The 144179-nt window shown below is 40.4% G+C and overlaps 1 protein-coding gene across 1 annotated transcript; it reads left to right on the forward strand.

Annotated features, from left to right (window-relative positions):
- The first annotated feature begins 40789 nt into the window (after nt 1–40789).
- LOC126427135 (uncharacterized) lies at nt 40790–117460 on the forward strand. The gene is made up of 3 exons (XM_050089359.1): nt 40790–41480; nt 42420–43207; nt 117308–117460. Exons 1-3 carry the CDS (start codon nt 40790–40792, stop codon nt 117458–117460), a joined length of 1632 nt encoding a protein of 543 aa, XP_049945316.1.
- Nucleotides 117461–144179: the final 26719 nt, after the last annotated feature.

The following is a 144179-nucleotide window of genomic DNA, read 5'->3' on the forward strand; positions in this document are numbered from 1 at the left end:
TGAAATCCTATTTGCTCCCACTCTCCTCTGCTTGTGGGTACCTGTAAATACATAAGATTTATGTATGTGCAAGGAAGTACGTAACTAATAGCTTTTATCTCTTATTTTTTAGCATGAGATGCAAGAGCCTGTCGCATGTAGCGAGGCACAGCCCCAGCCCCTGCGTCAAGAGCAGCCTCCCACTTAAAGGAGGGAAGTCACACCAGACGTGGCAACAGATGTGATGGTGGAGGCCAGCAGGACACTTAAGTCTATGGCTGATGCTGCCAGAACCATGCCTGTCCAAGAAGACCGCTACAGTACCCTTGGCGCCCACATCACAGCAGATCTGCATGGAATGGAAAAAGTGGGTGACAAGGAATTCACCACTGCCACAATGCACTGTCTGGAGCGGAATTTAATGGACAGGTGGGATTTGCTGCATGTGACAACCCAAGCACAACCGTCTGCCTCTGGGTATATCCAGGTTGCCTTGCAGCAGGCTGGAATAGAGGAAGAAGACTCGATTTTATATGTATATAATTTTTGTATCTCTCTAATCTTCATAATCTATTTTTATAATCAGGGTGCCTCACATTGTAAAGCGCCTCATCCGCCTCATACATCTCTATTAATTTTGTGGTTTCACACATCAATTGAAATTTGCTATGTGAATAAAATAAAATAACAATTTATCTTAATGGACAGAAACTGTATTGAACATTTATTTACCTTTAGACAATCGTCCTTTGGTGCTTTATAAATGGCTTCACATGTTTCAGGTATTATTTTACTTAATGTGCACTGTGGAATCCGAGTGCTGTACTGTAAGCTAGAGTAACTAGCAAGGAATCGAAGTGTTACAGTGAGCCTGTCTTCTGCAGGTATAGCAGTTCTTAGGTGAGTATTGTGTTTTGAGACATGAGGAATCACTTCACTGAGCACATACTGAAAAGTATGCTCATCCATTCGCAAGTAATTGATGTACGACTTGACGTCTTCCACTATTAGCTCACATAACAAGTTTTGTTGAATGCTTTTTTGGTCTCATCGTGAAACCCATGGCTTCACCCAGGTACGTTTCCTTTTTTTCCCCCGCTTCTGTATCACATGTGCACACACGGCAATTGTGGTACAAGCAGCTGCTGCGGTAAATAACAATTTGTTTTTGTCAGACGTCTTGAACTTTGACGTAGCGCTAGACGGGGTATTACATTGTCATCAAAGATCTTTGTCAAATATATTTGACGGAATATTGGATCACATCTTTGATCAAATCTTTGACGAAGAAATTTGATAGTGGAATACCGGCCTTATCTTAACCTACTTCCCATTGGCTACAAGAAACTGTCACATCGCCAATATATGTACTTGAAAAGAAGGAAGTGGTTGACACTAATCCTGATATGAACTGAAAAACTCGCATGTTAGATGTTGTTTCTGCCTGGCAGCTTTTGTGCTTTTAGAGGGCCCTCATACGCATCAATTAGTTGAGCGATCGATTCGATTGTCCACTCCGTTTCGCCAACGTCACCTGGGCGTTCGTTTCGCCGTACAAATTATACCTTGTGCAGCACTGTCGTGCCAACCGTCCGACAAAAGCTCGTCGTCAGTCACTCCAAAACACTAGTACAATGAGATTCTCTCGAAAACGTACACGTTATTGATGGTAAATGTCACATAATGCGTGAGCGGCGCGTTTAAATATTTTAGGAGGCTTATGACACAGAACAAAGATAAAGGTATCCCATATTATTCGTCCCAGTAGAGGGCGAAGATAACATACGTGACAATTCTGGTTCGAGTCCTGGTGATAGTAAGACTTTTTAAATTCACCTTCACGTCTCTGAGACCTTCTGGGTATTGTTATAATCAATAAATTTACAAAATAAACATGAAACACAGAAAATGCGAGTGGATATTGAAAACACATTGATTATCTGGTAAAAACAAACTACCACTCGTCGTCAGAAGAAAATATATATAAAAGACACGCACACGTAAGAAAGAATCAAAAGGTTACTTAGTCTCATTGTCAGCCGCCTATAACGTATAAAAGAAAATTTACAAGCTAGTTATTTTAAGAGACATCCCTTCCAAACAAGAACACCTTCAAAGAAACAATATACATGCAGACAAAATATATTCTGGTACTGGTATAGACATACTCTTGCCGGTGTTTTTTTCCGTTGTTTCAGTTACTTTCAACAGCAAAGGAAGAAGTTTACATTTCAGGCAGTGAATTGTAATTTTTCGCACAAGTTAGAAGGTACTTCACATGACTGGCACAGTTATTTATCTAAGAGGGAGCTTCTTAAATGCTTTTCGTTCCACATACCGCTCCATGAACCATTGACCTTGCCATTGGTGGGGTGACTTGCGTGCCTCAGCGATGCAGATAGCCGTACCATAGGTGCAACCATATCGGAGTGGTATCTGTTGAGAGGCCAGACAAGCGTGTGGTTCCTGAAGAGGGGCAGCAGCCTTTTCAGCAGTTGCAGGAACAACAGTCTGGATGATTGACTGATCTGGCCTTATAACATGAATCAAAACAGCCTCGCTCTGCTGGTACCGCAAACGACTGAAAGTGAGGGGAAACTACAGCCATAATTTTTCCCGAGGACATGCAGCTCTATTGTATGGTTAAATGATGATGGCATCTTCTCGGGTAAAATATTCCGGAGGTAAAATATTCCTCTATTCAAATCTCTAGGCTGGTCTACTCACGACGATGCTGTCATCAGGAAAACCAAAACTGGCGTTCTATGTAACAGAGTGAGGAATGTTAGTTCCCTTAATCAGGCAGGGAGGTTCAAAAATTGAAAAGGAAAATGGATAGGTTGAAGTTAGATATGGGGGGAATTAGTGAAGATCGGTAACAGGAGGAACAGGATTTCTGCTCTGGCGAACTCAGGGTTATATATGTAAGACTGAATAGGGGTAATGCAGGAATAGGTTCAATAGTGAATAAGAAAATAGGAATAGGGTTAGGCTACTGTGAACAGCTTAGTGAACACATCATTGTAGCCAAGATTGACTGTGGTGGGTATCGGTTTTGTGTCTTACAAGTTTATATGCCAACAAGCTCCACAGATGATGCAGAATTTGAAGAAATGTATAATCAGATGAAAGAAATTATTCAGGTAGTTAAGGGAGACGAAAATTTAATTTTGATGCAGGACTAGAATTCAGTAGTAGGAAAAGGAAGATAAGGAAAAATAGTAAGTGAATGTGGACTGGCAGGAAGGAATGAAAAAGGAAACCACCTGGTAGAGCATAATTTAATGATCACTAATAGATGGTTTAAAAATTGTGAAAGAAGACTGTATAGTTGTGTCTCCAGGTCTCTTCCATGTACACAATCAATCTGAAACCTTTACATAAGATAGAGATTTTGGAATCAGATTTTAATTTGTAAAACATTTTCGAGTGGAAGATGTGGAATCTGGCCATAATTTATTGGCTTTGAATTGTAGATTGAACTAAAGAAATTGCAAAAGAGTAGGCAGTTGGAAACATTAGGGAATGATTGACGTGGACAGGGGAAAGGAATACAGTGGAAAATGAATGAGTAGCTTTGAGAGATGAAACAGTGGAGGCAGCTGAGGATAAGACAGATAAAACGACAAGGCCTAGTAGAAATCCTTGGGTGACACAGGAGATACTGAAATTAATCGATGAAAGGAGAAAATATAAAAATGCAGTAAATGAAGCAGGCGAGAGGGAATACAATCGTCTAAAAAATGAGACTGACAGGAAGAGCAAAATGACTAAGCAAGAACAGCTAGAGGACAAACGTAAGGAACCAGAGGAAAGATAGCTAATGCCTACAGGAAAACTAAAGAGGCCAATGGAGAAAGAGAAGCACCTGTATGATATCAAGAGCTCAGATGGCAACCGGTCACAAGCAAAGAAGGGAAAGTTGAAATGTGGAAGGAGTATATAAAGGGTCTATACAAGAGAGGTGAACTTACAACCAATGTAATAGAAATGGAAGACGACACAGAGAAAGATGAGAGAGGAGACATGATACTGTGAGAAGAATTTTATAGAAAGACGTCTACCCCTGAAGCCTTGTTTTCATTTACAACATTCTACCAGGACTGCTGATAGCCTTGGGAGAGCCAGCCATGACAAAAGTCTTCCATCTGGTGTGCAAGATGTATGAGACAGGCGAAATACCCTCAGACTTCCAGAAGAATATAATAATTCCAATTACAAAGAAAGCAGTTGCTGATAGGTGCGAATACTACTGAAATATTACTTTAATACATCACAACTGCAAAATAATAACACGAATTCCTTACAGAAAAATGGAAAAACTAATAGAAGCCAACCTCGGGGAAGAACAATTTGGATTCCGGCAAAATGTGGGAACACTTGATTCCGGCAAAATGTGGGAACACTTGAGTACTCTACAACTTACCTTAGAAGATGAGTTACGGAAAAGCAAATCTGCGTTTATAGCGTGTGTAGATTTAGAGAAAGCTTTTGACAATGTTAACTGGAATACTCTCCTTCAAATTCTGAAGAAGTGGAAGTTGTAACTAGCTTTTCACTCCCTGTATCTTACTGCTACAAGAGGACAGGCTACAACATTGAGAAGGGAGTGAGACAATGTTATTCAGTTTGTGCGTTGAGCAAACAGGAAAGGAAAGGAAAGAAAAAATTGGAGGAGAAATTAAAGTTCAGGGAGAAGAAATAAGAACTTTGAGGTTTGCCAATGACACTGCTGTCTCTGACAGAATTACAAAGGACTTAGAAGCACAGTTGAATGAAATGGACAGTACCTTGAAAGGAGGATATAAGATGAACATCAACGAAAGCAAAACAAGCATAATGGAATGTAGTGGAATTAAATCAGATGATGCAGAGTGAATTGGATTGGGAAATGAGACACTTAGAGTAAAGGCGAGTTTTGTTATTTGGGCAACAGAATAACTGATGATGGCCGAAGCAGAGAGGATATAAAATGTAAACTGGCACATTAAGAAGAGAAATTTGTTAAGATCGAATATAGATTTAAGTTTAGACAAGAAGAGAATAGAAGCTTTTGAAACATGGTGCTACAGAAGAATGATGTAGATTAGATGTGCAGATCAGGTAACTAACGAGTAGTACTGAATAGAATTGAGGAGAAAAGAAATTTGTGGCACAACCTGACAAAAAGATGGGATTGGTTGACAGGATACATTCTGAGACGTCAAGGGATCACCAATTTAGTAATGGAGGCGAGTGTGTGGTTAAAAATCGTATAGGGAGACTAACAGTTGAATACTCAAGCAGATTCAGGAAGATGTAAGGTTAAAAATCGTAGAGGGAGACCAAGAAATGAATACTTAAACTCCAAGAAACTACTGCAACTTACAACCTCCTGAATTTGCTTAAGAGGCTTGCCAACTGCCTGACAGAACAGCATTTAGTCTCGTGCACAGTGTCAAAAGTCGAACTTCTAACATACATGGTATGGCGCGAGGAGGGCGTTACTTCAAGGATGGAGTTTATGTAGAAATATAAAGACTGCAGATGGTTGTGGAACATGTTGTGCGAGGCTTATAGCAATACAAATGCAAGAAATGAAGGACTTTTTTCATTTTTTTAACTAATTTACATGTTTGTATTTCTCTTTCATGGTTTTATTTCCAATACTTATCTGAAATGAAATCTAAAAACCGAAATGTTCAATGGAAGTTAATTCAGAAAATACTCTTAGTTTCGACGTTGCAAGTGCTGAAAAGGCCCAGCAAATATTGAAGCCCTCTGCTACGAGGAGCAAAGTGTGGAATTTTTTTTCGTTATAGTAGTTGTTAAATGCTTCATTTATTATGTATCTGTTGTTGTATTTATTAGATCACCATCATGTGTAGTATTTCTTTCAGGAATTCGAATTCAATTTCTTAATTTTACAAGTTGTCTTCAAAATTACATGCATAAATAAATTGATAACGTTTACATGAATTTCTTTTATTTTATTTATTTGCTTTACCACATTTCCTCAGTGAACTATAAACCACGGTGGAAGTTTCAGGCATCATTGTAGGTAATAACTGTGGGAATACAACACTATTGAATTTGAGGTCATCTTAACCCCTGTATGTTGCTGTTACCTACATTACGATTTTTGGCCACTGAAAGCCTCTCGCATGCCTGTATTCTTTTTCGTTAAGAATGGTTTGACGGAGTTCAGCAGCTCCGAAATGCATGATTCATTCATTCTTAGATATTTACTAAAACCATCGGTTCCCAGCTGCTTAAGTAACAGAATATGCGTGAATTTCTTTCCTTGCATTAGGCAGTTCTTTGCCCACAGCTTTCTCTCGACTTTTTTTTTTTTTTTTGACCTTGTTACCTCTAAAATTACAAAGGCAAACCCCAAAACCAAGCGGGATCTCGTAGGATATAAAACTCAGTGAACAGCGCAGCGCTGTTGTGATTTGTTTGAGTGCAATCGATTGGGACCTGTGTAGACTGCGTCGATCGCTCCGGACGTGTGTACAACGTCACGAAATTGGTCAATCGGTCGGCCGGCAAAATTTGCGCCCATCTAGGATCCCTTAACAATATGCCTCATGTGACAACGTACGCCACTTCATTTGACTTCCTCCTGCAGCAGAAACCATCCACAGAAAACTTCACAAGGTCTGCTTCAGTAATTTAACAGTGTGTTACACGTATTATCCCCCCCCCATGAACCATGGACCTTGCCGTTGGTGGGGAGGCTTGCGTGCCTCAGCGATACAGATAGCCGTACCGTAGGTGCAACCACAACGGAGGGGTATCTGTTGAGAGGCCAGACAAACGTGTGGTTCCTGAAGAGGGGCAGCAGCCTTTTCAGTAGTTGCAAGGGCAACAGTCTGGATGATTGACTGATCTGGCCTTGTAACAATAACCAAAACGGCCTTGCTGTGCTGGTACTGCGAACGGCTGAAAGCAAGGGGAAACTACAGCCGTAATTTTTCCCAAGGGCATGCAGCTTTACTGTATGATTACATGATGATGGCGTCCTCTTGGGTAAAATATTCCGGAGGTAAAATAGTCCCCCATTCGGATCTCCGGGCGGGGACTACTCAAGAGGATGTCGTTATCAGGAAAACGAAAACTGGCGTTCTACGGATCGGAGCGTGGAATGTCAGATCCCTTAATCGGGCAGGTAGGTTAGAAAATTTAAAAAGGGAAATGGATAGGTTGAAGTTAGATATAGTGGGAATTAGTGAAGTTCGGTGGCAGGAGGAACAAGACTTCTGGTCAGGTGACTACAGGGTTATAAACACAAAATCAAATAGGGGTAATGCAGGAGTAGGTTTAATAATGAATAGGAAAATAGGCATGTGGGTAAGCTACTACAAACAGCATAGTGAACGCATTATTGTGGCCAAGATAGATACGAAGCCCACGCCTACTACAGTAGTACAAGTTTATATGCCAACTAGCTCTGCAGATGACGAAGAAATTGAAGAAATGTATGATGAAATAAAAGAAATTATTCAGATTGTGAAGTGAGACGAAAATTTGATAGTCATGGGTGACTGGAATTCGAGTGTAGGAAATGGGAGAGAAGGAAACATAGTAGGTGAATATGGATTGGGGGACAGAAATGAAAGAGGAAGCCGCCTGGTCGAATTTTGCACAGAGCACAACATAATCATAACTAACACTTGGTTTAAGAATCATGAAAGAAGGTTGTATACATGGAAGAACCCAGGAGATACTAAAAGGTATCAGATAGATTATATAATGATAAGACAGAGATTTAGGAACCAGGTTTTAAATTGTAAGACATTTCCAGGGGCAGATGTGGACTCTGACCACAATCTATTGGTTATGACCTGTAGATTAAAACTGAAGAAACTGCAAAAAGGTGGGAATTTAAGGAGATGGGACCTGGATAAACTAAAAGAACCAGAGGTTGTACAGAGATTCAGGGAGAGCATAAGGGAGCAATTGACAGGGATGGGGGAAATAAATACAGTAGAAGAAGAATGGGTAGCTTTGAGGGATGAAGTAGTGAAGGCAGCAGAGGATCAAGTAGGTAAAAAGAGGAGGGCTAGTAGAAATCCTTGGGTAACAGAAGAAATATTGAATTTACTTGATGAAAGGAGAAAATATAAAAATGCAGTAAGTGAAACAGGTAAAAAGGAATACAAACGTCTCAAAAATGAGATCGACAGGAAGTGCAAAATGGCTAAGCAGGGATGGCTAGAGGATAAATGTAAGGATGTAGAGGCCTATTTCACTAGGGGTAAGATAGATACCGCCTATAGGAAAATTAAAGAGACCTTTGGAGATAAGAGAACGACTTGTATGAATATCAAGAGCTCAGATGGAAACCCAGTTCTAAGCAAAGAAGGGAAAGCAGAAAGGTGGAAGGAGTATATAGAGGGTTTATACAAGGGCGATGTACTTGAGGACAATATTATGGAAATGGAAGATGATGTAGATGAAGATGAAATGGGAGATATGATACTGCGTGAAGAGTTTGACAGAGCACTGAAAGACCTGAGTCGAAACAAGGCCCCCGGAGTAGACAATATTCCATTGGAACTACTGACGGCCGTGGGAGAGCCAGTCCTGACAAAACTCTACCATCTGGTGAGCAAGATGTATGAAACAGGCAAAATACCCTCAGACTTCAAGAAGAATATAATAATTCCAATCCCAAAGAAAGCAGGTGTTGACAGATGTGAAAATTACCGAACTATCAGTTTAATAAGTCACAGCTGCAAAATACTAACACGAATTCTTTACAGACGAATGGAAAAACTAGTAGAAGCCAACCTCGGGGAAGATCAGTTTGGATTCCGTAGAAACACTGGAACACGTGAGGCAATACTGACCTTACGACTTATCTTAGAAGAAAGATTAAGGAAAGGCAAACCTACGTTTCTAGCATTTGTAGACTTAGAGAAAGCTTTTGACAATGTTGACTGGAATACTCTCTTTAAAATTCTAAAGGTGGCAGGGGTAAAATACAGGGTGCGAAAGGCTATTTACAATTTGTACAGAAACCAGATGGCAGTTATAAGAGTCGAGGGACATGAAAGGGAAGCAGTGGTTGGGAAGGGAGTAAGACAGGGTTGTAGCCTCTCCCCGATGTTGTTCAATCTGTATATTGAGCAAGCAGTAAAGGAAACAAAAGAAAAATTCGGAGTAGGTATTAAAATTCATGGAGAAGAAATAAAAACTTTGAGGTTCGCCGATGACATTGTAATTCTGTCAGAGACAGCAAAGGACTTGGAAGAGCAGTTGAATGGAATGGGCAGTGTCTTGAAAGGAGGATATAAGATGAACATCAACAAAAGCAAAACAAGGATAATGGAATGTAGTCTAATTAAGTCGGGTGATGCTGAGGGAATTAGATTAGGAAATGAGGCACTTAAAGTAGTAAAGGAGTTTTGCTATTTGGGGAGCAAAATAACTGATGATGGTCGAAGTAGAGAGGATATAAAATGTAGGCTGGCAATGGCAAGGAAAGCGTTTCTGAAGAAGAGAAATTTGTTAACATCCAGTATTGATTTAAGTGTCAGGAAGTCATTTCTGAAAGTATTCGTATGGAGTGTAGCCATGTATGGAAGTGAAACATGGACGATAAATAGTTTGGACAAGAAGAGAATAGAAGCTTTCGAAATGTGGTGCTACAGAAGAATGCTGAAGATTAGATGGGTAGATCACATAACTAATGAGGAAGTATTGAATAGGATTGGGGAGAAGAGAAGTTTGTGGCACAACTTGACCAGAGGAAGGGATCGGTTGGTAGGACATGTTCTGAGGCATCAAGGGATCACCAATTTAGTATTGGAGGACAGCGTGGAGGGTAAAAATCGTAGAGGGAGACCAAGAGATGAATACACTAAGCAGATTCAGAAGGATGTAGGTTGCAGTAGGTACTGGGAGATGAAAAAGCTTGCACAGGATAGAGTAGCATGGAGAGCTGCATCAAACCAGTCTCAGGACTGAAGACCACAACAACAACAACAACACGTATTATTTTCCGACTGTATCAAGGATATGGCAGGCCAGTTGTATTAAGATATGGTTATCGAAACTAAGAGACCCATGGATATCACGCCAAAAATTCCTTCTCGTGACATGGCTTTCTACATAAATAAGGAACAAATACACTCTGTGCCACTCTTATATGCAAAATAGGAGTTTAAATTTTATATCATTTTATTTATTTGTTCGTGTTCTGTTGATCCAATGTACAAGAGAATTACATGGACAAGGAACATGAAGACAATTCTTTCAGATCCCAAAAGATACAAATTGTGATTTGTACAGGAAGAAAATACGCTAATAATTACAAGCTTAGGCATTTCCAAAAGTGAACAGAGGTATAAAACAATCACATAATAAATTTCAATTATTATACATTACAAGTTAAAAGGTGGAGAGAATTTAAGTACATCATCAACCTGAGAAAAAATTTCAATGCTAACATAGGTTGTGATTACCAATTGGTAACAGCAAATGTTGCAAGTACAATGTGCCATATCTAAATTATGATGAAGATATGTTTACATTAAAGATTTCGTTAAAAGAGTAAAAAAGTTTTCCACAAGATAATCTTTAATTTACTTTTAAACTGTGTCATTACATTGCTAAGATTTTTTTATGTTTGAGCAGTTTACATCTTTTGTAGTTGACTCAAGTTTTTTCTGTCGACATGCAAGTCATGTTTTGACCTTGTCTTGTAGTCATGAAAGCACTATTGATTTTGTACATGGTAGGTTTTTAATTAAAAAGCATATAAGAGATGGGATGTAATGTAAGGTCATTGATAATATTTTATGTATTTTAAAGTGTTTTCTGCAGGAACGATTTCTGATAACTCTGTGACTCAGAAAAGAGCAGTCAGAATTCTAAGCAAATACTTTATTTGCCATTGGTTGGTTACCCCAAGATATTACGCTATATGGCAAAAATGAATGAAAATAGCCAAATAAGTAGCCTTAACAGTGTCAGTATTAGCAGTTGCTGCTACAATATGTAAAGCATAACTTGCTGAACTAAAAGTCCAGAATATGGCAAGACCAATTTAGTTTCTTGTCGATGTGAAGGCCTAAAAATTTTGAAGAACGAACTTGCAGTATATAGTGATCACTATGGTTTAGACACATATCCTCCTGAACTTTCTGAGACCCATGGAAATGAACCCAGCTTTTTTTTAAATTTAAAACCATGCCATTTTAACTGAACCACCTATGGAGATCATGGAACACAAAGTTGGCAGACGTTGTAATGTCACTGTCAGGTGTGCTTTCAACTAAAAGGGATGTATCGTCAGGAAAGAGAGTAAATTTGCTAGTAGCTTTTGTACAAAGTGGAATAAAAATAAGAAAGAGCTAAGGGCTCAGCACAGACCCTTGTGGCAGTCCTGTACTTACTGTTCCAAACGACTTTAAGCTATTTAGCCATTTCAGTGATTCAGTGATACCCTCTCATTTCCTTCAGTCAGGTACAATACAAGCCACATTTCAGTTGTGTCATTGGCAAACCTCAGAGACAGCAAAGTTTTTACTTTTTTTTCTTGAACTTGAATTTCTTCTCCAAATTTTTCTTTGTACACTGTGCAAGCAATATAGGAAATCCGACTGGATAGGCTAGAGCCCTGTCTCACTCTGTTATCAAACACTGCTTCCCTTATAACTGCTGTCTGGTTTCTATACAAGTTTTAAACAGCCTTTTGCAGCCTGTGTTTTACCCCTGCTGTCTTCAGAATTTCAAAGAGTCAGCACTGTCAAAAGTTTTCTCTAAGTCTACAAATGCTGTAAACGTAGATTTGTTTTTCCTTAACTTTTCTTCTAAGAAGGTGGACCGTCGGAAAATATCTGTAAACGAATGTTACTTTCACAGCATAAAATAAAAATAAACAAGCTGTCTCTTTGTCCACGGAGTCTGCAGTTTCTTTTGGCTCATGAATGTCATTGAGAAACTGCAGGAGTGGCGAACCAAACTAAGTAGATTTGGATAGTGTCCGCTCAAATGCTCCGTCTATCTTTCGTTAGTTTCCACTTTTCGCTTCTCCCTTCAACACTGGACAATAAGCGAACGCGTTTTTTTTTTTTTGGTGAGACTGTGCAAAAAATCGACGCTACTTTTGAAACTAGCCAGTGAGTTTTGTTTGTTGTTAGTGTTCTTGTACTTCTTACTGCTAACACTTCAGAGGTACTCCTCTGTCTGATACAGCGATACCAATCCCACGGTTTGCAGTCTCGCCCACGCGACTATTTCCGAAAAAAATTAAAGTGCTGCGAACGAAAAAGCAACACAATGTATTAATAGGGGATGTCAGACTGATTCCTTTCTTTTTTTCTATTTCCAGTAGGCTTCTGACATCGTATTTGATAAGAACCTTCTAACCAAACTGCGTTCCTATGGACTGTCGGACTAGTTGTGTGACTGGACTCGTTACTTCATGTCAGGAAGCTCACAGTCCGTAGTGACTGACAGAAGGCCATAGAGTAAAACAGAAATAACACCTGACGTTCGCTAAGGAAGTATTATAGGCCCTCTGCCGTTCCTGACCTACATAAGGATTTAGGAGAAAATCTGAATAGCACTCAAATTGTCTGCGGATGAAGCTGTCATATACCGTCTTATAAAGTCAGCAGGTCATCAAAACGAAATGCAAAATGATTTAGACAAGGTATCTGTGTGTTGCGAAAAGTGGCAATTGACTCCATATAATGAAAAGTGTAAAGTCATCCACACCAGTACCAAAAGGTATACGATAAATTTCAGTTCCACGATAAATCATGCATGTTGGAGAGTGGAACAGTAGAGGAATAGTGAATTACAGAGTAATCATGTAAACGTAGACGTAAATGTAGATAAAAGTTCGCTTACATTTGCCACTGAGGCACGCAAGTTTCAACATCGCAGGAGCCACTCTTCGAGGTACAATGCCTCGCAGATCGCTCGAATAAAAAACTGTGCCCAGTAGTTGGAAGAAAGCACAGGTCACACTTGTTTACGAGAAGGATAGTAGAAGTGATCCACGAAACTACCGTCCAGTATTCTTGACATCTGTTTGTTGTAGAACATATTCTGAGCTGAAACATAATGAGATACCTCGAACAGAATGACCTCCTCCATACCAACCAGCATGGATTCCGAGAACATCAATCATGTGAAACCAACTAGGCACTCAGGTACATGTAGTATTTCTTGATTTCCAGAGAGAATTTGACTCGAAATCACTTCTCTGTTTATTGTCAAAGGTACGGTCATACGAGTTATCAGACGAAATTTGCCACTGGATTGAGGATTTCTCGGTAGGAAGGACACAACGTGTTACCTGAGATGACGGAAATGTAGAAGTAACATCTGGTGTAACCCAGGGAAGTGTGCGGGGTCCCTTGCCATTCAAGTTTTATGCCACTGATCTTGCAGACAATATTAATAGTAAACTTAAATTTTCCAAAGATGATTCAGTTATCTACAACGAAATACAGTCTGTGAAAAGATCTATACTGAAGCGCCAGAGAAAGTATAATAGCCAAGTGCATTCAAACACAATTATACATAAGCAGGCAGAATAAGGCGCTGCGGTCAGCAACGTCTAAATAAGACAAGTGTCTGGCGCAGTTGTTAGATCAGTCGGTTATGGCTGCTATAATGGCAGGTTATCAAGATCTAAGTGAGTTTGAACGTGGTGTTATAGTCGGCGCACGAGTGATGGGACACAGCACGTCCGAGGTAGCGATGAAGTGGAGATTTACCCGTATCACCATTTCACGAGTGTACCGTGAATATCGGGAATCGCGTAAAATATCAAATCTTCGACATTGCTGCCGTTGGAAAAAGATCCTGCAAGAATGGGACCAACGACGACTGAAGAGAATCATTCAACGTTACAGAATTGCAACCCTTCCGCAAATTGCTGCAGATTTCAATACTGGGCTATCAACAAGTGTCAGCGTGACAACCATTGAAAGAAATATCATCGATATGGGCATCCGCAGTCAAAAGCCCATTTGTGTACTCTTGATGGACTGCACGACATAAAGCTTTATGCCTCGCCTGCGCCCGTCAATATCGACATTGGATTGTTGCTGACAGGAAACATGTCACCTGGTCCAATGAGTCTCTTTTCAAATTGTATCGAACGGATGGACATATATGGGTACGGAGACTGCCTCATGAATCAGTGGACCGTGCATGTCAGCAGGGGACTGTTCACGCTGGTGGAGGCTCTGTAAGAGTGTGGGGCATGTGCAGTTGGAGTGATATAAGACCCCTGGTACGTCTAGATGTGACTGTGACAGATGGCACGTACATAAGCATCTTGTCTGATCACGTGCATCAATTCACGTCCATTGTGCGTGCCAATGGACTCGGGGCAATTCCAACAGGACAATGCGATCACAGATCCAGAATTGCTACAGAGTGGCTCCATGAACACTCTTCTGAGTTTAAACACTTCTGATGGCCACCAAACTCCCCAGACATGAACATTATTGAGCAACTGGGATGCTTACAACGTGCTGTTCGGAAGAGATGTCCACCACCTCGTACTCTTATGTAGCAAAAGATCTGGCAGAGAACACAAGAAAATTATGGTCCTATGTAAAATCGCTAAGCGGGTGTAAGGTTTCCATTCAGTCTCTTGTTGACCAGTCTGGTGCGGCAGTTAAAAATAGCAAAACAGAAGCTGAAGTTTTAAATTTCTCTTTCAAGTAATCGTTCACACAGGAGAATCATACAAACATAGTGTCATTTGGCCATGGGACAGACTCCTGTATGGACGACATAGTAGTAAGCATACCTAAAAAACTAAAACTAAAGTTTGCTCGAACAAGCCATGAAGGCCTAATGCTACCGACCGACCACTGTGTCATCCTCAGCCCACAGACGTCATTGGATGCAGATATGAGTGGGGGGGGGGCATGTGGTGAGCTCACCGCTCTCCCAGCTGTATGTCAATTATGGGCCAGAGCCGCTACTTCTCAATCATGTAGCTCCTTAGTTTGACTCACAAGGGCTGAGTGCACCCCATTTGCCAATAGCACTCAGTGGACTGGATGGTCACCCATCCAGGTGCTAGCCCAGCCCACTAAGCATACCTGGCGGAGAAAAACAACTGACAGATTTGAAAGTAAATAAATCCTCAGGTCAACATGGAATCCCAGTTCGATTTTACGGCATTGACTCCTTATCTACCTTGAATTTATCGTGAATCTCTTGCGCAGCACAAAGTCCCAAGCTGCTGGAAAAAAGCGCAGGCGACTCCAGTATATAAGAAAGGTAAAAGGATGGACCCACAAAATTACAGTCCAGTATCCCCAACTTCTTTTTGCTGCAGAATCCTTGAACACATTCTCAGCTCGAATATAATAAACTTTCTTGATACTGAGAAGCTTATGTGCACGAATCAGCACGGTTTTATAAAGCATCACTGCTGAAAAACTCAGCTTGCCCTTTTCTCACATGATATACTAGAAACTATGGCTGAAGGACAATAGGCAGATTCCATATTTCTAGATTTCTAGAAGGCGTTTGGCTTGGCGCCCCATTGCATGATGTTAATGGAGGTACAAGCATGTGGAATAAGTTCACAGATACGTGAGTGGCTCGAAGAATTCTTAAATAATAGAAACCAGAATGTTGTCCTCGACGGCGAGTGTTCACCAGAGACAAGGGTATCATCAGGAGTGCCCCAGGGGAAAGTTTTCTATATACATAAGTAATTTGGTGGACAGTGTGGGCAGCAATCTACTGTTGTTTGCTGATGATGTCATGGTGTACGGTAAGGTGGTCCAAGTTGACTGACTGTAGAAAGATACGAGACGACTTAGAATTTCCAGTTGGTGTGATGAATGCCAGCTAGCCCTCAATGTGGAAAAGTGTAAGTTAATGCAGATGACTAGGAAGATCAAACCTGTAATGTTAGGATATAGTACTACTAGTGACCTGCTTGGATAAATAAAAAATAAAAATAAAACCGTCAAGTCGTTTAAATGTCTGGGCGTAGGGTTGCAAAGTGCTATGAGGTGGAACGAGCATCTGAGAGCTGTCGTAGGGGAGGCGAATGGTCGATTCTGGTTTAGTGTGAGAATTTTAGGAAAGGTTCACCTGTAGAGACCGCATATAGGACGCTGGTGCGACCTGTTCTTGAGTAGTGCTCCAGTGTTTGGGATCCGTACAAGGTCGGATTGAAGGAAGACGTCGGAGAAATTCAGAGGCGGGCTACTAGATTTGGTACCAGTAGGTTCGAACAGCACAAAAGTGCTACGAAGATTCTTCGGGAACTCAAATGGGGCTCCCTGGAGGGAAGGCAACGTACTTTTCGACAAATGCTACTGACAAAATTTAGAAAACCGGCATTGGAAGCTGACAGCCGAACGAGTCTACTGCCGCCTGTAAAATTGCACGTAAGGGCCACGAAGATAAGAATCGAGAAATTAGGGCTCATACGGAGGGGTACAGACAGTCGTTCTTCCGTCGCTCTATTTGCGACTGGAACAGGAAACGAAATGACAGGACACCCTCCACCAGGCGCCGCATGGTGGCTTCTGGAGTATCGATGTAGATGTAGATGTAGATGTAGATGTAGATGTAGAAGCTATACTCATATTCAGTCATACCTTGATAAAATTTGCTTTAAGCGTTCAGAAGTGTAAAACTGTCAACGTCACAAAACGAAAAACATAATATTCTATGAACATATCAGCGAGTCACAGTTGGGATTTGTGAACTCAAAGAAATACCTGCGTGTAACACTGCATAGGTATATGAAGTGGATTGATCACATAGCGGTCGCAGGTTCGAATCCTGCCTCAGGCATGGATGCGTGTGATGTCCTTAGAACTGCTTAAACCTAACTAACCTAAGTTATAGGGTAGATTAGATGGGTAGATCACATAACTAATGAGGAGACATTGAATAGAATTGGGGAGAAGAGGACTTTGTGGCACAACCTGACTAGAAGAAGGGATCGGTTGGTAGACATGTTCTGAGGCATCAAGGGATCATCAATTTAGTACTGGAGGGCAGCGTGGAGGGTAAAAATCGTAGAGGGAGACCAAGAGATGAATACACTAAGCAGATTCAGAAGGATGTAGGCTGCAGTAGGTACTGGGAGATGAAAAAGCTTGCACATGATAGAGTAGCATGGAGAGCTGCATCAAAGCAGTCTCAGGGCTGAAGACCACAACAACAACAAGTTATAGGGGACTGATGACCTCAGAACTTAAGTCCCATAGTGCTCAGAGCCATTTAAACCATTTGATCACATAGATGCTTAACTTCCACTTAATTGTAGAATACTAGGAAAATGCAATTGGTTGTCAAAGGTGATTGTAAATAACTAGTGCGACCCATCCTAGCATATTGCTCAAGTATGTGGGATCTGTACAGAGTAGGACTGACAGGGGATAGCCGGCCGGAGTGGCCGAGCGGTTAAAGGCGCTACAGTCTGGAACCGCACGACCGCTACGGTCGCAGGTTCGAATCATGCTTCGGGCATGGATGTGTGTGATGTCCTTAGGTTAGTTAGGTTTAAGTAGTTCTACGTTCTAGGTGACTTATGACCACAGCAGTTGAGTCCCATAGTGCTCAGAGCCATTTGAACCATTTTGACAGGGGATATTGAATGTACGCAGACAAGAGCAGCACGAATGATTGCAAGCTTATTTGACCCTTGGGAGAGTCTGAGACGCTGAAAGAAATGAACTGGCAAACTGTTGAAGATTGCCAGTAGACCTACTCAGGATAGTTTATGTCTAAGTTTCAAGAACGGGCTAGTGTAGCGTATCGACGGTATTCGGTCAAAAACTACGCCAGAGTGGGACAGAGTTACAACAGAGTCAGCCGCAAACAGGCAAGAGTGTTATGCATTGTGAAGCAAAACACATCTGACAGGCGTTGTATAGCAGAGCCAGCTGTGCACAGTATAGCAACAGGCGACGCGCGCTACGGTCACAGGTTCGAATCCTGCCTCGGGCATGGATGTTTGTGATGTCCTTAGGTTAGTTAGGTTTAACTAGTTCTAAGTTCTAGGGGACTAATGACCTCAGCAGTTGAGTCCCATAGTGCTCAGAGCCATTTGAACCATTTTTGAACAGGCGACGCTGCAATACGCTAACAGAAGGACAGGAGCCTTTCCTCACCTGCCAACACAGAAGTGTTTAGAGAATGTGCCTTAAGCCCTGAATGAATGTAGTCTAGAGCACATAAGTACCCAGCCATTCGTGTAGTAAAACATTCTCGTCTCCATATCACAGCCTCCACCACGAACCTGTGACACCCAGAGCAATGGAATGCAGTATGGGGTCCGCTGTTTGATCACGGGACGGGGCAGCCTGCTCTCTGTCACGAGAGAGCCGCCAGTGGAGTTGAGCGACACCCATTTGCCCATTGAGCTTAGTATTCAACGTGTGGGAGCTGCAGAATGAGATAAGGAGGTTGGAGGAGGTGTTTTTGGGTCTTCGGCAGTTAGTAAGTAGTAACAGAGTGTTTAGGGAGTGGTCAAAAGAACACAGAAAAATTTTCAATGCATATGATCGATTGCAGGAGCAGATGCATAAAGTGACAGGAATACTGCCAAACGAGTTAAGGAGGGTAAAAAGGGGATGGACAGACGCTGGAGATATAAAACTGAAGAACATATTTGGCACAGCAGACACGAGCAACATAAGCGATCTGAACGAAACAGCAGTTGCCACAAGGGAAGACGGTGGCTGTGGAGTAGCATTCCACACGGATTGTGAGTTAGGAGAGTGGTACGTCGAACAGTACACGCGTGCTTCGGCAGCTTACTAAAGAAGTGATAGATTACTCCACAGCGTCAGCTAACACTTTGAACTGGGATTTAGAGGCAGTTCAATCACAGACTTAAGAACTGGATGCAAGAATAATACTGGAAAGACCGTTACAGTCGCCAGTGGTAATATCTGGTACAAAAGACTGTAGCTGACGAAATTGCAGGAAGCCATTCATCGGGCACTGGCAATTAAGTCTAGTCTCATTGTCACCTCAGCGATACGTGAAGGGATTGGGAAAGGTGCAGTTAACGACAGAGCTGAGCGGCCAGAACTTGCCTTTCTACTACTGTGGAGCAACTGCGGAGCCGGCCGTGGTGGCCGAGCTGTTCTAGGCGCTTCAGTCTGGAACCGCGCGACCGCTACAGTCGCAGGTTCGAATCCTGCCTCGGGCATGGATGTGTGTAATGTCCTTAGGTTAGTTAGGTTTAAGTAGTTCTAAGTTCTAGAGGACTGATGACCTCAGATGTCAAGTCCCATAGTGCTATAGTGCTCAGAGCCATTTTTTGAGAAACTGCGGAGGTAACAGATAGTGCGCAGTTGTGCGTGTCGGCGAGCGCACTGGTGGCAGACGAGCACGTGCTGTTTAGGCGTTGCACGATGCACGTCTGTCCAGTGAAGCTAGAGGCAGCTGGGAAGTTGGTGCAGGTGAGAGAGGAAGGGGTATTACAGTGGCAGAAGACGGAGGCTGGCACGTGATGACGACTGGAGGCGAGATTCAGCAATGGCAGAGTGGTGTGGTAACCGTACGCCCGACTCGTGATATTCAGATGGGTGGAAGCCTGTGCATCTTACAGTCGTTCAGGTGCGAGGCAGGGGTTGTCTGTCCCAGAATGAGGTGATGGAACAAAAGTGGGTTTGTACTTAGCAGCTAGCAACCATTACTATGTTGTCATATACTATGGGCAAAGAAAGCTCACGGGATGCAAGCCACTCGGAGTTAAGAGGCATTTGGTTATCGATAAACAGAAGCATGTACGATATTATCGGTCCAATATTGAATTTACCAGCTACAATGATAGGACTATCTCTGTTAAGTGTAACCCATCTGCAGCTATACTGACCAGACAAGCCCCCGGAAATAGTGAAAGGAATAGAGTGGGCTCGGAGGTATTGTTCAGGAAAGTAAGGATTCGATTAGGCAATAAGTCAGACGATAGCCACGCAGCAGGGGCATATCGTTGTGGAGCAGTTAATGGGGCATGTGGAACAATATCAGGATGGCAGACGTCGGGTAACAATTACCTGGACTGTCGCAATTCCTGGTGCCATAGTGACTCTCATTTTGCTCCACATAGTTTTTATTTATTTGACATGACGAGCCATTCAGAAGCACGATCCGGGGTAGTTCTAGTTCCCACAGGTTAGATCCCGAGCAAGAGAGAATATGTAAGTTTGTTTAGTTTTTAAGGTAAATGTAGTAATTTTGTAGGGTTTAGGAGTAGCCAGTTGAGTAACGTGTACTTATTATATACGTTAAGGGTAGAACTAGTTACAGTGGAGAATCGTGTCTGAACTTGGCACTATGGGCCGGGTCTTCTCCGTGGAGGGTGTCAACCGCTACCCAGTTTCTAGTGAAATTAATGAGACGTGGTATCAGAGCCAGTGTGGAGTATTGCAGTTGCAGCTACAGGCTGGTAATTGCGGCTTGATGATGTGTGGGTCAGAATAGCACACACGCAGAAGAAGGCTGCCTAGCTGCAGTGTGCCGCACACTCGTTATAGCCAGTGCTGTTTCTCTGGGGGAACGCTGGGGGATGCGTACCCTAAAACTTTTTCGTCAACAAAGTAATTTTTTTACGATGTTGACAACTTGGAAGAGTGCCAAAGATTTATTTCACGGGCATAAATTTTTTATTTCATTTTTTCGCATCGGTAATTGCAATACGAACGGTACCAGTGTAGTTTTTGGTGGGAAATACGGTGTCATTGAGTGGAGGGTCGATTGGACTCACATGTTTCATCTGAGGTGTATTAAAGGTCAATTGAAGTGTATGATACCATTTTCTTTTATTGTTCAGGAGTTGATGGGAATTAAATACTTTAAATTAGTCTGCTTGTGTCTGTATGTGTGTGGATGGATATGTGTGTGTGTGCGAGTGTATACCCGTCCTTTTTTCCCCCTAAGGTAAGTCTTTCCTCTCCCGGGATTGGAATGACTCCTTACCCTCTCCCTTAAAACCCACATCCTTTCGTCTTTCCCTCTCCTTCCCTCTTTCCTGATGAGGCAACAGTTTGTTGCGAAAGCTTGAATTTTGTGTGTATGTTTGTGTTTGTTTGTGTCTATCGAACTGCCAGCGCTTTCGTTTGGTAAGTCACATCATCTTTCATGAGAGCTATAGGTTATTGTTAGTCAGGGCCATTCTTTTGTAGGGGTTTTTGAAAGTCAGATTGCGTTGCGCTAAAAATATTGTGTGTCAGTTTAATGATGATCAGAATAAGTAAAGAGAGTAATGACAGAGTACGTTCAGTTTTGCTCAGCTGTTTGAAAAATAAATGAATTAGTGTGCTGCTAAAATACTATGTTATTTGATTTTCAAAGGATATGTTTCAAGTAGTGTGGAGGTGGCACAGTGGCCGTTGTGAGCATCTATTGCCAGGACTCGGGGTCAGGACGGCAGCAGGCACAACGAGATGGAGCAGTGGCTGACGTGAGCATCTAGTGCCAGGATCTAGGCCAGGGTGGCAGCAGGTGTGAGGAGGTGTCGTGGTGGCGGATGTGAGCGTCAATCGCCGAGGTCCTGGTCCGAGGTGGCAGCAGATGTGAAGAGGTGTTGTGGTGGCCGATGAGATCATCCACTGCCAGGACCTGGGTTAGGGTGGCAGCTTGCAAAAGCAGGTGGAGCAGTGGCCAATGTGAGCGTGTATTGCCAGGACCTGGACCAGTGTGGCAGCAAGGGCAATGAGGTGGAGCAGTGGCTGATGTGAGTCTCTATTGCCAGGACCTGGGCCAGGGTATCCGAATGCACGAGGAGGTGGAGGAGTGGCAGATGTGAGTGTCTATTGCCAGGCTTAGGTAGGATTCTCTTGGAAACAAATGATGAGGTAAGATAATGGAAAATTAATTATGAGGTAAGAAATATGTGAAATATAAATACAGAAAGCACGCTTTTAATAGGATTTTTTTGTGTGTGAACAAATGTTGAAATATGAGGAAAAATCTATGGAATGGAGTTTTGGTTTGGATTGGAGTACCAGATGTTACACTGAAAACTAACTCTGTCCTTTCCTTTTGTGTTATTCCACTATGTGTTTGTGTACCCTTGGGTATTTGTGTTTTTCCTGTCTTTATGTATTTAGCTAACAAGGTTTATGTTGTAGAATTTTTCTAATGCTAAGCTACATTCATAATGGTGAGGAATACTGTTATCCTCAAATATAATTTGCATTAATAATATGTTATTTACTTTGTAAAGATGGTTAGACATTATTTTCGAAAGCTAATCTGATCTTTTATGTACTTACTTATGTGATAATTCCTGTAACACTGATAAGAATGTTTATTTCTATTCTTTTGTAAAGCCTGTATTACTACAAATGTAATATGTATTATTATGTTTTTAATGATGTTTTCTGTACCTTTGTAATTGTATTCTCATGTTATAAACTTGTAATTGACACGAGTTCATCAAATTAAGTAAACTGTATGCATTCATTTCAGTGCACACATTTCTGTTGGTCATAGTATATGCTCAATATGTGAGAAGTTGGTACTGTTCGGGTTTGCACATATGTTAATAATTCAGCAAGGGACTGGTTAACAGCATTGCTGGTTCTAAGGACAATTCCAAAAACTTTGTTAGTGCATAAGTAGTGGTTTATGGAAGTGCTATATTGTCCGCAAGACTCTGTTGCGGGTGTGCAGTTTCACAATCACCATCAAAATTGGTCTCTACAAGGACTGCAGTGGATCTGCACCTTTGATGGCCCACCAATACCATACTCTCTACCACGACTACAGTGGGTCTGCTCTGTGATGACATACCTACCAATATTTTTCAAAAATTCGAATGAGTCTGTTGTGGGTTTGCTCTGCTGTGGCCCATTACCTGTCTGCATGTCAAGAGTCAGCACTGTCTTTCTGTTGGAAGGACAACACCATTTCTTCCTGACTGCATGGAAATCCATTACTTCCGTATGCATTATCCTTTACTGCTCAGACTTTGAGAAAAAAAAAGAAAACTGTAATTACTAATGTGATGAATGATCAGGACTGTCTTTATGAGCACAATTTTTGCTTTTCACCAACAGTGCATCAATAAGTGTGTGCATTCCATATCCTTGTTATTGTAATTATGAAAAATGTTTTCCAACCATTATTGGCCACTGCACAAAACAAATTGTAAAATTTTTGGTGGGAGCATGGGGGCTATGTAAATAGGCTGTTTAGGTTTTTATGTTGGTAACACCACATAGCGCTCTGACTGACTGTGCTGTGTGCAGCCTGTGGCTGGTTACTATTGTTGGAATATTTGCAGTTGTAGTGTTGGGCAGCAGAATGTGAACAGTATGTAGTGTTGCGCAGTTGGAGGTGAGCCGCCAGCTGTGGTGGATGTGGGGATAGAGATGACATAATTTTAAGAACGGACGATCTGGACGTGTGTCCGGCAGAAAGAGTAAATTTGTAATACTTTATAACATGAATTGATCTATATATTATGACTTTTGAACATTATTAAGGTAAATACATTGATTGTTCTCTATCAAAATCTTTCATTTGCTGACTATGCCTATCAGTAGTTAGTGCCTTCAGTAGCTAGAACCTTTTATTTAGCTGGCAGTAGTGGCGCTCGCTGTACTGCAGTAGTTTGAGTAACGAAGATTTTTGTAATGTAAGTGAATCCTGAAAGGTATAGGTTATTGATAGTCAGGGCCATTCTTTTGTAGGGATTTTTGAAAGTCAGATAGCGTTGCGCTAAAAATATTGTTTGTAGTTTAGTGTTGATCATCTTAAGTAAAGATAGCAATGACTGAGTATGTTCAGTTTTGCTCAGCTGTTTGATACTCAAATAACATAGAAGTTTATCAGCACAGTAATTCATTAATTTTTCAAAGGGTATGTTTCAAGTTGTGTGGAGGTGGGACAGTGGCCAATGTGAGGGTCTATTGCCAGGGTAGCAGTAAGCGAAATGATGTGTAGCGGTTTCTGATGTGAGTGTCTATTGCGAGGACCTGGGCAGGGTGGCAGCATGCGCAATGAGGTGGCACAGTGTTTGGTTTGATCATCTATTGCCAGAACCTGGGCCCGGGTGGCAGCAGGCTCGAAGAGTTGAAGCAGTGGCTGATGTGAGCATCTTTTGTCAGGACCTGGGCCACGGAGGCAGCAGGTGTCGGGAGGTCGAGGGGTGACTGTTGTGAGTGTCTACTGCCAGGATCAGGGCCAGGGTAGCATCAGGCACGAGGAGTTAGAGTGGAGGCCGATGTGAGCGTCTATTGCCAGGACCTGGGCCAGTGTGGCAGCAGGAGCGACACGGTGAAGGAGTAGCCGATGTGAGTGCTTCTTGCTAGAACCTGGGGCAGGGCAACAGCAGGTGTGGGGAGGTTGCGTGATTGAAGATGTGAGCGACAATTGCCAAGGCCTGGGCCCTGGAGACAGCTGTTGTGGGGAGTTGGCGCAGTGGCTGATGTGGTAGTCTATTGCCAGAAACTGGGCCAAGGTGGCAGCATGCGTGAGGAGGTATCTCAGTGGTTGATATGATCGTCTATAGCCAGGACCTGGGCCAGGGTGGTAACAGGCACGAAGAGTTGGAGTGGTAGCCAATTTGAGCGTCTATGCCAGGACATAGGCCAGGGTGGCAGCAGGTGAGAGAAGGTGGAGCTGTGGCTGATTTAAGTGTATACTGCCAAGACCTGGGATAGGGCAACAGCATTTGTGAGGAGCTGGCGCTGTGTCCGATGTGATGATCTTTTGCCATTACCTTGGCCAGGGTCGCAGCAGTCATTATTAGCTGGAGTGGTGGCTTCTGTGAGCGTTGTCTGATGTGAGTATCCGTTTCCCAGACCTGGGATATGGAAGCAGCAGGTTTGGGGAGGAGGCAAGGTGGCAGATGTGAACGTCTGTGTCCGGGGACATGGGCAGGGTGGCAGCAGGTTTGTGGAGGTGGCAGATCTGCCGATGTGAGCGTCAATTGCCAGGGCCTGGTCCAGGGTGGCAGCAGGTGTGGTGAGGTTGTAATATTATTGGGATTTCCGTAGTATGAAAGCTGTGAGTACCCTTGGAAAGGCATTCACCTATCTGTATATTAAATGATCAACTTATGAGATGAGACCTATTCTTTGAAAGACATTTGTTTTATATAATTTACGTAACTGTAAAGATGCGCATCTAGCGCGGACGCAAATACATCGATTGCGCAGTCAAAGAAACATTTTAACAGAAACTGAACTGACGTTCCGCTTCGATCTAAATAAAAGATGACAGTTAAAACTTCTATAGCTCTTCAGATTTTAATGTACTTCTGCTTGTAAAGTGAAAACTTAAAGAAGGTCGACTTTAAGCTAGAAAAGTGAGCAGTCTTGCCTGTGTGCAGACAACATTATTAATTAATAAAATTCAAGTACTTTATGTTCGAAACTGTAAATCGGCAAGTTATTGTTATGAAGGTGTTGAACAGTGCAAGAATTGTCTTTAACGAAGGAGAAAAGTAATGACTGTAATTTGTGACAAAAATGTAAACCGAGGAGACAGCACAGGGCAGGCTGAAATCTGATCGCACCATACACTTAGAAAAGTACTTACGTAAGTTATAATGTTTATAAATAAGCCCTAATTTGCTAGTGAGAATTGTTTGAATATATTTAGTATTTACCAGATTTCTTATTCTGTTCTTTTCCTTTATACTTTTTTAACCTCCATGCCATATTATTTTTATAAATGTCAAACAGCCTTTACTACAGCAGAGAATACTGCGGCATCCTGGTTGTTGACACATGGCCGCTCCTTGTCTTCTATACAACTCATAGCTGCCCCATTTATTAATGATTTCATTTGCAAATGCAATTTTTTTACTGTTCATTGCTAAAAGTCCCTTAACTAATTATAAAATTCATACTGATTATGTAAAGAAATCCGGGTTTTTCTTTTCCAAATAATAGAAGTCTTTGCGTAATCAAAAACTAGCCTCCTTCTGACAACGATCAGGAGCCGACCAGAAGGCGGACGTCTTCGACTACTTTCGTGTCTCCTGTGGCGAAGCTGTGGCAAACTGGGAACACGACACTCTAGTATCAAACACAGACTTAAATTGAAAGAATTGAAATATATTTCACCTAATTTTTTTATCATACTAGAAGGTGGAGCAGTGGCCAATGTCAGCGTCTATTGCCAGGATCTTGGCCAGGGCAGCAGAAGGCACGAGGAGGCGGCACGGTGGCTGTTGTGAGCATCTTTTTCAAGGACTCGGTGCCAAGAAGGAAGCAGGCACAATGAGATGTAGCAGTGGCTGATATGAGCATCTAGTGCCGGGACCCGGGCCAGTGTGGCAGCAGGAGCGATGCAGTGGAGTGGTGGCCGATGTGAGTGTCTATCGGCAGGACCTGTGCCAGGGTGGCAGGAGGTGCTAGGAGGTTCCGTGGTTGGCGATGTGTGAGTCTATCGCCATGTCCTTGGCCAGGGTGGCAGCTGACGGGAGGAGGTGGTGCGGTGACCAATGTTAGCGTCTATTAATAGTATTTGGGGCAGTGTGGCAGCAGGTACGAGGAGGTGATGTAGAGGCCGATGTAAGCCTCTATTGCCAGAACCTGGGCCAAGGTGGCAGCATACATGAGGAGGTGGCACAGTGGTTGATATGATCGTCTATTGTCAGGAAAAGGATGGAAACAGGCATGAAGAGTTGGAGTGGAGGCAAATTTGAGCATCTATTACTAGGATATGGGCCAGGGTGGCAGCAGGTGATAGGAGGTGGAGTGGTGGCTGGTTGAAGTGTCTACTGCCAAGACCTGGCAAGGGTGACAGTATGTGAGAGGAGGTGGTGCTGTGTCCGATGTGAACGTCTCTTGCCATTACCTGGGCCAGGCTGGCAGCAGTGAAGATTAGGTGGTGTGGTGGGTGATGTGAGCGTCTATTGCTAGGACCTGGCCCAGGTTAGCTGCAGGCATGATGAGGTGTAGTGGTTTGCTGATGTGAGTCTCTCTAGCCGGGTCCTAAACCAGGGTGGCAGCCGGTGTGGGGAGGTGGCACAGTAGCCGATGTGAGCGCCTATTCCGAGGACCTGGGCCAGGGTGGCAGCAGTGAAGATTAGTGTGGTGGCCAATGTTAGTGTCTATTGCCGCACCTGGACCAGGGAAGCAGAAGGCGCAAGGAAGTGGAGCAATGGCAGATGTGAGTGTCTATTGCCAGGCTTAGGTAGTATTTTCTTGGAAATAAATCATGAGGTAAGATAATGGAAAATAAATTATGAGGTAAGAAATATGTGAACATATAAATACAGAATGAATGCTTTAATAGGATATTTTTTGTGTGTGAACAAATGTTGAAATATGAGGAAAAATCTATGGAATGAAGTTTTGGTTTCGACTGCAGTACCAGATGTTACACTGAAATCAAACCCTGTACTTTCCTTTTGTGTTATTCCGCTATGTGTTTGTGTACCCTTGGGTATTTGTGTTTTTCCTGTCTTTATGTATTTAGCTAACACGGTTTATGTTGTAGAATTTTTCTAATGCTAAGCTACATTCACTATGATGTAGAAAACTGTTATCCTCAAATATAATTTGCATAATAATATGTTATTTACTTTGTAAAGATGGTTGAATGTTGTTTTCGAAAGCTATTCTGATCTTTTATGTATTTACTTATGTCATAATTCCTGTAACACTGATAAGTATGTTTATTTCTATTCTTTTATAATGCCTGTATTACTACAGATGTTATATGTATTATGATATTTTTAATGATATTTTCTGTACCTTTGTAATTGTATTCTGATGTTATAAAATTGTAATTGACACCAGTTCACCAAATTAAGTAACTTGTAAGCATTCATTTCAGTGCACACATTTCTGTTGTTCATAGTACATGCACAATATGTGAGAAGTTGGTACTGTTAGTGCTTGCACGTGTGTTAATAATTCAGCAAGGGACTGGTTAACAGCATTGCTGGTTCTAAGGACAATTCCAAAAACTTTGTTAGTACGTAAGTAGTGGTTTATGGAATTGCTATATTGTCCGCAAGACTCTTCAATGGTAATTGTGCACCTGCACAGCTACAACAGACGGCTGCTGGCCATCTCTACAAGGACTGCAGTGGGTCTGCACCTTTGATGGCCTACCAATACCATACTTGATTGGTGCTCGCTTATTTCCAAGTCCGTATCAATCTTAGTGCTGAGTTTTCACTCAGACGGCGCTTCGGCATTAGGCGGTTGTTTCCGTGTGTGATCGCTGGCCGGAGCTTAGCTGGAGGTGTGTGAGGAGGAGAGAGGTGGCTGCCTTGGCGTGGAGACAGTTCTGCTCGGCAGTGGTTGTTTGTGCCAGGACGCCGAGTGGGGCCTGATGGGAAGACCGGACCGTGATTTTACGGTTAATAGTGTGGACAGCGGCGTGGTGTGCATTTTAATCTGATTCGCTAGGGGAGCAAAATCTCGCCTGTTGTAGTCTGTCGAGCCTGACTTTGAAATACATTCCGTGTGTGGCGGGATGTCATTTTGTCCTCCTGTCTCTCCATAGCTGGGATTACTATCCTCATTTACCATCCCACGGATGTATATTGATGGGGTGCGCTGCTGTCCATACTCTACTAGCTGCTGGTGATGGAAGTGCGTCATTTGGCGGCACGTTAGTCTGGGTGCTTTATGTTTGCCACTCGAAACTATGCACTTGAAGATAAATCTTTAGAGTTTGCCTTGCGCAGTTTGATTGGAGTTTATTTGTCTTGTGGTGCTTCCACTTTCTGTTAACGAAGGTTAAGCTCGATTCGGCACTCCGTACGACACTTGGTACCTCAGCAGGCAGGTCGGAGCCATCTTCGCGACGAAACGGAAGCCTTTGGACTGAGAGGTCTTGTGTTTTGCATATTGTTCATAAATTGTTGTTTTGATATTAAGTTGGCTGAGGTTTCTTATGGATTTCCCGGCATTTGGTCTGTTGTCTGGCCCAGGCTAGGTCTCGTTATTTTAAAAGTCAGTCCTTGTTTGGGCTTAGTACTATTTTGGCTCACTGCCTGGTGGTTCTGGTAGAACCCTTGGTCGCTATGATTGTGTTGCAGTTTGTATGGGGCTGTGAGCTTGGAGCCGTGGAGTACCATTTGTGTGAACTGCTTCACTGGGGAGTACTGATCGGGCCATTCTTGGTCTTCTGCTGTATGAAATGATTTTATTATTATTTTGAAGTAACATTATCATTTAAATGCTTTAATTCCCATTCTGTTAATTGCAACTTGGGTACTGAGAAATTTAGTAGTGTAATTATGGAAGATTTAATAGTGGCACATGGCCCTTTACCTGCTTCGTAATCTGTTAATTACCGAAAGACCTTACGCTCTTTTTCTTAAATTATTGTATTTTTATGTTGTGTTATTGTTTTTTTTTTCCCAACCCCCATGAACCAAAGACCTTGCCGTTGGTGGGGAGGCTTGCATGCCTCAGTGATACAGATGGCCGTACCATAGGTGCAACCACAACAGAAAGGTATCTGTTGTGAGGCCTGACAAACATGTGGTTCCTGAAGAGGGGCAGCATCCTTTTCAGTAGTTGCAGGGGCAACAGTCTGGGTGATTGACTGATCTGGCCTTGTAATATTATCCAAAACGGCCTTGCTCTGCTGGTACTGTGAACAGCTGAAAGCAAGGGGAAACTACAGCCGTAATTTTTTCCGAGGGCATGCAGCTTTACTGTATGATTAAATGATGATGGCATCCTCTTGGGTAAAATATTCCCGAGGTAATATAGTCCCTCATTTGGATCTCCGGTCAGGGGCTTCTCAAGAAGACATCAGGAGAAAGAAAACTGGCGTTCTACTGATTGGAGCGTGGAATGTCAGATCCCTTAATCGGGCAGGTAGGTTAGAAAATTTAAAACAGGAAATGGATAGGTTAAAGTTGTATATAGTGGGAATTAGTGAAGTTCAGTGGCAGGAGGAACAAGACTTTTGGTCAGGTGAATACAGGGTTATAAATACAAAATCAAATAGGGGTAATGCAGGAGTAGGTTTAGTAATGAATAAAAAAATAGGAGTGCGGGTAAGCTACTACAAACTGCATAGTGAACGCATTATTGTGGCCAAGAAGGACGCGAAGCCCATGCCTACTACAGTAGTACAAGTTTATATGCCAACTAGCTCTGCAGATGATGAATAATAGATGAAATGTATGATGAGATAAAAGAAATTATTCAGGTAGTAAAGGGAGACGAAAATTTAATAGTCATGGGTGACTGGAATTTGAGAGTAGGAAAAGGGAGAGAAGGAAACATAGTGGGTGAATATGGATTGGGAGAGAGAGTTGAAAGAGGAAGCCATCTGGTAGAATTTTGCACAGAGCATAATTTAATCATAGCTATCACTTGGTTCAGGATTCATAATAGAAGGTTGTATACATGGAAGAATCCCAGAGATACTAGAAGGTATCAGATAGATTATATAATGGTAAGATAGAGATTTAGGAACCAAGTTTTAAATTGTAAGAAATTTCCAGGGGCAGATGTGGACTCTGACCACAATCTATTGGTTATGAACTGTAGATTAAAACTGAATAACTGCAAAAAGGTGGGAATTTAAGGAGATGGGACCTCGATAAACTGACTAAACCAGAGATTGTACAGAGTTTCAGAGAGAGCATTAGGGAACATTTGACAGGAATGAGGAAAAGAAGTACAGTATAAGAAGAATGGGTAGCTGTGAGGGATGAAGTAGTGAAGGCAGCAGAGGATCAAGTGGGTAAAAAGACAAGGGCTAGTAGAAATCCTTGAGTAACAGAAGAAATATTGAATTTAATTGATGAAAGGTGAAAATATAAAAACGCAGTTACTGAAGCAGGCAAAAAGGAATACAAACGTCTCAAAAATGAGATTGACAGGAAGTGCAATATGGCTAAGCACGCATGGCTAGAGGACAAATGTAAGGATGTAGAGGCTTAGCTCACTAGGAGTAAGATAGATACTGCCTACAGAAAAATTAAAGAGACCTTTGGAGAAAAGAGAACCACTTGTATGAATATCAAGAGCTCAGATGAAAACCCAGTTCTAGGCAAAGAAGGGAAAGCAGAAAGATGGAAGGAGTATATAGAGGGTCTATACAAGGGCGATGTACGTGAGGACAATATTATGGAATTGGAAGAGGATGTAGATGAAGATGCAATGGGAGATATGATACTGCATGAAGAGTTTGACAGAGCACTGAAAGACCTGAGTCGAAACAAGTAGACAACATTCCATTAAAACTACTGATGGCCTTGGGAGAGCCAGTCCTGACAAAACTCTACCATCTAGTGAGCAAGATGTATGAGACAGTCACAATACCCTCAGACTTCAAGAAGAATATAATAATTCCAATCCTAAAGAAAGCAGGTGCTGACAGTTCGATAATTTTCACATCTATCAGTTTAATAAGTCACAACTTCAAAATACAGACGCGAATTCTTTACAGACGAATGGAAAAACTGGTAGAAGCCGACCGCGGGGAAGATCAGTTTGGATTCTGCAGAAATGTTGGAACACGTGAGGCAATACTGACCCTACGACTTATCTTAGAAAATAGATTAAGGAAAGGCAAACCTATGTTTCTAGCATTTGTAGACTTACAGAAAGCTTTTGACAATGTTGACTGGAATACTCTGTTTCAAATTCTGAAGGTGGCAGGGGTAAAATACAGGGAGCGAAAGGCTATTTACAATTTGTACAGAAACCAGATGGCAGTTATAAGAGTTGAAGGGCATGAAAGGGAAGCAGCGGTCGGGAAGGGAATGAGACAGGGTTGTAGCCTCTCCCCGATGTTATTCAATCTGTATATTGAGCAAGGAGTAAAGGAATCAAAAGAAAAAATTTGGAGTAGGTATTAAAATCCATGCAGAAGGAAGATAAACGTTGAGGTGTGCCGATGACATTGTAATTCTGTCAGAGACAGCAAAGGACTTGGAAGAACAGTTGAACGAAATGAACAGTGTCATGAAAGGAGGATATAACATGAACATCAACAAAAGCAAAACGAGGATAATGGAATGTAGTCGAATTAAGTCGGGTGATGCTGAGGGAATTAGATTAGGAAATGAGACACTTAAAGCAGTAAAGGAGTTTTGCTATTTGGGAAGCAAAATAACTGATGATGGTTGAAGTAGAGAGGATATAAAATGTAGACTGCCAATGGCAAGGAAAGTGTTTCTGAAGGAGAGAAATTTGTTAACATCGAGTATAGATTTAAGTGTCAGGAAGTCATTTCTGAAAGTATTTGTATGGAGTGTAGCCATGTATGGAAGTGAAACATGGGCGATAAATAGTTTGGACAAGAAGAGAACAGGAGCTTTCGAAATATGGTGCTACAGAAGAATGCTGAATATTAGATGGGTAGATCACATAACTAATGAGGAAGTATTGAATAGAATTGGAGAGAAGAGGAGTTTGTGGCACAACTTGACTAGAAGAAGGGATTGGTTGGTAGGACATGTTCTGAGGCATCAAGGGATGACAAATTTGGCATTGGAGGGCAGCGTGGAGGGTAAAAATCGTAGAGGGAGACCATGAGATGAATACACTAAGCAGATTCAGAAGGATTTAGGCTGTAGTAGGTACTGGGAGATGAAGAATCTTGCACAGGATAGAGTAGCATGGAGAGCTGCATCAAACCAGTCTCAGGACTGAAGACAACAACAAAAACATTGTTTTCTTTTTAATTTGCTGATCACTCATATACTGTTCCAAGTATTAAAATGTTTCAGGTAGCTATTACTTGGGTGGAACGGCTGGAACCGCAAGGGAGAGAGTAGTTGCGTGTCTTACATGTACGTTGTTGGTGCGGCCTGGTGTCCGTTGTTTGTTTTGGTGCACCTGAGTTAAGTATTGTGTTGCCTCCTCCCTTGCGGCCCCATTGTGTTCTTCTCATAAACATTTCCTTCTAGGCTTTTTAGTTAATTTTATGCTAGTATTATTTTAATTTCTTACATTGGTAACATTATGCGGTCTTCATTATGCACACTGTTTGTCATAGCGGAGTTGATGTGCCATTGTAATTTCTTAAATCTATTATGACAAACAGTATGTATCATGAAGGGTACACACAATGGAGTTTGAGTATGACAATTATAATGTCTCATATATCATGATGTGCGTGGGTAAAGGGTGCTATAAATGGATGACTGTTATTTCTGTTTTTGGCGCCCTTCATGCCTCCTTTCTTGTCCCTATTGGTACGTTATCCTTGTACTTGTGTTGGTAACCCACATCAGTGGTAGCAGCACACCTTCCTTCCCGGACCTTGGGTGCCTAAATTTGTGTAGGTGGAGTATGAATGTGATATTTTTTTGTATTTTTATGCTCTTGCTTATTGAGAACGTTTTTTGCTTATAGTTTCCTTTGTGTTTATACAGGAACACCGAATGATCATGGCACGATCAGTACCAGGTTTAGACTTACTTATGAAAGCCCAGCTGCAATATGAGCTTAGAATGAGAAGTCAAAGTGTTGACAGTACGGTGAATGTGTCGATTGCACGGCTCCGGGTGGCGTTAGCTCCAGTAACGTTGCCTCCAGATCTTTTCCCGGATCAGGGTAAGTGGATGTCATCAGTTTCCACATTTATAGCTACTTGGAGTGCTACCATGTCAGTCTTTGAGCGTTCTCCTCCCACGTTAAAACAGCTTTGTCGGGCACAAGCTCAATTGGCTGTTAGATTTAAAATCAATTGGGGTCCAAGACGCGCATAGAGCTGCTTTTAATCAGGCCTTGGCAGGGATGGAGGGCCTGAACTCGCACCTCCTGACGCTTGCCTTGGGGGGCAGAGGAGAGTAATATCGATCTTGAGGATCGTCATGATGTAAGGAAGTGTGCGTCCCAGCGAGTCGAATTAGAACAGTCTAATTCATTTGCGAAATTGCCCCACCCTTTATTGAGAGTGTTGCATGATGTCACTGACATTATTATTGAGTCGGTAGATCAAGTTATCAAGCTGTTGGAATTAATTATTCATTTATGGCGACATATGGAGGCTCTATCTCACCCACATGCTACGGTATTGACGGCGTTGTATTCAATGGCCCACGGCAGTTTAAATTTGATAATAACCGAAACGTTGCAAGAAGGCGGTTCGCTCATGCACCTGAATATTAAGCTCACTGACCGCGCGCGTAGAGCGTTGGATCAGGAACAATTTTGGCGGGTGTAAGGAGATAGGGAACCACTAATGCAATTTGTGGAACGTGTTAGGCCTGCGGTAGGGGTTCTCGACATACAAATTTCAGAAAGCGATTGTGTCACCCATATCCTTGTTGATCTTTCTGCATCAGAGAAGGGAAAATTTATCTTTGTTGAGAGACCACGAACGTATGCCGAGTTGTTGGCGGTTGTTGACAAATTAGATGTCCGCCAATTTCCGGAAGTTACCCAGCAGCGTTCTCATAATACTATGCCTTCGGAAGCACTGCCAACCGTTGTTCCGCGGAATGTCACTAACCGACGCGAATGTTATCATTGCGGATCCCCAGATCATTTGGTCCGGTCCTGTCCGGTTCTTCACATGCCCCGTTATCAAAAATGACGCCAGGAGAAGGGGGGAAGAAGGTGGGGGAAAAGAAAGCGAAACTGGCCGGTAAATTGTCGTGTAATTCGAGCTCGGTCGATCCCTTCTCTCCCCTTTATTAGTGTGAAATTAGGGCAGGAACCGATTTGTGCCTTATTAGACACAGGCAATGCCCGGTCTTTCGTTAGTAAGCCATGGTATTTGGAATTTGGTAAAACAGTTCGTTTGTCTAGTGTGCGTTCTACTGGAAGTAGATGTCAGAATGCTAATGGTGAAATGTTGCCTATTCTGGGGAAGTGCACAGCAAGTTTGTCTATTGGCACCTTTTCATGGCCTGTTCAGTTGTTGGTTGCGGAGAATTTAAGCACGCCTTTCATTTTGGGTTGGTCTAATTGTCGATCCTTCAAGGGGTACCTTCTATTTTTAATTCCGACCAACTACTAGAATTGCCTTTTGTGAGTGTGGCAGGGGAGGAGGAAGTACTGTTTTGGCGGTAACACAGAATTATCCAGATGTATCACATGTCCCTTCCGACCAAGAAGCAAGGTTAAAGGAGCTGTTGTCTGAGTACCCGCAAGTTATTACGGACAGATTAGGAGTAACCAATCAGATCGAGTACGAAATTCTTCTTACCGATCAGATGCCGGTGCGTAAGGCTCCGTATAGGTTGTCACCTCCTAAAATGCGAGTGCTGCGGGTCAAAATTGAGCATATGTTGAAGGATGAGGTAATTCACTATTCCACCTCGCCGTACGGCTCTCCTGTTTTCCTTTTCCCTAAGGCAGGCAAGAATGACTATCGGCTTGTAGTCAATTACCAGCTGCTTAATCTGCTGTGAGCTTGATCTGCAACAGCATTGAAACACTATGCCTCGTTGACATGTGTATCGTCAACGCCGCCACCGCATACCAGTTTACAAACACATAATTAGTCTGGAAAACAAACTTGGCACTAATAGCACCGCACAATCTGTTATTCTCAGTGGACCTATGTTTTTTTGTGGTTGTCGAGTTAATTTCTCCCTTGATGTTGCAAGTGGAGCAGCTGGCAGTGGGTGGTTTACACTCTCTATTGTTTGCTGTGAGAATGCATCGCTACCCGGACTTGAATCCTTCGACGATCGAAATGTTATCGCTTACAAGACATGGCATTGTGGGATCGAACCGAAGAATCAATCTAGACCTAGTTTTGTTTATAGTAATATGCCTTTTAGTTTGTATACTTGCTCCTGTTGGTGGCAAGAGGTGGCAGTGAGCTGACGGCTACTGTGTGGTGACATTAGTTTCCAGAAATGTCGACTGCAGTTACTTACGAGGCAGCGTGCGGCCCCGTAAGTGGGACTCGCCCACACAGAATTGGAGCCAGTGGTGCCAAAGACTGCCGAATTTCTCGTAGGGGATATCCATCTCTGCTGGTGGTACCCATCCGGCTAGTGATGACACTCGGCACTGGCACGGAAGGGTAGGCGGTTGTACTGGCCGGGTCTCGTCCCACTACCCCCAGGGCAGCAGTCTGGCGTGGGTCAGCCCACCAGTACAAAAGCACTGAGCACGAGGAGGAGGGTTCGGCACTAAGAAGGTATAGTGTTGGAACCCCAGACTCCTACGGTCACGCATTTTGTCCCGTCACTCGGTCGTCCTGCGGGGACCTCTCGTCTCCCGGGGCGCTACGGACTGCTTATCCCTGTGCTCGAATTGTGATTTTATCCTCGTGCGAGGCTCATTCGTGGTACTGACGCACTGTTTCTGGCCGTGGTCACAAATCTGTGGCTCGAGAGTGCAGTGCGAGCTGGCTCACCCTGCGAGAAGCTCGTTTACTACTGCGGTTGCAGTATTGCAGTAGCTAGCCTAGTCTGCCCCGTGCCATCTAAATGGCCCTCAATGCTGCGATCGACGTGCATTCCGCTGCTGTGGCTGAACTGCTAGTTTTGGAGGTAAAGCCCAAAACGTGGTGGCGGCATTACAAAAAGTTTAAAGGAGTAGAATAGTTTATCGGCCTCAATCTAACAAGAAGTTACTCGCAACTATTTTTAGATGAAGGCTGCAAGAAGTAGACAGCCACTTTACACAATGGAAGATGCTACCAGTTGAAGGGAATAACTTTCGGTCTTTCAATCTCAACAGCAGTCCGTATGAGAGCAGTGGACAAAGTTCTGCTTGAAGAATTATTGAAGCATGTAACCCTCTTTTTTTCTAACCATACCACTTCATGGGGAGAACATTCAGAAGTACTGTACGAATTACTTGAAGACTTTAGGAGAGCTGGCATAATGATCAACCTAAATGAATCAGTCTTTGCCAAATCACAGATTAAATTCCTCAGTCATATAATTTCTCCACACGGAACTGAACCCGATTCAATGAAAATGGAAGCAGTAAGGAACTTTCCCACTCCAAAGTGCCATGATCAACTCAAATCTTTTCTCAGATTTTGCTGTTTCTGTCTTTTATTTATTTCAGGATACTATCTTCTTCTGTGCTTGAGAAACTTTTAAGGAAGGGTGCATTATGGAAACGGGATAATAAACATCAGAGGGTGTTTGCACTAATTAAAAAGACAATCCTGACTTGAATGAAATTTCTTTCTTGGTACTCTAATGGTCCCCACCTTTGCTTCTACTAAAGCCATTTAGTCCTCTTGGGCATCTGAAAGGTGTTCAGATCCAATATTGGTGCTTCTGTAGCTAAAATGGTATGTGGAGAGCCTCTGTGCATTTAGAGGACTATTTAGTGCCAGCACCACTACCCACCCTGACAGAACTCTTACATTTAGTGCAGAAGCACCAACATCCACTCCTCATTACAGTAACCTGGCAAAAGGATTTGCACAGCTGTTCCCACATAATGTTGCATACAAACTTAGACATCTACCCCAGCCATCATACAACCAGTTCTTCCTCGGTTTTACATAGAGGGGTCACACAATGGCACGGCCCTGGAGGTGTCAACTGAATAGGTCAAACAAGTGTGGGTTTTAACATCAACTGTCCCAGACACATCACATCACAGCCAGCAGACATCACTTCCCCAACACCGACCACTCCCACCTCATAACCTGCAGATACCCCAGTGCCACAGCCGACAGCTCTGCTGCCACCACGGCACCCGGCTCACACGAGAGACACTCGATAAATAAAGTTCAAATATCGAGACACCCCAGATGCCCCACAGTACAGGGGGCAGGAGGGGAGGGGTAGGGGGTAGGTTGTATGGCAGTGATGCATTTTGTGTGTTGTGAAACTACCCACAAGTATACACAACCTCTCTGACACGAATTTTATCTCGGCTGTGACCTAGTAAGTCAGTTCTTTGCTAACTTTGATACTCGGTGGGAGCAGTCTTGTACGTTTTTCCTGTGCACATAAAGGTATTTTCTGTACATTTAAAGGTTGTGTGATGTTATTTATGTGTCTATTTATCTATCCCACAATAATAGTAATAATAATAAGATGCATGATCTCAAAGTTTCAACCTTATTTCCAATTCTGTGTGTAGCATTGCACATCTTTTACACACTATAACTGTAGCTGAAGCAGAAAGGTAATGCAGAACTCTGGCTCAGGTTACAAGTGGTTTCATATCAACTATGCATCAATGTCGTCCCACAGATTGAATCTGATTTGGAAGGCAACTAGCAATGATAATGTCATTCATATATTTACTGAGTGAAAGGCTCACAAAGAGCAACTGAAGAGTGTTGTAGGCTAATAGGTTATAATACACTATCTTTCATTGCAGTTTACATGTGAGTACACTGATATCAGTACAAGCACACTACTGAGCGACAGGACAGAACCCTCCGTATCACAGCAGTACTGCCATCAGACATGCATCAGTGTACAAACTGGTACAGTATATAACCTTTTCTTTTGAAGTGAAGTTAAGCACATATGTATTACAATGATTCAGTTCATATGTCACGTCTTTCAGATTTCTCTCTTGCCACGTAAGCCCAACCGAGCTATTACCTGATTCCTTAGCTCTGATGGCCTTGTATTTCTGATGATTGTCTTCATCACTACTTTCCAAACTAATATTTATTGCTACTATTTCAGTCTCTTACTCCATGAAAGCATAATGGCACCGGTATTCTTTTTCGATGTACACTCCTGGAAATGGAAAAAAGAACACATTGACACCGGTGTGTCAGACCCACCATACTTGCTCCGGACACTGCGAGAGGGCTGTACAAGCAATGATCACACGCACGGCACAGCGGACACACCAGGAACCGCGGTGTTGGCCGTCGAATGGCGCTAGCTGCGCAGCATTTGTGCACCGCCGCCGTCAATGTCAGCCAGTTTGCTGTGGCATACGGAGCTCCATCGCAGTCTTTAACACTGGTAGCATCCCGCGACAGCGTGGACGTGAACCGTAAGTGCAGTTGACGGACTTTGAGCGAGGGCGTATAGTGGGCATGCGGGAGGCCTGTTGGACGTACCGCCGAATTGCTCAACATGTGGGGCGTGAGGTCTCCACAGTACATCGATGTTGTCGCCAGTGGTCGGCGGAAGGTGCACGTGCCCGTCGACCTGGGACTGGACCGCAGTGACGCACGGATACACGCCAAGACCGTAGGATCCTACGCAGTGCCGTAGGGGACCGCACCGCCACTTCCCAGCAAATTAGGGACACTGTTGCTCCTGGGGTATCGGCGAGGACCATTCGCAACTATCTCCATGAAGCTGGGCTACGGTCCCACACACAGTTAGGCCGTCTTCCGCTCACACCCCAACATCGTGCAGCCCGCCTCCAGTGGTGTCGCGACAGGCGTGAATGGAGGGACGAATGGAGACGTGTCGTCTTCAGCGATGAGAGTCGCTTCTGCCTTGGTGCCAATGATGATCGTATGCGTGTTTGGCGCCGTGCAGGTGAGCGCCACAATCAGGACTGCATACGACCGAGGCACACAGGGCCAACACCCGGCATCATGGTGTGGGGAGCGATCTCCTACACTGGCCGTACACCACTGGTGATCGTCGAGGGGACACTGAATAGTGCACGGTACATCCAAACCGTCATCGAACCCATCGTTCTACCATTCCTAGACCGGCAAGGGAACTTGCTGTTCCAACAGGACAATGCACGTCCGCATGTATCCCGTGCCACCCAACGTGCTCTAGAAGGTGTAAGTCAACTACCCTGGCCAGCAAGATCTCCGGATCTGTCCTCCATTGAGCATGTTTGGGACTGGATGAAGCGTCGTCTCACGCGGTCTGCACGTCCAGCACGAACGCTGGTCCAACTGAGGCGCCAGGTGGAAATGGCATGGCAAGCCGTTCCACAGGACTACATCCAGCATCTCTACGATCGTCTCCATGGGAGAATCGCAGCCTGCATTGCTGCGAAAGGTGGATATACACTGTACTAGTGCCGACATTGTGCATGCTCTGTTGCCTGTGTCTATGTGCCTGTGGTTCTGTCAGTGTGATCATGTGATGTATCTGACCCCAGGAATGTGTCAATAAAGTTTCCCCTTCCTGGGACAATGAATTCACGGTGTTCTTATTTCAATTTCCAGGAGTGTATTTAGCCCTTTGCACACTCATTTGTAATTCATCCAATTGGTGTGTTATTTCTCTCAAAGCCACAGTGGAAAATTAAGACATGGTTTATGACCCCCTCCCTCCACTTTTTTTTTTTTTTAAATACTGCAACAGAATTATATACAAGGCGTATCACAAAAAGTATTTCTAGTTCCCTGATGTAACAGAGGGCATGAAAGTAAACATTTTTCTTACGAAAGCACTATCCAGAAATGTGTAATTTTGAACTTATACTGGTCTGAATAAAACTGTATATTGTAATAAAAACAGAGGACAAATTCATTGCAGTGTGAAATTTAGAGCATGACCAATTATACAAGTACTGTATGCTACAAATTGTTTTATTTATACAAAATTATTATAATTAAATACAATGAAAATTGCCAGTATATTTATAACTGTTATTTAAATTTGTAACTACTGCAGTCTGTTCCAATTCTGAGTGAAAATGTGTGTGGAAATCAGAAATGCAAATGCAGTAAATGTCCTTGGGGGAAAAAAATCTGAAACAAAACCATTTACAATCTAACCTTCTGTGGCGACAGTCGACTGCCAGTAACTTCACCGGCAAAGCACAGAGTAAAAGGTCTTTGGGGACTCGAGCTTCTTTGGACAGTCCCGTTTGCGTGTTGACGAGTGATACACGTGTCGTGAAATTGTGCATTGTTTTTCTTGTGTTTCTGTAAATATACGAACCGCAATAAAAGTGCATTATCGTAATAAGTTGGAATTTTTGGTGCGTGGACCCTCACTATAGCCATAAAATCCCACATTGGTGACCCCGAGTCGCGAAAATACGTTGCAGTCGCTCGCTGTGTATCACCGGTTTTGCGCCAATAGACAATGTCGCAGTCTCCAGTTTTTACGGCAGTGCACGACGCCGCGACCGCAGAATGGACATTCGACTGTGAAGCGCAACGCTTCACCCCGTGTGCCACTAATACACCGGGAATGTTTGTATCTCCCGTGTTTGCCTCGCCTGGCCGGACGACTCTAACCTCTGCCGGCATACCACACCGGGCGCTGTACACATCGTCGCAGACACCTTCTACGGCATTCTACGCTCAACAGAATGCCCCTTCAGCACAGGACCCCGGAAACCCCGAGTTCCTACCGCACAGCATGGACCACGCGGCTGGCCAGTTTCTGGGTCCACATGCACGGCTGCCGTTTAACGTGCCCCCCTTCCCGCCGGTCGAAGGGACACTCACGCCAACCGTGCCGGACCACTTATACGCCTACCCGTCCTTCCGCCCCGCGCACACCTCCACCTCGGGCGACGCACCTGCTGTGGTTCCACCCCGTCACTCGGCGCTCAGTCGCGATCTCGCGCCTGCCGCGCCGTGCTTGTGGTGTGGCCGCACAGATTCCGTGCCTAGATGGACTGGATACCACGTCTCGCCTACACAGCTAACGGACGTTCAACGCAACACATCGCCTGCCACTGAGGCACATTTCGCACCAGTGAACACCGTGCAGAATCCCCGTGCATTTCGTGCCCCTCCTACAGCCCCGCAAACACTGGCCCCCGGCCGTTTTCCGAAGCTGCCGCCGTTACAACCGGACAACCCAGTGACGTGGTTTAGCTTGGTGGACAACATGTTGGACATACACGGTATTGCGGACGACAGCACCCGTTTCGTGTGTTTAGTGAACCACCTGCACGACCACCCTGATCTCATCAGTGACTTATTGCTGAACCCTCCTAAGAGCAACAAATATGCCTCTGCTCATGCATTACTTAGCGAACGCCTCTCTCGTCCGCAGGCCGATACTATTCTCAACATAATTTATGACGAGACTTTAGGCGACAGAACACCCTCACAGCTGTGGCGACGCTTGCGTGCACAAGTCGGTACCGAGATCCTGCCGAACTTAGCGCTCTGGGCATTGTGGTTGGTGAAGCTGCCGCAGGAACTACAGTTACATTTGCTTCCACATACCGCAGCGTCACTCGAGGATAAACTATGGCTGGCGGATCAGGCATATGCCATTATTCGACACAGCACAGTGTCTAACACCGCCGAGGTTGGTAACCCTGTGTGTATACTTCCACCGTCGGGCGGTAGAGGCCGGGCGCGTGTGTATTGCGGACAGCACACGGAACAGCAGCCACCTAGCGCCCAAGACCGGGAACCGCCAGCGGGTCGGCAACAGCCGCTCCCCACCCCAACCGGGCTAGTGCCAGCCTGCCCCGCCTTCCCCTCGCCTGACGCTTCGTCTGGTCGGGACGAGTATAGCCGATTCACGCATGTGCTGGTTTCACACCACTTTCAGGGACGCTGCTCGCAACTGCCGTCCGCCCTGCGCGTTCCCAAACGCTGCACGCGGGCCGCAGTAGGCGCCATGGCCCACGTATACAGGCAGGGGCGCCCACAGACACTGCATTCTGTCAGAGCCCCTACCCCACGAGGACGTCTGTATGCCTTGGATGTAGGTTCGCGCCGGTATTTTCTCGTCGATACTGGAGCAGATGTTAGTGTCATACCTCCCACATTTTCTGTAAAGGACACGACACCAACAAAACTGTCCCTTCGAGCAGCAAGTAAGGCGACACTTCGTGTCAAGGGTTTGGCCAAGTTACCTATTGAACTCATACCTGGTAAACAGTTGACGTGGTCCTTCTACGTGGCTGATGTCGAAGATCCAGTATTAGGCATCGACTTCCTTTTCCACTTCAGACTGTCTCCAGATCTTCAGTCAGTCGCATTATTGCACCACACCTCGTCCACGCACATTGCATGTTCAGTCGCTTCTTCGGCCCCCCCTCCCCCTCGGCCGCCCGACGACCTGGGCACAGCTCCCATCAAGTGCTCTTCATCGGCAGACAGCCTCACGATTTCCACCGCCCACCTCCAGCCTGAACGCCCTGCAGTCGACGATCTCCGTCCTCACAACGTCGAACGGAACCGTGCCAGATCATCGGCTACACAAGCCCTCACCGGGGCACGACGCCTCGTACAACGACTGCCAACGTCGCCACCACCTGACACCGGAGATGCACCTCGTGGAACTTTGTCAACACCGAAGCAGACTGCTTCCCTGGCACATAAGGTTAGTGACTCTTGTGTGCTACCGATCCCCGTTCACGACGGCCCCAAAATGAGTTCTCCAGCCAAGCTGAACGCTATTACGAATGGCACAACACACAAAATTGTGACGACAGATGGGCCTCCAGTGCGCCATAAAGCGTGCCGACTGCCACCACATAAACTACGCCTTGCTAAAGCCGCAGTGGAGGAACGTCTAAGGACAGACATTGTTCGCCCATCGGACAGTAACTGGTCCTCCCTCATTCATTTAGTTCCCAAAAAGGATGGCACTGTGCGCCTGTGTGGCGACTATCGTCGCCTCAACGCGCGGACGGTATTAGACAATTACCCGATACCTCACATACAAGACTTTGCGCAAGTACTTAGCGGAGCACGCATCTTCAGTGTCTTGGACTGCCGCAAGGCATATTTACAGATACCAAATGGAACAGAGTGACATACCAAAGACAGCAGTAATCACACCTTTTGGCCTGTACGAATTTTTTTACATGCCTTATGGTCTCAAAAATGCGGCCCAAACTTGGCAGCGTTTTATAGACTCACTTCTTTTTAACTGCACATATTGCTACGCATACCTCGATAACATACTAATTTTCTCCCCCTCTGACAGGGAACATGAACTCCACCTGGCCACGATACAGGACTTATTGACACGTAATGGAGTCGAGATCAATAATGACAAGTCACAACCCTGCTGCACTGCTGTCACTTTCCTGGGGTACACAGTCTCCTCGGATGGTATATGCCCCCCGCAGGAGCGGGTTGACTGCATTCGCAAGTTACCCCTCCCAGTGTCGTTTCGCGAATTACGCCGGTTTTTAGGGACTGTCAATTTCTACCGCCGTAACCTGCTGATGGCGGCAGCAATTCAAGCCCCTTTGACTGATGCACTGGCCGGAAAACAAACCTCAGGCAGTCGCCGAGTACCGTGGTCTGACAGCATGGTGAGAGCTTTTGAAGATCTTAAATCAGCGTTAGCACGTGGTGTCACTCTCGCCCATCCTTTGCCAGATGCCTGCATCTCGATTACAGCGGATGCAAGTGATTTCGCAATCGGTGCAGTCTGTAAGGGGTCTGTAGGCCCTTACTATAACTTTTGCGATAGCACAGGTCGACAGGACAAACAATCGATAGTGTGTGTCGGGTTTCGAGAGCGAGAGCGAGTGTTGAGATAGTAGTGTGGTACGCGCTGCGGGCCGAGCCGGGTGGAGGTCTGTTGCTGGAATGCAAGACCGTACCGACAAAGGGAGTGGCCATCGCCGTGGTTTAACCCCTTTGTGTTAGAAATATTCGGGAAAGTGAAAAAGTATAATTACTAGTGTGATTCAGTGATATTTTTGTGCCGATATTTGTAATTACGCGTCTACCGCGCCGGAATCATTTGGATTGCAGTGTTGGATTGCAGTGTTGGAGTGTAGTGTTGGATTACAATGATTGAAATTGCGTGTGACGATAATGAATAACGAAAGGACCTGTGCTGAGATTATCCGTTATTAATTCTGTACAACGAAGGCAGTGGCTGTCTCCTTACTTTGTGTTTTTGTGAGAATATAGGTCGTTGATTAATGAAGCTGTGTTGTTGTTCTTCCTGCCACCAGACATTTAATTATTACAGCATTCGAGAAGGACAAAATTTAATGTAACAACTCCGTAGCAGTCCAATCCGATTGCCAGCCCCATTAGGTACATGATCACATTAGTTATTATCTATTTGGGCTGCTATCAGATCCCGATCGAGCGGGATAAGTCAGTAAAATTAAACCGCAGTGTTACACCCTTGGCTTACCGTGAAAGGGCAAGTGCAATTTTTGGACAAATCGTAAAGAACAATAGGTAGTTTTATCTTGCTTAACGCGAGAAAATATTTTTCCAATTTTGGTTCGAGACATAGCATAAACTTTAAAATCACGACAACAAACAGTGCATTTTTTTTTACGAATACGAAGTAATAATATCTTACGATTGTGAATAAACTGTTTTTTCTTGCCATATTAGATGAGGGTAACAGTGTCGATAAACTGTGTTATAATATGCAAATGCGTAAATCCGCGCGAAAAACTGTGAAAAGTGAACACCAAAGAAAGACACGTGTGAACATTATTACGAGCAAAACGAGCCAAGAATTCGTCACGAAAGTTTTAAAGAAGTGTATAGTGATAATATTTTGACTGGAATTGCTTTTTAAATAGTGAAAATCGGACAGCTTCTTGTGGACCCATAAACTGTTATGTGGACGACAATTCGTGTGGCGACGCAATTGTTGACTGACGTCACACAGACCCTTGTAGCAGCTGCGCCAAAGAGCTTCAATCTGCGAGGTGATTTCACATGTCCTCCCAACTACCTGTGCAAAGAGTAGTTCAAGCACAGACGCACTACACCGAGCGCCGTCCCGATCGATTGTTTGCCCTGTCGACCTGTGCTGTCGCAAAACTTATAGTAAGGGCCTACCGACCCCTTACAACAGTAAGTAGAGTCAGTCTTCAAGTACTTAAGTCGGCATTGTGCCGTTTGCATTTAATTCCGATGCAATTTCTGTGTTTCATCGTCAATAAGAAGGTCCAAGGGATACATTAAACCCGAAGTGAAGCATCGATATCTAAAACTGGTCTCACAGGAAAGGCTCAAATCATAGAAAGTAAGAAGAGTCAATCCTCTTGTACTTAAGTCGGCATTGTGCCTTTTGTATGTAATTCCGATGCAATTTCAGTGTTTCATCGTCAATAAGAACGTCCAAGGGATACAGTAAACCTTAAGTGAAGCATCGGAATCTAAAACTGGTCTCAAAGGAAAGGCTCAACACACAGACAGTAAGAAGAGTCAGTCTGCTTGTACTTAAGTCGGCATTGTGCCTTTTGCATTTAATTATAATGCAATTTCTGTGTTTCAACGTCAATAAGAAGGTCCAAGGGATACAGTAAACCTGAAGTGAAGCATCGGAATCTAAAACTGGTCTCACAGGAAAGGCTCAAAGCATAGACAGTAGGAAAAGTCAGTCTTCTTGTACTTAAGTGAGCATTGTGCCTTTTGTACTTAATTCCGATGCAATTTCTGTGTTTCATCGTCAATAAGAACGTCCAAGGGATACAGTAAACTTGAAGTGAAGCATCGGAATCTAAAAGTGGTCTCACAGGAAAGGCTCAACACACAGACAGTAAGAAGAGTCAGTCTTCTTGTACTGAAGACGGCATTGTGCCTTTTGTAATTAATTCCGATACAATTTCTGTGTTTCATCGTCAATTAGAAGGTCCAAGGGATACAGTAAAGCTGAAGTGAAGCATCGGAATCTAAAACTGGTCTCACAGGAAAGGCTCAAAGCATAGACAGTAAGAAGAGTCAGTCTTCTTGTACTTAAGTCAGCATTGTGCCTTTTGTATGTAATTCCGATGCACTTTCTGTATTTCATCGTCAGTAAGAGTGTCCAAGGGATACAGTAAACCTGAAGTGAAGCATTGGAATCTAAAAGTAGTCTCACAGGAAAGGTTGAAAAATAGACAGTAAGAAGAGACAGTCTTCTTGTACTTAAGTCGGCATTGAGACTTTTGTATTTAATTCCGCTACAATTTCTGTGTTTCATCGAGAATAAGAAGGTCCAAGGGATACAGTAAACTTGAAGTGAAGCATTCATATCTAAAACTGGTCTCAAAGGAAAGGCTCAAATCATAGAATGTAAGAAAAGTTAGTCTTATTGTACTTCAGTCGGCATTTTGCCTTTTGTATTTAACTCTGATGCAATTTCTGTGTTTCATCGTCAATAAAAAGGTCCAAGGGATACAGTAAACCTGAAGTGAGCATCGGAATATAAAACTGGTCTCACAGGAAAGGTTCAAAACATAGACAGTAAGAAGAGTCAATCTTCTTGTACTTATGTCGTCATTGTGCCTTTTGTATTTAATTCCGATGCGATTTCTGTGTTTCATCGTCAATAAGAAGGTCCAAGGTATACAGTAAACCTGAAGTGAAGCATCGGAATCTAAAACTGGTCTCACAGGAAAGTTTCAAACATAGACAGTAAGAAGAGTCATTCTTCTTGTACTTAAGTCGGCATTGTGCCTTTTGTATTTAATTCCGATGCCATTTCTGTGTTTCAGCATTAATAAAAAGGTCCAAGGGATACAGTAAACCTGAAGAGAAGCATCCGAATCTAAAACTGGTCTCACAGGAAATGTTTAAAATATAGACAGTAAGAAGAGTCAGTCTTGTTGTACTTAAGTCGGCATTGTGCCTTTTTTATTTAATCCCGATGCAATTTGTGTGTTTCATCGACAATAAGAAGGTCCAAGGGATACAGGAAACCTGAAGTGAAGCATCGGAATCTAACACTGGTCTCACAGGAAAGATTCAAATCATAGACAGTAAGAAGAGTCAGTCTTCTCGTACTGAAGACGGCATTGTGCCTTTGGTTTGTAATTCCGATGCAATTCCCGTTCTTCATCGTCAATAAGAAGATCCATGGGACAAAGTAAACCTGAGGTGATGCATCGGAAACTAAAACTGGTCTCACAGGAAAGGTTCAAATCATAGACAGTAATAAGAGTCAGTCTTCTTGTACTTAAGTCGGGATTGTGCCTTTTGTATTTAATTCCGATGCAATTTCTGTGTTACATCGTCAATAAGAAGCTCCAAGGGATACAGTAAACTTGAAGTGAAGCATCGGAGTCTAAAACTGGTCGCACAGGAAAGGTTCAAAACATAGACAGTAAGCAGGGTAGGTCTTCTTGTACTGAAGTCGGCATTGTGCCTTTTGTATTTAATTCCGATGCAATTTCTGTGTTTCATTGTCAATATGAAGTTCCAAGGGATACAGGAAACTTGAAGTGTAGCATCGGAATCTAAAACTGGTCTCACAGGAAAGGCTCCTACGGTAGACAGTACGAAGAGTCAGTCTTCTTGTACTTAAGTCGGCATTGTGCCTTTTGTATTTAATTCCGATGCAATTGCTGTATTTCATCGTTGATAAGGAGGTGCAAGGGATACAGGAAACTTGAAGTGAAGCATCGGAATCTAAAACAGGTCTCACAAAAAAGGTTCAAAACATAAGCAGAAGGAACACTCAGTCGTCTTGTACTTAAGTCGGCATTGTGCCTTTTTTATTCATTTCCGATGCAATTTCTGTGTTTCATCGTCAATAAGAAGGTCCAATAGATACAGTAAACCTGAAGTGAAGCATCGGAATCTAAAACTGGTCTCACAGGAATGGTTCAAAACTTAGACAGTACGAAGAGTCAATCTACTTGTACTTAAGTCGGCATTGAGCCTTTTGTATTTAATTCCCATGCGATTTCTGTGTTTCATCGTCTATGAGAAGGTCCAAGGGATACAGTAAACCTGAAGTGAAGCATCGATATCTAAAACTGGTCTCACAGGAAAGGTTCAAAACATGGACAGTAAGAAGAGTCAGTCTTCTTGTACTTAAGTCGGCATTGTGCCTTTTGTATTTAATTCCGATACAATTTCTGTGTTTCATCGTCAATAAGAAGTTCCAAGGGATACAGTAATCATGAAATCAAGCATCAGAATCTAAAACTGTTCTCACAGGAAAGGTTCAAAACATAGACTATAAGAAGAGTCACTCTTCTTGTACTTAAGTCGGCATTGTGCCGTTTGTATTTAATTCCGATTCAATTTCTGTGTTTCATCGTCTCTAGGAAGGTCCAAGGGATACAGTAAACCTGAAGTGAAGCATCGGAATCTAAAACTGGTCTCACAGGAAACGTTCAAAACATAGACAGTGAGAAGAGTCAGTCTTCTTGTACTTAAGTCGGCATTGTGCCTTTTGTATTTAATTCCGATGCAGTTTCTGTGTTTCATCGTTAATAAGACGGTCCATGGGATATAGTAAACTTGAAGTGAAGCATCGGAATCTAAAACTGGTCTCACAGGAAAGTTTCAAAACATACACAGGGAGAAGAGTCAGTCTTCTTGTACTTAAGTCGGCATTGTGCCTTTTGTATTTAATTCCGATGCAATTTCTGTGTTTCATCGTCAATAAGAATGTCCAAGGGATACAGTAAACCTGAAGTGAAGCATCGGATTCTAAAACTGGTCTCACAGGAAAGGTTCTAAACATACACAGTAAGAAGAGTCAGTATTCTTAAACTTAAATCGGCATTGTGAATTTTGTATTTAATTCCGATGCAATTTCTGTGTTTCATCGTCAATAACAAGGTCCAAGGGATACAGGAAACCTGAAGTGTAGCATCGGAATCTAAAACTGGTCTCACAGGAAAGGCTCTAAACGTAGACAGTAAGAAGAGTCAGTCTTCTTGTACTTTAGTCGGCATTGTGCCTATTGTATATAATTCCGATGCAATTTCTGTGTTTCATTGTCAATAAGACGGTCCAAGGACTACAGTAAACTTGAAGTGACGCATCGGAATCTAAAACTGGTCTCACAGGAAAGGTTCAAAACGTAGACATTAAGAAGAGTCAGTCTACTTGTACTTAAGTCGGCATTGTGACTTTTGTATTTAATTCTCATGCAATTTCTGTGTTTCATCGTCAATAAGAAGGTTCAAGGGATACAGTAAACCTGAAGTGAAGCATCGATGTCTAAAACTGGTCTCACAGGAAAGGTTCAAAACATTGACAGTAAGAAGAGTTGTCTTCTTGTGCTTAAGGCGGCATTGTGCCTTTCGTATTTAATTCTGATTTAATTTCTGTGTTTCATCGTCAACAAGGCGGTCCAAGGGATACAGTAAACCAGAAGTGAAGCATCGATATCTAAAACTGGTCTCACAGGAAAGGTTTAAAACATAGACAGTAAGAAGAGTCAGTCTTCTTTAATTTAAGACAGCATTGTCCCTTTAGTATTTAATTCCGATGCAATTTCTGTGTTTCATCGTCAATAAGAAGGTCCAAGGGATACAGTAAACCTGAAGTGAAGCATATGAATCTAAAACTGGTCTCACAGGAAAGGTTCAAAACATAAGAAGAAGGAAGAGTCAGTCTTCTTGTATTTAAGTCGGCATTGTGCTTTTTGTATTTAATTCCGATGCAATTTCTGTGTTTCATCGTTAATAAGAAGGTTCAAGGGATACAGTAAACCTTAAGTGAAGCATCTGAATCTAAAACTGGTCTCACAGGAAAGGTTCCAAACATAGACAGTTAGAAGAGTCCGTATTCTTAAACTTAAGTCGGCATTGTGCCTTTAGTATTTAATTCCGATGTAATTTCTGTGTTTCATCGTTAATAAGAAGGTCCAAGGGATACAGGAAACTTGAAGTGAAGCGTCAGAATCCAGAACTGGACTCACAGGAAAGGTTCAAAACATAAGCAGAAGGAAGAGACAGTCTTCTTGTACTTAAGTCGGCATGGTGCCTTTTGTATTTAATTCCGATGCAATTTCTGTGTGACATCGTCAATAAGAAGGTCCAAGGGATACAGTAAACCTGAAGTGAAGCATCGGAATCTCAAACTGGTCTCACAGGAAAGGCTCAATACATAGACAGTAAGAACACTCAGTCTTCCTGTTCTTAAGTCGGCATTGTGCCTTTTGTATTTAATTCCCATGCGATTTCTGTGTTTCATTGTCAATAAGAAGTTCCAAGGGATACAGTAAACCGGAAGTGAGGCATCGATATCTGAAACTGGTCTCACAGCAAAGGTTCAAAACATAGACAGTAAAAAGAGTCAGTCGTCTTGTGCTTAAGAAGGCATTGTGCCTTTTGTAATTAATTACGATGCTATTTCTGTGTTTCATCGTCAATAAGAAAGTCCAAGGGATACAGTTAACCTGAAGTGAAGCATCGGAAACTAAAACTGTTATCACAGGAAAGCTTCAAAATATAGACAGTAAGAGGCGTCATTCTTCTTGTAATTAAGTCGGCATTGTGCCTTTTGTATTTAATTCCGATGCAATTTCTGTGTTTCATCATGAATAAGAAGGTCCAATGGATACAGTAAACCTGAAGTGAAGCATCGGATTCTAAAACTGGTCTCACAGGAAAGGTTCAAATCATACACAGTAAGAAGAGTCAGTCTTCTTGTACTTAAGTCGGCATTGTGACTTTTGTATTTAACTCTGATGCAAATTCTGTGTTTCATTGTCAATACGAAGGTCAAGGGATACAGTATACCTGGAGTGAAGCATCGGAATCTAAAACTGGTCTCACAGGAAAGGTTCAAAACACAGGCAGTAAGAAGAGTCAGTCTTCTTGCACTTATGTCGGCATTGTGACCTTTGTATTTAATTTCGATGCAGTTTCTGTGTTTCATCGTCAATAAGAAGGTCCAAGGGATACAGTAAACCTGAAGTGAAGCATCGGATTCTAAAACTGGTCTCACAGGAAAGGCTCAAAACATAGACAGTAAGAAGAGTCAGTCTTCTTGTACTTAAGTCGGCATTGTGCCTTTTGTAATTATTTCCGGTGCAATTTCTGTGTTTCATTATCAATAAGAAGGTCCAAGGGATACAGTAAACCTGAAGTGAAACATCGGAATCTAAAACTGGTCTCACAGGAAACGTTCAAAACATAGACAGTGCGAAGAGTCAGTCTTCTTGTACTTAAGTCGCCATTGTGCCTTTTGTATTTAATTCCGATGCAGTTTCTGTGTTTCATCGTTAATAAGACGGTCCATGGGATATAGTAAACTTGAAGTGAAGCATCGGAATCTAAAACTGGTCTCACAGGAAAGTTTCAAAACATTCACAGTGAGAAGAGTCAGTCTTCTTGTACTTAAGTCGGCATTGTGCCTTTTGTATTTAATTCCGAATGCAATTTCTGTGTTTCATCGTTAATAAGAATGTCCAAGGGACACAGTAAACCTGAAGTGAAGTATCGGATTCAAAAGCTGGTCTCACAGGAAAGGTTCTAAACATAGACAGTAAGAAGATTCAGTATTCTTAAACTTAAGTCGGCATTGTGCCTTTTGTATTTAATTCCGATGCAATTTCTGTGTTTCATGGTCAATAAGAAGGTACAAGGGATACAGTAAACCTGAAGTGAAGCATCGGAATCTAAAACGGGTCTCACAGGAAAGGTTCAAACATAGATAGTAAATAGAGTCAGTCCTCTTGTACTTAAGTCGGCAATGCGCCTTTTGTATTTAATTCCGATGCAATTTCTGTGCTTCATCGTCAATAAGAAGGTCCAAGGGATACAGTAAACCCGAAGTGAAAAAACGGAATCTAAAACTGGTCTCACAGGAAACGTTCATAACATAAGCAGAAGGAAGAGTCAGTCTTCTTGTATTTAAGTCGGCATTGTGCTTTTTGTATTTAATTCCGATGCAATTTCTGTGTTTCATCATCAATAAGAAGGTCCAAGGGATACAGTAAACCTGAAGTGAAGCATCGGAATCTAACACTGGTCTCACAGGAAAGATTCAAATCATAGACAGTAAGAAGAGTCAGTCTTCTCGTACTGAAGACGGCATTGTGCCTTTGGTTTGTAATTCCGATGCAATTCCCGTTCTTCATCGTCAATAAGAAGATCCATGGGACAAAGTAAACCTGAGGTGATGCATCGGAAACTAAAACTGGTCTCACAGGAAAGGTTCAAATCATAGACAGTAATAAGAGTCAGTCTTCTTGTACTTAAGTCGGGATTGTGCCTTTTGTATTTAATTCCGATGCAATTTCTGTGTTACATCGTCAATAAGAAGCTCCAAGGGATACAGTAAACTTGAAGTGAAGCATCGGAGTCTAAAACTGGTCGCACAGGAAAGGTTCAAAACATAGACAGTAAGCAGGGTAGGTCTTCTTGTACTGAAGTTGGCATTGTGCCTTTTGTATTTAATTCCGATGCAATTTCTGTGTTTCATTGTCAATATGAAGTTCCAAGGGATACAGGAAACTTGAAGTGTAGCATCGGAATCTAAAACTGGTCTCACAGGAAAGGCTCCTACGGTAGACAGTACGAAGAGTCAGTCTTCTTGTACTTAAGTCGGCATTGTGCCTTTTGTATTTAATTCCGATGCAATTGCTGTATTTCATCGTTGATAAGGAGGTGCAAGGGATACAGGAAACTTGAAGTGAAGCATCGGAATCTAAAACAGGTCTCACAAAAAAGGTTCAAAACATAAGCAGAAGGAACACTCAGTCGTCTTGTACTTAAGTCGGCATTGTGCCTTTTTTATTCATTTCCGATGCAATTTCTGTGTTTCATCGTCAATAAGAAGGTCCAATAGATACAGTAAACCTGAAGTGAAGCATCGGAATCTAAAACTGGTCTCACAGGAATGGTTCAAAACTTAGACAGTACGAAGAGTCAATCTACTTGTACTTAAGTCGGCATTGTGCCTTTTGTATTTAATTCCCATGCGATTTCTGTGTTTCATCGTCTATGAGAAGGTCCAAGGGATACAGTAAACCTGAAGTGAAGCATCGATATCTAAAACTGGTCTCACAGGAAAGGTTCAAAACATGGACAGTAAGAAGAGTCAGTCTTCTTGTACTTAAGTCGGCATTGTGCCTTTTGTATTTAATTCCGATACAATTTCTGTGTTTCATCGTCAATAAGAAGTTCCAAGGGATACAGTAATCATGAAATCAAGCATCAGAATCTAAAACTGTTCTCACAGGAAAGGTTCAAAACATAGACTATAAGAAGAGTCACTCTTCTTGTACTTAAGTCGGCATTGTGCCGTTTGTATTTAATTCCGATTCAATTTCTGTGTTTCATCGTCTCTAGGAAGGTCCAAGGGATACAGTAAACCTGAAGTGAAGCATCGGAATCTAAAACTGGTCTCACAGGAAACGTTCATAACATAGACAGTGAGAAGAGTCAGTCTTCTTGTACTTAAGTCGGCATTGTGCATTTGTATTTAATTCCGATGCAGTTTCTGTGTTTCATCGTTAATAAGACGGTCCATGGGATATAGTAAACTTGAAGTGAAGCATCGGAATCTAAAACTGGTCTCACAGGAAAGTTTCAAAACATACACAGTGAGAAGAGTCAGTCTTCTTGTACTTAAGTCGGCATTGTGCCTTTTGTATTTAATTCCGATGCAATTTCTGTGTTTCATCGTCAATAAGAATGTCCAAGGGATACAGTAAACCTGAAGTGAAGCATCGGATTCTAAAACTGGTCTCACAGGAAAGGTTCTAAACATACACAGTAAGATGAGTCAGTATTCTTAAACTTAAATCGGCATTGTGAATTTTGTATTTAATTCCGATGCAATTTCTGTGTTTCATCGTCAATAACAAGGTCCAAGGGATACAGGAAACCTGAAGTGTAGCATCGGAATCTAAAACTGGTCTCACAGGAAAGGTTCTAAACGTAGACAGTAAGAAGAGTCAGTCTTCTTGTACTTTAGTCGGCATTGTGCCTATTGTATATAATTCCGATGCAATTTCTGTGTTTCATTGTCAATAAGACGGTCCAAGGACTACAGTAAACCTGAAGTGACGCATCGGAATCTAAAACTGGTCTCACAGGAAAGGTTCAAAACGTAGACATTAAGAAGAGTCAGTCTACTTGTACTTAAGTCGGCATTGTGACTTTTGTATTTAATTCCCATGCAATTTCTGTGTCTCATCGTGAATAAGAAGGTTCAAGGGATACAGTAAACCTGAAGTGAAGCATCGATGTCTAAAACTGGTCTCACAGGAAAGGTTCAAAACATTGACAGTAAGAAGAGTTGTCTTGTTGTGCTTAAGGCGGCATTGTGCCTTTCGTATTTAATTCTGATTTAATTTCTGTGTTTCATCGTCAACAAGGCGGTCCAAGGGATACAGTAAACCAGAAGTGAAGCATCGATATCTAAAACTGGTCTCACAGGAAAGGTTTAAAACATAGACAGTAAGAAGAGTCAGTCTTCTTTAATTTAAGACGGCATTGTCCCTTTAGTATTTAATTCCGATGCAATTTCTGTGTTTCATCGTCAATAAGAAGGTCCAAGGGATACAGTAAACCTGAAGTGTAGCATCGGAATCTAAAACTGGTCTAACAGGAAAGACTCTAAACATAGAAAGTAAGGAGAGTCAGTCTTCTTGCACTTAAGTCGGCATTGTGCCTTTTGTATTTAATTCCGATGCAATTTCTGTGTTTCATCGTCAATAAGAAGGTCCAAGGGATACAGTAAACCTGAAGTGAAGCATCAGAATCTCAAACTGGTCTCACAGGAAAGGCTCAATACATAGACAGTAAGAACACTCAGTCTTCCTGTTCTTAAGTCGGCATTGTGCCTTTTGTATTTAATTCCCATGCGATTTCTGTGTTTCATTGTCAATAAGAAGTTCCAACGGATACAGTAAACCGGAAGTGAGGCATCGATATCTGAAACTGGTCTCACAGGAAAGGTTCAAAACATAGACAGTAAAAAGAGTCAGTCGTCTTGTGCTTAAGAAGGCATTGTGCCTTTTGTAATTAATTACGATTCTATTTCTGTGTTTCATCGTCAATAAGAAAGTCCAAGGGATACAGTTAACCTGAAGTGAAGCATCGGAAACTAAAACTGGTCTCACAGGAAAGGTTCAAATCATAGCCAGTAAGAAGAGTCAGTCTTCTTGTACTTAAGTCGGCATTGTGCCTTTTGTATTTAATTCCGATGCAATTTCTGTGTTTCGTCGTCAATAAGAAGGTCCAAGGGATAAAGTAAACCTGAAGTGAAGCTTCGGAATCTGAAAGTGGTCTCACAGGAAAGGTTCAAATCATAGCCAGTAAGAAGAGTCAGTCTTCTTGTACTTAAGCGGGCATTTTGTCTTTTGTATTTAATTCCGATGCAATTTCTGTGTTTCATCGTTAATAAGAAGGTGCAAGGGATACAGGAAACTTGAAGTGAAGCATCGGAATCGAAAACTGGTCTCACTGGAAAGGTTCAAAACATAAGAAGAGGGAAGAGTCCGTCTTCTTGTACTAAAGTCGGCATTGTGTCTTCTGTATTTATTTCCGATGCAATTTCTGTGTTTCATCGTCAATAAGATGGTCCATGGGATACAGTAAACCTGAAGTGAAGCACTGGAATCTAAAACTGGTCTCACAGGAGAGGTTCAAAACGTAGACAGTAAGAATAGTCAGCCTACTTGTACTTAAGTCGGCATTGTGACTTTTGTATTTAATTCCGATGCAATTACTGTGTACAGTCGTCAATAAGAAGGTCCAAGGGATACAGTAAATCTGAATGAAGCTTCGGAATCTGAAAGTGGTCTCACAGGAAAGGTTCAAACACAGTCAGTCAGAAAAGTCAGTCTTCTTGTACTTAAGTCGGCATTGTGCTTTTGTATTAAATTCCGATGCAATTTCTGTGTTTCATCGTCATTAAGATGGTCCAAGGGATACAGTAATCCTGAAGTGAAGCATCGGAATCTAAAACTGGACTCACAGGAAAGGTTAAAAAAATAGACAGTAAGAAGAGTTAGTCTTCTTGTACTTAAGTCGGCATTGTGCCTTTTGTTTTTAATTCCGATGCAATCTCTGCGTTTCATCGTTAATACGAAGGTCCAAGGGATACAGTAAACCTGAAGTGTAGCATCGGAATCCGAAACTGGTCTCACAGGAAAGACTCGAAACATAGACAGGAAGGAGAGTCAGTCTTCTTGCACTATAGTCGGCATTGTGCCCTTTGTATATAATTCCGATGCAATTTCTGTGTTTCATCGTCAATAAGAAGGTCCAAAGGATACAGTAAACCTGAAGTGACACATCGGAATCTAAGACTGGTCTCACAGGAAAGGTTCAAAACATAGATAGTAAATAGAGTCAGTCTTCTTGTACTTAAGTCGGCAATGCGCCTTTTGTATTTAATTGCGAAGCAATTTCTGTGTTCCATCGTCAATAAGCGGGACAAAGGGATACAGTAAACCTGAAGTGAAGCATCGGAATCTAAAACTGGTCTGTCAGGAAAGGTTCAAAACATATGCAGAAGGAAGAGTCAGTCTTCTTGTATTTAAGTCGGCATTGTGCTTTTTGTATTTAATTCCGATGCAATTTCTGTGTTTCATCGTCAATAAGAAGGTCGAAGGGATCCAGGAAAGCGTAAGTGAAGCATCTGAAACTAAAACTGGTCTCACAGGAAAGACTCTAAACATAGACAGTAAGGAGAGTCAGTCTTCTTGCACTATAGTCGGCATTGTGCCTTTTGTATTTAATTCCGATGCAATTTCTGTGTTTCATCGTCAATAAGAAAGTCCAAGGGATACAGTAAACCTGAAGTGACATTCGGAATCTAAGACTGGTCTCACAGGAAAGGTTCAAAACATAGATAGTAAATAGAGTCAGTCATCTTGTACTTATGTCGGCAATGCGCCTTTTGTATTTAATTCCGATGCATTTTCTGTGTTTCATCGATAATAAGAAGGTCCAAGGGATACAGGAAACCTAAAGTGAAGCATCGGAATCTAAAACTGGTCTCACAGGAAAGATTCAAATCATAGGTAGTAAGAAGAGTCAGTCTTCTTGTACTTAAGTCGCCATTATGCGTATTGTATTTAATTCTTATACAATTTCTGAAATTCATCGTCAATAAGAAGGTCCAAGGGATACAGTAAACATGAAGTGAAGCATCGGAATCTAAAACTGGTCTCACAGGAAAGGTTCAAAAAATAGACAATAAGAAGAGTTAGTCTTCTTGTACTTAAGACGGCATTGTGCCTTTCGTATTTAATTACGATGCAATTTCTGCGTTTCATCGATAATAAGAAGGTCCAAGGGATACATTAAACTTGAAGTGAAGTATCGGAATCTAAAACTGGTCTCACAGGAAAGGTTCAAAACATCAGCAGAAGGAAGGGTCAGTCTTCTTGTATTTAAGTCGGCATTGTGCTTTTTGTATTTAATTCCGATGCAATATCTGTGTTTCATCGTCAATAAGAAGGTCCAAGGGATACAGTAAACCTGAAGTGAAGCATCCTAATCTAATACTGGTCTCACAGGATAGGTTCTAAAAATAGACAGTAAGAAGAGTCAGTATTCTTAAACTTAAGTCGGCATTGTGCCTTTTGTATTTAATTTCGACGCAATTTCTGTGTTTCATCGTCAATAACTAGGACCAAGAGATACAGTAAAACCTGAAGTGTCGCATCGGAATCTTAAACTGGTCTCACAGGAAAGACTCTTAACATAGACAGTAAGGAGAGTAAGTCCTCTTGCATCATAGTCGGCATTGTGCCTTTTGTATTTGATTGCGATGCAATTTCTGTGTTTCATCGGCAATAACAAGGTCCAAGGGATACAGTTAAGCTGAAGTGACACATCGGAATCCAAAACTGATCTCACAGGAAAGGTTCAAAAAATAGACAATAAGAAGAGTTAGTCTTCTTGCACCTAGGTCGGCATTGTGCCTTTCGTATTTAATTACGATGTAATTTCTGCGTTTCATCGTTAATAAGAAGGTCCAAGGGATACATTAAACTTGAAGTGAAGTATCGGAATCTAAAACTGGTCTCACAGGAAAGGTTCAAAACATCAGCAGAAGGAAGGGTCAGTCTTCTTGTATTTAGGTCGGCATTGTGCTTTTTGTATTTAATTCCGGTGCAATTTCTGTGTTTCATCGTCAATAAGAAGGTCCAAGGGATACAGTAAACCTGAAGTGAAGCATCGGAATCTAATACTGGTCTCACAGGATAGGTTCTAAAAATAGACAGTTAGAAGAATCAGTATTCTTAAACTTAAGTCGGCATTGTGCCTTTTGTATTTAATTTCGACGCAATTTCTGTGTTTCATCGTCAATAACTAGGTCCAAGAGATACAGTAAAACCTGAAGTGTCGCATCGGAATCTGAAACTGGTCTCACAGGAAAGACTCTTAACGTAGACAGTAAGGAGAGTAAGTCTTCTTGCATCATAGTCGGCATTGTGCCTTTTGTATTTAATCCCGATGCAATTTCTGTGTTTGATCGTCAATAACAAGGTCCAAGGGATTGAGTCAAGCTGAAGTGACACATCGGAATCCAAAACTGATCTCACAGGAAAGGTTCAAAACATAGATAGTAAATAGAGACAGTCTTCTTGTACTTAAGTCGGCAATGCGCCTTTTGTATTAATTCCGATACAATTTCTGTGTTTCATCGTTAATAAGAAGGTCCAAGGGATACAGTAAACCTGAAGTGAAGCATCGGAATCTAAAACTGGTCTCACAGGAAAGGTTCGAAACATAAGCAGAAGGAGGAGTCAGTCTTCTTGTATTTAAGTCGGCATTGTGCTTTTTGTATTTAATTCCGATGCAATTTCTGTGTTTCATCGTCAATAAGAAGGTTCAAGGGATACAGTAAACCTGAAGTGAAGCATCTGAATCTAAAACTGGTCTCACTGGAAAGGTTCTAAACATAGACAGTAAGAAGATTCAGTATTCTCAAACTTAAGTCGGCATTGTGCCTATTGTATTTAATTTCGATGCAATTTCTGTGTTTCATTGTCAATAAGTAAACCTGAAGTGTAACATCGGAATCTAAAACTGGTCTGGCAGGAAAGGTTCAAAACATAGACAGTAAGAAAAGTCAGTCTTCTTGTACTTAAGTCGGCATTGTACCTTCTTTATTTAATTCTAATGCGATTTCTGTGTTTCATCGTCAATAAGAAGCTCCAAGGGATACAGTAAACCTGAAGTGAAGCATCGATATCTAAAACTGGTCTCACAGGAAAGGTTCAAAACATAGGCAGTAAGATGAGTCAGTCTTCTTGTACATAAGTCGGCATTGTGCCTTTTGTATTTAATTCCAATGCAATTTTCGTGTGTCATCGTCAATAAGAAGGTCCAAGGGATACAGTAAACCTGAAGTGAAGCATCGGAATCTGAAACTGGTCTCATAGGAAAGGCTCAATACATAGACAGTAAGAACACTCAGTCTTCTTGTATTTAAGTCGGCATTGTGCCTTTTGTATTTAATTCCCAAGCGATTTCTGTGTTTAGTTGTCAATGAGAAGGTCCAAGGGATACAGTAAACCTAAAGTGAAGCATCGGAATCTAAAACTGGTCTCAGAGGAAAGGTTCAGTTCATAGACAGTAAGAAGAGTCACTCTTCTTGTACTTAAGTAGGCATTGTGCACTTTGTATTTAATTTCGATGCAATTTCTGTGTTTCATCGTCAATAACAAGGTCCAAGGGTTACAGTAAACCTGAAGTGTAGCATCGGAACCTAAAACTGGGCTCGCAGGAAATTCTTTAAATATAGACAGTAAGAAGAGTCAGTCTTCATGTACTTAAGTCGGCATTGTGCTTTTTGTATTTAATTCCGATGCAATTTCTGTATTTCATCGTCAATAAGAAGGTCCAAGGGATACAGTAAACCTGGAGTGAAGCATCGGAATATATGTCTATGTCTTGAACCTTTCCTGTGAGACCAGTTTTAGACAGTAAACCAGAAGTGAATCTCCGATATGTAAAACTGGTCTCACAGGAAAGGTTTAAAGCATAGACAGTAAGAAGAGTCAGTCTTCTTGTACTTAAGATGGTATTGTGCCTTTTTTGTATTTAATTCCGATGCAATTTCTGTGTTTCATCGTCAATAAGAAGCTCCAAGGGATACAGTAAACCTGAAGTAAGGCATCGGAATCTAAAACTGGTCTCACAGGAAAGGAAAGCATAGACAGTAAGAAGAGTCAGTCTTCTTGTACTTAAATCGGCATTGTGCCTTTTGTATTTAATTCCGATGCAATTTCTGTGTTTCATTGTCAATAAGAAGGTCCAAGGGATACAGTAAACCTGAAGTGAAGCATCGGAATCTAAAACTGGTCTCACAGGAAAGGTTCAAATCATAGACAGTAAGAAGAGTCAGTCTTCTTGTACTTAAATCGGCATTGTGCCTTTTGTATTTAATTCCGATGCAATTTCTGTGTTTCATCGTCAATAAGAAGGTCCAAGGGATACAGTAAACCTGAAGTGAAGCATCGGAATCTAAGTCTGGTCTCACGGGAAAGGTTCTAAACATAGACAGTAAGAAGAGTCAGTATTCTTAAACTTAAGTCGGCATAGTGCCGTTTGTATTTAATTTCGATGCAATTTCTGTGTTTCATCGTCAATAACAAGGTCCAAGGGTTACAGTAAACCTGAAGTGTAGAATCGGAATCTAAAAATGGTCTCGGAGGAATGGCTCTAAACATAGACAGTAAGAAGAGTCAGTCTTCTTGTACTTATGTCGGCAATGAGCCTTTTGTATTTAATTCCGATGCAATTTCTGTGCTTCATCGTCAATAAGAAGGTCCAAGGGGGTACAGTGAACCTGAAGTGTCGCATCGGAATCTAAAACTGGTCTCACAGGAAAAGTTCAAATCATAGATAATAAGAAGAATCAGTCTTCTTGTACTTAAGTCGGCATTGTGCCTTTTGTATTTCATTCCGATGCAATTTCTGTGTTTCATCGTCAATAAGATGGTCCAAGGGATACAGTAAACCTGAAGTGAATCATCGGAATCTAAAACTGGTCTATAGGTAGGTTCAAAACATAGACAGTAAGAAGAGTGGATCTTCTTGTCCTTAAGTCGGCATTGTGCCTTTTGTACATAATTCCGATTCAATTTCTGTCTTTCATTGTAATTAAGAAGGTCCAAGGGATGCAGTAAACTTGAAGTGAAGCATCGGAATCTAAAACTGGTCTCACACTAAAGGTTCAAAACATAAGCAGAAGGAAGAGTCAGTCTTCTTGTATTAAGTCGGCATTGTGCTTTTTGTATTTAATTCCGATGAAATTTCTGTGTTTCATTGTCAATACGAAGGTCCAAGGGATACAGTAAACCTGAAGTGAAGCATCGGAATCTAAAACTGGTCTCACAGGAAAGGTTCAAAAAATAGATAGTAAGAAGACTCAGTATTCTTGTACTTAAGTCGGAATTGTGCCGTTTGTATTTAATTTCCATGCGATTTCTGTGTTTCATCGGCAATAAGAAGCTCCAAGGGATACAGTAAACGTGAAGTAAAGCATCGGAATCTAAAACTGGCCTCACAGGAAAGGTTTAAAATATAGACAGTAAGAAGAGTCAGTATTCTTAAACTTAAGTTGGCATTGTGCCTTTTGTATTTAATTTCGATGCAATTTCTGTGTTTCATCGTCAATAACAAGGTCCAAGGGATACAGTAAACCTGAAGTGTCGCATCGGAATCTAAAACTGGTCTCACAGGAAAGGTTCTAAACAAAGACAGTAAGAATAGTTAGTATTCTTAAACTTAAGTCGGCATTGTGCCTTTTGTACTTAATTTCGATGCAATTTCTGTGTTTCATCGTCAATAAGTAAACCTGAAGTGTAGCATCGGAATCTAAAACTGGTCCCGCAGGAATGGTTCGAAACATATACAGTAAGAAAAGTCAGTCTTCTTGTACTTAAGTCGGCATTGTACCTTTTTTATGTAATTCTAATGCGATTTCTGTGTTTCATCGTCAATAAGAAGCTCCAAGGGATACAGTAAACCTGAAGTTAAGCATCGATATCTAAAACTGGTCTCACAGGAAAGGTTCAAAACATAGACAGTAAGAGGAGTCATTCATCTATTACTTATGTCGGCATTGTGCCTTTTGTATTTAATTCCGATGAAATTTCTGTGTTTCATCGTTAATAAGAAGGTCAAAGGGATACAGGAAACTTGAAGTGAAGCATCAGAATCCAAAATTGGCCTCACAGGAAAGGTTCAAGACATAAGCAGACGGAAGAGACAGTCTTCTTGTACTTATGTCGGCATTGTGCCCTTTGTATTTAGTTCCCATGCGATATCTGTGTTTCATCGTCAATAAGAAGCTCCAAGGGATACAGTAAACCTGAAGCGAAGTATCGGAATCTAAAACAGGTCTCACAGGAAGGGTTCATAACATAGACAGTGAGAAGAGTCAGTCTTCTTGCACTTAAGTCGGAATTTTGCCATTTGTATTTAATTCCGATGTAATTTCTGTGTTTCATCGTCAATAAGAAGGTCTTAGGGATACAGTAAACATGAAGTAAAGCATCGGAATCTAAAACTGGTCTCACAGGAAAGGTTCAAGACATACACAGTAAGAAGAGTCAGTCTCCTTGTACTTATGTCGGCATTGTGCCCTTTGTATTTAGTTCCCATGCGATATCTGTGTTTCATCGTCAATAAGAAGCTCCAAGGGATACAGTAAACCTGAAGCGAAGTATCGGAATCTAGAACAGGTCTCACAGGAAGGGCTCATAACATAGACAGTGAGAAGAGTCAGTCTTCTTGTACTTAAGTCGGCATTTTGCCTTTTGTATTTAATTCCGATGTAATTTCTGTGTTTCATCGTCAATAAGAAGGTCCAAGGGATACAGTAAACATGTAGAGAAGCTTCGGAATCTAAAACTGGTCTCACAGGAAAGGTTCAAACATAGACAGTAAGAGGAGTCAGTCTTCTTGTACATGAGTCGGCATTGTGCCTTTTGTAATTGATTCCGATGCAATATCTGTGTTTCATCGTTAATAAGAAGGTCGAAGGGATACAGGAAACCTGAAGTGAAGCATCAGAATCCAAAACTGGACTCACAGGAATGGTTCAAAACATAAGCAGAAGGAAGAGACAGTCTTCTTGTACTTAAGTCGGCATTGTGCCTTTTGTATTTAATTCCGATGCAATTTCTGTGTTTCATCGTTAATATGAAGGTCCAAGGGATACAGGAAACTTGAAGTGAAGCATCAGAGTCCAAGACTGGACTCACAGGAAAGCTTCAAAACATAAGCAGAAGGTTGAGACGGTCTTCTTGTACTTAAGTCGGCTTTGTGCATTTTTGTATTTAATTCCGAAGCAATTTCTGTGAGTCATCGTCAATAAGAAGGTCCAAGGGATACAGTAAACCTGATGTGAAGAATCGGAATCTCAAACTGGTCTCACAGGAAAGGCTCAGTACATAGACAGTAAGAAAACTCAATCTTCTTGTACTTAAGTCGGCATTGTGCCTTTTGTATTTAATTCCCAAGCGATTTCTGTGTTTCATCGTCAATAAGAAGCTCCAAGGGATACAGTAACCCTGAAGTGAAGCATAGGAATCTAAGACTGGTCTCACAGGAAAGTCTCAACACATAGACAGTAAGAGGAGTCGGTCTTCTTGTAGTTAAGTCGGCATTGTGCCTTTCGTATTTAATTCCTATGCAATTTCTGTTTTTCATCGTCAATAAGATGGTCCAAGGGATACAGGAAACCTGAAGTGAAGCATCTGAAACTTAGTCTGGTCTCACAGGAAAGGTTCTAAACATAGACAGTAAAAAGAGGCAGTATTCTTAAACTTAAGTCGGCATTGTGCCGTATGTGTTTAATTTCGATGCAATTTCTGTGTTTCATCGACAATAACAAGGTCCAAGGGATGCAGTAAACCTGAAGTGTAGCATGGAAATCTAAAAATGGTCTCGCAGGAATGGCTCTAAACATAGACAGTAAGAAGAGTCAGTCTTCTTGTACTTAAGATGGCATTGTGCCTTTTGTACTTAATTCCGATTCAATTTCTGTGATTCATCGTAATTAAGAAGGTCCAAGGGATACAGTAAACTTGAAGTGAAGCATCGGAATCTAAAACTAGTCTCACACTAAAGGTTCAAATCATAATCAGAACTAAGAGTCAGTCTTCTTGTATTTAAGTCGGCATTGTGCTTTTTGTATTTAATGCCGATGCAATTTCTGTGTTTCATTGTCAATAAGGAGGTCCAAGGGATACAGTATACCTAAAGGTAAGGCATCGGAATCTAAAACTGGTCTCACAGGAAAGGTTCTAAGCATAGACTGTAAGAAGAGTCAGTATTCTTAAGCTTAAGTCAGCATTGGGCGTTTTGTATTTAAATTCGATGCAATTTCTGTGTTACATCGCCAATAACATGGTCCAAGGGTTACAGTTAACCCGAAGTGTAGCATCGGAATCTAAAACTGGTCTCACAGGTAAGGTTCAAAACATAGACAGTAAAAAAAGTCAGTCTTCTTGTACTTAACTCGGCATTGTGCCTTTTGTATTTAATTCCCATGCGATTTCTGTGTTTCATCGTCAATAAGCAGCTCCAAGGGATACAGTAAACCTGAAGTGAGGCATCGATATCTAAAACTGGTCTCACAGGAAAGGTTCAAAACATAGACAGTAAGAAGAGTCAGTCTTCTTGTACTTAAGACGGCATTGTCCCTTTAGTATTTAATTCCGATGCAATTTCTGAGTTTCATCGTCAATAAGAAGGTCCAAGGGATACAGTAAACCTGAGGTGAAGCATCGGAATCTAAAACTGGTGTCACAGGAAAGGATCAAAGCATAGACAGTAAGAAGAGGCAGTCTTCTTGTACTTAAGTCGGCATTGTGCGTTTTGTATTTAATTTCCATGCGATCTCTGTGTTTCACCGTCAATAAGAAGCTCCAAGGGATACAGTAAACCTGAAGTGAAGCATCGATATCTAAAGTGGTCTCACAGGAAAGGTTCAAAACATAGACAGTAAGAAGAGTCAGTCTTCTTGTACTTAAGACGATATTGTGCCTTTTGTATTTAATTCCGATGCAATTTCTGTGTTTCATCGTCAATAAGAAGGTGCAAGGGATACAGTAAACCTGAAGTGAAGCATCAGAATCTGCAACTCGTCTCACAGGAAAGGTTCAAATGATAGACAGTAAGAGGAGTCAGTCTACTTCTACTTAAGTCGGCATTGGGCCGTTGGATTTAATTCCGATGCAATTTCTGCGTTTCATCGTCAATAAGAAGGTCCAAGGTATAGAGTATACCTAAATGTAAGGCATCGGAATCTAAAACTGGTCTCACAGGAAAGGTTCAAAACATAGACAGTAAGAAGAGTCAGTCTTCTTGTACTTAAGTCGGCATTGTGCCCTTTGTATTTAATTCCCATGCGATTTCTGTGTTTCATCGTCAATAAGAAGGTCCAAGTGATACAGTTAACCTGAAGTGAAGCATCGGAATCTAAAATTGGTCTCACAGGAAAATTTCAAATCATAGCAAGTAAGAAGAGTCTGTCTTCTTGTACTTAAGTCGGCATTGTGCCTTTTGTATTTAATTCCGATGCAATATCTGTGTTTCGTCGTTGATAAGAAGGTCCAAGGGATACAGTAAACCTGACCAGAAGCTTCGGAATCTAAAAGTGGTCTCACAGGAAAGGTTCAAAACATAGACAGTAAGAACAGTCAGTCTTCTTGTACTTAAAATGGCATTGTGCCTTTTGTATTTAATTCCCCTGCGATTTCTGTGTTTCATCGTCAATAAGAAGCTCCAAGGGATACAGTAAACCTGAAGTGTAGCATCGGAATCTTAAACTAGACTCACAGGATAGGTTCAAATCATAGACAGTAAGAAGAGTCAGTCTTCTTGTACTTAAGATGGCATTGTGCCTCTTGTATTTAATTCCGATGCAATATCTGTGCTTCATCGACAATAAGAATGTGCAAGGGATACAGTAACATTGAAGTAACGCATCGGAATCTAAAACTGGTCTCACAGAAAAGTTTCAAAACATAGATAGAAAGAAGAGTCAGTCTTCTTGTACTTAAGTCGGCATTGTGCCTTTGTATTTCACTCCGATACAATTTCTGTGGTTCATCGTCATTATGAAGGTCTAAGGGATACAGTAATCCTGAAGTGAAGCATCGGAATCTAAAACAGGTTTCACCGGAAAGGTTCAAAACATTAGCAGAAGAAGAGTCAGTCTTCTTGTACTTAAGTCGGCATTGTGCCTTTTGTATATAATTCCGATGCAATTTCTGGGCTTCGTCGTCAATAAGAAGGTCCAGGGGTTACAGTAAACCTGAAGTGACGCATGGGAATCTAAAACTGGTCTCACAGGAAAGGTTTAAAACATAGACAGTAAGAAGAGTCAGTCTTCTTGTACTTAAGTCGGCATTGTGCCTTTTGTATCTAATTCCGATGCAATTTCTGCATTTCATCGTCAATGAGAAGGTCCAAGGGATACAGTAAACCTGAAGTGAAGCATCGCAATCTTAAACTGGTCTCACAGGAATGGTACAAAAGATAGACAGTAAGAAGAGTCAGTCTTCTTGTACTTAAGTCGGCATTGTGCTTTTTGTATTTAATTCCGATTCAAATTCTGTCTTCTATTGTCAATAAGAAGGTTTAAGGGAAACAGTAAACCTGAAGTGAAACATCGGTATCAATTTTGGTTTCACAGGAAAGGTTCTAAACATTGACAGTAAGAAGAGCCAATCTTCTTGTTCTTAAGTCGGCATTGTGCCTTTTGTATTTAATTCCGATGAAATTTCTGTGTTTCATCGTCAATAAGAAGTTGCAAGGCATACAGTAAACCTGAAGTGAAGCATCGGAATCTAAAACTGGTCTCTCAGGAAAGGTTCAAAACATAGACAGTAAGAAGTATGAGGCTTCTTGTACCTAAGACGGCATTGTGCCATTTGTATTCAATTCCGATGCAATTTCTGTGTTTCATCGTCAATAAGAAGGTCCAAGGGATAAAGTAAACCTGAAGTAAGGCATCGGAATCTAAAACTGGTCTCACAGGAATGGTTCAAAACATAGACAGTAAGAAGAGTCAGTCTTCCTGTATTTAAGTCGGCATTGTGCTTTGTGTATTTAATTCCGATGCAATTTCTGTGTTTCATCGTCAATAAGAAGGTGCAAGGGATACAGTAAACCTGAAGTGAAGCATCGGAATCTAAAAATGGTCTCACACAAAAGATTCAAAACATAGAATGTAAGAAGAGTCAGTCTTCTTGTACTTAAGGGGGCATTGTGCCTTTTGTATTTAATTCCAATGCAATTTCTGTGTTTCATCGTTAAGAAGAACGTCCAAGGGATACAGTAAACTTGAAGTGAAGCATCGGAATCTAAAACTGGTCTTACAGGAAAGGTTCACATCATAAGCAGAAGGAAGAGTCAGCCTTCCTGTACTTAAGTCGGGATTGTACCTTTTGTATTTAATTCCGATGCAATTGCTGTGCTTCATCGTCAATAAGAAGGTCCAAGTGATACAGTAAACCTGAACTGACGCATCGGAATCGAAAACTGGTCTCACAGGAAAGTTTCAAAACATAGATAGTAAGAAGAGTCAGTCTTCTTGTACTTAAGTCGGCATTGTGCCTTTTGTATTTAATTCCGATGCAATTTCTGTGTTTCATAGTCAATGAGAAGGTCCAAGGGAGACAGTAAACCTGAAGAGAAGCATCGGAATCTAAAGGTGATCTCACACGAATGGTTCATAAGATAGAAAGTAAGAAGAGTCAGTCTTACTGTACTTAAGTCGGCATTGTGCCGTTTGAATTTAATTCCGATGCAATTTCTGTTTCTCATCGTTAATAAGAAGGTCCAAGGGATACAGTAAAAATGAAGTGAAGCATCAGAATCTATAACTGGTCTCACAGGAAAGGTTGAAAACATAAGCAGAAGGAAGAGTCAGTCTTCTTGTACTTAAGTAGGTATTGTGCCTTTTGTATTTAATTCCGAAGCAATTTCTGTGTTTCATTGACAACAAGAAGGTCCAAGGGATACAGTAAAACAGAAGTGAAGCATCGGATTCTAAAACTGGTCTCACAGGAAAGGTACAAAACATAGACAGTAAGAAGAGCCAGACTTCTTGTACTTAAATCGGCATTGTGCCGTTTGTATTTAATTCCCATGCGATTTCTGTGTTTCATCGTAAATAAGAAGCTCCAAGGGATACAGTAAACCTAAAGTCAAGCATCGGAATCTAAAACTGGTCTCACAGGAAAGTTTCAAATCATAGACAGTAAGAAGAGTCAGTCTTCTTGTACTTAAGTCTGTATTGTGCCTCCTGTATTTAATTATAATGCAATTTCTGTGTTGCATCGTCAATAAGAAGGTCCAAGGGATACAGTTAACCTGAAGGAAGGCATCGGAATCTAAAACTGGTCTCACAGGAATGGTTCAAAACATAGACAGTAAGAAGAGTCAGTCTTCTAGTACTTAAGTCGGCATTGTGCCTTTTGTATTTAATTCCGATTCAATTTCTTTGTTTCATCGTCAATAAGAAGGTCCAAGGGATACAGTAAACTTAAAGTGAAGCATTGGGATCTAAAACTGGTCACACAGGAAAGGTTCAAAACATAGACAGTATGAAGAGTTAGTCTTCTTTTACTTAAGTCCGCATTGTGCCTTTTGTTCTTAATTCCGATTCAATTTCTGTGTTTCACCGTCAATAAGAAGGTCCAAGGGATACAGAAAACCTGAAGTGAAGCATCGGAACCTAAAACTGCCCTCACAGGAAAGGATCAAAACGTAGACAGTAAGAAGAGTCAGTCTTCTTGTACTTAAGTCGGCATTGTGCCTTTTGTATTTAATTCCCATGCGATTTCTGTGTTTCATCGTCATTAAGAAGCTCCAAGGTATGCAATAAGACTGAAGTGAAGTATCGATATCTAAAACTGGTGTCACAGGAAAGGTTCAAAACATAGAGAGTAAGAAGAGTCAGTCTTCTTGTACTTAAGTCGGCATTGTGCCTTTTGTATGTAATTCCGATTCAATTTCTGTGTTTCATCGTCAATAAGAAGGTCTAAGGGATACAGTAAAGCTGAAGTGAAACATCGGAATCTAAAATTGGTCTCACAGGAAAGGTTCAAAACATAGACAGTAAGAAGAGTCAGTCTTCTTGTACTTAAGTCGGCATTGTGCCTTTTGTATTTAATTCCGATGCAATTTCTGTGTTTCATCGTCACTAAGAAGGTCCAAGGGATACAGTAAAACTCAAGTGAAGCATCGGAATCTAAAACTGGTCTCACAGGAAAGGTTCTAATCATAGGCAGTAAGAAGAGTCAGTATTCTTAATTCGGCAATGTGTCTTTTGTATTTATTTCGATGTAATTTCTGTGTTTCATCGTCAATAATAAGGTCCAAGGGTTACAGTGAACCTGAAGTGTAGCATCGGAATCTAAAACTGGTCTCACAGGAAAGGCTCTAAACATAGACAGTAAGATGTGTCAGTCTTCTTGCACTTAATTCGGCATTGTGCCGTATGTATTTAATTCCGATGCAATTTCTGTGCTGCAACGTCAATTAGAAGGTCCAAGGGATATAGTAAACCTGAAGTGACTCATCGGAATCTAAAACTGGTCTCACAGGAAAGGTTCAAAACATAGATAGCATGAGAGTCAGTTTTCTTGTACTTAAGTCGGCATTGTGCCTTTTGTATTTAATACCGATGCAATTTCTGTGTTTCATCGTCAGTAAGAAGGTCCAAGGGATACAGTAAACCTGAAGTGATGCACGGAATATAAAACTGGTCTCACAGAAAAGATTCAAAGCATAGAAAGTAAGAAGAGTCAGTCTTCTTGTACTTAAGGCGGCATTGTGCCTTTTGTATTTAATTCCAATGCAATTTCTGTGTTTCATCGTTAACAAGAATGTCCAAGGGATAAAGTAAACTTGAAGTGAAGCATCGGAATGTAAAACTCGTCTCACAGGAAAGGTTCACAACATAAGCAGAAGGAAGAGTCAGCCTTCCTGTACTTAAGTCGGGATTGTGCCTTTTGTATTTAATTCCGATGCAATTTCTGTGTTTCATCGTCAATAAGAAGGTCCAAGGGATACAGTAAACCTGAAGTGGAGCATCGGAACCTAAAACTGGTCTCACAGCAAAGGTTCATATCACAGCCAGTAAGAAATGTCAGTCTTCTTGTACCTAAGTTGGCATTATGCTTTTTCGATTTAATTCCGATTTAATTTCTGTGTTTCATCGTCAATAAGAAGGTCCAAGGTATACAGTAAACCTGAAGTGACGCATCAGAATTTAAAACTGGTCTCACAGGAAAACTTCATATCATAGATAGTAAGAAGAGTCAGTCTTCTTGTACTTAAGTCGGCATTGTGCCTGTTGTATTTAATTCCGATGCAATTTCTGTGTTTCATCGTCAATAAGAAGCTCCAAGGGATACAGTAAAACAGAAGTAAGGCATCAGAATCTACAACTGGTCTCACAGGAGTGGTCCAAAACATAGACAGTAAGAAGAGTCAGTCTTCTTGTACTTAAGTCGGCATTGTGCCTGTTGTATTTAATTCCGATGCAATTTCTGTGTTTCAACGTCAATAAGAACGTCCAAGGGATACAGTAAAACAGAAGTAAGGCATCAGAATCTACAACTGGTCTCACAGGAGTGGTCCAAAACATAGACAGTAAGAAGAGTCAGTCTTCTTGTACTTAAGTCAGAATAGTGCCTTTTGTATTTAATTCCGATTCAATTTCTGTGCTTCATCGTCAATAAGATGGTCCAAGGGGTACAGTAAACCTGAAGTCAAGCATCCGAATCTAAAACTGGTCTCATAAGAAAGGTTCAAAACATAGACAGTGAGAAGAGTTAGTATTTTTGTACTTAAGTCAGCATAGCGCCTTTTGTATTTAATTCCGATTCAATTTCTGTGCTTCATCGTCAACAAGAAGGTCCAAGGGATACAGTAAACCTGAAGTGAAGCATCGGTATCTAAAATTGGTCTCACAGCAAAGGTTTAAAACATTGACAGTAAGTAGAGTCAGTCTTCTTGTACTTAAGTTGGCATTGTGCCTTTTGTATTTAATTCCGATGCCATTTCTGTGCTTCCTCGTCAATAAGCAGGTCCAAGGGATACAGTAAACCTGAAGTGAAGCATCGGAATCAAAAACTGGTCTCACAGGAAAGGTTCAAAACATGGACCGTAAGAAGAGGCAGTCTTCTTGTACTTACGTCGGCATTGTGCCTTTTGTATTTAATTTCCATGCGATTTCTGTGTTTCATCGTCAATAAGAAGCTCCAAGGGATACAGTAAGCCTGAAGTGTACCTTCGGAATCAAAATCTGGTCTCACAGGAAAGGTTCAAAACATGGACCGTAAGAAGAGTCAGTCTTCTTGTACTTACGTCGGCATTGTGCCTTTTGTATTTAATTTCCATGCGATTTCTGTGTTTCATCGTCAATAAGAAGCTCCAAGGGATGCAGTAAACCTGAAGTGAAGCATCGGAATGTAAAACTCGTCTCACAGGAAAGAATCAAATCATAAACAGTAAGAAGAGTCAGTCTTCTTGTACTTAAGTTGGCATTGTGCCTTTTGTATTTAATTCCGATGCACAATCTGTGTTTCGTCGCCAATAAGAAGGTCCAAAGGATACAGTAAACCTGAAGTAAGGCATCGGAATCTAAACCTGGTCTCACAGGAATGTTTCAAATCATAGACAGTGACAAGAGTCAGCCTTCTTGTACTTAAGTCGGCATTGTGCCTTTTGTATTTAATTCTCTTTCAATTTCTGTGTTTCATCGTCAATAAGAAGGTCCAAGAGATACAGTAAACCTGAAGTGACGCATCGGAATATGAAACTGATCTCACAGGTAAGGTTTCAATCACAGATAGTAAGAAGAGTCAGTCTTCTTTTACTTAAGTCGGCATTGTGCCTTTTGTATTTAATTCCGATGCAATTTCAGTGTATCATCGTCAATGAGAGGGTCCAAGGGATACAGTAAACCTGAAGTGAAGCATCGGAATCTAAAACTGGTCTCACAGGAAAGGTTCAAAACAGAGACGGTAAGAAGAGTCAGTCTTCTTGTACTTAAGTCGGCATTGTGCCTTTTGTATTTAATTCCGATTCAATTTCTGTGTTTCATCGTCAATAAGAAGGTACAAGGGATACAGTAAACCTGAAGTGACGCATCGGAATCTTAAACTGATCTCACAGGAAAGGTTTCAATCATAGATAGTAAGAAGAGTCAGTCTTCTTGTACTGAAGTCGGCATTGTGGCTTTTGTATTGCATTCCGATGCAATTTCTGTGGTTCATCGTCAATTAGAAGGTCCAAGGGGTACAGTAAACCTGAAGTCAAGCATCGGAATCGAAAACTGGTCTCATAGAAAAGCTTCAAAACATAGACAGTGAGAAGAGTCAGTATTTTTGTACTTAAGTCGGCATTGTGCCTTTTGAATTTAATTCCGATGCAATTTCTGTGTTTCATCCTGAATAAGAAGGTTCAAGGGATACAGTGAACCTGAAGTGACCCATCGGAATATAAAACTGATCTCACAGGAAAGTTTCAAAACATAAGCAGAAGGAAGAGTCAGTCTTCTTGTACTTAAGTCGGCATTGAGCCTTTTGTACTTAATTCCGATGCAATTCCTGTGTTTCATCGTCAATACGAAGGTCCAAGGGATACAGCAAACCTGAAGTGAAGCATCCATATCTGAAACTTGTCTCACAGGAAAGTTTCAAAACATAGACAGTAAGAAGAGTCAGTCTTCTTGTACTTAAGACGGCATTGTGAATTTTGTATGTAATACCGATGCAATTTCTGTGCTTCATCGGCAATACGAAGGTCCAAGGGATACAGTAAACCTGAAGTGACGCATCGGAATCAAAAACTGGTCTCACTGGAGAGGTTCAAAACATAGACAGTAAGAACAGTCATTATTCTTAAACTTAAGTCGGCATTGTGCCTTTTGTATTTAATTTCGATGCTATTTCTGTGTTTCATCTTCAATAAAAAGGTCCAAAAGATACAGTAAACCTGAAGTGTAGCATCGGAATCTAAAACTGGTCTCACAGGAAAGGCTCTAAACATACACAGTAAGAAGAGTCAGTCTTCTTGTACTTAAGACGGCAATGTGCCTTTTGTATTTAATTCCGATGCAATTTCTGTGTTTCATCGTCAATAAGATGGTCCAAGGGATACAGTAAAGTTGAAGTGAAGCTTTGGAATCTAAAACTCGTCTCACAGGAAAGATTCAAATCATAAACAGTAAGAAGAGTCAGTCTTCTTGTACTTACGTCGGCATTGTGCCTTTTGTATTTAATTCCGATGCACAATCTGTGTTTCGTCGTCAATAAGAAGGTACAAAGGATACAGTAAACCTGAAGTAAGGCATCGGAATCTAATCCTGGTCCCACAGGAATGTTTAAAAAACATAGACAGTAACAAGAGTCAGCCTTCTTGTACTTAAGTCGACATTGTGCCTTTTGTATTTAATTCTGTTTCAATTTCTGTGTTTCATCGTCAATAAGAAGGTAGAAGAGATACAGTAAACCTGAAGTGACGCATCGGAATATGAAACTGATCTCACAGGTAAGGTTTCAATCACAGATAGTAAGAAGAGTCAGTCTTCTTGTACTTAAGTCGGCATTGTGCCTATTGTATTTAATTCCGGTACCATTTCTTTGTTTCCTCATCAATAATAAGGTCCAAGAGATACAGTAAACCTGAAGTGAAGCATCGGAATGTAAGACTGGTCTCAGAGGAAAGGTTCAAAACATAGACCGCGAGAAGAGTCAGTCTTCTTGTACTTAAGTCGGCATTGTGCCTTTTATAATTAATTCTGTTTCAATTTCTGTCTTTCATCGTCAAAAAGAAGGCCCAAGGGGTACAGTAAATCTGAAGTAATACATCGGAATCTATAACCGGTCTCACAGGAGTGGTTCATAGCATAGACAGTAAGAAGAGTCAGTCTTCTTGTACTTAAGTCGGAATTGGGACTTTTGTATTTAATTCCGATGCAATATCTGTGTTTCATCGTCAATAATAAGGTCCAAGGGATACAGTAAACCTGAAGTGAAGCATCGGAATCTAAAACTGGTCTCACAGGAAACGTTCAAAGCATAAGCCGAAGGAAGAGTCAGTCTTCTTGTACTTAAGTCGGCATTGTGCTGTTTGTATTTAATTCCGATGCAATTTCTGTGTTTCATCGTCAATATGATGGTCCAAGGGATACAGTAAACCTTAAGTGAAGCATCAGAATCTACAACTGGTCTCACAGGAAAGGTTCAAAACATAGACAGTAAGAAGAATCAGTCTTCTTGTACTTTAGTTGGAATTGTGCTTTTTGTATTTAATTCCGATGCAATTTCTGTGTTTCATCGTCAATAAGAAGGTCCAAGGGATACAGTAAACCTGAAGTGAAGCATCGGAATCTAAATTTGGTCTCACAGGAAAGGTTCAAATCATAGACAGTGAGAAGAGTCAGTATTTTTGAACATAAGTCGGCATTGTGCTTTTGTATTTAATTCCGAGGCAATTTCTGTGTTTCATCGTAAATAAGAAGGTCCAAGAGATACAATAAACTTGAAGTGAAGCATCGGAATCTAAAACTGGTCTCACAAGAATGGTTCAAAACATAAGCAGAAGGAAGAGTCAGTCTTCTTGTACTTAAGTCGGCATTGAGCCTTTTGTATTTAATTCCGATGCAATTCCTGTGTTGCATCGTCAATACGAAGGTCCAAGGGATACAGTAAACCTGAAGTGAAGCATCGATATCTAAAACTTGTCTCACAGGAAAGTTTCAAAACATAGACAGTAAGAAGAGTCAGTCTTCTTGTACTTAACTCGGCATTGTGACTTTTGTATTTAATTCCGAAACAATTTCTGTGCTTCATCGGCAATAAGAAGGTCCAAGGGATACAGTAAACCTGATGTGACGCATCGGAATCTAAAACTGGTCTCACTGGAGAGGTTCAAAACATAGACAGTAAGAAGAGTCATTATTCTTAAACTTAAGTCGGCATTGTGGCTTTTATATTTAATTTCGATACAATTTCTGTGTTTCATCGTCAATAAGAAGGTAAAAAAGATACAGTAAACCTGAAGTGTAGCATCGGAATCTAAAACTGGTCTCACAAGAAAGGCTCTAAACATAGACAGTAAGAAGTGTCAGTCTTCTTGTACTTAAGTTGGCATTGTGCCTTTTGTATTTAAATCCGATGCAGTTTATGCGCTTCATCGTTAATAAGAAGGTCCAAGGGATACAGTAAACTTGACGTGAAGCATCGAAATCAAAAACTGGCTCCACAGGAATGGCTCAAAGCATAAGCAGAAGGAAAAGTCAGTCTTCTTGTACTTAAGTCGGCATTGAGCCTTTTGTATTTAATTCCGATGCAATTCTTGTGTTTCATCGTCAATAAGAAGGTTCAAGTGATACAGTAAAACTGAAGTGAAGCATGGATATCTGAAACTTGTCCCACAGGAAAGGTTCAAAACATAGACAGTAAGAAGAGTCAGTCTTCTTGTACTTAAGTCGGCATTGTGCCTTTTGTATTTAATTCCGATGCAATTTCTGTTCTTCATCGTCAATAAGAAGGTCCAAGTGATACAGTAAACCTGAAGTGACGCATCGGAAACTAAAACTGGTCTCACAGGAAAGGTTGAAAACATAGATAGTAAGAAGAGTCAGTCATCTTATACTTAAGTCGGCATTGTGCCTTTAGTATTTAATTCCGATGCAATTTCTGTGTTTCATCGTCAATAATAAGGTCCAAGGTATACAGTTAACCTGAAGGGAAGCATCGGCATCCAAAACTGGTGTCAGAGGAAAGGTTCAAATCATAGACAGTAAGAAGAGTCAGTCTTCTTGTACTTAAGTCGGCATTGTGCCTTTTGTATTTAATTCCGATGCACAATCTGTGTTTCATCGTCAATAAGAATTTCCAAAGGATACAGTAAACCTGAAGTAAGGCATCGGAATCTAAACCTGGTCTCACAGGAATGGTTCAAAACATAGACAGTAACCAGAGTCAGTTTTCTTTTACTTATGTCGGCATTGTGCCTTTTTTATTTAATTCTGTTTCAATTTCTGTGTTTCATCGCCAATATGAAAGACCAAGGGATACAGTAAACCTGCAGTGACGCATCGGAATCTAAAACTGATCTCACAGGAAAGGTTTCAATCACAGATAGAAAGAGGAGTCAGTCTTCTTGTACTTAAGTGGGCAATGTGCGTTTTGTATTTAATTCCGATGCAATTTCTGTGTTTCATCGTCAATGAGAATGTCCAAGGGATACAGTGAACCTGAAGTGAAGCATCGGAACCCAAAACTGGTGTCACAGGAAAGGTTCAAAACCTAGACAGTAAGAAGAGTCAGTCTTCTTGTACTTCAGTCGGCATTGTGCCTTTTGTTTTCAATTCTGTTTCAATTTCTGTGTTTCATCGTCAATAAGAAGGTCCAAGGGATACAGTTAACCTGAAGTAAAGCATCGGAATCTAAAACTGGTCTCGCATTAAAGGTTCAAATCATAGACAGTAAGAAGAGTCAGTCTTCTTGTACTTAAGTCGGCATTCTGCCTTTTGTTTTCAATTCTGTTTCAATTTCTGTGTTTCATCGTGAATAAGAAGGTCCAACGGATACAGTAAACTTGAAATGAAGCATCGGAATCTAAAACTGGTCTCACAAAAAAAGTTTCAAAACATAGTCAGTAAGAAGAGTCAGTCTTCTTGTACTTAAGTCTGCATTGTGCCTTTTGTATTTAATTAAGATGCAATTTCTGTGTTTCATCGTCAAAAAGAAGGTCCAAGGGATACAGTAAACGTGAAGTAAGGCATCGGAATCTATAACCGGTCTCACTGGAGTGGTTCAAAGCATAGACGGAAAGAAGAGTCAGTCTTCTTGTACTTAAGTCGGCATTGTGCCATTTGTATTTAACTCCCATGCGATTTCTGTGTTCCATCATCAATAAGAAGCTCCAAGAGATACAGTAAACCTGAAGTGAAGCATCGATATCTAAAACTGGTCTCACAGGAAAGGTTCAAATCATAACCAGCAAGAAGAGTCAGTCTTCTTGTACATAAGTCGGCATTGTGCCTTTTGCATTTAATTCCGATGCAATTTCTGTGTTTCAATGTCAATAAGAAGGTCCTAGGGATACAGTAAACCTGACATAAGGCATCAGAATCTAAAACTGGTTTCACAGGAGTAGTCCAAAACATAGACAGTAAGAAGAGTCAGTCTTCTTGTACTTAAGTCGGCATTGTGCATTATGTATTTAATTCAGATTCAATTTCTGTGTTTCATCGTTAATAAGAAGGTCCAAGGGATACAGTAAACCAGAAGTGAAGCATCGGAATCTAAAACTGGTCTCACAGGAAAGGTTCAAAACATAGACCGTAAGAAGAAACAGTCTTCTTGTACTTAAGTCGCCAATGTGCCTTTTGTATTTAATTCCCATGCGATTTCTGTGTTTCATCGTTAATAAGAAGCTCCAAGGGATACAGTAAACCGGAAGTGAAGCATCGGTATCTAAAACTGGTCTCACAGGAATGGTTCAAAACATAGACAGTAAGAGGAGTCAGTCTTCTAGTAGTTATGACGGCATTGTGCCTTTTGTATTTAATTCCGATGCAATTTCTGTGTTAAATCGTCAATAAGAAGGTCCAAGGGATACAGTAAACCTGAAGTGAAGCATCGATATCTAAAACTGGTCTCACAGGAAAGGTTCAAATCATAACCAGCAAGAAGAGTCAGTCTTCTTGTACATAAGTCGGCATTGTGCCTTTTGTATTTAATTCCTATTCAATTTCTGTGTTTCATCATTAATAAGAAGGTCCAAGGGATACAGTAAACCAGAAGTGAAGCATCAGAATTTAAAACTGGTCTCACAGGAAAGGTTGAAAACATAGATCGTAAGAAGAAATAGTCTTCATGTACTTAAGTCGCCATTGTGCCTTTTGTATTTAATTCCCATGCGATTTCTGTTTTTTCATCGACAATAAGAAGCTGCAAGGGATACAGTAAACCGGAAGTGAAGCATCGGAATCTAAAACTGGTCTCACAGGAAAGGTTCAAAACATAGACAGTAACAAGAGTGAGTCTTCTTGTACTTAAGTCGGCATTGTGCCTTTTGTTTTCAATTCTGTTTCAATTTCTGTGTTTCATCGTCAATAAGAAGGTCCAAGGGATACAGTTAACCTGAAGTAAAGCATCGGAATCTAAAACTGGTCTCGCAGGAAAGGTTCAAATCATAGACAGTAAGAAGAGTCAGTCTTCTTGTACTTAAGTCGGCATTGTGCCTTTTGCATTTAATGTCGATGCACAATCTGTGTTTCATCGTCAATAACAAAGTCCAAAGGATACAGAGAACCTGAAGTAAGGCATCGGAATCTAAACCTGGTCTCACAGGAATGGTTCAAAACATAGACAGTAACAAGAGTCCGTCTTCTTGTACTTAAGCCGGCATTGTGCCTTTTGTTTTCAATTCTGTTTCAATTTCTGTGTTTCATCGTGAATAAGAAGGTCCAAGGGATACTGTAAACTTGAAATGAAGCATCGGAATCTAAAACTGGTCTCACAAAAAAAGTTTCAAAACATAGTCAGTAAGAAGAGTCAGTCTTCTTGTACTTAAGTCTGCATTGTGCCTTTTGTATTTAATTCCCATGCGATTTCAGTGTTTCATCGTCAGTAAGAAGCACCAAGGGATACAGTAAACCTGAAGTGAAGCATCGATATCTAAAACTGGTCTCACAGGCAAGCTTCAAACATAGACAGTGAGAAGTGTCAGTCTTCTTGTACTTAAGACGGCATTTTGCTTTTTGTATTTAATTCCGATGCCATTTCTGTGTTTGATCGTCAATAAGAAAGTCCAAGGGTTACATTAAACTTGAAGTGAAGCATCGGCATTTAAAACTGGTCTCACAGGAAAGGTTCAAAACATAAGCAGAAGGAAGAGTCAGTCTTCTTGTACTTAAGTCGGCATTGATCCATTTGTATATAATTCCGATGCAATTCCTGTGTTTCATCGTCAATAAGAAGGTCCAAGGGGTATAGTAAACCTGAAGTGACGCATCGGATTCTAAAACTGGTCTCACAGGAAAGGTTCAAAACATAGATAGTAAGAAGAGTCATTCTTCTTGTACTTCAGTCGGCATTGTGCCTTTAGTATTGAATTCCGATGCAATTTCTGTGTTTCATCGTCAATAAGAAGGTCCAAGGTATACAGTAAACCAGAAGGGAAGCATCGGCATCCGAAACTGGTGTCACAGGAAAGGTTCAAACCATGGACAGTAAGAAGAGTCAGTCTTCGTGTGCTTAAGTCGGCATTGTGCCTTTTGTATTTAATTCCGAAGCAATTTCTGTGTTTCATCGATAATAAGAGGGTCCAAGGGATACAGTGAACTTGAAGTGAAGCATCGGAATGTAAAACTGGTCTCACAAAAAAAGGTTCAAAACATAGTCAGTAAGAAGAGTCAGTCTTCTTGTACTTAAGTCGGAATTGGGCCTTTTGTATTTAATTCCGATGCAATATCTGTGTTTCATCGTCAATAATAAGGTCCAAGGGATACAGTAAACCTGAAGTGAAGCATCGGAATCTAAAACTGGTCTCACAGGAAAGGTTCAAAGCATAAGCTGAAGGAAGAGTCAGTCTTCTTGTACTTAAGTCGGCATTGTGCCGTTTGTATTTAATTCCGATGCAATTTCTATGTTTCATCGTCAATATGATGGTCCAAGGGATACAGTAAACCTTAAGTGAAGCATCAGAATCTACAACTGATCTCACAGGATAGGTTCAAAACATAGACAGTAAGAAGAGTCAGTCTTCTTGAACCTATGTTGGAATTGTGCTTTTTGTATTTAATTCCGATGCAATTTCTGTGTTTCGTCGTCAATAAGAAGGTCCAAGGGATACAGTAAACCTGAAGTGAAGCATCGGAATCTAAATTTGGTCTCACAGGAAAGGTTCAAATCATAGACAGTGAGAAGAGTCAGTATTTTTGTACATAAGTCGGCATTGTGCCTTTTGAATTTAATTCCGATGCAATTTCTGTGTTTCAACGTCAATAAGAAAGTCCGAGGGATACAGTAAACCTGAAGTGACGCATCGGAATATAAAACTGATCTCACAGAAAAGGTTTAAATCATAGATAGTAAGAAGAGTCAGTCTTCTAGTACTTAAGTCGGCACTGTGCCTTTTGTATTTAATTCCGATGCACAATCTGTGATTCATCGTCAATAAGAGTGTCCAAAGGATACAGTAAACCTGAAGTAAGGGATTGGAATCTAAACCTGGTCTCACAGAAACGGTTCAAAGCACAGACAGAAACAAGAGTCAGCCTTGTTGTACTTAAGTCGGCATTGTGGCTTTTGTATTTAATTCTGTTTCAATTTCTGTGTTTCATTGTCAATAAGAATTTCCAAAGGTTACAGTAAACCTGAAGTGACGCATCGGAATCTATAACTAATCTCACAGGGAAGGTTTCAATCATAGATAGTAAGAAGAGTCCGTCTTCTTGTACTTAAGTCGGCATTGTGCTTTTGTATTTAATTCCGATGCAATTTCTGTGTTTCATGGTTAATAAGAAGGTCCAAGGGATACAGTGAAGTTGAAGTGAAGCATCGGAATCTAAAACTGGTCTCACAGGAAAGGTTCAAAACAAAAGCAGGAGGAAGAGTCTGTCTTCGTGTACTTAAGTCGGCACTGTGCCATTTGTATTTAATTCCGATGCAATTCCTGTGATTAATCGTCAATGAGAAGGTCCAAGGGATACAGTAAACCTGACGTGAAGCATCTGAACCTAAAACTGGTCTCACAGGTAAGGTTCAAACATAGATAGTAAGAAGAGTCAGTCTTCTAGTACTTAAGTCGCCATTGTGCCTTTTGTATTTAATTCCCATGCGTTTTCTGTGTTTTATCGTTAATAAGAAGCTCCAAGGGATACAGTAAACCGGAAGTGAAGCATCGGTATCTAAAACTGGTCTCACAGGAAAGGTTCAAAACATAGACAGAAAGAGGAGTCAGTCTTCTAGTAGTTATGACGGCATTGTGCCTTTTGTATTTAATTCCGATGCAATTTCTGTGTTATATCGTCAATAAGAAGGTTCAAGGGATACAGTAAACCTGAAGTGAAGCATCGGAATCTAAAACTGGTCTCACTGGAATGGTTCAAATCTTTGACAGTAAGAAGAGTCAGTCTCCTTGTACTTAATTCTGCATTGTGCCTTTTGTATTTAAATCCGATGCACCATCTGTGTTTTATCGTCTATAAGAAGGTCCAAAGGATACAGTAAACCTGAAGTAAGGCATCGGAATCTAAACCTGGTCTCACAGGAATGGTTCAAAACATAGACAGTAACAAGAGTCAGTCTTCTTGTACTTAAGTCGGCATTGTGCCTTTTGTTTTCAATTCTGTTTCAATTTCTGTGTTTCATCGTCAATAAGAAGGTACAAGGGATACAGTAAACTTGAAGTGAAGCATCGGCATTTAAAACTGGTCTCACAGGAAAGGTTCAAAACATAAGCAGAAGGAAGAGTCAGTCTTCTTGTACTTAAGTCGGCATTGATCCTTTTGTATTTAATTCCGATGCAATTCCTGTGTTTCATCGTCAATAAGAAGGTCCAAGGGATATAGTAAACCTGAAGTGACGCATCGGATTCTAAAACTGGCCTCACAGGAAAGGTTCAAAACATAGATAGTAAGGAGACTCATTCTTCTTGTACTTCAGTCGGCATTGTGCCTTTAGTATTTAATTCCGATGCAATTTCTGTGTTTCATCGTCAATAAGAAGGTCCAAGGGATACAGTAAACCTGAAGTTAAGCATCGGCATCTAAAACTGGTGTCACAGGAAAGTTTCAAAGCATCGACAGTAAGAAGAGTCAGCCTTCTTGTACTTAAGTCGGCATTGTGCCTTTTGTATTTAATTCCGATGCAATTTCTGTGTTTCATCGATAATAAGAGGGTCCAAGGGATACAGTGAACTTGAAGTGAAGCATCGGAATGTAAAACTGGTCCCACAGGAAAGTTTCAAGACATAAGCAGAAGGAAGAGTCTGTCTTCTTGTGCTTAAGTCGGCATTGTGTATTTTGTATTTAATTTCGATGCAATGGCTGTGTTTCATCGGCAATAAGAAGGTCCAAGGGATACAGTAAACTTGAAATGAAGCATGGGAATCTAAAACTGGTCTCACAAAATAAGGTTCAAAACATAGTCAGTAAGAAGAGTCAGTCTTCTTGTACTTAAGTCGGCATGGTGCCTTTTGTGTTTAATTCCCATGCGATTTCAGTGTTTCATCGTCAGTAAGAAGCTCCAAGGTATACAGTAAACCTGAAGTGAAGCATCGATATCTAAAACTGGACGCACAGGCAAGCTTTAAACATAGACAGTAAGAAGAGTCAGTCTTCTTGTACTTAACACGGCATTGTGCATTTTGTATTTAATTCCGAAGCAATTTCAGTGTTTCATCGTAAATAAGAAGGTCCAAGGGATACAGTAAACTTGAAGTGAAGCATCGGTAACTAAAATTGGTCTCACAGGAAAGGTTCAAAACATAGACAGTAAGAAGAGTCAGTATTCTTAAAGTTAAGTCGGATTTGTGCCTTTTGTGTTTAATTTCGATGCAATTTCCGTGTTTCATCGTCAATAAGAAAGTCCAAAGGATACAGTAAACCTGAAGTAACGCATCGGAATCTAAACCTGGTCTCACAGGAATGATTCAAAACATAGACAGTAACAACAGTCAGTTTTCATGTACTTAAGTCGGCATTGTGCCTTTTGTATTTAATTCTGTTTCAATTTCTGTGTTTCATCGTCAATAAGAAGGTCCAAGGGATACAGTAAACTTGAAGTGAAGCATCGGTAACTAAAATTGGTCTCACAGGAAAGGTTCAAAACATAAGTAGAAGGAAGAGTCAGTCTTCTTGTACTTAAGTCGGCATTGAGCCTTTTGAATTTAATTCCGATGCAATTTCTGTGTTTCATCGTCGATAAGAAGGTCCAAGGGAAACAGTAAACCTGAAGTGACGCATCGGAATCTAAAACTGGTCTCACAGGAAAGGTCCAAAACATAGATAGTGACAAGAGTCATTCTTCTTGTACTTTAGTCGGCATTGTGCCTTTAGTATTTAATTCCGATGCAATTTCAGTGTTTCATCGTCAATAAGAAGGTCCAACGGATACAGTAAACCTGAAGGGAAGCATCAGAATCCAAAACTGGTGTCACAGGAAAGGTTCAAGGCATAGACAGTGAGAAGAGTCAGTCTTCTTGTACTTAAGTCGGCATTGTGCCTATTGTATTTAATTCCGATGGACAATCTGTGTTTCATCGTCTACAAGAAGGTCCAAAGGATACAGTAAACCTGAAGTAAGGCATCAGAGTCTAAACCTGGTCTCACAGGGGTGGTTCAAATCATAGAGAGTGACAAGAGTCAGTCTTCATGTACTTAAGTCGGCTTTGTGCCTTTTGTATTTAATTCTGTTTCAATTTCTGTGTTTCATCGTCAGTAAGAAGGTCCAAGGGATAAAGTAAACCTGAACTGACGCAACGGAATCTAAAACTTGTCTCACAGGAAAGGTTGAAAACATAGACAGTAAGAAGAGTCGGTCTTCTTGTACTTAAGACGGCATTGTGCCTTCTGTATTTAATTGCCATGCGATTTCTGTGTTTCATCGTCATTAAGAAGCTCCAAGGGATACAGTAAACCTGAAGTGAAGCATCGATTACTAAAACTGGTCTCACAGGAAAGGTTCATACATAGACAGTAAGAAGAGTCAGTCTTCTTGTACTTAAGACGGCATTGTGCCTTTTGTATTTAATTCTGATGCAATTTCTGTGTTTCCTCGTCAATAAGAAGATCCAAGGGATACAGTAAACCTGACGTGAAGCATCGGAATATAAAACTGGTCTCACAGGAAAGGTTCAAATCATCGACAGTATGAAGAGTCAGTCTTCTTGTACTTAAGTCGGCATTGTGCCTTTTGTATTTAATTCCGATGCACAATCTGTGATTCATCGTCAATAAGAGTGTCCAAAGGATACAGTAAACCTGAAGTAAGGGATTGGAATCTAAACCTGGTCTCACAGAAACGGTTCAAAGCACAGACAGAAACAAGAGTCAGTCTTGTTGTACTTAAGTCGGCATTGTGGCTTTTGTATTTAATTCTAATTCAATTTCTGTGTTTCATTGTCAATAAGAATTTCCAAAGGTTACAGTAAACCTGAAGTGACGCATCGGAATCTATAACTAATCTCACAGGGAAGGTTTCAATCATAGATAGTAAGAAGAGTCAGTCTTCTTGTACTTAAGTCGGCATTGTGCTTTTGTATTTAATTCCGATGCAATTTCTGTGTTTCATGGTTAATAAGAAGGTCCAAGGGATACAGTGAAGTTGAAGTGAAGCATCGGAATCTAAAACTGGTCTCACAGGAAAGGTTCAAAACAAAAGCAGGAGGAAGAGTCTGACTTCGTGTACTTAAGTCGGCATTGTGCATTTTGTATTTAATTTCGATGCAATGTCTGTGTTTCATCGTCAATAAGAAGGTCCAAGGGATACAGTAATCGTGAAGTGAAGCATCGGAATTTAAAACTTGTCTCACAGGAAAGGTTCAAAACATAGACATTAAGAAGAGTCAGTCTTCTTGTACTTAAGTCGGCATTGTGCCTTTTGTATTCAATTCCCATGCGATTTCTGTGTTTCATCGTCATTAAGAAACTCCAAGGGATACAGTAAAACTGAAGTGAAGCATCGATTACTAAAACTGGTCTCACAGGAAAGGTTCAAACATAGACAGTAAGAAGAGTCAGTCTTTTTGTACTTAAGACGGCATTGTGTCTTTTGTATTTAATTCCGATGCAATTTCTATGTTTCATCGTCAATAAGAAGGTCCAAGGGATACAGTAAACCTGAAGTGAAGCATCGGAATCTAAAACTGGTCTCACAGGAAGAGTTCAAATCATAGACAGAAAGAAGAGACAGTCTTCTTGAACTTAAGTCGGCATTGTGCCTTTTGTATTTAATTCCGATGCACAATCTGTGCTTCATCGTCAATAAGAAGGTCCAAAGGATACAGTAAACCTGAAATAAGGCACCGGAATCTAAACCTGGTCTCACAGAAATGGTTCAAAACATAGACAGTAACAAGAGTCAGTCTTGTTGTACTTAAGACGGCATTGTGCCTTTTGTATTTAATTCTGTTTCAATTTCTGTGTTTCATCGTCAATAAGAAGGTCCAGAGGATACAGTAAACCTGAAGTGACGCATCGGAGTATAAAACTGATCTCACAGGAAAGGTTCAAACATAGACAGTAAGAAGAGTCAGTCTTCTTGTACTTAAATCGGCATTATGCCTTTTGTATTTAAATCGGATGCGATTTCTGTGTGTCATCGTCAATGAGAAGGTCCAAATGATACAGTAAACCTGAAGTGAGGCAACGGAATCTAGAACTGGTCTCACAGGAAATGTTCAAAGCATAGACAGTAAGAAGAGTCAGTCTTCTGGTACTTAGGTCGGCATTGTGCTTTTGTATTTAATTCCGATGCAATTTCTGTGTTTCATCGTAAATAAGAAGGTCCAAGGGATACAGTAAACTTGAAGTGAAGCATCGGAATCTAAAACTGGTCTCACTGGAATGGTTCAAAACATAAGCAGAAGGAAGAGTCAGTCTTCTTGTACTTAAGTCGGCATTGAGACTTTTGTATTTAATTCCGATGCAATTTCTGTGTTTCATCGTCAAAAAGAAGGTCCATGGGATACAGTAAACCTGAAGTAAGGCATCGGAATCTAAAACTGGTCTCACAGGAATGGTTGAAATCATTGACAGGAAGAAGAGTCAGGCTTCATGTACTTATGTCGGCATTCTGCTATTTGTATTTAATTCCGATGCAATTTCTGTGTTTCATCGATAATAAGAGGGTCCAAGGGATACAGTGAACTTGAAGTGAAGCATCGGAATGTAAAACTGGTCCCACAGGAAAGTTTCAAGACATAAGCAGAAGGAAGAGTCTGTCTTCTTGTGCTTAAGTCGGCATTGTGTATTTTGTATTTAATTTTGATGCAATGGCTGTGTTTCATCGGCAATAAGAAGGTCCAAGGGATACAGTAAACTTGAAATGAAGCATGGGAATCTAAAACTGGTCTCACAAAATAAGGTTCAAAACATAGTCAGTAAGAAGAGTCAGTCTTCTTGTACTTAAGTCGGCATTGTGCCTTTTGTGTTTAATTCCCATGCGATTTCAGTGTTTCATCGTCAGTAAGAAGCTCCAAGGTATACAGTAAACCTGAAGTGAAGCATCGATATCTAAAACTGGTCGCACAGGCAAGCTTTAAACATAGACAGTAAGAAGAGTCAGTCTTCTTGTACTTAACACGGCATTGTGCATTTTGTATTTAATTCCGAAGCAATTTCAGTGTTTCATCGTAAATAAGAAGGTCCAAGGGATACAGTAAACTTGAAGTGAAGCATCGGTAACTAAAATTGGTCTCACAGGAAAGGTTCAAAACATAGACAGTAAGAAGAGTCAGTATTCTTAAAGTTAAGTCGGATTTGTGCCTTTTGTGTTTAATTTCGATGCAATTTCCGTGTTTCATCGTCAATAAGAAAGTCCAAAGGATACAGTAAACCTGAAGTAACGCATCGGAATCTAAACCTGGTCTCACAGGAATGATTCAAAACATAGACAGTAACAACAGTCAGTTTTCATGTACTTAAGTCGGCATTGTGCCTTTTGTATTTAATTCTGTTTCAATTTCTGTGTTTCATCGTCAATAAGAAGGTCCAAGGGATACAGTAAACTTGAAGTGAAGCATCGGTAACTAAAATTGGTCTCACAGGAAAGGTTCAAAACATAAGTAGAAGGAAGAGTCAGTCTTCTTGTACTTAAGTCGGCATTGAGCCTTTTGAATTTAATTCCGATGCAATTTCTGTGTTTCATCGTCGATAAGAAGGTCCAAGGGAAACAGTAAACCTGAAGTGACGCATCGGAATCTAAAACTGGTCTCACAGGAAAGGTCCAAAACATAGATAGTGACAAGAGTCATTCTTCTTGTACTTTAGTCGGCATTGTGCCTTTAGTATTTAATTCCGATGCAATTTCAGTGTTTCATCGTCAATAAGAAGGTCCAACGGATACAGTAAACCTGAAGGGAAGCATCAGAATCCAAAACTGGTGTCACAGGAAAGGTTCAAGGCATAGACAGTGAGAAGAGTCAGTCTTCTTGTACTTAAGTCGGCATTGTGCCTATTGTATTTAATTCCGATGGACAATCTGTGTTTCATCGTCTACAAGAAGGTCCAAAGGATACAGTAAACCTGAAGTAAGGCATCAGAGTCTAAACCTGGTCTCACAGGGGTGGTTCAAATCATAGAGAGTGACAAGAGTCAGTCTTCATGTACTTAAGTCGGCTTTGTGCCTTTTGTATTTAATTCTGTTTCAATTTCTGTGTTTCATCGTCAGTAAGAAGGTCCAAGGGATAAAGTAAACCTGAACTGACGCAACGGAATCTAAAACTTGTCTCACAGGAAAGGTTGAAAACATAGACAGTAAGAAGAGTCGGTCTTCTTGTACTTAAGACGGCATTGTGCCTTCTGTATTTAATTGCCATGCGATTTCTGTGTTTCATCGTCATTAAGAAGCTCCAAGGGATACAGTAAACCTGAAGTGAAGCATCGATTACTAAAACTGGTCTCACAGGAAAGGTTCATACATAGACAGTAAGAAGAGTCAGTCTTCTTGTACTTAAGACGGCATTGTGCCTTTTGTATTTAATTCTGATGCAATTTCTGTGTTTCCTCGTCAATAAGAAGATCCAAGGGATACAGTAAACCTGACGTGAAGCATCGGAATATAAAACTGGTCTCACAGGAAAGGTTCAAATCATCGACAGTATGAAGAGTCAGTCTTCTTGTACTTAAGTCGGCATTGTGCCTTTTGTATTTAATTCCGATGCACAATCTGTGATTCATCGTCAATAAGAGTGTCCAAAGGATACAGTAAACCTGAAGTAAGGGATTGGAATCTAAACCTGGTCTCACAGAAACGGTTCAAAGCACAGACAGAAACAAGAGTCAGTCTTGTTGTACTTAAGTCGGCATTGTGGCTTTTGTATTTAATTCTGTTTCAATTTCTGTGTTTCATTGTCAATAAGAATTTCCAAAGGTTACAGTAAACCTGAAGTGACGCATCGGAATCTATAACTAATCTCACAGGGAAGGTTTCAATCATAGATAGTAAGAAGAGTCAGTCTTCTTGTACTTAAGTCGGCATTGTGCTTTTGTATTTAATTCCGATGCAATTTCTGTGTTTCATGGTTAATAAGAAGGTCCAAGGGATACAGTGAAGTTGAAGTGAAGCATCGGAATCTAAAACTGGTCTCACAGGAAAGGTTCAAAACAAAAGCAGGAGGAAGAGTCTGACTTCGTGTACTTAAGTCGGCATTGTGCATTTTGTATTTAATTTCGATGCAATGTCTGTGTTTCATCGTCAATAAGAAGGTCCAAGGGATACAGTAATCGTGAAGTGAAGCATCGGAATTTAAAACTTGTCTCACTGGAAAGGTTCAAAACATAGACATTAAGAAGAGTCAGTCTTCTTGTACTTAAGTCGGCATTGTGCCTTTTGTATTCAATTCCCATGCGATTTCTGTGTTTCATCGTCATTAAGAAACTCCAAGGGATACAGTAAAACTGAAGTGAAGCATCGATTACTAAAACTGGTCTCACAGGAAAGGTTCAAACATAGACAGTAAGAAGAGTCAGTCTTTTTGTACTTAAGACGGCATTGTGTCTTTTGTATTTAATTCCGATGCAATTTCTATGTTTCATCGTCAATAAGAAGGTCCAAGGGATACAGTAAACCTGAAGTGAAGCATCGGAATCTAAAACTGGTCTCACAGGAAGAGTTCAAATCATAGACAGAAAGAAGAGACAGTCTTCTTGAACTTAAGTCGGCATTGTGCCTTTTGTATTTAATTCCGATGCACAATCTGTGCTTCATCGTCAATAAGAAGGTCCAAAGGATACAGTAAACCTGAAATAAGGCACCGGAATCTAAACCTGGTCTCACAGAAATGGTTCAAAACATAGACAGTAACAAGAGTCAGTCTTGTTGTACTTAAGACGGCATTGTGCCTTTTGTATTTAATTCTGTTTCAATTTCTGTGTTTCATCGTCAATAAGAAGGTCCAGAGGATACAGTAAACCTGAAGTGACGCATCGGAGTATAAAACTGATCTCACAGGAAAGGTTCAAACATAGACAGTAAGAAGAGTCAGTCTTCTTGTACTTAAATCGGCATTATGCCTTTTGTATTTAAATCGGATGCGATTTCTGTGTGTCATCGTCAATGAGAAGGTCCAAATGATACAGTAAACCTGAAGTGAGGCAACGGAATCTAGAACTGGTCTCACAGGAAATGTTCAAAGCATAGACAGTAAGAAGAGTCAGTCTTCTGGTACTTAGGTCGGCATTGTGCTTTTGTATTTAATTCCGATGCAATTTCTGTGTTTCATCGTAAATAAGAAGGTCCAAGGGATACAGTAAACTTGAAGTGAAGCATCGGAATCTAAAACTGGTCTCACTGGAATGGTTCAAACATAAGCAGAAGGAAGAGTCAGTCTTCTTGTACTTAAGTCGGCATTGAGACTTTTGTATTTAATTCCGATGCAATTTCTGTGTTTCATCGTCAAAAAGAAGGTCCATGGGATACAGTAAACCTGAAGTAAGGCATCGGAATCTAAAACTGGTCTCACAGGAATGGTTGAAATCATTGACAGGAAGAAGAGTCAGGCTTCATGTACTTATGTCGGCATTCTGCTATTTGTATTTAATTCCGATGCAATTTCTGTGCTTCTTCGTCGATAAGAAGGTCCAAGGGATACAGTAAACCTGAAGTGAAGCATCGGAATCTAAAACTGGTCTCACAGAAAAGGTTCAAAACATAGATAGTAAGAAGAGTCAGTCTTCTGGTACTTAGGTCGGCATTGTGCTTTTGTATTTAATTCCGATGCAATTTCTGTGTTTCATCGTAAATAAGAAGGTCCAAGGGATACAGTAAACCTGAAGTGAAGCATCGATTACTAAAACTGGTCTCACAGGAAAGGTTCAAACATAGACAGTAAGAAGAGTGTGTCTTCTTGTACTTAGACGGCATTGTGCCTTTTGTATTTAATTCCGATGCAATTTCTGTGTTGCATCGTCAATAAGAAGATCCAAGGGATACAGTAAACCTGACGTGAAGCATCGGAATCTAAAACTGGTCTCACAGGAAAGGTTCAAATCATCGACAGTAAGAAGAGTCAGTCTTCTTGTACTTAAGTCGGCATTGTGCTTTTTGTATTTAATTCCGATGCACAATCTGTGATTCATCGTCAATAAGAGTGTCCAAAGGATACAGTAAACCAGAAGTAAGGGATTGGAATCGAAACCTGGTCTCACAGAAACGGTTCAAAGCACAGACAGAAACAAGAGTCAGTCTTGTTGTACTTAAGTCGGCATTGTGGTTTTGTATTTAATTCTGTTTCAATTTCTGTGTTTCATTGTCAATAAGAATTTCCAAAGGATACAGTAAACCAGAAGTGACGCATCGGAATCTATAACTAATCTCACAGGGAAGGTTTCAATCATAGATAGTAAGAAGAGTCAGTCTTCTTGTACTTAAGTCGGCATTGTGCTTTTGTATTCAATTCCGATGCAATTTCTGTGTCTCATGGTTAATAAGAAGGTCCAAGGTATACAGTGAAGTTGAAGTGAAGCATCGGAATCTAAAACTGGTCTCACAGGAAAGGTTCAAAACAAAAGCAGGAGGAAGAGTCTGACTTCGTGTACTTAAGTCGGCATTGTGCATTTTGTATTTAATTTCGATGCAATGTCTGTGTTTCATCGTCAATAAGAAGGTCCAAGGGATACAGTAAACGTGAAGTGAAGCATCGGAATCTAAAACTTGTCTCACAGGAAAGGTTCAAAACATAGACAGTAAGAAGAGTCAGTCTTCTTGTACTTAAGTCGGCATTGTGCCTTTTGTATTCAATTCCCATGCGATTTCTGTGTTTCATCGCCATTAAGAAACTCCAAGGGATACAGTACACCTGAAGTGAAGCATCGATTACTAAAACTGGTCTCACAGGAAAGGTTCAAACATAGACAGTAAGAAGAGTCAGTCTTCTTGTACTTAAGACAGCATTGTGTCTTTTGTATTTAATTCCGATGCAATTTCTATGTTTCATCGTCAATAAGACGGTCCAAGGGATACAGTAAACCTGAGGTGAAGCATCGGAATCTAAAACTGGTCTCACAGGAAAGGTTCAAAACATAGACAGTAAGAAGAGTCAGTCTTTTTGTACTGAAGTCGGCATTGTGCCTTTTGTATTTAATTCCGAAGTATTTTCTGTGTTTCATCGACAATAAGGAGGTCCGAGGATTACAGTAAGCCTGAAGTGGAGCATCGGAATCTAAAACTGGTCTCACAGGAAAGGCTCTAAACATAGACAGTAAGACCAGTCAGTCTTCGTTTACTTAAGTCGGCATTGTGCCTTTTGTATTTAAATTCGTTGCAATTTCTGTGCTTCATCTTCAATAAGAAGTTCCAAGGGATACAGTAAACCTTAAGTGAAGCATCGGAATCTAAAACTGGTCTCACAGGAAAGGTTCAAAACACAGACAGTAAGGAGCCTCAATCTTCTTGTACTTAAGATGGCATTGTGCCTTTTGTATTTAATTCCGTTTCAAATTCTGCGTTTCATTGTCGATAAGAATGTCCAAGGGATACAGTGAACTTGAAGTAGGGCATCGGAATATAAAATTGGTCTCACAGGAAAGTTTCATAACATAGACAGTAGGAAGAGTCAGTCTTCTTGTACTTAAGTCGGCATTGTGCCTTTTGTATTTAATTCCGATGCAATTCCTGTGTTTCATCGTCAATAAGAAGGTCCAAGGGGTGCAGTAAACCTGAAGTCGAGCATCGGAATCTAAAAGTGGTCTCACAGGAAAGGTTCAAAGCATAGGCAGTAAGAAGAGTCAGTCTTCTTGTACTTAAGTCAGGATTGTGCCTTTTGTATTTAATTCCCATGCGATTTCTGTATTTCATCGTCAATAAGAAGCACCAAGGGATACAGTAAACCTGAAGTGAAGCATCGATATGTGAAACTGGTCTCACAGGAAAGGTTTAAATCATATACAGTAAAAAGGGTTAGTCTTCTTGTACTTAAGACGGCATTGTGCCTTTTGTATTTAATTCCGATGCAATTTTTGTGTTTCATCGCCAATAATAAGGTCCAAGGGATACAGTAAACCTCAAGTGAAGCTTCGAAATTTAAAACTGGTCTCACAGGAAAGGTTCAAATCATAGCCAGTAAGAAGAGTCAGTCTTCTTGTACTTAAGTCGGCATTGTGCCTTTTGTATTTAATTCCGATTTAATTTCTGTGTGCCATCGTCAATAAGTAGGTCCAAGGGATACAGTAAACCTGAAGTGAAGCATCGGAATCTAAAACTGGCCTCACAGGAAAGGTTCAATCCATAGACAGTAAGAAGAGTAAGTCTTCTTGTACTTAAGTCGGCATTGTGCCTTTTGTATTTAATTCCGATGCAATTTCTGCGTTGCATCGCCAATAAGAACGTCCAACGCATACAGTAAACCTGAAGTGAAGCATCGGAATCTAAAACTGTTGCTCAGGAAAGGATCAAAACATAAACAGTAACAAGAGTCAGTCTTATTGTACTTAAGTCGGCATTGTGCTGTTTGTATTTAATTCCGATTCAATGTCTGTGTTTCATCGTCATTAAGAAGGTCCAAGGGAGACAGTAAACCTGAAGTGAAGCATCGGAATCTAAAATAGGTCACACAGGAAAGGTTCAGATCATAGACAGTAAGAAGAGTCAGTATTCTTGTACTTAAGTCGGCATTGTGCCTTTTGTATTTAATTCCCATGCGATATCTGTGTTTCATCGTCAATAACAAGGTCCAAGGGTTACAGTAAACCTGAAGTGTAGCATCGGAATGCAAAACTGGTCTCACAGGAAAGGTTCAAAACATAGAGAGTATGAATAGTCAGTATTCTTGTACTTAAGTCGGCATTGTGCCTTTTGTATTTATTTCCGGTGCAATTTCTGAGTTTCATCGTTAATAAGAAGGTCCAAGGGATACAGTAAACCTGAAGTGAAGCATCGGAATTTAAAACTGTTCCACAGGAAAGGATCAAAATATAAACAGTAAGAAGAGTCAGTCTTCTTACTTAAGTCGGCATTGTGCTTTTTGTATTTAATTCCGAATCAATTTCTGTGTTTCATCGGCAATAAGAAGGTCCAAGGGATACAGTAAACCTGAAGTGAAGCATCGGAATCTAAAATAGGTCACACAGGAAAGGTTCAGATCATAGACAGTAAGAAGAGTCAGTATTCTCGTACTTAAGACGGCATTGTTTCTTTTGTATTTAATTCCGATGCAATTTCTGTGTTTCAACGTCAATAACAAAGTCCAAGGGATACAGTAAACCTGATGTGAAGCATCGGAATCTAAAACTGGTTGCACGGGAAAGGATCTAAACATAGACACTTAGAAGAGTCAGTATTCTTAATCTTAAATCGGCATTGCACCTTTTGTATTTAATTTCGATGCAAATTCTGTGTTTCATCGTCAGTAACAAGGTCCGAGGGTTACAGTAACCCTGAAGTGTAGCATCGGAATCTAAAACTGGTCTCACAGGAAAGGCTCTAAACATAGACAGTAAGACGAGTCTGTCTTCGTGTACTTAAGTCGGCATTGTGCCTTTTGTATTTAATTTCGATGCAATTTCTGTGTTTCATCGTCTATACGAAGGTCCAAGGGATACAGTAAACCCGAAGTGAAGCATCGGAATCCAAAACTGGCCTCACAGGAAGGGTTCAAAACATAGACAGTAAGAAGAGTGAGTCTTCTTGTACTTAAGTCAGCATTGTGCCTTTTGTATTTAATTCCAGTGCAATTTCTGTGTTTCATCGTTAATAAGAAGGTCCAAGGGATACAGTAAACTTGAAATGAAGCATCGGAATCTAAAACTGGTGTCACAGGAAAGGTTCGAACATAAGCAGAAGGAAGAGATAGACTTCTTGTACTTAAGTCGGCATTGTGCCTTTTGTATTTAATTCCCATGCGATTTCTGTGTTTCATCGTCAATAAGAAGCAACAAGGGATACAGTAAACCTGAGGTGAAGCATCGATATCTAAAACTGGTCTTACAGGAAAGGTTCAAAACATAGACAGTAAGAAGAGTCAGTCTACTTGTACTTAAGATGGCATTGTGTCTTTTGTATTTAATTCCGATGCAATTATTGTGTTTCATCGCCAATAAGAAGATCCAATGGATACAGTAAACCTGAAGTGAAGAATCGGAATCTAAAACTAGTGTCACAGGAAAGGTTCTAAACATAGACAGTAACAAGAGTCAGTATTCTTAACCTTCAGTTAGTATTGTGCCTTATGTATCTAATTTCGATGCAATTTCTGTGTTGCATCGTCAATAACAAGGTCCAAGGGATACAGTAAACGTTAAGTGAAGCATCGATATCTAAATGTGGTCTCATAGGAGAGGCTCAAATCATAGAATGTAAGAAGAGTCAGTCCTCTTGTACTTAAGTCCGCATTACGCCTTTTGTATTTAATTCCGATGCAATTTCTGTGTTTCATTGTCAATAAGAAAGTCCAAGTGAAACAATAATCCTGAAGTGAAGCACCCGAGCCTAAAACTGCGCTCACAGGAAAGGTTCAAAACATAGACAGTAAGAAGAGTCAGTCTTCTTGTACTTAAGTAGGCATTGTGACCTTTGTATTTAATTCCTATGCAATTTCTGTTTTTCATCGTCAATAAGATGGTCCAAAGGATACAGTAAACCTGAAGTGAAGCATCTGAATCTAAAACTGGTCTCACAGGAAAGGCTCAAAACATAGACAGTATGAAGTGTCAGTCTACTTGTACTTAAGTCGGCATTGTGCCTTTTGTGTTTATTTCCGACGCAATTTCGGTGTTTCATCGTCAATAAGGAGGTCCAAGGGATACAGTAAACCTGAAGTGAAGCATCGGAATCTAAAACTGGTCTCACAGGAAAGGTTCAAAACATAGACATTAAGAAGAGTCAGTCTTCTTGTACTTAAGTCGGCTTTGTGCCGTTTGTATTTAATTCCGATTCAATTTCTGTGTTTCATCGTCATTAAGATGGTCCAAGGGATACAGTAAACCTGAAGTGAAGCATCGATATCGAAAACTGGTATCACAGGAAAGACTCAAATCATAGAATGTAAGACGAGTCAGTCCACTTGTACTGAAGTCGGCATTGTGCCTTTTGTAATTAATTCCGATGCAATTTCTCTGTTCCATCGTCAATAAGAATGTCCAAGAGATACAGTAAACCTGAAGTGAAGCATCGATATCTAAAACTGGTCTCACAGGAAAGGCCCAAATCATAGAATGTAAGAAGAGTCAGTCCTATTGTAATTAAGTCGGCATTGTGCCTTTCGTATTTAATTCCAATGCAATTTCTGTGTTTCATCGTCAATAAGAAAGTCCAAGGGATACAGTTAACCGGAAATGAAGCATCGGAATCTAAAACTGGTCTCACAGGAAAGGTTTAAAACATAGACAGTAAGAAGAGTCAGTCTCCTTGTACTTAAGTCGGCATTGTGCCTTTTGTATTTAATTCCGATACAGTTTCTGTGTTTCATCGCCAATGAGAATGTCCAAGGGATACAGTAAACCTGAAGTGAAGCATCGGAATCTAAAACTTGTCTCACACGAAAGGTTCAATCAATAACAGTAAAAAGAGTCAGTTTTCTTGTACTTAAGACGACATTGTGCGTTTTGTATTTAATTCCGATGCAAAATCTGTGTTTCATCGTCAATACGAAGGTCCAAGGGATACCCTAAACCCGAAGGGAAGCATCGGAATCAAAAACTGGTCGCACAGGAAAGGTTCCAGTCATTGACAGTAAGAACAGACATTCCTCTTGTACTTAAGTCGGCACTGTGCCGTTTGTATTTAATTCCGATGCAATTTCTGTGTTTCATCGTCAATAAGAAGGTCCAAGGGATACATTAAACCTGAAGTGAAGCATCGGAATCTAAAACTGGTCTCACAGGAATGGTTCAAAACATAGACAGTAAGAACAGTCAGTCTTCTTGTACTTCAGTCTCCATTGAGCCCTTTGTTTTTAATACCGATACAATTTTTGTGTTTCATCGTCAATAAGAAGCTCCAAGGGATACAGTAAACTTGAAGTGAAGCATCGGAATCTAAAACTGGTGTCACTGGAAAGGTTCAAAAAATTGACAGTAAGAAGATACATTCCTCTTGTACTTAAGTCGGCATTGTGCCTGTTGTATTTAATTCCGATGCTATTTCTGTGTTTCATCGTCAAAAGAAAGTCCAAAGGATACAGCAAACCTGAAGTGAAGCATCGGAATTTAAAATAGGTCTCACTGGAAATGTTCAAAACATAGACAGTAAGAAGAGTCAGACTTCTTGTACTTAAGTAGGCATTGTGACCTTTGTATTTAATTCCGATGCAATTTTTGTGTTTCATCGTCAATGAGAAGGTCCCAGGGATACAGTAAACTTGATGTGAAGCATCGTAATCTAAAACTGGTCTCACAGAAAAAGGTTCTAACATAGACAGTTAGATCAGGCAGTCTTCTAGTACTTAAGTCGGCATTGTGCATTTTGTATTTAATTCCGATGCAATTTCTGGGTTTCATCGTCAATAAGAACGTCCAAGGGATACAGTAAACTGAAGTGAAGCATCGGAATCTAAAACTGGTATCACATGGAAGGTTCAAAACATAGACAGTAAGAAGAGTAAGTCTTCTTGTACTTAAGTCGGCATTGTGCATTTTGTATTTAATTCCGATGCAATTTCTGGGTTTCATCGTCAATAAGAAGGTCCGAGGGATACAGTAAACCTGAAGACAAGCATCGGAATCTGAAACTGGTCTCACAGGAAATGTTCAAAACATAGACAGTAAGAAGAGTCAGTCTTCTTGTACTAAAGTCGGCATTGAGCCTTTTGTATTTAATTCCGATGCAATTTCTGTGGTTCATCGTTAATAAGAAGGTCCAAGGGATAAAGTAAACTTGAAGTGAAGCATCGGAATCTAAAACTGGTCTCACAGGAAAAGTTCAAATCATAAGCAGAGGCAAGAGTCAGTCTTCTTATAATTAAGTCGGCATTCAGCCATTCGTATTTAACTTCGATGCAATTTCTGTGTTTCATCGTCAATAAGAAGGTCCAAGGGATACGGTAAACTGGAAGTGAAGCATCGGAATCTAAAACTGGTCTCACAGAAAGATTCAGAGCACAAGCAGAAGGAGAGTCAGTCTTCTTGAACTTAACTCGGCGTTGTGCCTTTTGTATTTAATTCCGATGCAATTTCTGTGTTTCATCGTCAACAACAAGATCCAAGGGTTACAGTAAACCTGACGTGTAGCATCGGAATCTAAAACTGGTCTCTCAGGAAAGGCTCTAAACATAGACCGTATGTAGAGTCAGTCTTCTTGTACTTAAATCGGCATTGTACCTTTTGTATTTAATTCCGATGCAATTTCTGTGTTGCATCGTCAAAAGAACGTCCAACGCATGCAGTAATCCTGAAGTGAAGCATCGGAATCCAAAACTGTTCCGCAGGAAAGGATCAAAACATAAACAGTAAGAAGGATCAGTCTTCTTGTACTTGAGTCGGCATTGTGATTTTTGTATTTAATTCCGATTCAATTTCTGTGTTTCATCGTCAATAAGAAGGTCCGAGGGATACAGTAAGCGTGAAGTGACGCATCGGAATCTAAAACTGATCTCACAGGAAAGGTTTCAATCATAGTTAGTAAGAAGAGTCAGTCTTCTTGTACTTAAGTCGGCATTGTGCCTTTTGCATTTAATTCCGATGCAATTTCTGTGTTTCATCGTCAATAAGAAGGTCCAAGGGAAACGATAAACCTGAAATGACGCATCGGAATCTAAAACTGGTCTCACAGGAAAGGTTCAAAACATAGATAGTAAGAAGAGTCAGTCTTCTTGTACTTAAGTGGGCATTGTGCCTTATGTATTTAATTCCGATGCAATTTCTGTGTTTCATCGTCAAGAAGAGGTTCCAAGGGATACAGTAATCGCGAATGGAAGCATGGGGATCTAAAACTGGTCTCATAGAAAAGGTTCAAAACGTAGACAGTAAGAAGAGTCAGTCTCCTTATACTTAAGTCGGTATTGTGCCTTTGGTATTTAATTCCGATGCAGTTTCTGTGTTTCATCGTCAATTAGAATGACCAAGGGATACAGTAAACCTGAAGTGAAGCATCGGAGTCTAAAACTGGTCTCACAGGAAAGGTTTAAAACATAGACAGTAAGAAGAGTCAGTCTCCTTGTACTTAAGTAGGCATTGTGACCTTTGTATTTAATTCCGATGCAATTTCTGTGTTTCATCGTCAACAACAAGATCCAAGGGTTACAGTAAACCTGACGTGTAGCATCGGAATCTAAAACTGGTCTCTCAGGAAAGGCTCTAAACATAGACCGTATGTAGAGTCAGTCTTCTTGTACTTAAATCGGCATTGTACCTTTTGTATTTAATTCCGATGCAATTTCTGTGTTGCATCGTCAAAAGAACGTCCAACGCATGCAGTAATCCTGAAGTGAAGCATCGGAATCCAAAACTGTTCCGCAGGAAAGGATCAAAACATAAACAGTAAGAAGGATCAGTCTTCTTGTACTTGAGTCGGCATTGTGATTTTTGTATTTAATTCCGATTCAATTTCTGTGTTTCATCGTCAATAAGAAGGTCCAAGGGATACAGTAATCCCGAAGTGAAGCATCGGAATCTAAAATTGGTCTCACAGGCAAGGCTCAAAGCATAGAGAGTAAGAAGAGTCAGTCTTGTTGTACTTAAGTCAGCACTGTGCCTTTTGTATTTAATTCCGATGCAATTTCTGTGTTTCATCCTCATTATGAAGGTCCAAGGGATACAGTAAACCAAAAGTGAAGCATCGGAATCTAAAACTGGTATCACGCGAAAGGTTCACAACATAGACAGTAAGAAATGTCAGTCTTCTTGTACTTAAGTCGGCATTGTGCCTTTCGTATTTAATTCTGATGCAATTTCAGTGTTTCATCGTCAATAACGAGGTCCAACGGATAAAGTAAACCTGAAGTGAAGCATCGGAATCTAAAACTGGTAACACAGGAAAGGTTCAAAACATAGACAGTAATTAGAGGCAGTCTTCTTGTACTTAAGTAGGCATTGTGCCTTGTGTATTTAATTCCGATGCAATTTCTGTGTTTCATCGTCAATGAGAAGGTCCAAGGTATACAGTAAACCTGAAGTGAAGCATCGAAATCTAAAAATGGTCTCACAGGAAAAGTTAAAAACATAGACAGTAAGAAGAGTCAGTCTTCTTGTACTTAAAACGGCATTGTGCCCTTTGTATTTAATTCCGATGCAATTTCTGTGTTTCATCGTCAATAATAAGGTCAAAGGGATACAGTAAACCTGAAGTGAAGCATCAGAAACTAAAATTGGTCTCACAGGAAAGGTTGAAAACATACACAGTGAGAAGAGTCAGTCTTCTTGTACTTAAGTCGGCATTGTGCGTTTTGTATTTAATTTTGATTCAATTACAGTGCTTCATCGTCAATAAGAAGGTCCAAGGCACACAGTAAACCTGAAGTGACGCATCGGAATCTAAAACTGGTCTAACAGGAATGATTCAAAACATAGACAGTAAGAAGAGTCAGTCTTCTTGTACTTAAGTCGGCATTGTGCCTTTTGTATTTAATTCCGATGCAATTTCTGTGTTTCATCGTCAATACGAAGGTCGTAGGGATACAGTAATCCCGAAGTGAAGCATCGGGATCTAAAACTGGTCTCACAGGAAAGGTTCGAATCATAGATGGTAAGAAGGGTCAGTCTTGTTGTACGTAAGTCAGCACTGTGCCTTTTGTATTTAATTCCGATGCAATTTCTGTGTTTCATCGTCAATATGAAGGTCCAAGGGATACAGTAAACCAAAAGTGAAGCATCGGAATGTAAAACTGGTCTCACGCGAAAGGTTCACAACATAGACAGTAAGAAATGTCAGTCTTCTTGTACTTAAGACGGCATTGTGCCTTTCGTATTTAATTCTGATGCAATTTCAGTGTTTCATCGTCAATAACGAGGTCCAAGGGTTAAAGTAAACCTGAAGTGAAGCATCGGAATCTAAAACTGGTAACACAGGAAAGGTTCAAAACATAGACAGTCAGTAGAGGCTGTCTTCTTGTACTCAAGTAGGCATTGTTCCTTGTGTATTTAATTCCGATGCAATTTCTGTGTTTCATCGTCAATAAGAAGGTCCAAGGGATACAGTAATCCCGAAGTGAAGCATCGGAATCTAAAATTGGTCTCACAGGAAAGGCTCAAAGCATAGACAGTAAGAAGAGTCAGTCTTCTTGTACTTAAGACGGCATTGTGCCCTTTGTATTTAATTCCGATGCAATTTCTGTGTTTCATCGTCAATAATAAGGTCCAAGGGATACAGTAAACCTGAAGTGAAGCATCAGAAGCTAAAATTGGTCTCACAGGAAAGGTTGAAAACATACACAGTGAGAAGAGTCAGTCTTCTTGTACTTAAGTCGGCATTGTGCGTTTTGTATTTAATTTTGATTCAATTACAGTGCTACATCGTCAATAAGAAGGTCCAAGGCACACAGTAAACCTGAAGTGACGCATCGGAATCTAAAACTGGTCTAACAGGAATGTTTCAAAACATAGACAGTAAGAAGAGTCAGTCTTCTTGTACTTAAGTCGGCATTGTGCCTTTTGTATTTAATTCCGATGCAATTTCTGTGTTTCATCGTCAATAAGAAGGTCGTAGGGATACAGTAATCCCGAAGTGAAGCATCGGGATCTAAAACTGGTCTCACAGGAAAGGTTCGAATCATAGATAGTAAGAAGGGTCAGTCTTGTTGTACGTAAGTCAGCACTGTGCCTTTTGTATTTAATTCCGATGCAATTTCTGTGCTTCATCGTCAATATGAAGGTCCAAGGGATACAGTAAACCAAAAGTGAAGCATCGGAATGTAAAACTGGTCTCACGCGAAAGGTTCACAACATAGACAGTAAGAAATGTCAGTCTTCTTGTACTTAAGTCGGCATTGTGGCTTTCGTATTTAATTCTGATGCAATTTCTGTGTTTCATCGTCAATAACGAGGTCCAAGGGATAAAGTAAACCTGAAGTGAAGCATCGGAATCTAAAACTGGTAACACAGGAAAGGTTCAAAACATAGACAGTAAGTAGAGGCTGTCTTCTTGTACTCAAGTAGGCATTGTTCCTTGTGTATTTAATTCCGATGCAATTTCTGTGTTTCATCGTCAATAAGAAGGTCCAAGGGATACAGTAATCGCGAAGTGAAGCATCGGAATCTAAAATTGGTCTCACAGGAAAGGCTCAAAGCATAGACAGTAAGAAGAGTCAGTCTTCTTGTACTTAAGACGGCATTGTGCCCTTTGTATTTAATTCCGATGCTATTTCAGTGTTTCATCGTCAATAATAAGGTCCAAGGGATACAGTAAACCTGAAGTGAAGCATCAGAAACTAAAATTGGTCTCACAGGAAAGGTTCAAAACATAGACAGTGAGAAGAGTCAGTCTTCTTGTACTTAAGTCGGCATTGTGCGCTTTGTATTTAATTTTGATTCAATTACTGTGCTTCATCGTCAATAAGAAGGTCCAAGGCACACAGTAAAACTGAAGTGACGCATCGGAATCTAAAACTGGTCTCACAGGAAAGGTTCAAAATATAGACAGTAAGAAGAGTCAGTCTTCTTGTACTTAAGTCGGCATTGTGCCTTTTGTATTTAATTCTGATGCAATTTCTGTGTTTCATCGTCAATAAGAAGGTTCGAGGGATACAGTAAACCTGAAGACAAGCATCGGAATCTGAAACTAGTCTCACAGGAAATGTTCAAAACATAGACAGTAAGAAGAGTCAGTCTTCTTGTAGTAAAGTCGGCATTGTGCCTTTTGTATTTAATTCCGATGCAATTTCTGTGTTTCATCGTTAATAAGAAGGTCCAAGGGATACAGTAAACTAGAAGTGAAGCACCGGAATCTAAAACTGGTCTCATAGGAAAAGTTCAAAGCATAAGCAGAGGCAAGAGTCAGTCTTCTTATACTTAAGTCGGCATTGAACCTTTCGTATTTAATTTCGATGCAATTTCTGTGTTTCATCGTCAATAAGAAGGTCCAAGGGATACAGTAAACTTGAAGTAAAGCATCGGAATCTAAAACTGGTCTCACAGGAAAGATTCAGAGCATATGCAGAAGGAGAGTCAGTCTTCTTGAACTTAACTCGGCATTGTGCCTTTTGTATTTAATTCCGATGCAATTTTTGTGTTTCATCGTCAACAACAAGATCCGAGGGTTACAGTAAACCTGACGTGTAGCATCGGAATCTAAAACTGGTCTCTCAGAAAAGGCTCTAAACATAGACCGTATGTAGAGTCCGTCTTCTTGTACTTAAGTCGGCATTGTACCTTTTGTATTTAATTCCGATGTAATTTCGGTGTTGCATCGTCAATAAGAACGTCCAACGCATACAGTAATCCTGAAGTGAACCATCGGAATCCAAAACTGTTCCACAGGAAAGGATCAAAACATAAACAGTAAGAAGAGTCAGTCTTCTTGTACTTGAGTCGGCATTGTGCTTTTTGTACTTAATTCCGATTCAATTTCTGTGTTTCATCGTCAATAAGAAGGTCCGAGAGATACAGTAAACCTGAAGTGACGCATCGGAATCTAAAACTGATCTCACAGGAAAGGTTTCAATCATAGTTAGTAAGAAGAGTCAGTCTTCTTGTACTTAAGTCGGCATTGTGCCTTTTGCATTTAATTCCGATGCAATTACTGTATTTCATCCTCGATAAGAAGGTCCAAGGGAAACGATAAACCTGAAATGACGCATCGGAATCTAAAACTGGTCACACAGGAAAGGTTCAAAACATAGATAGTAAGAAGAGTCAGTCTTCTTGTACTTAAGTGGGCATTGTGCCTTTTGTATTTAATTCCGATGCAATTTCTGTGTTTCATCGTCAAGAAGAGGGTCCAAGGGATACAGTAATCCCGAAGTGAAGCATCGGGACCTAAAACTGGTCTCACAGAAAAGGTTCAAAACGTAGACAGTAAGAAGAGTCAGTCTCCTTGTACTTAAGTCGGCATTGTAGCTTTTGTATTTAATTCCGATGCAATTTCTGTGTTTTACCGTTAAAAAGATGGTCCAAGGGATATAGTAAACTTGAAGTGAAGCATCGGAATCTAAAACTGGTCTCATAGGAAAGGTTCAAACATAAGCAGAAGGAAGAGTTAGACTTCTTGTACTTAAGTCGGCATTGTGCCTTTTGTTTTTAATTCCCATGCAATTTCTGTGTTTCATCGTCAATAAGAAGCTCCAAGGGATACAGTAAACCTGAGGTGAAGCATCGATATTTAAAACTGGTCTCACATTAAAGGTTCAAAACATAGACAGTGAGAAGAGTCAGTCTTCTTGTACTTAAGATGGCATTGTTCCTTTTGTATTTAATTCCGATGCAATTTCTGTGTTTCATCGTCAATAAGAAGGTCCAAGGGTATCGATATCTAAATGTGGTCTCATAGGAGAGGCTCTAATCATAGAATGTAAGAAGAGTCAGTCCTCTTGTACTTGAGTCCGCATTATGCCTTTTGTATTTAATTCCGATGCAATTTCTGTGTTTCATTGTCAATAAGAAAGTCCAAGTGAAACAATAATCCTGAAGTGAAGCATCCGAACCTAAAACTGCTCTCACAGGAAAGGTTCAAAACATAGACAGTAAGAAGAGTGAGTCTTCTTGTACTTAAGTAGGCATTGTGACCTTTGTATTTAATTCCGATGCAATTTCTGTGTTTCATCGCCAATAAGAAGGTCCAAGGGATACAGTAACCCTGAAGTGAAGCATAGGAATCTAAGACTGGTCTCACAGGAAAGTCTCAACACATAGACAGTAAGAGGAGTCGGTCTTCTTGTAGTTAAGTCGGCATTGTGCCTTTCGTATTTAATTCCTATGCAATTTCTGTTTTTCATCGTCAATAAGATGGTCCAAGGGATACAGGAAACCTGAAGTGAAGCATCTGAATCTAAAACTAGTCTCACAGGAAAGGCTCAAAACATGGACGGTAAGAAGAGTCAGTCTTCTTGTACTTAAGTCGGCATTGTGCCTTTTGTGTTTATTTCCGACGCAATTTCGGTGTTTCATCGTCAATAAGAAGGTCCAAGGGATACAGTAAACCTGAAGTGAAGCATCGGAAACTAAAATTGGTCTCACAGGTAAGGTTCAAAACATAGACAGTGTGATGAGTCAGTCTTCTTGGACTTAAGTCGGCATTGTGCGTTTTGTATTTAATTTTGATTCAATTACTGTGCTTCATCGTCAAGAAGAAGGTCCAAGGCATACAGTAAACCTGAAGTGACGCATCGGAATCTAAAACTGGTCTCACAGGAATGTTTCAAAACATAGATAGTAAGAAGAGTCAGTCTTCTTGTACTTAAGTCGGCATTGTGCCTTTTGTATTTGATTCCGATGCAATTTCTGTGTTTCATCGTCAATAAGAAGGTCGTAGGGATACAGTAATCCCGAAGTGAAGCATCGGGACCTAAAACTGGTCTCACAGAAAAGGTTCAAAACGTAGACAGTAAGAAGAGTCAGTCTCCTTGTTCTTAAGTCGGCATTGTAGCTTTTGTAATTAATTCCGATGCAATTTCTGTGTTTTACCGTTAATAAGATGGTCCAAGGGATATAGTAAACTTGAAGTGAAGCATCGGAATCTAAAACTGGTCTCACAGGAAAGGTTCAAACATAAGCAGAAGGAAGAGTTAGACTTCTTGTACTTAAGTCGGCATTGTGCCTTTTGTTTTTAATTCCCATGCGATTTCTGTGTTTCATCGTCAATAAGAAGCTCCAAGGGATACAGTAAACCTGAGGTGAAGCATCGATATTTAAAACTGGTCTCACATTAAAGGTTCAAAACATAGTGAGAAGAGTCAGTCTTCTTGTACTTAAGATGGCATTGTTCCTTTTGTATTTAATTCCGATGCAATTTCTGTGTTTCATCGTCAATAAGAAGGTCCAAGGGTATCGATATCTAAATGTGGTCTCATAGGAGAGGCTCTAATCATAAAATGTAAGAAGAGTCAGTCCTCTTGTACTTGAGTCCGCATTATGCCTTTTGTGTTTAATTCCGATGCAATTTCTGTGTTTCATTGTCAATAAGAAAGTCCAAGTGAAACAATAATCCTGAAGTGAAGCATACGAACCTAAAACTGCTCTCACAGGAAAGGTTCAAAACATAGACAGTAAGAAGAGTCAGTCTTCTTGTACTTAAGTAGGCATTGTGACCTTTGTATTTAATTCCGATGCAATTTCTGTGTTTCATCGTCAACAATAAGGTCCAAGGGATACAGTAACCCTGAAGTGAAGCATAGGAATCTAAGACTGGTCTCACAGGAAAGTCTCAACACATAGACAGTAAGAGGAGTCGGTCTTCTTGTAGTTAAGTTGGCATTGTGCCTTTCGTATTTAATTCCTATGCAATTTCTGTTTTTCATCGTCAATAAGATGGTCCAAGGGATACAGGAAACCTGAAGTGAAGCATCTGAATCTAAAACTAGTCTCACAGGAAAGGCTCAAAACATGGACGGTAAGAAGAGTCAGTCTTCTTGTACTTAAGTCGGCATTGTGCCTGTTGTGTTTATTTCCGACGCAATTTCGGTGTTTCATCGTCAATAAGAAGGTCCAAGGGATACAGTAAACCTGAAGTGAAGCATCGGAAACTAAAATTGGTCTCACAGGAAAGGTTCAAAACATAGACAGTGAGAAGAGTCAGTCTTCTTGTACTTAAGTCGGCATTGTGCGTTTTGTATTTAATTTTGATTCATTTACTGTGCTTCATCGTCAATAAGAAGGTCCAAGGCATTCAGTAAACCTGAAGTGACGCATCGGAATCTAAAACTAGTCTCACAGGAATGTTTCAAAACATAGATAGTAAGAAGAGTCAGTCTTCTTGTACTTAAGTCGGCATTGTGCCTTTTGTATTTGATTCCGATGCAATTTCTGTGTTTCATCGTCAATAAGATGGTCGTAGGGATACAGTAATCCCGAAGTGAAGCATCGGGATCTAAAACTGGTCTCACAGGAAAGGTTCAATACATAGACAGTAAGAAGAGTCCGTCTTCTTGTACTTAAGTCGGCATTGTGACCTTTGTATTTAATCCGATGCAATTTCTGTGTTTCAACGTCAATAAGAAGGTCCAAGGGATACAGTAAGCCTGAAGTGAAGCAAAGGAATCTAAAACTGGTCTCACAGGAAAGTCTCAACACATAGACAGTAAGAGGAGTCGGTCTTCTTGTACTTAAGTCGGCATTGTGCCTTTCGTATTTAATTCCTATGCAATTTCTGTTTTTCATCGTCAATAAGATGGTCCAAGGGATACAGGAAACCTGAAGTGAAGCATCTGAATCTAAAACTGGTCTCACAGGAAGGCTCAAAACATGGACAGTAAGAAGAGTCAGTCTTCTTGTACTTAAGTCGGCATTGTGCGTTTTGTATTTAATTTTGATTCAATTACTGTGCTTCATCGTCAATAAGAAGGTCCAAGGCATACAGTTAACCTGAAGTGACGCATCGGAATCTAAAACTGGTCTCACAGGAATGTTTCAAAACATAGATAGTAAGAAGAGTCAGTCTTCTTGTACTTAAGTCGGCATTGTGCCTTTTGTATTTGATTCCGATGCAATTTCTGTGTTTCATCGTCAATAAGAAGGTCGTAGGGATACAGTAATCCCGAAGTGAAGCATCGGGATCTAAAACTGGTCTCACAGGAAAGGTTCAATACATAGACAGTAAGAAGAGTCAGTCTTCTTGTACTTAAGTCGGCATTGTACCTTTTGTATTTAATTCCCATGCGATTTCTGTGTTTCATCGTCACTAAGAATCTCCAAGGAATACAGTAAACCTGAAGTGAAGCATCGGAATCTAAAACTGGTCTCACAGGGAAGGTTCAAAACGTAGACAATAAGAAGAGTCAGTCTTCATGTACTTAAGTCGGCATTGTGGCTTTTGTATTTATTTCCGAATCAATTGCTGTGTTTCATCGTCAATAAGAAGGTCCAAGGGATACAGTAAACCTGAAGCATCGATATCTAAATCTGGTCTCATAGGAAAGGCTCAAATCATAGAATGTAAGAAGAGTCAGTCTTCTTGTACTGAATTCACAATTATGCCTTTTGTATTTAATTCCGATGCAATTTCTGTGGTTCATTGTCAATAAGAAGGTCCAAGGGATACAGTAAACCTGAAGTGAAGCATCGATATCAAAAACTGGTCTCACAGGAAAGGCTCATATCATACAATGTAAGAAGAGTCAGTCCTCTTGTATGTAAGTAGGCATTGTGGCTTTTGTATTTAACTCCGATGCAATTTCTGTGTTTCATCGACAACAATAAGGTCCAAGGGATACAGTAAACCTGAAGTGAAGCATCGGAACCTAAAACTGGTCCCACAGGAAAGGTTCAAATCATAGACAGTGAGAAGAGTCAGTCTTCTTGTACTTAAGACGGCATTGTGCGATTTGTATTTAATTCCGATGCAATTACTGTGCTTCATCGTCAATAAGAAGGTCCAAGGCATACAGTAAACCTGAAGTGACGCATAGGAATCTAAAACTGGTCTCACAGGAAAGTTTCAGAACATAGATAGTAAGAAGAGTCAGTCTTCTTGTACTTAAGTCGGCATTGTGCCTTTTGTATTTAATTCCGATGCAATTTCTGTGTTTCATCGTCAATAAGAAGGACGTAGGGATACAGTAATCCTGAAGTGAAGCATCGGGATCTAAAACTGGTCTCACAGGAAAATGTTCAAAGCATAGACAGTTAGAACAGTCAGTCTTCTTGTACTTAAGTCGGCATTGTAGCTTTTGTATTTAATTCCGATGCAATTTCTGTGTTTCATCGTTAGTGAGAAGGACCAAGGGATATAGTAAACGTGAAGTGAAGCATCGGAATCTAAAACTGGTCTCACAGGAAAGGTTCAAAACATAAGCAGAAAACATAAGCAGAAGGAAGAGTCAGACTTCTTGTACTTAAGTCGGCATTGTGGCCTTTGAATGTAATTCCGATGCAATTTCTGTGTTTCATCGTCAATAAGAAGGTCCAAGGGATACAGTAAACCTGAAGTGAAGCATCGGAATCTAAAACTAGTCTAACAGGAAAGGTTCGAAACATAGACAGTAAGAAGAGTCAGTCTTCTTGTACTTATGTCGGCATTGTATCTTTTGTATTTAATTCCCATGCGATTTCTGTGTTTCATCGTCACTAAGAAGCTCCAAGGAATACAGTAAACCTGAGGTGAAGCATCGATATCTAAAACTGGTCTCACAGGAAAGGTTCAAAATATAGACATTAAGAAGAGTCAGTTTCTTGTACTTAAGATGGCTCTGTGCCTTTTATATTTAATACCGATGCAATTTTTGTGTTTCATCGTCAATAAGAAGGTCGTAGGGATACAGTAATTCCGAAGTGAATCATCGGGATCTAAAACTGGTCTCACAGGAAAGGTTCAAAACATAGACAGTAAGAAGAGTCAGTCTTCTTGTACTTGAGTCGGCATTGTAGCTTTTGTACGTAATTCCGATGCAATTTCTGTGTTTCATCGTTAATAAGAAGGTCCAAGGGATGTAGTAAACTTGAAGTGAAGCATCGGAATCTAAAAGTGGTCTCACAGGAAGGTTCAAAACATAAGCAGAAAACATAAGCAGAAGGAAGAGACAGACTTCTTGTACTTAAGTCAGCATTGTGCCTTTTGTATTTAATTCCGATTTAATTTCTGTGTTTCATCGTCAATAAGAAGTACCCAGGGATACAGTAAACCTGAAGTGAAGCATTGGAATCTAAAACTGGTCTCAAAGGAAAGGCTCAAAACATAGACAGTAAGCAGAGTCAGTCTTCTTGTTCTTAAGTCGGCATTGTGCCCTTTGTATTTAATTCCGATTCATTTTCTGTGTTTCATCGTCGATAAGAAGGTCCTAGGGATACAGTAAACCTGAAGTGAAGCATCGGAATCTAAAATTGGGCTCACAGGAAAGGTTCAAAACACAGACAGTAAGAAGAGTCAGTCTTTTTGGACTCAAGTCGCCATTGTGACCTTTGTATTTAATCCGATGCAATTTCTGTGTTTCAACGTCAATAAGAAGGTCCAAGGGATACAGTAAGCCTGAAGTGAAGCAAAGGAATCTAAAACTGGTCTCACAGGAAAGTCTCAACACATAGACAGTAAGAGGAGTCGGTCTTCTTGTACTTAAGTCGGCATTGTGCCTTTCGTATTTAATTCCTATGCAATTTCTGTTTTTCATCGTCAATAAGATGGTCCAAGGGATACAGGAAACCTGAAGTGAAGCATCTGAATCTAAAACTGGTCTCACAGGAAAGGCTCAAAACATGGACAGTAAGAAGAGTCAGTCTTCTTGTACTTAAGTCGGCATTGTGCGTTTTGTATTTAATTTTGATTCAATTACTGTGCTTCATCGTCAATAAGAAGGACCAAGGCATACAGTTAACCGGAAGTGACGCATCGGAATCTAAAACTGGTCTCACAGGAATGTTTCAAAACATAGATAGTAAGAAGAGTCAGTCTTCTTGTACTTAAGTCGGCATTGTGCCTTTTGTATTTGATTCCGATGCAATTTCTGTGTTTCATCGTCAATAAGAAGGTCGTAGGGATACAGTAATCCCGAAGTGAAGCATCGGGATCTAAAACTGGTCTCACAGGAAAGGTTCAATACATAGACAGTAAGAAGAGTCAGTCTTCTTGTACTTAAGTCGGCATTGTATCTTTTGTATTTAATTCCCATGCGATTTCTGTGTTTAATCGTCACTAAGAAGCTCCAAGGAATACAGTAAACCTGAGGTGAAGCATCGATATCTAAAACTGGTCTCACAGGAAAGGTTCAAAACATAGACAGTAAGAGGATTCAGTTTCATGTACTTAAGATGGCATTGTGCCTTTTGTATTCAATTCCGATGCAATTTCTGTGTTTCATCGTCAATAAGAAGGTCCAAGGGATACAGTAAACCTGAAGTGAAGCATCGGAATCTAAAAACTGGTCTCACAGGAAAGGTTCAAAACATAGACAGTAAGAAGAGTCAGTCTTCTTGTACTGAATTCAGAATTATGCCTTTTGTATTTAATTCCGATGCAATTTCTGTGGTTCATTGTCAATAAGAAGGTCCAAGGGATACAGTAAACCTGAAGTGAAGCATCGATATCAAAAACTGGTCTCACAGGAAAGGCTCAAATCATACAATGTAAGAAGAGTCAGTCCTCTTGTATGTAAGTAGGCATTGTGGCTTTTGTATTTAACTCCGATGCAATTTCTGTGTTTCATCGTCAATAAGAAGGCCCAAGGGATACAGTAAACCTGAAGTAAAGCATCGAAATCTAAAACTGGTCTCACAGGAAAGGTTCAAAACATACACAATAAGAAGAGTCAGTCTTCTTGTACTTAAGTCGGCATTGTGCATTTTGTATTTAATTCCGATGCAATTTCTGTGTTTCTGCGTCAATAAGAAGGTCCAAGGGATACAGTAAACCTGAAATAAGGCATCGGAATCTAAATGCGGTCTCACAGGAATGGTTCAAAACATTGACAGTAGGAAGAGTCAGTCTTCTTGTACTTAAGTCGGCATTGTGCCTTTTGTATTTAATTGAGATGCAATTTCTGTGTTTCATCGTCAACAATAAGGTCCAAGGGATACAGTAAACCTGAAGTGAAGCATCGGAATCTAAGACTGGTCCCACAGGAAAGGTTCAAATCATAGACAGTGAGAAGAGTCAGTCTTCTTGTACTTAAGACGGCATTGTGCGATTTGTATTTAATTCCGATGCAATTACTGTGCTTCATCGTCAATAAGAAGGTCCAAGGCATACAGTAAACCTGAAGTGACGCATCGGAATCTAAAACTGTTCTCACAGGAAAGTTTCAGAACATAGATTGTAAGAAGAGTCAGTCTTCTTGTACTTAAGTCGGCATTGTGCCTTTTGTATTTAATTCCGATGCAATTTCTGTGTTTCATCGCCAATAAGAAGGACGTAGGGATACAGTAATCCTGAAGTGAAGCATCGGGATCCAAAACTGGTCTCACAGGAAAGGTTCAAAGCATAGACAGTTAGAAGAGTCAGTCTTCTTGTACTTAAGTCGGCATTGTAGCTTTTGTATTTAATTCCGATGCAATTTCTGTGTTTCATCGTTAGTAAGAAGGACCAAGGGATATAGTAAACGTGAAGTGAAGCATCGGAATCTAAAACTGGTCTCACAGGAAAGGTTCAAAACATAAGCAGAAAACATAAGCAGAAGGAAGAGTCAGACTTCTTGTACTTAAGTCAGCATTGTGCCTTTTGTATTTAATTCCGACTTAATTTCTGTGTTTCATCGTCAATAAGAAGTACCCAGTTATACAGTAAACCTGAAGTGAAGCATTGGAATCTAAAACTGGTCTCACAGGAAAGGTTCAAAACATAGACACTAAGCAGAGTCAGTCTTCTTGTACTTAAGTCGGCATTGTGCCCTTTGTATTTAATTCCGATTCATTTTCTGTGTTTCATCGTCGATAAGAAGGTCCAATGGATACAGTAAACCTGAAGTGACGCATCGGAATATAAAACTGGTCTCACAGGAAAGTTTCAAAACATAGATAGTAAGAAGAGTCAGTCTTCTTGTACTTAAGTTGCCATTGTGCCTTTTGTATTTAATTCCGATGCAATTTCTGTGTTTCATCGTCAAGAAGAAGGTCGTAGGGATACAGTAATCCCGAAGTGAAGCATCGGGATCTAAAACTGGTCTCACAGGAAAGATTCAAAACATAGACAGTAAGAAGAGTCAGTCTTCTTGTACTTAAGTCGCATTGTAGCTTTTGTATTTAATTCCGATGCAATTTCTGTGTTTCATCGTCAATAAGAAGGTCCAAGGGATACAGTAAACCTGAGGTGAAGCATCGGAATCTACAACTGGTCTCACAGAAAAGGTTCAAAACATAGACAGTAAGAAGAGTCAGTCTTCTTGTACTTAAGTCGGCATTGTAGCTTTTGTACGTAATTCCGATGCAATTTCTGTGTTTCATCGTTAATAAGAAGGTCCAAGGGATGTAGTAAACTTGAAGTGAAGCATCAGAATCTTAAACTGGTCTCACAGGAAGGTTCAAAACATAAGCAGAAAACATAAGCAGAAGGAAGAGTCAGACTTCTTGTACTTAAGTCGGCATTGTGCCTTTTGAATTTAATTCCGATGCAATTTCTGTGTTTCATCGTCAAAAATGAAGGTCGTAGGGATATAGTAAACCTGAAGTGAACCATTGGAATCTAAAACTGGTCTCACCGGAAAGGTTCAAATCATAGACAGTAAGAAGAGTCAGTCTCCTTCTACTTTAGTCGGCATTGTGCCTTGTGTATTTAATTCCCATGCGATTTCTGTGTTTCATCGTCAATAAGAAGCTCCAATGGATACAGTAAACCTGAGGTGAAGCATCGATATCTAAACCTGGTCTCACCGGAAAGGTTCAAAACATAGACAGTAAGAAGAGTAAGTCCTCTTGTACTTAAGTCGGCATTGAGCCTTTTGTATTTAATTCCGATTTTAATTCTGTGTTTCATCGTCAATAAGAAAGGTCCAAGGGATACAGTAAACTTGAAGTTAGGTATCGGAATCTAAAATTGGTCTCACAGGAAAGGTTCGAAACATAGACAGTAAGGAGAGTCAGTCTTTTTGCACTTAAGTCGCCATTGTGCCTTTTGTATATAATTCCGATGCAATTTCTGTGTTTCATCGTCAGTAAGAAGGTCCAAGGGGTACAGTAAACCTGAAGTCAAGCATCGGAATCTAAAACTGGTCTCACAGGAAAGGCTCTATTCATAGACAGTAAGAAGAGTCAGTCTTCTTGTACTTAAGTCGGCATTGTGGCTTTTGTATTTATTTCCGAATCAATTGCTGTGTTTCATCGTCAGTAAGAAGGTCCAAGTAAACCTGAAGCATCGATATCTAAATCTGGTTTCATAGGAAAGGCTCAAATCATTGAATGTAAGAAGAGTCAGTCTTCTTGTACTTAAGTCGGCATTATGCATTTTGTATTTAATTCCGATACAATTTCTGTGTTTCATTGTCAATAAGAAGGTCCAAGGGATACAGTAAACCTGAAGTGAAGCATCGGAATCTAAAATTGGTCTCACAGGAAATGTTCAAATCATAGACAGTAAGAAGAGTCAGTCTTCTTGTACTTTAGTCGGCATTGTGCCTTGTGTATTTAATTCCCATGCGATTTCTGTGTTTCATCGTCAATAAGAAGCTCCAATGGATACAGTAAACCTAAGGTGAAGCATCGATATCGAAAACTGGTCTCACAGGAAAGGTTCAAATCATAGACAGTAAGAAGAGTCAGTTTCTTGTACTTAAGATGGCATTGTGCCTTTTGTATTTAATTCCGATGCAATTTCTGTGTTTCATCGTCAATAAGAAGGTCCAAGGGATACACTAAACCTGAAGTGAAGCATCGGAATTTAAAACTGGTCTCACCGGAAAGGTTCAAAACATAGGCAGTAAGAAGAGTAAGTCCTCTTGTACTTAATTCGGCATTGTGCCTTTTGTATTTAATTCCGATTTTAATTCTGTGTTTCATCGTCAATAAGAAGGTCCAAGGGATATAGTAAACTTGAAGTTAGGTATCGGAATCTAAAATTGATCTCACAGGAAAGGTTCGAAACATAGACAGTAAGAAGAGTCAGTCTTTTTGTACTTAAGTCGCCATTGTGCCTTTTATATATAATTCCGATGCAATTTCTGTGTTTCATCGTCAGTAAGAAGGTCCAAGGGGTACAGTTAACCTGAAGTCAAGCATCGGAATCTAAAACTGGTCTCACAGGAAAGGCTCTATTCATAGACAGTAAGAAGAGCCAGTCTTCTTGTACTTAAGTCGGCATTGTGGCTTTTGTATTTATTTCCTAATCAATTGCTGTGTTTCATCGTCAGTAAGAAGGTCCAAGGGATACAGTAAACCTGAAGCATCGATATCTAAATCTGGTCTCATAGGAAAGGCTCAAATCATTGAATGTAAGAAGAGTCAGTCTTCTTGTACTGAAGTCGGCATTATGCCTTTTGTATTTAATTCCGATGCAATTTCTGTGTTTCATTGTCAATAAGAAGGTCCAAGGGATACAGTAAACCTGAAGTGAAGCATCGGAATCTAAAATTGGTCTCACAGGAAAGGTTCAAAACATAGACAGTAAGAAGAGTCAGTCTTCTTGTACTTAAGTCGGCATTGTGCCTTTTGTATTTAATTCCGATGCAATTTCTGTGTTTCAACGTCAATAAGAAGGTCCAAGGGATACAGTAAATCTGAAGTAAAGTATCGGAATCTAAAACTGGAGTCACAGGAAAGATTCTAAACATAGACAGTAAGAAGAGTCAGTCTTTTTCTACTAAAGTCGTCATTGTTCGTTTTGTATTTAATTCCGATGCAATTTCTGTGTTTCATCGTCAATAAGAAGGTCCAAGGGATACAGCAAACCTGAAGTGAAGCATCGGATTCTAAAACTGGTCCCACAGGAAAGGTTCAAGTCAGTGAAAGTATGAAGAGACATTCCTCTTGTACTTAAGTCGGCATTGTGCCTTTTGTATTTAACTCCGGTGCAATATCTGTGTTTCATCGTCAATAAGAAGGTCCAAGGGATACATTAAACCTGAAGAGAAGCATCGGAATCCAAAACGGGTCTCACAGGAATGGTTCAAAACATAGACAGTAAGGAGAGTTAGTCTTCTTGTACTGAAGTCGGCATTATGCCTTTTGTATTTAATTCCGATGCAATTTCTGTGTTTCATCGTCAATAAGAAGGTCCAAGGGATACAGTTAACCTGAAGTGAAGCATCGGAATCTAAAACTGGTCTCACAGGAAATGTTCAAAAAATAGATAGTAAGAACAGTCAGTCTTCTTGTACTTAAGACGGCATTGTTACTTTTGTACTTAATTCCGATGCAATTTCTGTGTTTCATCGTCAATATGAAACTCCAAGGGATACAGAAAATCTGAAGTGAAGCATCAGAATCTAAAACTGGTCTCACAGGAGAGGTTCAAAGCATAGACAGTGACAAGAGTCAGTCTTCTTGTACTTAAGTTCGCATTGTGCGTTTTGTATTTAATTCCGATGCAATTACTGTGTTTCATAGTCAATGAGAAGGTCCAAGGGATACAGTAAACTTGAAGTGAAGCATCGTAATCTAAATCTGGTCTCACAGAAAAAGGTTCAAACATTGACAGCATGAAGAGGCAGTCCTGTAGTACTTAAGTCGGCATTGTGCCTTTTGTATTTAATTCTAGTGAAATTTCTGTTTTTCATCGTCGATAAGAAGGATTAAGTGATACAGTAAACCTGAAGTGAAGCATCGGATTCTAAAACTGGTCTTCCAGGAAAGGTTCAAAACATAGACAGTAAGAAGAGTCAGTCTTCTTGTACTTAAGTCGGCATTGTGCCTTTTGTATTTAATTCCGATGCAAATTCTGAGTTTCATCGTGAATAAGAAGGTCCAAGGGATACAGTAAACCATGACGTGAAACATCGGAATCTAAATCAGGTCTCACAGGAAAGGCCCAACACATAGACAGTAAGAAGAGTCAGTATTCTTGTACTTATGTCTGCATTTTGCCTCTTGTATTTAATTTCGATGCAATATCTGTGTTTCGTCGTCAATAAGAAGGTCCAAGGAATACAGTATTCCCGAAGTGAAGCATCGGAATCGAAAACTGGTCTCACACGAAAGGCTCAAAGCATAGACAGTAAGAAGAGTCAGTCTTCTTGTACTTAAGTCAGCATTAAGCCTTTTGTATTTAATTCCGATGCAATTTCTGTGTTTCATCTGTAACGTCTAGAGAAACAAAAACAATATATTATTTAGTAATTAGAGAATTAGATGTATCATATTGTGTCATTGTATAAAATTATGTATTTTTTTTTTATTATTTATTTCTGAAAACGTCTGCGTCGGCGAGTAATAAAACCGACACAGAAGATAAATGTTAAACAGAGATTAAAAAAGGAACAGTATATAATACGTGTTGAATATGAATGTCTTTGTCGTCTTAATTTGGAAGTTGTGCGAGTAAGATCTCCTGTTGTTGTCGTAGAGAACGCCAATGTAGCATTCTTTTGTCGAGACTAAGCAATATACGCCATTACGTGTGAATTCACAAAGGTCTGTAATCACTGAGATATTTAAAGGTTTTAATAGAGGTGTTTAAATGAAAACTTGTATTATTTATTGTTAAGCTTGCTTGCATATTATCCCATCCTGTTGAGACATTTTTCAGTTATATAAATATTATCTGTGGTGCTGAGCTGCGTGGAGAACGAAGAGCCGCTGCCGCGGCGTATTTAAACGACTTACAATATAGTCGAGCATACCGCAAGGAAGCGGTAAAATAATAGTAAAATAATATTATATCTTTTAGCTCCCAGACTGGCAGTGAAGATCAGCAGATTTTATGATGTGTTGCAGATTGACACGGGCTGCTGATAGGATATAATTTACAGTGCAAATAATTTAATGTACCTTCAGAATCTGATAGGAATCTTGCTGTGCTCCGTTCTGATCTGGCAAACTTTATAGTGACAACGTATTTTTTAATGAGAGTCTCATGTTCTTGGGCTAGTCGTGGTATGAAATAGCATTTTAACGAGAAATAAAATCCACTGCGAACTTGTGTTTTTGAACGATCACACGAACTGTAACATCAGTGTTCATAACAAAGTAATTTCAACTTTTAATCACTATGAAGTAGGGAAGATATATTGATTCTTAGCATGAGTTGCAGTTATGAAAAATCGTTCCTTAAATTGTAGGCCAGATACAGAACAATAAGACTTCCATATATACATTTTATTCCGCTAAAAGGTAATGATGATAAAGAAAAGCAAAGCACAGCATTGCTAAAAGTATTTCACGTAACTCTTTTCGTAAATGTGTTGTTACAAAGAGAATAAATAAACCAAAGAGCAACAATTTTACAATCCGCGAGAGAGTTGGACGTGAAACTGTCGCGCAAAAACGCGGGGCCCGAATTTGCAGTGGCCACAAATATAAAATTTTATGTATTTTTCTTTCAGTGGTGATTGTTATGTATGTGTAGATATACATATGTATTTTGTGATAAATGTATGTATGTATATCATGATCAATGCTATGTTTTAATGAATGTGTAAATACTCTTTCATGACAAACCGTACTACTGTAAACGAGTCTGAGAAGACGATCCTGATAGTACTGAGAAGCGGTAACGACTACGTAATCCGGGGGCAGCCGAACCCCGAGATAAGATAAACTAAAGGTAAGACTACAGTGTAGTTGTCCTGTTTGTAGAAGTCGAGCTCCAGTGAAGTGATCTCAATTCGCTAGTGGTGTGCATATTGTGCGTAGTTTGATGTTAGTGTTTGTGACAGGACAAAGTTGATGGTAGATAGTAATTTTTAGTGTGCAGTTAGTGTAGATAAATTAACGTATTTTGTGTGCAAGGGGCAAAACTGTCAGACTTTGTGGTTTAGTAAGCAATTTATGAATATGGTTAAGTTGCGTAGTCAACGTCCGAGCAATATGGATACTGAGGAACAACAATTAGTTAGTGCAGGAAATGTGGAACTGGGTACCTCAAGTAGTACTAGTGCTCTCTTTGAGGACATAACATGTGAGAATGTGGAGGCAGGGGCAGAGGAAGTGGTGCCACCGCCCACTAGTCCTCAAGGGGATGTAGAGAAAGAAGTTGTACCACCACCAGAAAAGCAGGAACCAGAGAGTGGTAATCTGCCTGGTGGGTATTCGCTTCAGGCTATATTAGAGCGCGTGCTGAATTACCAGGCAGAATTTGCGCAACAGCAAGTCGAGCGAGACCGCCAGCAAGCTGAGCGAGATCGCCGGCAAGCTGAGCGGGACCAGCAACTTGTGCAATCGTTAGAAAACATGAAAAAAGAGATTGCAGATATGAAACAGAATTATGAGTCGATACCTAAGGCTGTGCAGGAGCTGACTGAACAGGTCAACAACCTGCAAGTAGCAAACACTAACAGGGTGGACGAAATAGGTGTATTAGCCAATCGAGTAGAAAAGCTAGAAATAGATTCCACGCAGCTTGTAGAGCAGAAGTGGAAAGAACAAGCAACTAAAATTGAAACAGAATTCAACTCACGGCTAGAAGTGAAGGAGTGTGAGATTGACAAGAACATTAATTCCAAAGTACAAGCAGCCATAGCAAATAGAGGCTCCGAATCGTTCAATACCGCAGTGAATAGTCAGGTACAGAACGACGTGCAAACCATCAAACAAATACTCAGTGAGGATATTCCGCAGTGGCAAGTGAATATGAACAAACGGATATCCGACCTGGAGAAGGGTTTAGCACAAAGCAGAAAACATTTGGAACAGGAACCTCTGTCGCCAACAGCCCATGGTTTCGGCAACGCACAAACTTATACGCGATACGACAATGGGGAATCTGTAGTCGATAATGCGAAGAGCTGTAGCTTCGGTTCGGAGCACACAGCATATGTCCAAGGAGCAAAACCATGTAGTTCAAAAATATTAGTGGAAGAAAGTTTAATCAAAAATAGACAATTTCAAACGTTTACTACTGAACGGAAATCAGTACACCCAGTAGTATTCATAAAAAGCTTTAAAAATATCTTGCCCAGTGTGTGGAACGAAACACAGAAAATTCAATACGTAATGTCGTACATTCAAGGTGATGCAGCGTTGTGGGCTACAGATGTAGCAGACAGCTGCATGACATATGAACAGTTCGAAAGGGCATTTCTATCGAAATATTGGTCGCCTTGTATACAAGAGCGGCTAAGAAAAGAAGTATATAATCCCGAACCGTACTCACCTCGTCTGGGGAATTTGAGACGGTATTTTGAAAAATATATAAACAAAACACGCTACTGGGACGAGCCTATATCACCAAGAGACATAATAAGACTACTAAAATCACATTTACCCATCCATATCAAAGAGAAATTAATACACGTACCAGAAAGCGATATGGAAAACTTCCTGTCTGTTCTAGATTCTATAGACTTGATACAGGAAGACGCAAAATCAGCGTGTGATCACTCGCGGAATAATGGGTCAGGATGTAAACATGACAGAAATAGTAGTGCACAAAACCACAACCATGGAAATGGTGGGGGTGGTAACAAGCGGCAAGAACATTCGCAAAATGGTAGTAATGGTAGAGGCCAGAACGGGTATGGACAAACAACCTATAACAAAAGGCGTCGATTTGACGACCGGTACGAATCTGGAATGTCAGGGACCAACCGCGGGAAAAATGCGCGAGGTCAGTGGCAGAGCAATTATAGTGATAGTAATCGAAATTGGCAGCAAAATCAGCGAAGAAGCCCAGAGCGACAGGGTAATGACCGGTATGACAACAATAGACCACCGCCGCAAAACGCGCCTATTGCGCAGCCGTGGCGGCCGACAAATCAGAGTGTACATATAGTGGAGGTCGCGGACAATAGCCTTCCAAGTACTTCACAAGTAACTAATCCAACAAACTAGAATCGGCCTCGATATGCTCTCCATCGATGGCCGAGGGATGGAGTGAGAGCAACACGAGTGATAATAATATACCTGGGATACGTATGCTGCGATACAACGATGGTGTCAGTATGGATAAAGATCTACTGAACGAACCACACGAATGTAAGAAAGATAATAACGAAAATGTGCAAGCTATTATCGAAGCGAAAATCAATGATGTTGCAGTGAATATAATCATCGACAGAGGTGCCTCAGTAAGTGTTATGAGTATGGAGTTATTTAAGGCACTGGGAAAAGGACATAGCATTCCGACGTTCCCGGTTAATAATTGTAAGGTGTCTGGAGCCATTGGTGCGCAGAGCCAATCAGTTAAGTACCAGGTGCAGGTGGAGATTTGTAAGGAGGGCGAAGCCATAGTGAGCTCGTTCCTCGTTGTTAAAGGATTGAAGGTGGCCTGCATTCTGGGAGTAGATTTTCTCCGTGAGAGGGATGCATTGATCGACCTCTCCTTGGGGAAATTAAGCATAGTTAATAGGGGTAGGAGGATTGAGTTATCTATGATGAAATCGAAGGAGGTACTTGTGCCGTGTTGTAATCGAATCAATATCAAGGGTAGGAACCCTTGGGTACTACACCTTGATGATTTGTCACATGCAGCAGACCTCTATTACCCGAATTTAGAGGATCGAAATTTTGAAACAAATGTTGAGGCATTTCAAACCAAAGTGCAGGAATCTGAAGGTTTAAGCGATAAACAAAAGCAACAGTTGACGCAGCTGCTATCGGAATACACTATGGTATTTACCGACCGACCAGGAATAGTCAAAGGGTACCACTATCACATAGAGGTGATGCCCCACAAAACATACTGTCGCGCAACTTACTCCATCCCTTGGTCGAGGAGGGAATTAGTAGCTAAAGAGATTTGGAAGATGTTTGATTGGGATATCATTGAGCCCTCCTTCTCTCCATACAGTAGTCCTATTGTAGCAGTGGCGAAAGCCAATGGAAAAATCAGGCTAGTGTTAGATATGAGGGACATTAACAAAATTATCATACCTGTCCGGACTTGAGAATTTAGATGAGCAGATACAACAGAAATATAATGTAGGAGATCTAATACTTATTCGTAACCACGCTAAATCCTCAGCCACCTTAAAACAGAATAGTAAGTGGCAATTGCTATATTCAGGGCCTTTTGAAGTAATAAGCGTGCCACACGAATGTAGCAATTTGTTAGCACATCCCCATACAGGGAAGATCAAAGGATTGTATCCACGTAAAGATGTGAAGTTATTTATTCAGTGACATATCACATATAAAGAGTAATAGTTGTAAGAAGATTTTAATTGTGTTTTAGAATATAAGTATGTTAGTATTAAGAAAGAAATTTGTGTGTAATGAAACTTGGAGGAAGTGGATTCAGAAAGTAGGCAATAACTTACACAGGAAAGATTTTGTTTACAGACAATTAGAGCCATTTAAAAATTATAGGCTCATTAAGCAACGAACAATCTTCTTGTTGATAAAGTGAGGATTAATTTCTTGAATCATTATACAAAGGATTAATTTCTTGAACCATTTTCTATGTGTAGTATGTAAGTGCAATTAATGATGCAATCTAATATAGTAAGGTAACTGTTGTAATTGTATTAGGATAAGGAACCCTGAGAGAGAGAGTCTTGACTAGCCAAACATGGACTCTGTAATATGCAACAATTATGTGATGTTTGCTGCCAGTAGTGATATGAGAACGACACTGGAGCATAAGCTAAAAACAAGCCCGTTCCGTGGAAAATCCGCTTTGTATATAACAATGCTTCAATTGAAGTCTGTGTACTTGGTACACGCCCTTGAAAATTCATTACGCGATACGCGAATTAAGTCAACCAATGTGGAACCTACACTGTAGTCATATACGAAAAATTATCAAAAATAATGCTAGTGCTAAATGAAGAATTTATTGATCAATATGCCCAAGTCAAGCTGTCATGCACATGGTAAAATCTGTTTGATAGATGGGTGATAACCAGGCAAGCTACACTGATAAGAAAATTAAAAAATTTTTACAAAAGGGCTGTATACGCCTAGTAACAATATGAAAAGTGGGTTGTGATAAGGTAAAAACAAATAGACGCCATGTAGATGAGAGTGAGTATGCGAAGAACAGTTAAAAGGTATTAAAAAATAAACTGTGTGCATAAACAATGGAGGAAAGGACGGAATATTGTGTGTAGCAGGGACAGAAAATGACTGTTGTATCTGCACCAATATATACGTCGATAAGTCTAGTGTTGAGTGACAGACTGTCCTAGTGCAGTGCTCAACGAACAATAGACAGTGTATAAAAACAGTAGTTATTGATCCGTTCGGAGTTGAGTTAAACGAACATCGATCGACGGGGACATTTATTATGTGTGTTACGAAACATTTTCACGTGTTGAAAGACGCTCTGGCAGTGTACCAACCGTGGAGTGAGTGAAAATGTGTAGTACAATGTGCGTGTGACGAACCTTGAATACCAGTGTCACAATGCCACAAGAAACCTGTTATCACGCCAAACCATCCTGTGCATACCAGTGAAGCGACGGCTTACTGAACAATAAACGCTTTTAACAAGTTGCATCTTCTTCCACAGCTAGTAATCTGTGTCCTTAAAGACAGTACACCGTTGTGGAATGTTTGTTTCATGCGCTACAACGGGGCGCCATGCGGAGAAGCCGAGACGAGTGCCGTGCCGCCAGCCAGCCGGTCGCGGTAAACCACTGCCACTCGCCGACATCGGCGAATGGTTCGCCGCGGTTCGCGACTGCTGGGGCGCCACGTCAGCACGACGTCGCTGTTACTGAGAGCAGGTCGTCGAACCCAGCGGCCGTCGGCACTTGGCGTTCCAGACGACGTTACTCAACAATTGCTTCGCGCCGCCAGCTCCGTACAACATTGTTGTCATTCAAATGAACTATCAAATATGTGTTTAATGCACTAACATGAATAGGGTTTAGTGGACACGAAATGACGTGACAAACATTTGTTTTTTTTCTTGAGTTATTCAATACGGACTCAAAGTATTCATTGGTTCAGTGATATATAGATACAATATGTTTTCGTCATGTTAATGAAGTGTACTCGCATGAATGCTGGACATTTTAAACCAATTGTCGCGAGTAAATGCAAGGACGATTCATGATACTACTGTAAAAATGTGTAACAAGTGACTTTCATTACAATCCAAAACACAAATATTATATGGGTAACAAAGAGACTAGAGGTTTAACATGCTCTCACAAATAGCCTTTGTTATATGTGAACATTGGATAGAATCTGAACTTTTTGTGATCAAACTGGGTATTAAAACAAACCAGACGAGATGACCATGGCTCCGGCGCAGTTTTCCCAGGTTTTCTGATCGCACGTAGCCCGAATGGGGAGGCCAAATAAATGTAATGACCCTGGGACTAGGTTGACGGTCGCCTCGCAAAGTGAAACAACAGTATAAAAAGTGTAATTAAACCTACAGTGTAAAAGAACTAAAAAGTGTAAAGTGAATGATCCAACCAAGGTAACAGACAATAACCAAACAGACGTTAGTGGCAGCATATTGCCGAACATTCCAACGTTAGTCAATTGCTGCCAGGGGGCATTGTAACGTCTAGAGAAACAAAAACAATATATTATGTAGTAATTAGAGAATTAGACGTATCATATTGTGTCATTGTATAAAATTATGTATTTTTTTTTATTATTTATTTCTGAAAACGTCTGCGTCGGCGAGTAATAAAACCGACACAGAAGGTAAATGTTAAACAGAGATTAAAAAAGGAACTAGTATATAATACGTGTTGAATATGAATGTCTTTGTCGTCTTAATTTGGAAGTTGTGCGAGTAAGATCTCCTGTTGTCGTAGAGAACGCCAATGTAGCATTCTTTTGTCGAGACTAAGCAATATACGCCATTACGTGTGAATTCACAAAGGTCTGTAATCACTGAGATATTTAAAGGTTTTAATAGAGGTGTTTAAATGAAAACTTGTATTATTTATTGTTAAGCTTGCTTGCATATTATCCCATCCTGTTGAGACATTTTTCAGTTATATAAATATTATCTGTGGTGCTGAGCTGCATGGAGAACGAAGAGCCGGTGCCGCGGCGTATTTAAACGACTTACAATATAGTCGAGCATACCGCAAGGAAGCGGTAAAATAATAGTAAAATAATATAATTTCTTTTAGCTCCCAGACTGGCAGTGAAGATCAGCAGATTTTATGATGTGTTGCAGATTGACACGGGCTGCTGATAGGATATAATTTACAGTGCAAATAATTTAATGTACCTTCAGAATCTGATAGGAATCTTGCTGTGCTCCGTTCTGATCTGGCAAACTTTATAGTGACAACGTATTTTTTAATGAGAGTCTCATGTTCTTGGGCTAGTCGTGGTATGAAATAGCATTTTAACGAGAAATAAAATCAACTGCGAACTTGTGTTTTTGAACGATCACACGAACTGTAACATCAGTGTTCATAACAAAGTAATTTTAACTTTTAATCACTATGAAGTAGGGAAGATATATTGATTCTTAGCATGAGTTGCAGTTATGAAAAATCGTTCCTTAAATTGTAGGCCAGATACAGAACAATAAGACTTCCATATATACATTTTATTCCGCCAAAAGGTAATGATGATAAAGAAAAGCAAAGCACAGCATTGCTAAAAGTATTTCACGTAACTCTTTCCATAAATGTGTTGTTACAAAGAGAATAAATAAACAAAAGAGCAACAATTTTACAATCCGCGAGAGAGTTGGACGTGAAACATCGTATATATGAAGGTCCAAGGGATACAGTAAAACTAGAGTGAAGCATCGGAATCTAAAACTGGTCTCACAGGAAAGGTTCAAAACATAGACAGTAAGATATTTCAGTCTTCTTGTACTTAAGTCGGTATTGTGCCTTTCGTATTTAATTTCGATCCAATTTCAGTGTTTCATCGTCAATAAGAAGGTCCAAGGGATACAGTAAACCTGAAATAAGGCATCGGAATCCAAATCTGGTCTCACAGGAATGGTTCAAAACATAGACAGTAAGAATAGTCAGTCTTCTTGTACTTAAGTCGCATTGTGCCTTTTGTATTTATTTCCCATTCAATTTCTGTGTTTCATCGTCAATAAGAAGGTTCAAGGGATACAGTAAACCTGAAGTGAAGTATCGGAATCTAAAATTCGTCTCACAGGAGAGGTCCAAAACGTAGACAGTAAGAAGAGTCAGTCTTCTTGCACTTAATTCGTCATTGTGCCTTTTGTATTTAATTCCGATTCAATTTCTGTGCTTCGTCATCAATGAGAAGGTCCAAGGGATACAGGAACCCTGAATTGATGCATCGGAATCTAAAACTTGTCTCACAGGAAAGGTTCAAGACATAGATAATAAGAAGAGTCAGTCTTCTTGTACTTAAGTCGGCATTGTGCCTTTTGTATTTAATTCCGATGCAATTTCTGTGTTTCATCGTTAATAAGAAGGTCCAAGGGATACTGTAATCCCAAAGTTAAACATCGGGATCTAAAACTGGTCTCACAGGAAAGGTTCAAAACATAGACAGTAGAAAGAGTCAGTCCTCTTGTACTTAAGTCGGCATTGTAGCTTTTGGATTTAATTCCGATGCAATTTCTGTGTTTCATCGTTAATAAGAAGGTCCATGGGATATAGTAAACTTGAAAAGAAGCATCGCAATCAAAAACTTGTCTCACAGGAAAGGTTCAAAACATAAGCAGAAGGAAGAGTCAGACTTCTAGTACTTAAGTCGGCATTCTGCTTTTTGAATTTAATTCCGATGCAATTTCTGTGTTTCATCGTCAATAAGAAGGTCCAAAGGATACAGTAAACCTGAAGTGAAGCATCGGAATCTAAAACTGGTCTCACAGGAAAGGTTCAAAACATAGACAGTAAGAAGAGTCAGTCTTCTTGTACTTAAGTCGGCATTGTGCCTTTTGTATTTAATTCCCATGCGATTTCTGTGTTTCATCGTCAATAAGAAGCTCCAAGGGATACAGTAAACCTGAGGCGAAGCATCGATATCTAAAACTGGTCTCACAGGAAAGGTTAAAACATAGACAGTAAGAAGAGTCAGTTTCTTGCACTTAAGATGGCATTGTGCCTTTTGTATTTAATTCCGATGCAATTTCTGTGTTTCATCGTCAATAAGAAGGTCCAAGGGATACAGTAAACCTGAAGTGAAGCATCGGAATCTAAAACTGGTCTCACAGGAAAGGTTCAAAACATAGACAGTAAGAAGAGTCAGTCTTCTTGTACTTAAGTCGGCATTGTGCCTTTTGTATTTTATTCCGATTCATTTTCTGTTTTTCATCGTCGATAAGAAGGGCCACGGGATACAGTAAACGTGTAGTGGGGCATTGGAATCTAAAATTGGTCTCACAGGAAAGGTTCAAATCATAGACAGTAAGAAGAGTCAGTCACCTTGCACTTAAGTCGGCATTGTCCCTTTTGTATTGAATTCCCATGCGATTTCTGTGTTTCATCGTCAATAAGAAGCTTCAAGGGATACAGTAAACCTGAGGCGAAGCATCGATATCTAAAACTGGTCTCACAGAAAAGGTTCAAAACATAGACAGTAAGAAGTGTCAGTTTCTTGTACTTAAGATGGCATTGTGCCTTTTGTATTTAATTCCGATGCAATTTCTTTGCTTCATCGTCAATAAGAAGGTCCAAGGGATACAGTAAACCTGAAGAGAAGCATGGGAATCTAAAACTGGTCTCACAGGTAAGGTTCAAAAGACAGATAGTAAGCAGAGTCAGTCTTCTTGTACTTTAGTCGGCATTGTGCCGTTTGAATTTATTTCCGATTCAATTTCTGTGTTTCATCGTCAATAACAAGGTCCAAGGGGTACAGTAAACCTCAAGTGAAGTATCGGAATCTAAAAGTGGTGTCACAGGAAAGGTACTAATTATAGACAGTAAGAAGAGTCAGTATTCTTAAACTGAAGTCGGCATTGTGCCATTTGTATTTAATTTCGATGCAATTTCTTTGTTTTATCGTCAACAACAAGGTCCAAGGGATACAGTAAACCAGAAGTGTAGCATCGGACTCTAAAACTGGTCTCACAGGAAAGGCTCTGTACATAGACAGTAAGAAGAGTCAGTCTTCTTGTACTTAAGTCGGCATTGTGCCTTTTGTATTTAATTCCGATGCAACTTCTGTGTTTCATCGTCAATGAGAAGGTCCAAGTGATACAGTAAACCTGAAGTGATGCATCGGAATCTAAAACTGGTCTCACAGGAAAGGTTCAAACATAGACAGTAAGAAAAGTCAGTCTTCTTGTACTTAAGTCGGCATTCTGCCTTTTGTATTTAATTCCGTTGCAATTTTTGTTTTTCATCGTCAATAAGAAGGTCCAAGGGATACAGTAAGCCTGAAGTGAAGTATTGGAATCTAAAACTCGTCTCACACGAAAGACTCGACACATAGACAGTAAGAAGTGTCGGTCATCTTGTACTTAAGTCGGCGTTGTGCCTTTTGTATTTAATTCCGATGCATTTCCTGTTTTTCATCGTCAATAAGAAGGTCCAAGGGATACAGTAAACCTGAAGTGAAGCATCAGAATCTAAAACTGGTCTCACAGGAAATACTCAAAACATAGACAGTAAGAAGAGTCAGTCTTCTTGTGCATAAGGCGGCATTGTGCCGTTTGTGTTTAATTCCGTTGCAATTTCTGTGTTTTATCGTCAATAAGAAGGTCCAAGGGATACAGTAGACCTGAATTGATGCATCGGAATCCAAAACTGGTCTCACAGGAATGGTTCAAAAAACAGATAGTAAGAAGAGTCAGTATTCTTGTACTTAAGTCGGAATTTGCCTTTTGTATTTAATTGCGATGCAATTTCTAGGTTTCATCGTCAATAAGAAGGTCCAAGGGATACAGTAATTTCCGAAGTGAAGCATCGGGATCTAAAATTGGTCTCACAGGAAAGGATCAAAACAAAGACAGTAGGAAGAGTCAGTCTTCTTGTACTTAAGTCGGCATTGTAGCTTTTGGATTTAATTCCGATGCAATTTCTGTGTTACATCGTTAATAAGAAGGTCCAAGGGAAATAGTACACTTGAAGTGAAGCATCGGAATCTAAAACTTGTCTCACAGGAAAGGTTCAAAACATAAGCAGAAAACATAAGCAGAAGGAAGAGTCAGACTTCTAGTACTTAAGTCGTCATTGTGCCTTTTGAATTTAATTCCGATGCAATTTCTGTGTTTCATCGTCAATAAGAAGGTCCAGAGGATACAGTAAACCTGAAGTGAAGCATCGGAATCTAAAACTGGTCTCACAGGAAAGGTTCAAAACATGGACAGTAAGAAGAGTCAGTCTTCTTGTACTTAAGTCGGCATTGTGCCTTTTGTATTTAATTCCCATGCGATTTCTGTGTTTCATCGTCAATAAGAAGCTCCAAGGGATACAGTAAACCTGAGGCGAAGCATCGATATCTAGAACTGGTCTCACAGGAAACGTTCAAAACATAGACAGTAAGATGAGTCAGTTTCTTGTACTTAAGATGGTATTGTGCCTTTTGTATTGAATTCCGATGCAATTTCTGTGTTTCATCGTCAATAAGAAGGTCCAAGGGATACAGTAAACCTGAAGTGAAGCATAGGAACCTAAAACTGGTCTCACAGGAAAGGTTCAAAACATAGACGGTAAGAAGAGTCATTCTTCTTGTACTTAAGTCGGCATTGTGCCTTTGGAATTTAATTCCGATTCATTTTCTGTGTTTATTTGTCGATAAGAAGGTCCAAGGGATACAGTAAACGTGAAGTGCGGTTTCGGAATGTAAAATTGGTCTCACAGGAAAGGTTCAAAACATAGACAGTAAGAAGAGTCAGTCTTCTTGCACTTAAGTCGGCATTGTGCCTTTTGTATTTATTTCCGTTGCAATTTCTGTGTTTTATCGTCAATAAGAAGGCCCAAGGGATACAGTAAACCTCAAGTGAAGCATCGGAATCTAAAATTGGTCTCACAGGAAAGGTTCGAACATAGACAGTAAGAAGAGTCAGTCTTCTTGTACTTAAGTCGCCATTGTGCCTTTTGTATTTAATTCCCATGCGATTTCTGTGTTTCATCGTCAATAAGAAGCTCCAAGGGATACAGTAATCCTGAGGCGAAACATCAATATCTAAAACTGGTCTCACAGGAAATGTTCAAAACATAGACAGTAAGAAGAGGCAGTTTTTTGTACTTAAGATGGCATTGTGTCTTTTGTATTTAATTCCGATGCGATTTCTGTGCTTCATCGTCAATAAGAAGGTCCAAGGGATACAGTAAACCTGAAGTGAAGCTTCGGAATCTAAAACTGGTCTCACTGGAAAGGTTCGAAACATAGAGAGTAAGCAGAGTCAGTGATGTTGTACTTTTGTCGGCATTGTGCATTTTGTATTTAATTCCGATTCATTTTCTATGTTTCATCGTCGATAAGGAGGTCCAAGGGATACAGTAAACTTGAAGTGAGGCATCGGAATCTAAAATTGGTCTCACAAGAATGGTTCAAATCACTGACAGTAAGAAGAGTGAGTCTTCTTGTACTTAAGTCGGCATTGTGCCTTTTGTGTTTAATTCCGATGCAATTTCTGTGTTTCATCGTCAGTAAGAAGGTGCAAGGGGTACAGTAAACCTGAAGTCAAGCATCGTAATCTAAAACTGGTGTCACAGGAAAGGTTCAAAACATAGACAGTGAGAAGAGTCAGTCTTCTTGTACTTAAGTGGGCATTGTGCATTTTGTATTTAATTCCGATGCAATTTCTGTGTCTCATCGTCAATATGAAGGTCCAAGGGGTACAGTAAACCTCAAGTAAAGTATCGGAATCTAAAACTGGTGTCACAGGAAAGGTTCTAATTATAGAAAGTAAGAAGTGTCAGTATTCTTAAGCTTAAGTCTGCATTGTGCCTTTTGTATTTAATTTCGATGCAATTTCTTTGATTCATCGTCAACAACAAGGTCCAAGGGATGCAGTAAACCAGAAGTGTAGCATCGGACTCTAAAACTGGTCTCACAGGAAAGGCTCTATACATAGACAGTAAGAAGAGTCATTCTTCTTGTACTTAGGTCGGCATTGTGCCTTTTGTATTTAATTCGGATGCAATTTCTGTGTTTCATCGTCAATAAGAATTTCCAAGTGATACAGTGAACCTGAAGTGAAGCATCGGACTCTGTAACTGGTCTCACAGGAAAGGTTCAAAACATAGACAGTAAGAAGGGTCAGACTTTTGTACTTAAGCCAGCATTGTGCATTTTGTATATAATTCCGTTGCAATTTTTGTGTTTCATCGTCAATAAGAAGGTCCAAGGGATTCAGTAAGCCTGAAGTGAAGCATTGGAATCTAAAAGTGGTCTCAAAGGAAAGGCGCAACACATAGACAGTAAGAAGTGTCGGTCTTCTTGTACTTAAGTCGGCATTGTGCCTTTTGTATTTAATTCCGATGCATTTCCTGTTTTTCAACGTCAATAAGAAGGTCCAAGGGATACAGTAAACCTAAAGTGAAGCATCTGAGTCTAAAACTGGTCTCACAGGAAATGCTCAAATCATAGACAGTAAGCAGAGTCAGTCTTCTTGTATTTAAGTCGGTATTGCTCCTTTTGTATTTATTTCCGACGCAATTTCTGTGTTTCATCGTCAATAAGAAGGTCCAAGGAATACACTAAACCTGAAGTGAAGCATCGGAATCTAAAACTGGTCTCACAGGAATGGTTCAAAGCATAGACAGTAAGAAGAGTCAGTCTTCATGTACTTATGTCGGCTTTGTGCCTTTTGTATTTCATTCCGATGCAATTTCTGTGTTTCATCGTCAATAAGAAGGTCCAAGGGATACAGTAAACCTGAAGTGAAGCATCGATATCTAAAACTGGTCTCACAGGGAAGGCTCAAATCACAGAATGTAAGAAGAGTCAGTCCACTTGTACTTATGTCAACATTGTGCCTTTTGTATTTAATTCCGATTCATTTTCGGTTTTTCATCGTCGATAAGAAGGTCCAAGGGTTACAGTAAACGTGAAGTGCGGCTTCGGAATCTAAAATTGGTCTCACAGGAAAGGTTCGAAACATAGACAGTAAGAAGAGTCAGTCTTCTTGCACTTAAGTCGGCATTGTGCCTTTTGCATTTAATTCCTATGCAATTTCTGTGTTTCATCGTCAATAAGAAGGTCCAAGGGATACAGTAAACCTCAAGTGAAGCATCGGAATCTAAAACTGGTCTCACAGGAAAGGTTCAAAACATAGACAGTAAGAAGAGTCAGTCTTCTTGTACTTAAGTCGTCATTGTGCCTTTTGTATTTAATTCCCAAGCGATTTCTGTGTTTCATCGTCAATAAGAAGCTCCAAGGGATACAGTAAACCTGAGGCGAAGCATCGATATCTAAAACTGGTCTCACAGGAGAGGTTCAAAACACAGACAGTAAGCAGAGTCAGTCTTCTTGTACTTTAGTCGGCATTGTGCGTTTTGTATGTAATTCCGATTCATTTTCTGTGTTTCATCGTCGATAAGGAGGTCCAAGGGATACAGTAAACTTGAAGTGAGGCATCGGAATCTAAAATTGGTATCACAGGAAAGGTTCAAAACACAGACAGTAAGAAGAGTCAGTCTTCTTGTACTTAAGTCGGCATTGTGCCTTTTGTATTTAATTCCGATGCATGTCCTGTTTTTCATCGTGAATAGGAAGGTCCAAGGGATACAGTAAACCTTAAGTGAAGCATCTGAATCTAAAACTGGTCTCACAGGAAATACTCAAATCATAGACGGTAACAAGAGTCAGTCTTCTTGTATTTAAGTCGGTATTGTGCCTTTTGTTATTATTTCCGACGCAATTTCTGTGTTTCATCGTCAATAAGAACGTCCAAGGAATACACTAAACCTGAAGTGAACCATCGGAATCTAAAACTGGTCTCACAGGAATGGTTCAAAGCATAGACTGTAAGAAGAGTCAGTCTTCTTGTACTTAAGTGGGCATTGTGCCTTTTGTATTTAATTCCGATGCAATTTCTGTGTCTCATCGCTAATATGAAGGTCCAAGGGGTAGAGTAAACCTGAAGTAAAGTATCGGAATCTTAAACTGGTGTCACAGGAAAGGTTCTAATTATAGAAAGTAAGAAGAGTCAGTATTCTTAAACTTAAGTCTGCATTGTGCCTTTTGTATTTAATTTCGTTGCAATTTCTTTGTTTCATCGTCAACAACAAGGTCCAAGGGATGCAGTAAACCAGAAGTGTAGCATCGGACTCTAAAACTGGTCTCACAGGAAAGGCTCTATACATAGACAGTAAGAAGAGTCAGTCTCCTTGTACTTAGGTCGGCATTGTGCCTTTTGTATTTAATTCCGATGTAATTTCTGTGTTTCATCGTCAATGAGAAGGTCCAAGGGATACAGTAAACCTGAAGTGATGCATCGGAATCTAAAACTGGTCTCACAGGAAAGGTTGAAAACATAGACAGTGAGAAGAGTCAGTCTTCTTGTACTTAAGTCGGCATTGTGCCTTTTGTATTTAATGCGATGCAATTTCTGTGTTTCATCGTCAATAAGAATTTCCAAGTGATACAGTGAACCTGAAGTGAAGCATCGGACTCTGTAACTGGTCTCACAGGAAAGGTTCAAAACATAGACAGTAAGAAGGATCAGACTTTTGTACTTACGCCAGCATTGTGCGTTTTGTATATAATTCCGTTGCAATTTTTGTGTTTCATCGTCAATAAGAAGGTCCAAGGGATACAGTAAGCCTGATGTGAAGCATTGGAATCTAAAAGTGGTCTCAACGGAAAGGCGCAACACATAGACAGTAAGATGAGTCGGTCTTCTTGTACTTAAGTCGGCATTGTGCCTTTTGTATTTAATTCCGATGCATTTCCTGTTTTTCATCGTCAATAAGAAGGTCCAAGGGTTACAGTAAACGTGAAGTGCGGCATCGGAAACTAAAATTGGTCTCACAGGAAAGGTTCAAAACATAATCAGTAAGAAGAGTCAGTCTTCTTGCACTTAAGTCGGCATTGTGCATTTTGCATTTAATTCCTATGCAATTTCTGTGTTTCATCGTCAATAAGAAGGTCCAAGGGATACAGTAAACCTCAAGTGAAGCATCGGGATCTAAAACTGGTCTCACAGGAAAGGTGCAAAACATAGACAGTAAGAAGAGTCAGTTTCTTGTACTTAAGATGGCATTGTGCCTTTTGTATTTAATTCCAATGCAATTTCTGTGCTTCATCGTCAATAAGAAGGTCCAAGGGTACAGTAAACCTGAAGTGAAGCATCGGAATCTAAAACTGGTCTCACAGGAGAGGTTAAAAGCACAGACAGTAAGCAGAGTCAGTCTTCTTGTACTTTAGTCAGCATTGTGCGTTTTGTATGTAATTCCGATTCATTTTCCGTGTTTCATCGTCGATAAGGAGGTCCAAGGGATACAGTAAACTTGAAGTGAGGCATCGGAATCTAAAATGTGTCTCACAGGAAAGGTTCAAAACACTGACAGTAAGAAGAGTCAGTCTTCTTGTACTTAAGTCGGCATTGTGCCTTTTGTATTTAATTCCGATGCATTTCCTGTTTTTCATCGTCAATAAGAAGGTCCAAGGGATACAGTAAACCTTAAGTGAAGCATCTGAATCTAAAACTGGTCTCACAAGAAATGCTCAAATCATAGACGGTAACAAGAGTCAGTCTTCTTGTATTTAAGTCGGTATTGTGCCTTTTGTATTTATTTCCGACGCAATTTCTGTGTTTCATCGTCAATAAGAACGTCCAAGGAATACACTAAACCTGAAGTGAACCATCGGAATCTAAAACTGGTCTCACAGGAATGGTTCAAAACATAGACAGTAAGAAGAGTCAGTCTTCTTGTACTTAAGTGGGCATTGTGCCTTTTGTATTTAATTCCGATGCAATTTCTGTGTTTCATCGTCAATAAGAAGGTCCAAGGGATACAGTAAACCTGAAGTGAAGCATCGATATCTAAAACTGGTCTCACAGGCAAGGCTCAAATCATAGAAAGTAAGAAGAGTCTTTCCACTTGCACTTATGTCGACATTGTGCCTTTTGTATTTAATTCAGATGCAATTTCTGTGTCTCATCGTCAATACAAGAGATACAGTAAACCTGAAGTGAAGCATCGATATCTGAAACTGGTCTCACAGGAAAGGTTCAAAACATAGACAGTAAGAAGAGTCAGTTTCTTGTACTTAAGATGGCATTGTGCCTTTTGTATTTAAATCCGACGCAATTTCTGTGTTTCATCGTCAATAAGAAGGCCCAAGGGATACAGTGAAGCTGAAGTGAAGCATCGGAATCTAAAAGTGGTGTCACAGGAAAGGTACTAATTATAGACAGTAAGAAGAGTCAGTATTCTTAAACTGAAGTCGGCATTGTGCCATTTGTATTTAATTTCGATGCAATTTCTTTGTTTTATCGTCAACAACAAGGTCCAAGGGATACAGTAAACCAGAAGTGTAGCATCGGACTCTAAAACTGGTCTCACAGGAAAGGCTCTGTACATAGACAGTAAGAAGAGTCAGTCTTCTTGTACTTAAGTCGGCATTGTGCCTTTTGTATTTAATTCCGATGCAACTTCTGTGTTTCATCGTCAATGAGAAGGTCCAAGTGATACAGTAAACCTGAAGAGATGCATCGGAATCTAAAACTGGTCTCACAGGAAAGGTTCAAACATAGACAGTAAGAAAAGTCAGCCTTCTTGTACTTAAGTCGGCATTCTGCCTTTTGTATTTAATTCCGTTGCAATTTTTGTTTTTCATCGTCAATAAGAAGGTCCAAGGGATACAGTAAGCCTGAAGTGAAGTATTGGAATCTAAAACTCGTCTCACATGAAAGACTCGACACATAGACTGTAAGAAGTGTCGGTCATCTTGTACTTAAGTCGGCGTTGTGCCTTTTGTATTTAATTCCGATGCACTTCCTGTTTTTCATCGTCAATAAGAAGGTCCAAGGGATACAGTAAACCTGAAGTGAAGCATCAGAATCTAAAACTGGTCTCACAGGAAATACTCAAAACATAGACAGTAAGAAGAGTCAGTCTTCTTGTATTTAATTCGGTATTGCGCCTTTTTTATTTATTTCCGACGCAATTTCTGTGTTTCATCGTCAATAAGAAGGTCCAAGGGATACACTAAACCTGAAGTGAAGCATCAGAATCTAAAACTGGTCACACAGGAATGGTTCAAATCATGGACAGTAAGAAGAGTCAGTCTTCTTGTACTTAAGTCGGCTTTGTGCCTTTTGTATTTCATTCCGATGCAATTTCTGTGTTTCATCGTCAATAAGAAGCTCCAAGGGATACAGTAAACCTGAAGTGAAGCATCTATATCTAAAACTGGTCTCACAGGAAAGGCTCAAATCATAGAATGTAAGAAGAGTCAGTCTTCTTGTACTTATGTCGGCATTGTTACTTTTGTATTTACTTCCGATGCAATTACTGTGTTTCATCGCCAATAAGAAGGTCCAAGGGATTCAGTAAACCTGAAGTGAAGCAGTGGAATCTAAAATGGTCTCACACGAAAGATTCAAAACATAGACAGTAAGAAGAATCAGTCTTCTTGTGCATAAGGCGGCATTGTGCCGTTTGTGTTTAATTCCGTTGCAATTTCTGTGTTTTATCGTCAATAAGAAGGTCCAAGGGATACAGTAGACCTGAATTGATGCATCGGAATCCAAAACTGGTCTCACAGGAATGGTTCAAAAAACAGATAGTAAGAAGAGTCAGTGTTCTTGTACTTAAGTCGGAATTTGCCTTTTGTATTTAATTCCGATGCAATTTCTAGGTTTCATCGTCAATAAGAAGGTCCAAGGGATACAGTAATTTCCGAAGTGAAGCATCGGGATCTAAAATTGGTCTCACAGGAAAGGATCAAAACAAAGACAGTAGGAAGAGTCAGTCTTCTTGTACTTAAGTCGGCATTGTAGCTTTTGGATTTAATTCCGATGCAATTTCTGTGTTACATCGTTAATAAGAAGGTCCAAGGGAAATAGTACACTTGAAGTGAAGCATCGGAATCTAAAACTTGTCTCACAGGAAAGGTTCAAAACATAAGCAGAAAACATAAGCAGAAGGAAGAGTCAGACTTCTAGTACTTAAGTCGTCATTGTGCCTTTTGAATTTAATTCCGATGCAATTTCTGTGTTTCATCGTCAATAAGAAGGTCCAGAGGATACAGTAAACCTGAAGTGAAGCATCGGAATCTAAAACTGGTCTCACAGGAAAGGGTCAAAACATGGACAGTAAGAAGAGTCAGTCTTCTTGTACTTAAGTCGGCATTGTGCCTTTTGTATTTAATTCCCATGCGATTTCTGTGTTTCATCGTCAATAAGAAGCTCCAAGGGATACAGTAAACCTGAGGCGAAGCATCGATATCTAGAACTGGTGTCACAGGAAACGTTCAAAACATAGACAGTAAGATGAGTCAGTTTCTTGTACTTAAGATGGTATTGTGCCTTTTGTATTGAATTCCGATGCAATTTCTGTGTTTCATCGTCAATAAGAAGGTCCAAGGGATACAGTAAACCTGAAGTGAAGCATAGGAACCTAAAACTGGTCTCACAGGAAAGGTTCAAAACATAGACGGTAAGAAGAGTCATTCTTCTTGTACTTAAGTCGGCATTGTGCCTTTGGAATTTAATTCCGATTCATTTTCTGTGTTTAATTGTCGATAAGAAGGTCCAAGGGATACAGTAAACGTGAAGTGCGGTTTCGGAATGTAAAATTGGTCTCACAGGAAAGGTTCAAAACATAGACAGTAAGAAGAGTCAGTCTTCTTGCACTTAAGTCGGCATTGTGCCTTTTGTATTTATTTCCGTTGCAATTTCTGTGTTTTATCGTCAATAAGAAGGCCCAAGGGATACAGTAAACCTCAAGTGAAGCATCGGAATCTAAAATTGGTCTCACAGGAAAGGTTCGAACATAGACAGTAAGAAGAGTCAGTCTTCTTGTACTTAAGTCGCCATTGTGCCTTTTGTATTTAATTCCCATGCGATTTCTGTGTTTCATCGTCAATAAGAAGCTCCAAGGGATACAGTAATCCTGAGGCGAAACATCAATATCTAAAACTGGTCTCACAGGAAATGTTCAAAACATAGACAGTAAGAAGAGGCAGTTTTTTGTACTTAAGATGGCATTGTGTCTTTTGTATTTAATTCCGATGCGATTTCTGTGCTTCATCGTCAATAAGAAGGTCCAAGGGATACAGTAAACCTGAAGTGAAGCTTCGGAATCTAAAACTGGTCTCACTGGAAAGGTTCGAAACATAGAGAGTAAGCAGAGTCAGTGATGTTGTACTTTTGTCGGCATTGTGCATTTTGTATTTAATTCCGATTCATTTTCTATGTTTCATCGTCGATAAGGAGGTCCAAGGGATACAGTAAACTTGAAGTGAGGCATCGGAATCTAAAATTGGTCTCACAAGAATGGTTCAAATCACTGACAGTAAGAAGAGTGAGTCTTCTTGTACTTAAGTCGGCATTGTGCCTTTTGTATTTAATTCGGATGCATTTTCTGTGTTTCATCGTCAATAAGAATTTCCAAGTGATACAGTGAACCTGAAGTGAAGCATCGGACTCTGTAACTGGTCTCACAGGAAAGGTTCAAAACATAGACAGTAAGAAGGGTCAGACTTTTGTACTTAAGCCAGCATTGTGCATTTTGTATATAATTCCGTTGCAATTTTTGTGTTTCATCGTCAATAAGAAGGTCCAAGGGATACAGTAAGCCTGAAGTGAAGCATTGGAATCTAAAAGTGGTCTCAAAGGAAAGGCGCAACACATAGACAGTAAGAAGTGTCGGTCTTCTTGTACTTAAGTCGGCATTGTGCCTTTTGTATTTAATTCCGATGCATTTCCTGTTTTTCAACGTCAATAAGAAGGTCCAAGGGATACAGTAAACCTAAAGTGAAGCATCTGAGTCTAAAACTGGTCTCACAGGAAATGCTCAAATCATAGACAGTAAGCAGAGTCAGTCTTCTTGTATTTAAGTCGGTATTGCTCCTTTTGTATTTATTTCCGACGCAATTTCTGTGTTTCATCGTCAATAAGAAGGTCCAAGGAATACACTAAACCTGAAGTGAAGCATCGGAATCTAAAACTGGTCTCACAGGAATGGTTCAAAGCATAGACAGTAAGAAGAGTCAGTCTTCATGTACTTATGTCGGCTTTGTGCCTTTTGTATTTCATTCCGATGCAATTTCTGTGTTTCATCGTCAATAAGAAGGTCCAAGGGATACAGTAAACCTGAAGTGAAGCATCGATATCTAAAACTGGTCTCACAGGGAAGGCTCAAATCACAGAATGTAAGAAGAGTCAGTCCACATGTACTTATGTCAACATTGTGCCTTTTGTATTTAATTCCGATTCATTTTCGGTTTTTCATCGTCGATAAGAAGGTCCAAGGGTTATAGTAAACGTGAAGTGCGACTTCGGAATCTAAAATTGGTCTCACAGGAAAGGTTCGAAACATAGACAGTAAGAAGAGTCAGTCTTCTTGCACTTAAGTCGGCATTGTGCCTTTTGCATTTAATTCCTATGCAATTTCTGTGTTTCATCGTCAATAAGAAGGTCCAAGGGATACAGTAAACCTCAAGTGAAGCATCGGAATCTAAAATTGGTCTCACAGGAAAGGTTCAAAACATAGACAGTAAGAAGAGTCAGTCTTCTTGTACTTAAGTCGGCATTGTGCCTTTTGTATTTAATTCCCAAGCGATTTCTGTGTTTCATCGTCAATAAGAAGCTCCAAGGGATACAGTAAACCTGAGGCGAAGCATCGATATCTAAAACTGGTCTCACAGGAGAGGTTCAAAACACAGACAGTAAGCAGAGTCAGTCTTCTTGTACTTTAGTCGGCATTGTGCGTTTTGTATGTAATTCCGATTCATTTTCTGTGTTTCATCGTCGATAAGGAGGTCCAAGGGATACAGTAAACTTGAAGTGAGGCATCGGAATCTAAAATTGGTATCACAGGAAAGGTTCAAAACACAGACAGTAAGAAGAGTCAGTCTTCTTGTACTTAAGTCGGCATTGTGCCTTTTGTATTTAATTCCGATGCATGTCCTGTTTTTCATCGTGAATAGGAAGGTCCAAGGGATACAGTAAACCTTAAGTGAAGCATCTGAATCTAAAACTGGTCTCACAGGAAATACTCAAATCATAGACGGTAACAAGAGTCAGTCTTCTTGTATTTAAGTCGGTATTGTGCCTTTTGTTATTATTTCCGACGCAATTTCTGTGTTTCATCGTCAATAAGAACGTCCAAGGAATACACTAAACCTGAAGTGAACCATCGGAATCTAAAACTGGTCTCACAGGAATGGTTCAAAGCATAGACTGTAAGAAGAGTCAGTCTTCTTGTACTTAAGTGGGCATTGTGCCTTTTGTATTTAATTCCGATGCAATTTCTGTGTCTCATCGTCAATATGAAGGTCCAAGGGGTAGAGTAAACCTGAAGTAAAGTATCGGAATCTTAAACTGGTGTCACAGGAAAGGTTCTAATTATAGAAAGTAAGAAGAGTCAGTATTCTTAAACTTAAGTCTGCATTGTGCCTTTTGTATTTAATTTCGTTGCAATTTCTTTGTTTCATCGTCAACAACAAGGTCCAAGGGATGCAGTAAACCAGAAGTGTAGCATCGGACTCTAAAACTGGTCTCACAGGAAAGGCTCTATACATAGACAGTAAGAAGAGTCAGTCTCCTTGTACTTAGGTCGGCATTGTGCCTTTTGTATTTAATTCCGATGTAATTTCTGTGTTTCATCGTCAATGAGAAAGTCCAAGGGATACAGTAAACCTGAAGTGATGCATCGGAATCTAAAACTGGTCTCACAGGAAAGGTTGAAAACATAGACAGTGAGAAGAGTCAGTCTTCTTGTACTTAAGTCGGCATTGTGCCTTTTGTATTTAATGCGATGCAATTTCTGTGTTTCATCGTCAATAAGAATTTCCAAGTGATACAGTGAACCTGAAGTGAAGCATCGGACTCTGTAACTGGTCTCACAGGAAAGGTTCAAAACATAGACAGTAAGAAGGGTCAGACTTTTGTACTTAAGCCAGCATTGTGCGTTTTGTATATAATTCCGTTGCAATTTTTGTGTTTCATCGTCAATAAGAAGGTCCAAGGGATACAGTAAGCCTGAAGTGAAGCATTGGAATCTAAAAGTGGTCTCAACGGTAAGGCGCAACACATAGACAGTAAGATGAGTCGGTCTTCTTGTACTTAAGTCGGCATTGTGCCTTTTGTATTTAATTCCGATGCATTTCCTGTTTTTCATCGTCAATAAGAAGGTCCAAGGGTTACAGTAAACGTGAAGTGCGGCATCGGAAACTAAAATTGGTCTCACAGGAAAGGTTCAAAACATAATCAGTAAGAAGAGTCAGTCTTCTTGCACTTAAGTCGGCATTGTGCATTTTGCATTTAATTCCTATGCAATTTCTGTGTTTCATCGTCAATAAGAAGGTCCAAGGGATACAGTAAACCTCAAGTGAAGCATCGGGATCTAAAACTGGTCTTACAGGAAAGGTGCAAAACATAGACAGTAAGAAGAGTCAGTTTCTTGTACTTAAGATGGCATTGTGCCTTTTGTATTTAATTCCAATGCAATTTCTGTGCTTCATCGTCAATAAGAAGGTCCAAGGGTACAGTAAACCTGAAGTGAAGCATCGGAATCTAAAACTGGTCTCACAGGAGAGGTTAAAAGCACAGACAGTAAGCAGAGTCAGTCTTCTTGTACTTTAGTCAGCATTGTGCGTTTTGTATGTAATTCCGATTCATTTTCCGTGTTTCATCGTCGATAAGGAGGTCCAAGGGATACAGTAAACTTGAAGTGAGGCATCGGAATCTAAAATGTGTCTCACAGGAAAGGTTCAAAACACTGACAGTAAGAAGAGTCAGTCTTCTTGTACTTAAGTCGGCATTGTGCCTTTTGTATTTAATTCCGATGCATTTCCTGTTTTTCATCGTCAATAAGAAGGTCCAAGGGATACAGTAAACCTTAAGTGAAGCATCTGAATCTAAAACTGGTCTCACAAGAAATGCTCAAATCATAGACGGTAACAAGAGTCAGTCTTCTTGTATTTAAGTCGGTATTGTGCCTTTTGTATTTATTTCCGACGCAATTTCTGTGTTTCATCGTCAATAAGAACGTGCAAGGAATACACTAAACCTGAAGTGAACCATCGGAATCTAAAACTGGTCTCACAGGAATGGTTCAAAACATAGACAGTAAGAAGAGTCAGTCTTCTTGTACTTAAGTGGGCATTGTGCCTTTTGTATTTAATTCCGATGCAATTTCTGTGTTTCATCGTCAATAAGAAGGTCCAAGGGATACAGTAAACCTGAAGTGAAGCATCGATATCTAAAACTGGTCTCACAGGCAAGGCTCAAATCATAGAAAGTAAGAAGAGTCTTTCCACTTGCACTTATGTCGACATTGTGCCTTTTGTATTTAATTCAGATGCAATTTCTGTGTCTCATCGTCAATACAAGAGATACAGTAAACCTGAAGTGAAGCATCGATATCTGAAACTGGTCTCACAGGAAAGGTTCAAAACATAGACAGTAAGAAGAGTAAGTTTCTTGTACTTAAGATGGCATTGTGCCTTTTGTATTTAATTCCAATGCAATTTCTGTGCTTCATCGTCAATAAGAAGGTCCAAGGGTACAGTAAACCTGAAGTGAAGCATCGGAATCTAAAACTGGTCTCACAGGAGAGGTTAAAAGCACAGACAGTAAGCAGAGTCAGTCTTCTTGTACTTTAGTCAGCATTGTGCGTTTTGTATGTAATTCCGATTCATTTTCCGTCTTTCATCGTCGATAAGGAGGTCCAAGGGATACAGTAAACTTGAAGTGAGGCATCGGAATCTAAAATGTGTCTCACAGGAAAGGTTCAAAACACTGACAGTAAGAAGAGTCAGTCTTCTTGTACTTAAGTCGGCATTGTGCCTTTTGTATTTAATTCCGATGCATTTCCTGTTTTTCATTTTCAATAAGAAGGTCCAAGGGATACAGTAAACCTTAAGTGAAGCATCTGAATCTAAAACTGGTCTCACAAGAAATGCTCAAATCATAGACGGTAACAAGAGTCAGTCTTCTTGTATTTAAGTCGGTATTGTGCCTTTTGTATTTATTTCCGACGCAATTTCTGTGTTTCATCGTCAATAAGAACGTGCAAGGAATACACTAAACCTGAAGTGAACCATCGGAATCTAAAACTGGTCTCACAGGAATGGTTCAAAACATAGACAGTAAGAAGAGTCAGTCTTCTTGTACTTAAGTGGGCATTGTGCCTTTTGTATTTAATTCCGATGCAATTTCTGTGTTTCATCGTCAATAAGAAGGTCCAAGGGATACAGTAAACCTGAAGTGAAGCATCGATATCTAAAACTGGTCTCACAGGCAAGGCTCAAATCATAGAAAGTAAGAAGAGTCTTTCCACTTGCACTTATGTCGACATTGTGCCTTTTGTATTTAATTCAGATGCAATTTCTGTGTCTCATCGTCAATACAAGAGATACAGTAAACCTGAAGTGAAGCATCGATATCTGAAACTGGTCTCACAGGAAAGGTTCAAAACATAGACAGTAAGAAGAGTCAGTTTCTTGTACTTAAAATGGCATTGTGCCTTTTGTATTTAAATCCGACGCAATTTCTGTGTTTCATCGTCAATAAGAAGGCCCAAGGGATACAGTGAAGCTGAAGTGAAGCATCGGAATCTAAAACTGGTCTCACAGGAAAGGTTCAAAACATAGACAGTAAGAAGAGTCAGTTTCTTGTACATAAGATGGCATTGTACCTTTTGTATTTAATTCCGATGCAATGTCTGTGCCTCATCGTCAATAAGAAGGTCAAAGGGATACGGTAAACCTGGAGTGAAGCATCGGAATCTAAATCAGGTCTCACAGGAAAGGTTCAAAGAACAGACAGTAAGAAGAGTCAGTCCTCTTGTACTTATGTCGGCATTGTGCCTTTTGTATTTAATTCCGATGCAATTTCTGTGTTTCATCGTCAATACGAATGTCCAAGATATACAGTAAATCTGAAGTGAAGCATCGATATGTAAAACTGGACTCACAGGAGAGGCTCAAATCGTAGAATGTAAGAAGAGTCAGTCCTCTTGTAATTATGTCGGCATTGTGCCTTTTGTATTTAAGTCCGATGCAATTTCTGTGTTTCACCGTCAATAAGAAGGTCCAAGGGATCCATTTAACCTGAAATGAAGCATCGGAATCTAAAACTGGCCTCACAGGAATGGTTTAAAAAATAGACAGTTAGAAGAGTCAGTCTTCTTGTACTTATGTCGACATTGTGCCTTTTGTATTTAATTCCGATGCAATTTCTGAGTTTCGTCGTCAATAAGAAGGTCCAAGGGATACAGTAAACCTGAAGTGAATCATCGGTATCTAAAACTGGTCTCACAGGAAAGGTTCAAAACATAGAAGGTAAAAAGAGTCAGTCATCTTGTACTTAAGTCGGCTTGTGCCTTTTGTATTTATTTCCGATGCAATTTCTGTGTTTCATCGTCAATAAGAAACTCCAAGGGAAACAGCAAAACTGAAGTGAAGCATCGGAATCTAAAACTGGTCTCACAGGAAAGGTTCAAGTCATTGACAGTAAGAAGAGACATTCCTCTTGTACTTAAGTCGGCATTGTTCCTTTTGTATTAAATTCCGATGCAATTTCTGTGTTTCATCGTCAATAAGAAGGTCCAAGTGATTCATTAAACATAAAGTGAAGCATCGGAATCTAAAACTGGTCTCAAAGGAAAGGTTTAAAACATAGAAAGTAAGAAGAGTCAGTCTTCTTGTACTTAGGTCGGCAATGTGCCTTTTGTATGTAATTCCGATGCATTTTCTGTCTTTCATCTTCTATAAGAAGGACCAAGGGATACAGTAAACCTGAAGGGAGGCATCGGAATCTAAAACTGGTGTCACAGGAAAGGTTCAAAACATAGACAGTAAGAAGAGTCAGTCTTCTTGTACATAAGTCGGCATTGTGCCTTTTGTATTTAATTCCGATGCAATTTCAGTGTTTCATCGTCAATAAGAAGGTCCAAGGTATACAGTAATCCTGACGTGAAGCATCGATATCTAAAACTGGTCTCACAGGAAAGGCTCAAATCATAGAATGTAAGAAGTGTCAGTCCTCTTGTACGTAAGTCGGCATTATGCTTTTGTGTTTAATTCCGACGTAATTTCTGTGTTTCGTCGTCAATAAGAAGGTTCAAGGGATACACTAAACCTGAAGTGAAGCATCGGAATCCAAAACTGGTGTCACAGGAAAGGTTCAAAACATAGAC

Source organism: Schistocerca serialis, chromosome 11 (assembly GCF_023864345.2).
Source record: "Schistocerca serialis cubense isolate TAMUIC-IGC-003099 chromosome 11, iqSchSeri2.2, whole genome shotgun sequence".
Taxonomy (NCBI): domain Eukaryota; kingdom Metazoa; phylum Arthropoda; class Insecta; order Orthoptera; family Acrididae; genus Schistocerca; species Schistocerca serialis.

Excerpts from the sequence above, each read along its gene's own strand:
- LOC126427135 (XM_050089359.1), top strand. The coding sequence starts at position 40,790 with ATGTCGCAGTCTCCAGTTTTTACGGCAGTGCACGACGCCGCGACCGCA. Across the intron at positions 41,481-42,419 it reads GCAAACACTGGCCCCCGGCC|ATGTTAGTGTCATACCTCCC; the intron begins GTTTTCCGAAGC and ends ATACTGGAGCAG. Across the intron at positions 43,208-117,307 it reads AACGTCTAAGGACAGACATT|AGAATAAATAAACCAAAGAG; the intron begins GTTCGCCCATCG and ends GTTGTTACAAAG.